Source organism: Engystomops pustulosus, chromosome 10, assembly GCF_040894005.1.
Source record: "Engystomops pustulosus chromosome 10, aEngPut4.maternal, whole genome shotgun sequence".
In the NCBI taxonomy this organism is placed as follows: domain Eukaryota; kingdom Metazoa; phylum Chordata; class Amphibia; order Anura; family Leptodactylidae; genus Engystomops; species Engystomops pustulosus.
The window spans coordinates 33,201,736-33,333,439 of record NC_092420.1 but is presented as its reverse complement, the minus strand read 5'-3'; the positions used below and the strand labels follow the sequence as shown (position 1 = coordinate 33,333,439).

The window sequence follows — 131,704 nt, the reverse complement described above, 5'->3', positions numbered from 1 at the left end:
AACATCCCCCACCGGGGCCTAGCCCTTTGCGGTGAGGCCTGGAGACAGCCGGGGCCCGCGGTACCGGAGTGGCTGGCGGTTGCGGCCTAAGCACGCTATTGTCACGGTGCTTGGTACAGGGGAACCGGAGGGCTGTCCTACAGCCTGGCAGGTCTCCAGCAGGGTGGTGTTGGCAAGAAATGATGAGGGAGAGGCTGCTATAGCGGATCTCCCTGGGGCAACCCCTTAATGTCCCGAGTGTGAGTCTCTGGGTGATGGACAGGGTGCCGGTGATGAAGGCAGGGGTAGTAGCAGGGACCAGACGGAGGCAGCAGTTGAAGAAAACAACTTACAGTTCTTTATTGGAACCGCAGGAACATCAGCAAACGTGCCTTTAACAAGATGGTGGAGTACTGGAGAGGTATTTGGAGGGAGCCACAGGATGTAGGTCACCAGCCTGGATGTAAAAGCAGGCTGGGAGGCAGCTGTGTCCTTAGAGGAGGCTTCAGCTCGGTCCTGGATCTCTTCAGGTATCACCCTTGAAGGTAGGATGATACCCCTTTCCTCACTACACTAGCTCTAGGCTTATCTTCCACTTCAGGCAGGGGCTAGGCTCTTCCTGCACTGGTCTGGTGTGCTAGAGACTCTGAGCTGCTGCTCAGCTAACTACTCTCTGCATGCGTCCTGCAGACCCAGAGGGCCTGACTAGGACCGGTCTCTCTCCTGAGAGAGATTTCTCTCTAAGAACTCATACTGGAATCCTCCAGAACATTTCTGGCCAGAGGTTTTATTACCTCCCTTTGGTCAGGTGGTGGCTGCTCCTCCAATTACCTCTCAGTGCACAAAGACAGGATGTAACACAGACATTGGTTGACATAATTACATCACAGATTAACATCTGCCTTGCCAGGCAGGATTAACCACTGCAATTTCCCCTTGATCCTATAAGGACCATGTAGTGTAATGTGGTGTTACCTACAGGTGGGACGTATTCGCAAGCACTACCTCGCTATTGCATCGGCGAGGGTGTTGCATACCCCGGGGGCAATTGAAAGAGCCGCCCTCGGCTCGACTATAGATGTTTTGGGGCACAGAGGGGGCTAAGGGCACTTCTGGGAAGTGCAGGCTATGTGAGGTGTAGGGACAAACCGCCCATGGTCCTGGAGACAGGCACCTGGGTTGGTGTCGGATTAAGACAAAAATATGGAGCTGTATGACAGTTGGTCGCTGACGCCATTAAACCGAACTGTACAGTAGGAAAGGTGTGGTGTCATGTCCTGTAATCCACTCCTTGCACCAAGGCCTGTATATTTGTTTAATCAACACTTCTTCCCTGGCGGCAATTATATAGTGTCTATCTGCATTGCATGAGCATATGCGACACGAGTACCTCCTGACTGACAACCTTACCCATGTATGAGTGGCATCCAGGTGCTATCTGTGTAACACCCCCGGTCCCCTAAAGACCCGCAGTTTACGGACTACCCCCATGTGCAAACCTCAGTTTGAGGGATCAGGAAGCGGTCAGTGTTTACATAAAAGACGGTCCGACACAGCCACACTACAACCTGAAAAGCCTATGAAAGGGTTAATGCAGACTACTGGCAGATATGACAGTGTGCAACAGGTTAGCAAAATCACATTGGCTTAGCAGCCCAATGGGTACACATCTTATAACATAACGTTACAGATAGATAGGCTACTCAGAGTAGCACGGTAGCAAATGTCTCTTTTCCTGCAAAGAAAAGGCATAAAAAGTGCAAGCAGAATGTCCATACCTAAAAAGGAAGGCATTAAGTGCAAAATGATAAGTCAATAGACATAGCAACTTTTCCCTGGTAGTATCTGGCAAAAGTCTCTCAGAAGGTCTCTAATGACAAAGTCCATCTTCTGGGTACAGCCCTTGATGTGGGGGAAAAGTGCAATGAAGAAGCAAAGGGTCTCCTCTTTTTGGAGAGGGACAGAGTCCTTTGAAGAAACTCTCTGCTGTGGCAGAGGAAGGGTGCTATCATAGCACATGACAATGTATAATCTCTTAACTGAGATAAATAAGGGTAAGAGTCTCAGGAAAGTCTCTGGCTCTATAGGGATAAGGACATATACACAATATGTACAAAGGACATAGTACCTGGAGAGGGCGACAGCCCTTCAGGGATTAGTCAGTATCGCTGGGTTCAGCAAAGACAGGATCCGGCTCCAGCGGGGAGTCCTGTGCATCCTCAGCGGGAGTAGGTGCCGGCTGGGGACACCCGATGGCAGTAGTGGGTACTGCAGGTGCAGCAACATCCTCCGGACCTTCAGGGGGAGGAGCGCTGTCGCCCGGGGTGTCGGCTGTTCCAGCCGGGGGCTCAACTGAGCCAGGGACCACGGAGGGGTCCAAGAAGAAATAAACAGAGCCCGGCGGCCGCGCCGTGGCTCCTTCCAGCTCCGGTTCTTCCGGGGCCGGGTCATCACCCCATTGGTAACCAGCAAGGGGAGATGCGGGCCTAGATGGAACCTCCGGACAAGGTTCGCTAGCCGGGATGTCTTCTCCCACAGAAGAGCCGCGGGACCTGGCAATGCTCCCGGCAGGGGAGCCGGTGGGGGTGGCGCCCTGTATCATGCCCGGCCCATGGATGGCAATGGGACCCGTACTCACGATTACCGTGGATGGGGCATTCACGTGGGTCACCGCCCGGGGACTCGCAGCCGAGGAAGAAGAGGTGTTCGGGGATTCCGGCCACTCGTCGTCCTCATACCAGTCATCGTGCGGGTAGTAGCGGTCCTCATCGGAGTCGGGGATCCGGATCACTCCAGCCGCCCAGGGTCCTCGAGGTCCTTCCTGCAGGGAGAACTCGATGCACTCGCCTGGCTTGAGGTTGTGCTGGCTCTCCGGCAGATCAGGCCTTTTGACGGACCGGCGGGGTATAAATACTTCCCGTCCGGTGTAGTCCTGGGTGGCGAAGCCATAGCCCTTCCGCTTGTCGAAGAACCGGACCATGCCGGTGGTGCGATTCTTCTCGACCCAAGCTCCAGCTGTAGATCGGCCGGCCATATACCGCTGGGCCTCCTTCTCTCGGCGTCGCTGGTCCGAGACAGCGTCTCGGAGTCGCCGGCGGGCGGCCTCACCTCGGCCTTGAGGCTGCGGAGGTTTCGGTGCTGGGGCTCGTGGCTCCGGTTCAGGCTCGGATCTCCTTGGACGACAGGTAGGTGCCGGAACAGGAGCAGGAACCACCGGAGGGTCAGGAACCACCACATCGGGGCTAGCAGGCCGCGCAGCCGGAGTAGTAGGCCTCGGAGCAGGTGGAGCGGCAACACTAGGCCCAGGCGTTGGCTCAGCAGGAGTCGGGGCCTCCCCACGTGGCGCCTCCACGTGGACCCGCGGTACCGGGATGGTAGCCGGGATAGGGACGAGGAACCGCCCGGGTGGGATTTGGTACTGCGTCACAGTTTGGTAACATGTCCTGGTGACGAAGGCCCGAGTCAATCCTCGGTACAACCGATGTCCAGCGGAGGGTCTTCGGACTGGCTGCGCAGAGACCACCACCATAGTCTCTAGGACCTCGTAAAACTCCGGACGCTCCACAGGAGGGAAAGGCGGAGGACCCCACATGGCGTTGTCCTCGCTGTCCAAAGTCCACTCAAGTTCTGGCGCTTCTCTGAGGCAGGGCAGGAAGTCCGCCTCGAGCCAGTGGGAGGAGTCCAAGTCCTTCCCGCCAAGAGCTGTGGCGGGCTCTAATTTTTCCTGCGCCACAGGAGGCGGGGTTCGCGCCCTTCGCGCGTGGGTGGAGCTTGATGCGTCATCTGGGTTTCCCGCCAGTGAAGGTTTTGGCGGGCTTGAATTATTTGCTGCGCCACAGTTTCTGAGGTAAAAATCTTCAGGCGCGGCAGCGCCGGATGTAGCAGAGCTGGTACAGTTCTTGCCAGGATTAACCTCTGGAGTGCTGGAGCGGCGCTCGACAGCACGTGGCAGCAGTATAACACAGTTCATTCCAGAAACACACAAGCACTTGGGCCTAAACCCGGATGGCAGCAGGGTTAGGCAGCACAGTCTTTTTAATAAAGGAAAGTCTTTAATGCCGTAATAAGGCACAGAAGTATCAATCCTGTTCGTGACGCCACTTGCAACATCCCCCACCGGGGCCTAGCCCTTGAGGTGGGGCCTGGAGACAGCCGGGGCCCGCGGTACCGGAGTGGCTGGCGGTTGCGGCCTAAGCACGCTATTGTCACGGTGCTTGGTACGGGGGAACCGGAGGGCTGTCCTACAGCCTGGCAGGTCTCCAGCAGGGTGGTGTTGGCAAGAAATGATGAGGGAGAGGCTGCTATAGCGGATCTCCCTGGGGCAACCCCTTAATGTCCCGAGTGTGAGTCTCTGGGTGATGGACAGGGTGCCGGTGATGAAGGCAGGGGTAGTAGCAGGGACCAGACGGAGGCAGCAGTTGAAGAAAACAACTTACAGTTCTTTATTGGAACCGCAGGAACATCAGCAAACGTGCCTTTAACAAGATGGTGGAGTACTGGAGAGGTATTTGGAGGGAGCCACAGGATGTAGGTCACCAGCCTGGATGTAAAAGCAGGCTGGGAGGCAGCTGTGTCCTTAGAGGAGGCTTCAGCTCGGTCCTGGATCTCTTCAGGTATCACCCTTGAAGGTAGGATGATACCCCTTTCCTCACTACACTAGCTCTAGGCTTATCTTCCACTTCAGGCAGGGGCTAGGCTCTTCCTGCACTGGTCTGGTGTGCTAGAGACTCTGAGCTGCTGCTCAGCTAACTACTCTCTGCATGCGTCCTGCAGACCCAGAGGGCCTGACTAGGACCGGTCTCTCTCCTGAGAGAGATTTCTCTCTAAGAACTCATACTGGAATCCTCCAGAACATTTCTGGCCAGAGGTTTTATTACCTCCCTTTGGTCAGGTGGTGGCTGCTCCTCCAATTACCTCTCAGTGCACAAAGACAGGATGTAACACAGACATTGGTTGACATAATTACATCAAAGATTAACATCTGCCTTGCCAGGCAGGATTAACCACTGCAATTTCCCCTTGATCCTATAAGGACCATGTAGTGTAATGTGGTGTTACCTACAGGTGGGACGTATTCGCAAGCACTACCTCGCCATTGCATCGGCGAGGGTGTTGCAAATGTTAAGACCACTTTGCAAGGTGTTGAATCTCCTCATTAATTTATACTCCCATTCTTTCCTTTCTGTGTCTTAAAATGTCCCATTAAAATAGTAATCTGCAAATCTTCCATAGTGGAAGAAATGTGCAGCCACTGGCAGATCTTTCCTTTCATTTTTTAAAATCAGATCTACCCATGATCTACCTCTGTTATATTGATGACATTCTGATCATCTGGACTGCAGGTGAGGAGGCCCTAATTCAATTCCATGAGGGCTACAACAACTTTCACCCCACCATCAGTCTGAAACTAATCTATTCAGACAAGGAGATACACTTTCTGCATACCACCATACAGATTAAAGACAGCCATTTAACCACAACAATATTCCATAAACCTACAGACAGAACGGCCTACCTGAGAAATAACAGCTTCCACCCCAACCATACCAGACAATCTATCATATACAGCCAGGCCATACGCTACAACTGTATCTGTTCAGACAAGAAAGATCTGGAAAAACACCTCCTGGGGCTCAGGTCTGAATTTCTCCAGTTGGGCTTTCGACCAAAATTGACGGATAACCAAATAAGTAAAGCAGCCGCCATAAACAGCGATGATTTACTCACATATAAGGAGACCCAACAGGAGGCCAGAGTGCCCCTAGTAGTCACTTACAGCCCACAACTGGAGATCCTACCTCACATTGCCAAGGAACTCCAACCGATTCTGCATAAAGATACAATACTAAAAGAAATATTTCCAGTCCCTCCTCTCCTGTCCTTCCGGCAACCACCAAACCTGAAACAACTGGTTGTCCGGAGTGCCCTGAGACCTCCATCAGAAAATGGTACATCACCCTGCCTGCAAAGCAGGTGTAAAACATGCCAGCACATTTGCACGGGTGACCAGGTACCTGTACCTCAATCACAGCAGGTACATGAGATCAAGGGAACCTTTTCCTGCAGGTCCTCTAATGTGGTCTACCTTATTATGTGTCAGCAGTGTCCAACCACAGGCCTTTATGTTGGAGAAACAGGTCAGAGACTCCATCAACATATGAACTCGCACAGAGCTGATATTAAAAATGAAAGGAAAGATCTGCCAGTGGCTGCACATTTCTCCAGAGAGGACCACACTATGGAAGATTTGCAAATTACTGTTTTAATGGGACATTTTAAGACACAGAGGGAAAGGAAAGAATGGCAGTATAAATTAATGAGGAGATTCAACACCTTGCAAAGTGGTCTTAACATTCATGCCAGCTTCATGACCTCCTACCTCTGACCTGGAGGCCACAAGCAGATAAGAGCCAGGGCTCATGTGTCTCGCCTCATAGTTTTTTAATTTTTTTATTGCCATCCTGTTGTAAATAAGATGTCCCTGTTTTTATCAATCTGTTGTTTTAGAGGTTTTTAAAGAAAAAATATCCTTTATGATCACTGTTTTGTGTTTTCAGTTTGTTTCATGCATAACATCATGTCTGACGAAGAGAACTAGTGCCTAAAGTATAAAAGTTTATACTTTTAGCCTTCTACAAACTTCAAAAAGGTCAATTTAGGACCTGTACTTGGTTTAGGCTGGTGCCACACGTGCCCCAAAGCCGCACCCACCAGGGCGGGCCGCGGCCTGATGGCATCGACGTTTCTATGGAAACGCCTGCGACCTTGAACGAGCCAGGCAGCAGATTGCTCTGCAAAGCGTCTCCAGATTCTGTTACATCTGTCACTTGTGCTCAGGGTGAACCTCCTGAGGTGAAGGTCCTCTTTTTGCCAATTCTGGTGTTCTCTGGGAAATGTCAAGCGTCCTGCACAGTGTTGGGCTGTGAGCACAATCCCCATCTTTGGACATCAGGCCCTCATTCTATACACATGAAGTTGGTTTCTAACAATTTGTGCGGACACATGCACATTTGTGGCTGCTGGGGGTCATTGTGCAGGGCTCTGGCAGTGCTCCTCCTGTTCCTCCTTGTACAAAGGCGGATGCAGCAGTCCTGCTACTGGATTGTTGCCCTCCTACTGCGCCCTACGTGACTCCTAGTTTACTGGCCTGTCTCCTAGTAGCACCTCCAGCCTCTGGACACCACGCTGGCAGACACAGCAAACCTTCTGGCCACGTCTCACATTGATGTGCCATCCTGGATGAGCTGCACTAGCTGAGCCACTTGTAGAGTCTGTCTCATGCTACCACAAATGTGAAAGCACCACCGACATTCAATATGACCAAAACAACAAGTGGTATTGGTATTTAGAAGTGGTCTGTGGTCCCCACCTGCAGAACCACTCCTTTATTGAGCAGGTCTTGCTTATTGCCAATAATTTCCACCCGTTGTCTATTCCATTTGCACAACAATTAGTGATGCTTTCTGAGGGTGCGTCCATATGCCGGCGGGTAAAAAAAAAATGGCGGCGGTGAGGATCGTTGCTCCCCGTGACGTCATCGAGGAGCGGCGATCTGACACCCACCGAAGACACAAAGCTGTCTCATTTTAACCCTTTCATTACAATGTGCGATTAGCACATTGTAATGAATGAGGAGATAAATCCCCATATACTGCCATACAGTAGTATGGCAGTATATGATAGGATCGATCAGACTAGGACTAGGATCGATCAGGGTTAAAATACCCGAGGGAGCCTGAAAAATTGTAAAAATAAAAAAAGTTTAAAAAAAAATTATAATTAAAAAAACATAAAAATTCAAATCACCCCACTTTCCCTAGAAATAATAAGAATATAAATAAACAGAAAAAAATCATAAACACATTAGATATTGCCGAGTCTGAAAATGTCCGTTCTATTAAAATATAATAGTGGTTTTTCACTGCGTTTAACCCTGTAACAGAAAATAGTGCCAAAAGCACTCTTTTGCCAATTTTAAATATATAAAAAATTTTATAAAAAGTGATCAAAACTTCGTAAAGTCCTTATAATAGTAGCATTAAAAACACCATAAAAACGTTTCAAAAAATAACATCACCCTCAGCTCCGTACACCAGAGTATAAAAAAATTATTAGCACCAGAAAAGGGCAAAATAATTTATTGTTTTTTTGTACAGGAGGTTTTAAATTTTGTAGATGTATGAAAACATAATAAACCGTATACAAATTTGGTATCCCTGTAATCACACCGACCCAAAGAATAAAGTAGACATGTCATTTGGGCGCACAGTGAAAACCATAAAATCCAAGCCCACAAGAAAATGGTACAAATGTGTTTTTTCACCAATTTCACTGCATTTGCAATTTTTTTCCTGCTTCCCAGTACACGGAATTGGAATATTAAATACCACCATTTTGAAGTGCAATTGCAATTGTTACGCAGAAAAAAAGCCAACGCAAAAACAAAAAAAGGGCTTCAGCGGGAAGGGGATAAGTGTTCCCCTTCTTGTTCTTGTAGACTTGCAATGTTTTAGTAGTAACAAAAAATTGCGATGCAATGGCAAAAAAAATCTCTCTAATACCATTTTCTGAGACGCATAACTCATTTTTGTGGTGAAAAAGCATAGATTTGAGCATTTTTTTGTATAATTTTTACATTTTGAGTTGGGAATCCTGGAATGTAAGGATCTTTAACACATTTTTGTCTTTATTGTGTTTATTTTTATGTGAATCTAAACGACATGGGGATGATTAAAATTGGTAGAGGTTTTGATTTTTTTTTTACTTTTTTTCCCTATTTTTTATAGGGTGCTTGATTGTAGCATAAAAAATGACTAAAAAACGCTAAACAGGCCACAGAAAAAATGGGGCTATTGGGCTAGAGACTTGCTGAAGCAAGATGTAGTACATGCATAGCTTGTTATGTGTTTGGTACATCCTTTGCACAATAATGTAAAGTCTATTTTATATGTAAAGTGTAAGGGCTCATTCACATGGTCATACTCGGGGCTGTGATCTGGTCGCATGAACATAAGATAAAGTTGATTTATGGGGATGTAAGGGAAACAATTTTTAGCTAAAAGAAGGGTGTCAGTAAGTTAAAAGGGCTCTAAGGGAACCTGCCACTAGCTGGATATGTGAACATATGCTGACAGGTTCTCTTTGAAGAGAAAAGGAAAAATTTTGAAGTCTTAGCGCATGTGCATATTAAGCCTAATGGGGCTCGCCTATTTCACTGATGTCCTTATCATTGTCGCAAGGTCCTGGCAAATACTCCCGGCGTCTAGTACAGCCCCAATACCCACTGAGGATGCCAATGTTGTTGCGAAACATGTAGGAGTGGCTGTAACATGTACCTGTTTTTAGATAGAAGTAGTTGGATATAGGTTGTAGATCTAAGGCTATTATCGTTTTAGGCTCTAGTTACAACTAGAAGGTAGGGTTGTCACGCACAGGGGGTCGGGAAGAGTCACTGAGGGCAGAGTCTTTGGACCCTCTGGACCACCGCAGGGGATGGGACCCGCGGTGGAAACCAAACCATTCCAGGGACCTATAAGAAAATCGCTAGGTTAAAAAAAAAAATTTATACTCAACTCCAGCTCCTTCTCCCCAGCCCTATGGCTCCGTCTTCTCATCTTCTGGCCGAGACGGTAGGAGGAGGAGAAGCCAGAGGTGAGTAAAGCGTTTTTTTCCAAGGGGGCTGTTGACATTTCTTTAAAGGGAGGGGCCCTACTGAGGACATTTCATTAATGGGGGGCCCTGCTGAGGACATTTTATTTATGGGGGCCCTGCTTAGGATATTTCATTTATGAGGGAGGGCTCTACAGAGCACATTTCATTAAGGGGGGGGGGGGCTCTACTTTGGACATTTCTTTAACCCCTTAACGCCCTGCCACTTTTTTTTTAAGGATTTCCATTTTTCACTCCCCACCTTCAAAAATCTATAACTGTTATTTTTCCATGTACAGAGCTGCAGGCTTGTTTTCTGTGTAACAAATTGCAATTCATAGTGACGGTATTTAATATCCCAGCGTTTGCACCATTTTCTTGTGGGCTTGGATTTTACGTCTTTCACTGTGCCCCCCAATAGACGTGTCTACTTTATTATTTGGGTCAGTGCAATCACGGGGATAACAAATTTGTATAGGTTTTATAATGTTTTCATACATTTACAAAAAATCTAATCTCCTGTACAAAAAATCTTTTTCATTTTGCAATCTTCTGATGCTAACAACTTTTTCATACTTCGATGCACGGAGCTGTGGGTGGTGTAATTTTTTTTAGCAACTATCTATGACATTTTCAATGCTTCTATTTTTAGGACTGTATGGACTTTTGATCACTTTTTATTGATTTTTTTATATTTTTCAAAATGGCAAAATAGTGGCATTTTCAACTTCAGGCGCTATTTTCTGTTACAGGGTTAAATGCTGTGAAAAAACATTATTATATTTTAATCGGGCATTTTGGGACGCAGCGATACCTAATGTGTTTATGATTTTTACTGTTTATATTTTCATGATATTAAAGATGAGTCTTTGGATACACAAGGCTTTAACAGTCCCTCTCACAGTTGCAAGGTGATTTCCAAATTATATGAGTCTTTGTTTCCAGCGCTGGAATGGAGTAACACAGAAAAGACACTTACTGAAGATTAACTCAAGTCTGTTTATTTATGGGCACTTTTATATAGAAAATTATAAGGGACTTTGCATAGGGCGTGAAAGTACAAAAGCAGCCACTACCATTGGGTGTCTTTACCCAGGAAATCTAATACTATTTGGCATCTTCACACAAAGGAGTCTAATACTATTGGTTGTCTTCACACAATGGAAACACACAGGTGCTCCCCTGAATGACTTCCCCCAGGTGTCGCTATTTACCTACGTGCTAGCACGAAGTGCTAGCATTTGCGATTATTTCAGGACCTCTGCGCCACTTCAGTGTCCTGATAAATATGCCCCTATGGGTTAATTGTCAGGCTGGTTCTTCAGAAAGGCGGTTTGTTACAGCAACCGAATAACGTTTTTTTGTGGAGAAAAAAAAACACTTTTTCTAAATGTATTTACAAGCCTTTGTAAAAATTGGATGTACAATTTGAAGTACAATGTTAATCCACAGTTGGACCAGATAAAGTGTTTGAAACAAAGAAAAAATCCTTCCGTATGGCCTCTTCCGTATACACCTAGGATATAATTCACAAATCTCTGTTGGTTATAATAGATATAGTTAATCCAATCAACATTTTTGTTTATAGTTATCAGAATAATGGACTCTAGACCTGCCCATATCTGATTGCGGGCCTTGAACTCATCTGGGACCCACTTGGTACTCCTACCACATCTATATAAATGTTGCCAACTAGTGGCCCCTTCGGTGCCTCTCTCTTAAACCTCCCTTGGGATTCACTACCTTTTCTTTGTGTGTCCAATCACGAAGGAATGCACAAATTTTATCACAGCACACTCACCTTCCCAGCCTCTAGGCTTGACCTGACTCTTCTATCCCCACAAATCCAGTACATCAGACACTGCTAATACAGGGTTACCTGTGTTGTCAATGTTAAAGAAGGTCATTGTCTTGTTGCACCAACCGTAGGTAAAGTCTTACCCTGAGGGCATCCTGGTCAGCCCTATAGTTACAGTGATAGTCATGGTTGGGGTGTCCCTGAGCATACAGTCAGAAGAGACCAGCTAGCAAGAAGAATAAGTTTGCAATAGAAAGCGTGGAAGCATGCTGACTTCCCTCTAGCTTCACAGACGTGGCACTGGTCAGCAGGACTTGGAAAGGACCGTCGTAGCGAGGCTCCAGACTCTCTCTCTGGTGCGTATCTTTACCACCACTTGGTCTCCAGGCTTTAGGATCTGGAAAGGAATCAGAAACACTTTTGGACCTTTTTCCAAGGCCTGGCTTAACTGTATGGCATATGCCACCTGGTTTCCTGCCATCAGCTGTAGGGTCTGTGGAAAGAGGGGCGATTTGAATTTTTATGGTTTTTTTAATTTAATTTTTTTCCCTTTTTTTAATTTTTACTATTTTTCAGACCCCTAGGATACTTGAACCCTAGGTTGTCTGATTGATGCTACCATATACTGCCATACTACAGTATGGGTATTTTCCTACTCATTCATTAGAATGTGAAAATGTGTGATGGGGGGCCCTGCTGTGGACATTTCTGTAAAGGGGGCTCTGCTGTGGACATTTCTGTAAAGGGGGCTCTGCTGGGGATATTTAATTAATGTGGGCCAGTATGGACTGTGGTGGTGTCGTCAGGCAGAGGAGATTAGGCCTTGTGGCATGAGGTTGGTTTGGATGCTGAGGGGGCCCTAGTCATGTGGACAGCCCAGGGCCCATGGGACACTTAATCCGCCACTGACAGTGAGACTAATGTAAATAATTCCTAGACCTCCCAATCAAGCGTTACTGACCCTAATAACATTTGTACTGGTAGTTAACAATTACTTGGATATACTCCATATTTCTCCCTCTTCTATGCATATTTTGAGCCAGTTACAATAAGAACAAACCCTGCTGTGTTTTAATTACATGTATGTATATACACTGCCATGTTTTCTTGTTTGTGGATTATTTTAAATATATGCAAATAAAAGTTATTTTTAAAAATGGAAAAGTGAGTCTAATACATGTAGTCCCCGGGCTATGTACAAGATAGGTTCTGTAGGTTTGTTCTTAAGTTGAATTTGTATGTAAGTTGGAACTGTATATTTTATAATTGTAACCCCAGACAAATTTGTTTTGGTGTATGTGACAACTGGATTTTAGAAATGTTGGATTCTCATATGAACCAGGATTAACAATAAAGCTTAATTTGAGACACATTTGATAACTGTTATAACTGTTTATTGTAGCCTAGGACTAAAGTACAGTAAATTACCAACATCCAGAGGTCCATTTGTAACTAGGGGTCGTCTGTAAGTCGGCTGTTCTTAAGTAGGGGACTGTCTGTATACCTTTTGACATATATGGTATGATAAAGTTAAATTGAACCCAGTCCTATAATGAGATATTGAGATATTTAGGATATTTTCATGTGATATCTTCTTTAATCTTGACATGCTGAGATCGCCTGGAAAGACTTATAATTAGCAGGACGGAGTGCAGGGATAGGATGTCCGGTGCTCAGGCCTGCCAATTACAAGTCTTTTTTCCAGGCGGTCTCAGCATGTCAAGATTAAAGAAGATACAATGAAACCCGGGAGGGGGTGGGTCGGACTCAAGTGGATGAGGACCCAAGGAAATCACTTATAAAGAGTAAAGAACAAATTACAATCAATGATTTAAAAATATGCTTTCTTTTATTAGTCAATTTAAATAAAAAAGGGTGAAGCTCGGAGAGTCTTAATGGTACAAACTTGGCCTCTGCACTGGTAGTCAGTCTGTGAAAAGAGAATTGAGCGTATGAGAGTCAAATAATGGTGACCTCATGATGGTAAAGTGACGTGAATGTAATAACAAGGGCTCACCTTATTCATTATTCGTACATCTCAAAGGTCAACGGTAAGGTAACTCTATAAGACTCCTGGAGGAAATACCCAAGGAAGTACACCTTAGCCTTTGTGACTGTCAAAAGTAGTCAAATACGGTCTTAGGTGAGAAAGGTAAAGATATTAGTCCATATTAGTAGATATTAGTCCATCTGGGCTCGGGTCTTACTGACCAAAAAGTCATGTAAAAAATCCCTATACAAGCCCTATTTAGGACATAAACTATTGCACCCTGGTAACCTAGCCTCGGGACTATGGTCCTATATGATCAAAGTCCCGACTGGAACCTGTCCCTGCAGTAACTGGCCCTATTAAAGACCTATTGAGCAGATATATACAGGTTTTTGAAGCCTATTGGCGTCGTATACTGTCACAGGTGAGGGTCAAAAATGTGTCATAGAATTGAAAAAGAACCCCAATCCCAAGAAGAACACCGAGCTCGCGAGGAGCGTAGCTGACTATGTTTAGTTAGTTTTTTTTGTTAAACTTAAAGGGGTATTCCCATTTGAGCATTCACATTTAATTTAATCCATTTGCCATATGTAAACATTTCTTCAATTGGATGTTATTTAAAAAAATGTCCTGTGTGAAGATAATTTCTCACAAAGGTAGCCATGTCTTCCCTTAGAAACCAGATAGATTCCTCAGACACAACCACCCTGCACTCTGGCAGCAGTGGCCAGACATACGCTATTGAGTCCTGCCTGACCACCTGGCTTCAGCGTCCATTAACACAGGACGGCTGTAGGACATGCAGTAACTGCGGGACATTTCATATACAAAAACCTTTTGTTTCTTTGTGCAATCCCTCCAGCAGAGGTGGTCGTATCCAAGGACCCAGTCTCGTTTCTAAGGGACCATATCAATACATTTATGAGAAATTTTTAATAACATCTAATTGAAGAAATGTGTGTGTGTGTGTATATATATATATATATATATATATATATATATATATATATATATATATATATATATATGGCAGATTAATGAAACAGAATGTGATAAGAATACTCCCTTAATGTTAGTTTCCTTTATAAGATGAAACCCTGATAACACAATCCCTTTATCGCCCAATAAGCTGTGCCCACTGCCAGCTCTCAATTTTTCCAAAGTTTCCAGATTTAAGAAACATCCTACATTTGTCTTAAAATAAAATGGTAAAATGGTGCTTAGGAGTAGAAAACATGCACATTTGAGGCATTATTAAAGGATTCACCACATTAGCGGGAAATTGAAAAAGCTCTGAGATATGGAATAAAAAAAATATACCCTCAAAATAAGGACTAATTTTCATCAAGTGCCACAAAAGCCTTATGAAGCCCTCTTCAAAGGGCCAAGTGTAAGGGCTCATACACACAACCATGTTCAATATCAGGGCTGCAAACACCAGGCTGGGTGACGTTGTTTGCAGCCCAGCTGACACTCAGCCAATGTCCATTTAACCCCTTAAGAACTTGGCCCGTTTTTGTTTTTTTCAAAAATCTATAACTTTTCTATTTTGACACGTAAAGAGCTCTGTGATGGCTTGTTTTCAGCGTAACAAATTGCACTTCATAGTGACGGTATTGAATATTCCATGCCATATAGTGAGAAGCGGGGAAAAAATTCCAAATGCAGTGAAAATGGTGAAAAAACGCATTTGCGCCATTTTATTGCGGGGTTTGGATTTTACGTCTTTCACTGTGCACCCCAAATGACAGGTCTACTTTATTCTTTGGGTCGGTACGATCACAGGGATAACAAATTTGTATAGGTTTTATAATGTTTTCATACATTTACAAAAATTAAAACCTCCTGTACACACATTTTTTTTTTATTTTGCCATCTTCTGCGCTAATAACTTTTTCATACTTTGGTGTAGGAGCTGTGGGTGCTGTCATTTTTTGCGACATTTGATGACGTTTTCAATGCTACCATGTTTAGCACTGTACAATCTTTTGATCACTTTTTATTGAAATTTATATATTTTTCAAAATGTCACTTAACGATGCAGTGAAAAGCTGTTATTATATTTTGATAGATCGGGCATTTTCGGACGCGGTGATACCTAATGTGTTTTTGATTTTTACTGTTTATTTATATGACTTCTAGGGCAAGGGGGGGCGACTTGAATTTTTAGGGTTTTTTTTAAAAAACTTTTTTTACTATTTTCCAGATCCCCTAGGGCAGTGGTGGCGAACCTATGGCACGGGTGCCAGAGGCGGCACTCAGAGCCATCTCTGTGGGCACCCAGGACATCACCCCAGAATAGAGTTGACCTGACAAGGCTCAAAGAATGCTGGCCCAACAATTCTTCCTGTACATAGGGACCCTGGAGATAAGTCCAAATTTGCCAACCTCCTTTCAACTGCGTTGGTGTCCTCAGCAATAAATTACTGCCTAAATTGCTTTGCTGGCACTTTTCCATAAATAAGTGGCTTTTGGTTGACATTTGGGCACTCAGGCTCTTAAAGGTTTGCCATCACTGCCCTAGGGTATTTTAACCCTAGGTTGTCTGATCGATCCTACCATATACTACACTATGGCAGTATATGGGGATTTTTATCCTCATACATTACAATGTGCAATTAGCACATTGTAATGAATGGGTTAAAATGAGACAGCCTTGGGTCTTCGGAAGACCCGAGGCTGTCATAGCCAATGCACTGCCATCTTTTTGAAGCTGCCGGCAGCTTTGTGATCGACGCAATAACACTAGCGGTGTTACCAATTGCGGATATTATTGGTAAGTCTTTGCTGCAATATGCAACCTGTGCACTAGAATTGCGTTTCTAAATGCCACCGGCTGTGACCCCCTTCTAGTCCTCTCCACACCCTCTTGGCATGGAGGTGAAGTGAGGAGGAAATAATCACAATTACTGGCAGTTTGTAGTATTTCAGAGCTTGGACACTAAAAACCTGTCTGACAAGTCCTGTCAAATCTCCCCCAATGAGTGACATTTAGTGACATGACACATGGGTGACAGGGATAGCCGGCTCCTCTAGGACCCGGGCACTGACGCCTCTGTAGTGGGAGGAGCCTCCTCTCTGGAGCCTGGAAATGAAAGTAGCAGAATCCAGAGGACAGGGAAGCTGCTTCTATAGCAACATATGCTTCACCCTAGAGCACGCTACCTCCTAGAAGAGCCCCTGTGACCCTGGAGGAGCCCATGCCAGCCAGGCAGCTGCCAAGGTACGAGCGGCGGGGGCAGGGGGGGCACACAGGAAGTTTGTTACCGGCACGTCCTGTGCGTCATGTACATGCTGTGCCCCAGCTCTGCTCTCTGTACACATGTCACTCATGACAGCCTCATGTAACTGCACTCTTCTACTACTGGGGGAAGGAGGTGAAAAGGCCTATTCACACGGGGCGATTATTACTCCAACTAGACTATATTCTGCACCCAATTGGTGTTCGTGTGTATAGCGCATTCAGGGTTAAAACATTGTTGCTAGGTAGATGTCGAGTGGAGGATTTTGGGATTTATCATTAAAGCGTTCTCGTAGGTTTTTTTTCTTTCCAGTTGCTTTTAGACGACATTTTCTTGAAGACTTCTTGGCGTTAAGATGTGTAGTGCGGGAGACGACAAAATGGCGCCCTAGAGGGGCGACAGACAGGATGAAGCGCAGGTTCTCTAGCGGATGAGCCCGCGCCTGTAGTAGAGCGAACGTTCCGCTCAGAGTTTGTTTCGTCAGCTACTTGTAGTTTGTGCAGCAGCTGCAGGGGAAGCGGCTCCTGGTTATGAGCCGAGTGTGAGCGGGTGCAAGAGCTGGAGGGTGACCCGAGCAGGGAGCACATGGAGAAGAGGCTGCTAATGAATGGCATGAGGTGAAAGTGACCGTGCAGGGGCAGGATCCGGGGCTTCTCCTGTCTGAGGTCCTGGCTGTGAATGGTAACACTGGGGCTTCAGCCATTGTGACTCCACCCTCACCTGCGCCCACCTGGCACCCTCACCTGCGCCCACCTGGCACCCTTACCTGCGCATCTGGAGTGATCCTAACAATGTCCAAGAAAGGAGCAAAGAAGAAGCGGGTCCATGTCCCCAAGGCCGAGGACGGCTCCACACAGAACGTCGTATTTGGGCTGATGACTGAACTTCACGCAAGGGGTATTGAGAAAGGTGCCTACCGATGGTGTCTGCAAAAGAACGCTGACCCAAAGAGAAGTGTCGTGGTGGTTTTCATCCCATCAGACATGCCCAATGGAGTCATATGTGCCGTAATGGCTCGAACCTTGAATCGGGGACTGGTAAGAATTGTGGACTCTACAAAATCAGATGGTCAGTACCAGACCGTCCTCCTTGAGGCAGAAGGCCAGTTGGGGAATAATGCTGTCCCAACCCTTATCAGCTGTGAGGATTGTCCATTGAAGTACTGGATAATGGTGTCTCCTGTAGAAGATAAGGACTTTGAGGCTACGGCTTTGAAAAATGGGCTCCTAGCAAAGAATCCTGTCCCTGCAAAAAGTTGCAGAAGCCCCCCTTGTACAAAGGAGGTTTCTGCTGCAAAGGGCAACCGAGACACCCCTGCCGCAAAGGAGGCTCCCCCTGCCGCAAAGGAGGCTCCCCCTGCCGCAAAGGAGGCTCCCCCTGCCGCAAAGGAGGCTCCCCCTGCCGCAAAGGAGGCTCCCCCTGCCGCAAAGGAGGCTCCCCCTGCCGCAAAGGAGGCTCCCCCTGCCGCAAAGGAGGCTCCCCCTGCCGCAAAGGAGGCTCCCCCTGCCGCAAAGGAGGCTCCCCCTGCCGCAAAGGAGGCTCCCCCTGCCGCAAAGGAGGCTCCCCCTGCCGCAAAGGAGGCTCCCCCTGCCGCAAAGGAGGCTCCCCCTGCCGCAAAGGAGGCTCCCCCTGCCGAAGACACCCCTGCCGCTAGGAAGTCTGCCCCTGCCCAGGTGACCCTTGCCAATAGGGAGGCCACTTCTGCTGAAGGCAACCCTGCCGCTGAGGTGGTTACTTCTGCAGGAGGCACCCCTGCCGCTAAGGGGTCTCCCCCTGCCCAGGGCGGCCCTGACGCTAAGAAGGCTACTTCTGCCGAAGGTACCCCTGCTGCAAATGTGGCTCCACCTGCCACTAAGGAGGCTACATCTGCTGAACGCACCCCTGCTGCTAAGGGGGATACTTCTGCAGGAGGAACCCCTGCTGCTAAGGGTGTTGCCCTTGCCGCTAAGGAGGCTACTTCTGCAGGAGGCACCCCTGCCGCTAAGGAGGCTCCCTCTGCCAAGGGTGCCCCTGCTGCTAAGGAGGCACCTGCTGAAAGAGGCATTACTGTTGCTAAGGAGATTGCCTTTGTGACGGGCAACTCCAAAGGCATCCATGTCTCTAAGAAGACTCCCCCCATCGCTAAGCAGGCTCTCTCTTCCAAGTGCACTCCTGCTGGAAAGGAAGTTCCCTCTGCCAAGGGCATCAATGCCTCTAAGAAGTCTCCGGCTGTTGTTAAACTAACTGATAAAGGCACTCCTGCCAGTAAGGAGGTGTTCTCCGCCCAGAGCACCCTTAATGGCAAGCATTTCTCCTCTGCAAAAGGCACCTCTGCTGGTAAGGACTCTCTCCATGCTAAAAAGAATGAGTCTTCTTCTAAGGTACCTACTACAGACATTCTCATTGATGGAGGGCTCAGGTTCTCCAGAGGTGGCCCCCCTGCTAGAGTGATCTTTCCAGCAAAGGACTCTCTTCTGGAAAAGTTGCAGCCGGCTACAAAGAACTTGCCACCTACAAAGGGGCTTCAATCTGCGAGAGATCCTTCTTTAGTGAAGAGGCTTCCAGCTGTGATGGTGGCTTCCCCTGCCAAAGACCTACCGGTGACAAGAAATGAAGTAAAACCACATCCTAGATTTTTAAAAGGAGAGAGTTTACAGACCCCTTTTGACGAGAAGGAACATTTTGGAAGAGTGTTAATAAAGGCAGGTCCGCATCTTAACTTTGGAAATTATAGTAGGTCTGACTTTCCCGAGGTGTCGATAAAAGCAGAATCTGAGGTCTGGGGAGGTAAGATGTTAATTAAGGATTTATTTATCCCTAATATCAAATGTAAGACTAAGGCTTCATGCATACAACTGTGTGCTCCCCTGGGATGGTTCCTAAAGAAGGGGGGGGGGGTCAAAGCAAATGTTGGGGCCAGATCACGGCCCCCCCCATACGGTCAAGACCATGAGGCATCTGAATATAAAGTTAAATGGCTGCGGGAGATTTCCTCAGCAGTAACTTTACAAACTTTCCGCGTGCATTGAAAACCAACCCACAGCACCATTTTAGCTTTAAATTTGAGTTTTATGGAAATTTTTGCAGCATTTTGCTTCTTCACCTGAGTGGTTTTCTACCAAGGGTGTGTTCACATGGTGCAGTTAAAACTGTGCGAGACTCCAGGCGGTCATGGCGACATCTAGGCGATACATAACATTCTGTTTTCATATAATTTCTAGGGAAAGGGGGTGGTTTGAACTGCATTTTTTAGATGCCCCCCCCTTTATTGCAGTATCTGGTGATCCATGAATGCATAAAAACGGATTACACACACTTTACACGCAGGCCTTCTGTGCGGCTATACAGCAAAGACACTGGGGCCTGGCACACTAACAGATCGGCAAAAGTAACAGGCCCTGTAGTCTTGTATATAGAGACTACAAAGCTATTACAGTGAGCAGAGCAGGTCAACCCCTCCACCTGTACTTGCTCATGCTAGATTACACAGGCAGAGGGGAAATGGCAAAGTGAGGGTGAGAGTTGTTATGCTCATTTTAACAGCCTGTGACACTGCAGCACTGATATGGACTCTGGTAATGCCCCACAAAGCCCCCCAGACTCATTTCAATATTTCTGAAAGTTGATTTTAGAAGGAGGCCATGGAAAACAAATATAAGAAGATTACCACAGTCACAGTGCCCTGATCTATGAGGAAGTGTCCCTAGTTTATCATGATGGATTTTGATGGTAGATTTCCTTTTAAAGGACATCTACCACCAAGATGAAGCATTGTTACATGCTGGCGTGTGCCCCATCTGGCAGGATCTGCTCTTCTTTGAGCTACTTATGCCCTTGTTTTCATAAAGTGTAAGTGTCCCTGGTTTATCTGTGCTTAGTGAGGAGGTGAAAAGGACATTTCATCAGTTTTAAAAACCTGATATTGAGGTGTTTTTAATCCTAGACAGACTTCATGATAGAGCTCTGTCATTCTAGAATTCACATTATAAGGAATAGCAGGGGAATATGTCTAAGGTTATATTCAGACAAACGTGTGCCCGCCGTTCAGCAATTTTTAGATTCGGCAATACCTAACAACATGTTTATTTTTATTTGCGTTCTTTGCCAGTGGCAGTGAAATGGTTAATGTGATCGTTAGCCATAATGATGCATGTAAAGAGGGCTAAATAGAACCCTGGCACTTATGTAAATAGGACCTTAATACGGTCAGTGGTGCTCCCGTTTTATTGATTACATTTAGTCAAAAATGTATCGGGTGGCTAATCATTGTGCGCCAGTGTCGGATGTTCCCTTCACCCCATTGGTCGCAGTGGAGGGGACCTGCCATAAAATCCTCCTATAACTGAGGCAGGATATTTCTAATTCATGGGCATGCACCACTTGGTGTGGAGATGGCATAGGGGGGACAATTTGCAGTTGCTGGCCCTGCGCCAGGTATTGCTACTCTTCAAGGCTTGTATTCCTGTACAAGCAGTGTTATATCTCTCCCATGTCAATATGCATAGTTTCTGAGACCTTGAAATTCCTCTGTACTACGAATAGGGATATTATTTCTGCCACACATCCGGATGCCTGTACCAGGCTTATGGACAAACTTTCTTCCTTAAAATAATGGACCCATAATTTAAACCTAGACTGTTTCACTAATCTGGATTCTTTCCCACAGGCTTTTCTATGGAGAGACAAATACGAAAAGAAGATATTGAGAAGGGCTTGCAGTTCATTCAGTGAGTTCCATGCGTTTTTCTTTTACCTGTGTGATAATCCAAGCTTCACCTGTACTTAAAGCTGTTTCTTACATTTCGCAGATCTACGATACCCTTTCATGGAACCGAAGATGATTATAAGGTAATAAAATCAATATATAGACATTTGTATTCCGCCACGCTTAACAGATCTTGGTGCTCATATAGCAATGAAATGAGACATTTAAAGAGCAAAAAATGGTCATATGAAACAATGAGTGAGGGTTTACATCGGTAAGACTTGTCACACATTTGAAACGTATTGAGGGAGATTTAACAAGACTGGCGCATTGTTTGTCAGTCTTGAAGCAAATCTACCATTTGCCTCAGGTAGTTTTTATGTATTCACGGCAGATCTTAGTTTTTAGTATTACTGAAGATATAAAATCCAGAGAAAAAAGATATATATTTATAAATCGGGCTTGTGTACTCCTGTGAGCGTCATCCAAGCTGCTCGGTGCTCCGTCAGCTGATGGTGTTGTCAGACGTAGCGTTTCAACACTGAATCAAAGCACACGGTAGCGTGCAAGGGGCCAGTCACATGCGGTTTTATGGAAACTCGCGCGGGTAACCAACACCCGATGTCTTCTATTGTCTAAATACATAGAAACGCATATGTGATCGCTCCCATGCGCTTTGATTCTGTTTCTAAACTCTGGGTCAAAGCGCTAACCTGTAACCACACCCTGGTTATTCACGTCTCTTGCTGCCGCTTATTCCCTCCACTCCCATTCCCCTGCCCGAGATCCGGTGATGTCGGGTAAGAGGCTATAAGCACCAGCGAGAGGCGTGAATAATTATATGCCGGCGATGCGCCAAGCAGCTTTGATTTGATGATATTTAGTGTTAATGAAAACAACATACTGTTTAAGGATCTTACCGCCGGCATGTAAGTGTGATTACATAAAAACTACCTGAGGCAAGTGGCAGGTTTCCTACAATCACCACCGCACCAGGTGCGGCACACTGGAAATACCAACAGGTTCTATTAGTAATTCAGGCACTGGACTTGTGCGTCAGAATTGAAAAAAAAAATAGTGTACTAGCCATGGTTGTATTCAATGAAGGTATTCTTCCATTAATAAAATATCTCCTGTCTGATCAATAGTGGTACAACTAATGGGACTTCAAGTCCCTGCACATACACCGTACTATAAACCGACTGTTAGAAACCTGCCAGTCTAACACATAGACATCTGCTCAAAATTCTGCCTAATGATGAATCTCCCCCTGATGTGATGATCAGCTTTGTGTGCTCTATGCGAATATACTGCACCATCGCGCGTATGTTAAACATCTGCTCAATTTCTGCCTTTTTGCGTTGTTTTTGCACAGGAAATTCTCAGATACCTCAAACATTGAGCAAATACTTTCCCCTATAGTAGCAATGGACCCACATACACCACCTCCTATGTGGTGTAGTTTTGTGATTAAATCTGCATTCTTTTGAAAATTCTCAGTTGATAAATGTTGTGTTGCACACTCTGGTGTATTTTTTCCACCATTGCGTGACTTTAGAGTTGCGTTTTTCTTGCAAAAAAACCCCCTGCAAAAATTTGTGACAATTGTACGCCAAGAAGCTATGCAAGACTAATGATAAAGCTCCCCCAATATGTTTATTTTCAGTGGAAGGAAATCTGACCATGGTCACACAGCTCTGATAACTCTCCTGCACCTGTGTGACCATGGTCAGATTTCTGCCTACTGGAAGTAAACATAAAAGCTTTTTATAAATGACAGCAATCAGAAGTCTAGAAGACTGAGGACTTGATACAGAAAGTATATTAGAGAATTGTATACATTTTTATCATAAAAATATTAACATCTTCTGAAATGGGAATACCCCTTTAAGGCCAAAACTAGCTGAGTCCTCTATGGTTGTTCTGCTGAGTAGAATACATAGAAATGTACAGGAGGGGCCTGCACAGAAAACTTGTTACACCTTACTGTAAGGTGTGCATTCTATTCTCATCCCCTATTGTTTTGATTTCTGTGAGCCACAGATGTCGGATCTCCAGCAGGCACCCCCCCCCTATGCTGTGGCACACATGAAAAATGCTTTATTATTTAGAGGCCACATGTAATCTGTTGGTCAAGTGAGTTCTGAAAGGGACCGTGTCCAAACTAAGAATGAAACGGGGAAGAAAAACAAAGGTGCCAGAATTCTGGTTTAATTTCCAACAAAAAAAATTTTCACCAAGAAAAACATCTTTAAAACCATTATAAAATGGATTCAAGAATAAGTTTATTGGTGGTCGGGGCGACATCTAGTATAGGGAGGATGCAGACCCGGAAGCAAACCTGTAGTCTCTGCCTTGGCTCCCATTGAAAGTCAAGAGTAAAAAAAATTAAATTCTTTTTAGCAGCCAATTACATTACAGCCAATTGTAGCTGGTCACTTATACATCCATTTGTTGAATGCAGTAATGGCAATTGCTTATTGGGGCCTCATCAGGAAGAGCTGGCAGGGGATCTGGCAGCAACAGGATGGTGCTACATGGGGTCATTGTAGGGGGTTTTTCTTCTAGTTTTCTGTGGGATTGAACTAATTTGAAAACCATTTCATTTTGGGGAATACCTCCTTTAAAAAAAAAAAAAAATTGTGGTGAGATTCAGAAACATTTTTGAAAAACAGAAAAGCTTTGGGTCATTAATAATCATATTGGCTCAATCAAGGGTTTATTGCCATTTCAGCATAAGAAGACCTGTAGTAGTTTACAATGGTGGTGTGGCTTGTATACTATAAGACCTAATGGTTATAAGACATGACGTAGTCCTAATAAAATAACAAAACAAACCTTGAAACTGTTCATAGCATGAAGTTACAGTACAATTGTCAACATTCAGTTAGTAAAAGTTTTTTGTGTGTGTATCTCTTATCAGCGCTTCCTACAAAAGCTGGTTGAGGACTTGTTTACAGAAGGCAATGACCTGTACCGTGAAGATGAAGTGAAGCTGGCGTTAGGGCAGTATACGGAAGGCCTGAATGTGGCGGATTATGCAGCATCAGAAGAACTTGTCCTGTCCCAAGAGCTGCTGTGCAGACTCCTGGTGAACCGCTCCTGTTGCTATTTTTCCATGGTGAGTACAACACAAGTGAGCCGTATGAATGGGCTTACAGGGAATGTCCTATGAAGTGTAGTGTTCATAGTTATAGGCTGGATTTCCCAATAAAATGTTTTAATGCTTAAAATACAAGGAATTCTAGGAATAATGTTAAAATGGCGCCATCTAATTTTTCCATAAATATCTTATTCGTGTTCCCACTTGTTTAATCTGCCAAGTTTTGCTTCTCTCTGGCTCCATTGGTTATGTAGAAGGATTTTCTTGTTACCAAACTAAAACAGAAATGTCTGTGAGGTTAAAAAGGACTCCTTGTATAATTCTATGATGCAAGGAGTCCCGATCTCTGCACTAAGACTGGTCCATGAAATGTAACACTACTCGCCCTGTCATTCATGGACCAACACAGCAAGTGTGAATCAGTAATTGCTAAGCATTTCACGCGACAAGAAAAGAAGCAAAACCTACCTCCGAGACTCACACATGCACCTACTGTATGAATGATTCTTCAGTCCTACACTCAGTACCATGACAGATCACCTGTTCCTCCCAGCTAATAGTTGCTTGGAGAAAAGAAAACCAGATAGAGCACACGTAAGGTTAACTTTATTAATGTCACTCAAACCCTTTTTATAGGTCTACGCTTGTGAATAAATGAGGTCACTGTTTCCTTTCCAGCGGAACCGTTAATGCCAAAATGGCTCATATCAATCAATTGTAGAAGGTCTGGAAAAACTGGGTGTTTAGTGGGGCAGCCTCGTCACAACACAATTGGGTGCGTCAGTGGTTTTTATTGTGAGAATATTTTGACATTGAAATGATGCCTTTTTCAGACGTGAGCCGTGATGCTGGATCATCACCTGAAGGTCTGGCCTAAAGAAGGCATCAGTCCAATTGAAACTCATTGACGTCTTAGGGTGATGCCACACATGGCGTTTTGAATCCGTTTTGGCCTGTTTTTAAGCAAAACGCATGCTTTTTGCTTCAAAACTGTTTCAAAACGCCATGTGTGGCATCACCCTTATTCTGAAATGGATACTGATAAACAGAGAATATAAAGGGAAACAAACAGCTTGGTTCCCTGTGTACTGGCTATACAGCTTTGCTTTCATCCTAATGAATGGGAGCTGATCTGATGTAACCTGGTCTGATGGACGTACCAAGAGGTTTACTTTCTATTACATACATAAGGCTTCTCTTTGTTACGCTCCCTCTTTTATATAAACCCTTTTTGGATACAGGTACTTAATATAGACAATGCAAAATCAAAAAGAATATAACTGTATGCTTACACGTTGTGCACGCCTGGATAGATAGCCTGGTCCAGTCCCAGGTTAGATGATGAACGGAAAAAAAAACCTTTGGTGTGATAAAAAGTTAGGTAATCTGTATTGCCTAGTATCTACATGCTATCCATTCACTTTGCATGCCCGGATCATGTGACCAAGGGGTAGTCTTCCTTGCTACCTATATTGGTGTCTTTACCATATTCACACTATGTATGAGTAAGGACCACAAGTCTTTGGTCCGAATTGCATTACCAGTTGTCTGCGTAGAGATTTTAGCATGTATTTTTATGGATTCTTGAATAAAGCATTACCTAACTTCTTATCCAGCCGGTGTAGAAGGTTTTTTTCTCTTTTTTGCTTTAATATAGACAATATTCTCATTGAGGCAACACTTCTGTGTTTGCATGGCACTAGTTGTTTATAATCTGGTTAAAGGTCCGATTTCCAGAAGAGATATTATTATTATTATTATTATTATTATTATTAATTTTTTTTATTTTTATTTATTTTTGGATGTGGTTAATCTATTGCTACTTTACTTTTTTTTTTTTTTTTCCAGGGTCTCTTTGAGAAATCTTTGGAAGACAGTGAAAAAGCACTGAGTCTAGACAAGGAGAATATGAGAGCCTTGTACCGTAAAGCCAAAGCACTGGATCGGCTTGGGAAGCACCAAGAAGCCTATGGTTGTATCAGCCACAGGATATTGGCGCTAGTACAGGTAGGTGTAGCCAGTATGCGACTTCTGTTCCTATGTCTGTAGAGTAACTGGGAATTATGCAAATATGTTTTTTAGGGTAGGAAAAGAAAAACACAGCTCTTTTTGTTATCTTCAAGACCAGTATATCTATTGCAGAAGGAACAGATTCCCAACTGTAGACAGCGTGATTTCGACCTGGTTGGGTCTCTTCATTACAGTGTAGGCTATTGACTAGCGTCAGGAAGTCATAGATCTCCTTATAGAGACTTTGCCTGTTAAGGTCGCCTTATAGGTGTGTGGAGACTAATATACACCTCTAGGGGATTCTGGAAAATATGCAAATATGTTTTCCAAGGTGGGAAAAGGAAAGCAATGCCTCTTACTAACATGGTATTATTCTTTGATTCTTAGGATGAGAATGTTACAGAACTTGCCCAGGAGCTTGTGCAAAAACTGGGTCTAAAGCAACGCAAAGCATATAAGAGACCACAGGTACCCATTGTTTTGGAATGTATGCTTATATTCAGAACATATAAAAACCCGGGGGGGAGGGGGGGCATTAATGGCAAAACGGGACATCTATGATATGTACATTCCATAGTTATCTGTTGAAACACTTGGGGTGTACTTGTTGGATTCCCATCTACTGTATTGGAAATATTGCTATTGAAGGGGTCAAGTTCACATTTGACAGCTTCCCTTTTGACACCTTTTTAGTATGCATAATGGGAAAACATGGGTAGGTGATCAAAAAAACTTTATACGGCTGATTCTTACCATTTGTTTTTCATGTTTTTTTCCAGCAGGAGCTTGAGAAGTTTGGCCTGATTACTAATGGCGTTTCTGCATCTGGGGGCTGTAAGGTAATTTCTCAACAATATTGCAAATTTTGAGCTACACAGATACAAAAATGTTTTTTTTTGTTTTCTGAGTTCACTATTTTTTTAATTCTGATTTCTGTACATGCTTCTGGGTTGGCCATTTTGACTGCACTACTGTTTACTTCATTTAGAGATTTGCTTTCCAGCAGCTACATGGGCCATGGGCTGGATAGTCTGGAGGTGTTCTTTGAGGACTATGGGAAAATTTTTAGATTTGTTATGTGACTTGTAGTAGTGGTCATTGTGCAGGGAGGGGGATAGATAAATTATCGTCATCATCCTTCCGGGCTGGTAATAATGTGACATCCGCAAAGAAATCTCCTAAGAACTGAAAGTGCCCCCCAACTCTTGCTGGGGCTTCTTAGCCGGAGTGAACCCTGCAGGACCAAAAGAAAAATTGCCAGAAATTCATGAAAATATGTTTTGTAGATATGTATAATACACAGTTTTAATTGTTAATCCAAAGGTGCAAAGGAAACCATAACAGTTCACCCCTCCTCATGATCTTCAAGTATCATATAAAGTCTCAGCTGAATGTATCCTGTTACAAGCAAAATATTGTAATGAATTCATAGATGTGCCATTTTACCATAGAAATGGAGAAATCCTTTTCAAGTGAATCCCTAATAATATTTTAAGGCTTCAAGTGAGTTTGTTCAGTCTGCGTGTACCCGCTGCAATGACCGGACTGTAGATGTCACAGCTTATCTACAATCTATATGCAAACCTCTAAGGAGAGCACATAGGGGCACATTTACTTACCTGGTCCGTGGAGTTCACCTAAAGTGCATTGTCCGTCTATAATGCACTGTGTCACGATTCACTAAGATATCCTGCATGTGTCGCTTCCCCGCTCAGGTCCGCCGGAGTTCACCTTCTTCTTCCTGGTGCATGTAAGTGCATTGTCATGCGACACAATTTGAAAGATAAATCCTGCGCTCAGTCAGAATGAGGCAGATCGTCCGATGGCACACCCCCCAATTTGTGTCGCATCTGCGCCACAGTCTGATCGCATACGACACAATCCTAGCTCAGACACCTGTTAAATACCTGTCCAAGGTGTGCAAATCCCAAAAACGGCGCACAGTCCGACGAAACTGCAATTCGCGAACCTTAGTAAATAAGCCCCAATGAGTCTGTTCCAGTCTGTTGCTGTTATGGCCACGAGGTCAGATAAAGTATATCTCTAAATGCAGTTAGAAGAGCTGCGGTAAGGCGGCAGCCTCCATAATCACGGACAAAGGAAGAGGGGAAAAAAATCTGCCAAAAAATGAACTCTACACCACACAGAAAGTGGCCTTTATACAAATGGTGATCAATCTATTTGGTTTTTTAGTTTCGATTTTGATATTAGTTCTAGCTTTTGAATTTTTTAAAATATATATTTAGTTGATTTTATTCTTTTTATCCTTTTTTCTAGACGTCGAATGGTATGGGGTCGGTAGATGATATTTTTACAGGTGAGCTTTGAAAGCTGATGAATAGAAATTCACTATTGTGGAGGATATTTCCTTTTCCCGTGGTGTTGTGTATTGATATCTACACTGTTTGTGTTTCAGATGTACCTAATACAAAAGTATTCCCATCTAGTCTTGGCATAAACTATCAGAATGACGGCTTGATACCATCCGTGTGTCCCCCTGCCATGGCTCCTGAAGCCAATAATGTGAATGACTTTGACTGTGATGTGATTGGGGATGAGCTGGACTCTTTCCTGGAATCGGAGATGGTAAGAAATGAATACAAATGTCGGACTCTGATAATCTAATTTTATTAGCACTCTAATGCTATGCCTTTATTTAGGCTTCCAAACAGGTTCCCCAGCTAATACCAGTATTTCCCACTGGAAACCCGTTGCTTTCTAGCTTGGGAACAACAGGCCTACCTGCACCGTCCCCTCTACCTCCAGCTTCTTTTGGTTTGCTGGATTCCCGAAAGTCTGCAATAGTAACTTTAAAGTCTACGTTTGTTCCTGGTTTGGATGCATTGGACAGCTTTGATACAATGCGGGAGACGCTGGACAGTCTGGACACCTTTGTTAATGGTAAGGCTTCAGAGTGATAATAATGTGGTTACAGGGGCTACCTTCTACCTATTTAATGTGCACTTTACATCAGCTTATGGTGATCTCACTACTGAACCAATGGCACAATATTTAGTGACTAAATATTGTGGATGTTTCCACAAGGTGAAAGATGCATTCATTAACTAAGCAAGCTAGATATAGTTACATATAATATCTTTTGTTTCTATTAGATGCCAAGCGTGTGGAGCCTTTGTTAGTGAAGACAAACCAGAAACAAAAGGTGGGTAGTAGTATTAAAGGAAACCTACCACTTCTGATGGTAGGTATGAGATGTAAACACTGGGCACCAGCTCATGGTTAGCTGGTGCCGGAGCTTACCTTAGCTAGTGTTTTAAACCGCTATATCGCGGTCTAAACACATTTTGATTTACAGCCCCATGGTAGCTTCGGCGCTGCGCGAGCTGTGTGCGTGCGTGCGTGACGCCTCCGGCCCTTCCTATGGAGGCACGCACGGCTGAAGCTACCTCGGGGCTGTAAATCAAAATGTGATATTCCCATTTCAGCAAATGTTATGCTATTGTTTGTATCGTTAAACGTTCTATACCTTTCCAATATATGTTCTGTATCAATTCCTCACGGTTTTCTAGCTCTCTGCTTGTTGTCATTCCATATAAAGATTCTGTGTTTACTACCAGTAGACAGAAACCTGCTCATGGTCACACAGGTGCACGGTTTGTTACAGTATATCACACATGTCTGATTACTCTCCGTGATACTAAGGAGCAGTGCACCTGTGTGACCATGGTCAGATTTCTATCCATAGGAAGAAAACGTAGAAGCTTTCTATATAACAACTGCAAGTAAAGATCTTGAAAAACAAGAGGAATTGGTACAGAAAGTATATTGGACAATGGTATAACTTTTTATCATAAAATTTATTCACAATATTTCCTGAAATGGGAATACCCCTTTAACTTCTCTGATCCAAAGAACAAGATTGCTTGTAGTCCCAAATTAATGCAGCAACTGGAAGTGGGGATGTACTGCAGCTACATTCACTTCTAGAGGACTACCAAAATATCAAAGTACAATACATGACAAATTCAGACAGTGCCATAGAGAATAAAGTGATCAGCTGCACATGTTCATCCAGACATGCTATTTTGTTGTTGGTACAAGGGGGCTCCTTTTTGTTCTCATAATTCTGTGTATGGTAGGTACAATAAAGGGAGTCGGCCATCTATAATTGCATATGCCCATGCATTTTTCTGCTGGAGCGTGTTCAGTAGTTTTGCTTTTGTTGGAAAGTTATTCTTGGACTTAAATAACTGTACGTTTTATATGGACTTTCCCATGCATAAAAGTGGTTCCAGATGGACCTAGTAGCATAACGGCGCTGCCTGTGACCCACTACACTCCATTATCTAGTATCTCCTGTTAACCTTAAAATGTTCTCAGATGTTATTTAGTCAATAAGTACAGGCAGTCCTCGGGTTACGTTCAAGATGGGGTCTGTAGGTTTGTTGAATTTGTATGTAAGTTGGAACCGTATAGTTTATTATTGTAACTCCAGACAAATTTTTTTGGTCTCTGTGACAATAGGATTTTAAAAATGCTGGATTGTCATCAGAACCAGGCTTAATAATAAAGCTTAATTACAGACACCTATTATAACTGTTATAGCTGTTTATTATAGCCTAGGACTAAAGTACATAAAATTACCAATTACCAGAGGTCTGTTTGTAACTACGGGTGGTCTGTAAGTCGGGTGTTCTTAAGTAGGGGACCGACTGTACCTGCAAAAGGATTGTCGGGAAGTAATATTTTATGTTGACGAGTCCTGATATTTTACATCTATTCTATTCGCCAGGAAAACATCTTTTAATCTACTGCTCAGTAGAAATTTCCCTTTCCACAGAGCAATCGAAAAGGTAGATACATTTTCTAGATGCTTTCCAATTTTCATTTGCTAATTGTTCGTTCATTTCTTCCATTACAGCAGACAACAAACACTGTAAACCACTTGTTTGTGCACAAGATGGATCCTGTGCAAACCCACATTTCCGCTTTGCCTCCCTTATTGCCAAACCCTTTAGCACAAAACTATGACTTTAAACAAGGTTGCCAACTCTGCTATGTGAGAACAGGTAAGCAGGATGTATTTTTGAATGCATTTTTAAGTTTAAGTGGTTTTTGGTGCTTCCTTTGTACATGTGGAGTAAGGATGGAGCAAATGGCACATAATGTTCCCATGAAGATAGAGAAATCACTGGATGACTCATTATTCTAGCATTTTAAATCCCCTGACCTTGCTTTTCTGAAGCTTTATACACTTGACCTAGATAGACTTCTGTTGTAGTATTTGGTTTCATACTGACTCCTTTGAATCTTGTCTAGAACACTTATGTGGCACATCCTTAAAGGAAATCTACAATGAGGAATGGTAGGTGCATTCTGTCTACCTCTGCCCTAATATGTAATTTAATAAATCTTGGAATCTAACCTAACTTGTTAAAAACTTTTATTTTAGTAATTAACTGCAGAGGCTACTGGAGTGTGGAGTAGCCTTCACTCCCACTGCCCAGCAAGGCTGCTACACTCCACAGTAGCTTCTGTTAAATTACTTATTATTAAAATAGTTTTTTTTTAACAATTTACCATATATACTTGTGTATAACCTCACCTCGGCTTATACACAAGTCAATAAAAAATAAATAAACTTACATACTCACCCTCCGGCTCTCCGATGCTCAGCGCGGCTCCTCTTCTGTCTTTTCTATGCTGTATTGGCCCGCAGAGACGCGACCATGTGATCTGCTGGCTGGCGCACACTATGATGCGGTGGTGTTGCCGCTGATGATGTCATAGCATGCACTGGCAGGCAGATCGTATGGACGCGCCTCTGCCTGCTGTTATAGCAGAGAGAAGAAAGAGAAGCCGCAGGGACCGGAGCATCGGGGAACTGTGCCGAGCATCGGGAGGTGAGTATGTTAGTTTGTTTTTCTATGTGCTTGGAAAACTGAGGGCACATACTTAAGGGTGCTGGCTACATACTACAGCGTGCTGGCACGCTGTTTACTGGGAGGCTGCGACCAATGCATTTCCCACCCTCGGCTTATACTTGAGTCAATGGGTTTTCCCAGTTTTTGGTGGTAAAATTGGGGGTCTCGGCTTGTACTCGGGTCGGCTTATTCTCGAGTATGTACGGTAGGTTAGGTTCCAGGATTGTTAAATTACTGATTAGGCAGAGGCAGGCAGAAGGAATCTATTGTTCTATCTACTTCTGATTCTTCATGGTAGGTTTCCTTTTAATCTTTTATTTTCCCTGAATTTTTAGTAACTTGACTTCAGTATCCTAGATTGTATGGAATATAAAGCCAGTATGAACTTGCTCACACAAACTTATTTTACCTTTGCATGCTTTCTGTGATTTGTAAAATTTTCACTTTTTTTTTTGCTTTTATTCTCGACTTTGTAACACAATAGTCAGAAAGTTATGTGGATGCATTTATCCTTTTTGTATACTTTCTTTAGTTTTTGTTTTTTTCCTCCCATTGCAGGCCCTAAAGCTCTTGACTTCACATATAAAGAAAAAGCAGAGCACACATGTAAGAAAGATATTTTATTAGCCCGAAAGAAGAGCTCTGAAAGCAAAGTGTGGTTAAAGATTCGTCAACGGCCGATGAAAGTAAATTTTAATGGTCCCTACGTGCTGTGCAAAGGTTAGAAAGTTACATTATCAATTCAGTATTTTACACCAGCGTACACAGACCTGTAGAAGAGGTGTGACCACAGAAATATCTTCTGTATCATTGTTAGAAACTGTATATGATATGGAGGCAGATATACTATTTAGTTATCAGATTATAAGAGTGTGCTATGTGTTTCCCCAGGAATGAGGGAAGAAAAACGTAATTAAATCTATAAAAAAAAAAAAAAAAACGCACAGCACCACACTCGGACTACTCCATAACATTCACCAAACCTTATATTTAAGCAGTACAGTCTTTGAAATATTCCTCAGGGTAATGTAGGCACAATAGAAGGAATATTGATTAAGAAATTATAGTTGCAATGACCATCTGTAAAAAAAAAAAAAAAGCTTCCTGTTCCTTTGGTGCTCCGCACAGCGTTGTTGAGTATGGAGAGCGCTTGCATATGGCGTTACTCCTATGGATTTGTCACTACCACAATGCCGCTATACCAAGACAAAGTGGAGCCAATGCAGCCAAAACTATTTCCGGATAGTGATGCACTTAAGATTTAAAGTCCATCGTCCATATAGACCTTCAGAGGCATTATAGTAGGTCAGAAGTAACAGGATAAATCGCAAATAGTCGCACAATGTTGCTTGCCACAGTAAACATATAAAGGGTTTGCTCACAATTCAAAAGCGTTTCGGAGCTGCTACTCCCTCCTCAGTGGCTATAAATTTGTATTATAAGTTGCCATAACTTGTCCTTCCTTATCTTATCCCGCAGTGAGGGATACCATAAAAAGACAAAACTTGAAAATTATGAAAAAAATAAATTTTAAAAAAATTAAACAAAAATCCTAAATAATTCCAAGTATCATTGTTAGGCGGGCAGCACACAAATATGTGGAGCTTGTGGGAAAGGACCCAAGTGTTGGCATCACACAGAAATATTATGCAAGGTAATTGCAAGTAGTTTTGTCATTTAAGTACCTAGGTGTGTGGGTTTCGGCCAATCCCAAGGACTTTGTGTCATTGAATATTCAGCCAATGATGGCCGAAGCCCTAGAGAAAGGAGAGCCAACATGACCAAAATGGTGTTGATGCCACAATTCCTTTGTATGCGATAAAAGTTAAAAGTTTGACATGGGGATTCACACTGGTGAATTATGTAGTAGATAAAGTATATTTGGATCCCTGATCTGGCAAAAGAAAGTGGCACGTATTCGCTTGGAGACGCTGCAGAGGGCGAAAGATGAAGGGGGGTTAGCAGTGCCCAATCCATATCTGTAGTTTCTAGCTGCCCAGCTGCAACAGCCGAAGTTTTATAGTGGTGGAACGCCTGTTGTCCTACTGTAATGGAGGGAGACCCCTTCTTTACCTTCTGGAGATAGGTGGCCAGACCTGACCCCTTCCCCCCTAACACGCTCCCTACATTGACGCTTCTGATTGAAGAGCCCTCAGTGTGGCAGTGCAGGGGCACACTTGTTGCACATGATGTGGGGATGTCCTCATTTGGGAACTTCTAGAAGGACGTGCTAGAACTTCAGGAAGGTATATGATGTGTAGATCCCTGCCACCCCCATGGTCTGTATTTTGGGGTGGGTAGATGAGGTATCAGATTAGAGGGGAGTGCGGCTGGACATAGCCCGTGTGCTGTGTCAGGCGAGGAAATTGATTGCGTACCATTGGATCCAGGCTGCTTCTCCTACTATGCAGGACTTTATTAATAAAATAATAAGGTAGGAAAAGGGGTTGTATCTCAAAAGTATGGCGTAAAAAACGGTTTGAGAAAATATGGGGGGCCCTAGCTTGACACGCCGGGATTACCTTCTGTGCACATACGAAGAAGCCCGTTCCATGCATTGTAATGTCTTATAGGATGAATATGATGGGAATACATATCGCATATGTAATAAGGATGTGTAGCCCTCGGTGTACTCTCCCATAAGTTGCCAACTTTTTCTCACAATGTACCATGTATATTAGATATTGTATACGAGAAATATTCCTTCATGCTGTACGGTTCTTGGAGGAAGGGGGGTTGTTTTTTTGTTTCTATGTTTTAAAAAATGAAAACTGTTCAATAAAAAAAGATTGGATTTAAAAGAAGAAATTTTATGCAAAGACTCCCTGCTAGCCGAATTGTAGCACTATAACAGTTCTAATACTAGTGATAAATGCTGCAGAACTGGAGAAATAGTATTGTGAAACATACAGAAAATTAAGAACATTCTGTATAGAAGTAGTAGATTATGCATTACGTGCATAAGTTGCTTCTTGCTTTGCTACAGACATCCAGAGTCGTCAAGACTGTAAATATGGCGATAACTGCACATTTGCATACTATCCGGAGGAGATTGATGTGTGGAATGAGGAACGAAAGGGAGCCTTGCATCGAGATCAGCTTTTCCAGCTGCCAGGATTGGTGAAGCCAGGAAGTGTTTCCCGATTATTACACGACCAGAAGGGCATCTTCACCTTTTTATGCCAGGTATTCCATTCATCCAATGTTGGCATTATTGAACATGGTCATTGGCAGATCATAAAGCTTTTTGAATGGAAAATCATGACCTGCTGAGGTGAGATACGGAGCATAGGTCATGGCAGTCTAAATCCACTTTGAAAAAACTGACAGATGATTTTGACTCTAAATGATTTTCCATTTAAAAAATAGATTTGACTATAGTGTGACTGACTCTTACTGCTTTGTATTAATGTGGTGTTGGTCTGTCCATAGTGTGCACCTGTCAACAGTTTATCATACATGAAAGTTATCAATCCCCTGATTGGGGAACATAGATAAGTGTTACCTGCAGCCACATCACATCCTAATAATCTGATTGTTTTTTCAGGCTTGTTTTGAAAGCAAACCCCAGATCATTAGCAAAAGAAATCCAGAGAAGCCAGATGTCTGCACTAATCCCAGTAAGCCGCACAGCTTCTCTGACCACAAGTAAGTTTTGTGTCCACAGTGATTCACTGCTTATGAGTAAAGAGACCAGATTGCTAGTTCACACCTGATGTGAAGTTCAGTATTGATTCCAGGGACACTCCCGATGTACGTGCCAAACATGTCCATACCCATATACTGGCAGGTAGTGACCAAAACTGAATCTTTTTGGCCGCCTCCTGATCAGTATACATCACCATACAGCAAGAATGGGGGGGGGGGGAATTGGCTTATTGTAAGGATATTGAGTTGAAAGAAGATGGCTGCATAAACTCTGCAGTGCATGTTGCATACCCTGTACTATTATCGGCTGGTTGATGTGGAGCACCATTATCATTGCACTACTACACACGTTGCAGTCAGCTACCAGCATTCACCTGTAGGTGGTGCTCTGAGAGTTGTACTTAGGCAACATCTTCTAAATAGGAATAGATTAAAACATTACAATAGCTAAATTTGGGTGATGTCCTTCTCCCTTAAGACAGATTATAAATATCTAGAAAATCATCTTAAGTATAAATTATTGGTTTCATATGGTGGGGTCCCAATACTCCAAGATTAAATTACTGCGGAGACATCGACATCGGTATCCGTTCTGAGACAAAACTGCAGCACCGTTCCATGGTGGTGCCGTGACCCGTGCTTCCTTGTCTGACATGGAGACATAATAATGCATGGCTTGTCTTAAGGTGGTGGATCAGTATACACCTGGTTCTGCTGTAGGTTTTCTCAAGGCTACCTAGAAGGTTGTATAAACTTTATCATCTGTCACCATGATCAATCTGGTGCATTCTAAGGATGTTCAGGCAAAGTTTGTACTCTTGTCTTTATTTCAGTAACGTCGTCATTTTAACTTTTTTTTTTTTTTTTCTTCTTTGGATAAGAATAAAGATGATCTTCGATTTTTGTTTTGTCTATTTTTCTATTTGTCATGTTTAAAAAATTCAACCAGATTGTTGATCTAATTTTGTATTTCATTCTTACTGCCTATTTGTATCATGATTTGGTTTCATCCACTGTTTTAGGTGTCTTGTCCATGTTCTAAACTCCAGCACAGTCAAATATAGCAAAATACGGCCAAATCATTCCCGCTTCCAGATGGATGTTTGCCGCCATGAGGCCCGTTATGGTTGTCATCAAGAAGACGCCTGCAATTTTGCTCACAGTCCTGTTGAACTGTGTGTTTGGATGCTGCAAAGACAATCAGGTACATGCATTTAAAAAAAGCATTTTGTTAGAAAGGTAAAAACTAGCCCTAAAGGGTCAAAGCCCTCTACAGTGAAAAACACCCATTGTACTGTTTGATGAACTAAACCATTGAAGTTGATTTTCCTTATTACTTCATCAAGTAAAGCAGCATCTCTCTACTTTTTTTATTCTGCTCTTTCTCCTGCAGTGAGCAGTGTATCTGATAGCCTTCTTTGGTCCTTACTCTTCTGACAAAGGAGGACTGGATGGTTCCTTGTCAGTTAACAGAGTATGCAAAGAAAGCCGATCTACTCAAACTGCTAAAAACCGCAAGAAATCCAGGGGGGGAAATGGGCGACACAGGAATAGTTTTCTTTAATAGTATATTACAAAGTTTAAAGTCGTCTTATAACTTTGTAAATAGTTACACATGAATGTTATATAAAAAAAATTCTGTGACGGGTAAATTGCATGGGATAGGCACTATTTTTTTTTTGTAAACATTTTAATGCTGTATTTTAATCCTGTCTGATAATGTGGAAATTCGTTAGTTGCACATTTCCCATCTAAATTTACTGACATTGATGGAGGTTAGTTGATGAGTCACACTGAACACACTCCTCTGCTATCCTATGTTCTGTGGTGGCATAACCGCTGCTTTTTGTTTTATTTTGTATATATTTTATATGCTGTGTTACCTGTTTGTTAGGTGTTACCCAGGAGGAAATTGTGCTGGAATCTGAGCGCATGTGGAAAGTAGCTGAACCAAAACCTAAGGTACGTTTCCAGAACTTGGCCTATAGAAGACCAAATCAAGTCTTGTAAAGTTCTATTGTTTAAGGGAACCATCACCTGGTTTTACCACACTAAACTACCACCCCCCTCAGGTAGGGCATTAAAGGGGTTATCCGGGTTTAAAAAATTTCTTATGGCCGGGCTGGGGAGGGCTAGTTAAACATAATAAACATGGACTTGCCTCCTCCGGCGCCGCTGATGTCCAGCGCCGCGGTCCCTTCGATCCATGCCCCTGTTTGTTTACAGGGGCACGGAAGCCGCGCACAGGGAGCTTCCGGTCCGCGATGTGGACGGCTCCTCCCATCCGTCCCTATCTCTCAGCGTTGTAAGCGCTGGGAGATGGTGCGCATGGGAGCTTCCGGCCGGCCGGAAGCTCCCTGTGCGCAGTTGTAATGAAACCGGTGCACAGAGAAGACGGTCCGCGGCACGGGACATCTGCAGCACCGGAGGAGGTAAGTACATGTTTATTGTGTTTAAATAGCCCTCCCCAGCCCGGCCATAAGACATTTTTTAAACCCGGAGAACCCCTTTAAACATCCTTGCTAGAATTGCCTCTTTTATGTGAAATATCACCGTTTGCCTAAAAAGGAGAATTTTCCCCAAAGTTGGCAAATATGACTCTTCTCTCCCCATTTTCACATAAGTCAAGTCAAGTTTTGTGATGTCAAGGGTCGTTTCATTTCAGAAGCCATTATCTTTGGTTCTATAGTACCTAGCTACAAAACCCGAGATACAGACTGCTAAAGACATAATTGGAAATGCAAGCTTCAGATAAAGATCCTGTTCCTGTCTACTTTTTACTGTCTTCTGCTTGTATCTCCAGTTCTGTAGCTTATAGAACCATAAGCTATATGGGATCTGAAAGTTGAGAGTTTTATCTGATACAAAAGCTGATTTCTAGGTACTATAGAACCAAAGATAGTGGCTTAGGATGTAATCTCTAAACTTGACACTTCTCATGTGAAAATGGGATAAGAGGAGTCATATTTGCCTGGCGTTGGGGGGATGATTTTTATAGGTAAACATGAGATCCCACATAATAGAGGGAACTTAGAAAGGACATATTATCCCCTACCTTAGGCTGGTAGATTAGTGGGGTAAAACCTGGTGACGGGTTCCCTTTAAGTAGTAGGGAAGCTTTATAGCAAAAAAAAAAAAAGACAGAAACCCATGCAATTACCAAAAGCTATTTTGTTTGGTGCACGCAGACCAGGGTCCTAGTGTGCAGGATCCATAGTCCAAGACAAAAAAAGCGAGAAGGTCACAGCATCCAATATGATGAAAAAATGTTAAACCTTTATTCACACAGGCATAGAAAAAAACTGCAACGTTTCGATTCATCATGAATCTATGCTTGGATGCTGAAGCTTTATAGCGGACATCTGACTACACTAAACGTGACGAGGATATTTAGCTATGATCTGTCTAGCCATCATAAGTGTATGAATTTAGTATGGAACTTTCTCCTGATGATGATGATGATGACGATGATGAGAATTTAGCATTGTAGTGAACAGTTTTTGCAGTGTTCCCGGCCATGAACAGTCTTCTGTGATGATCCTTGTTGTGCCCCATGGCATGACTCCACATGAATGGCACACCCTTGAATCATTCTGCTGTTGTGCATTATGTTTCATAGGGGAAGTATTTGTTAAATGTGCAACTTCACACCTTTAACAGTGTTACGCTTTGCACATTCTGTAATAATCAGACTTCTGCCCTCCAGGCTTTGATTGAATTTCCTTCACACCTATATTGTTTCACCTGACATGACCACAGATCAGTAGGTTTTAGAACTTTCATGATTGATTTTTGCAAAGGGCAAAAATCTTATTATGCCCTTTAAAAAAAAAAAAAATCAATAAAAGGACCATTTTTATGGTTTAATTAGTGTCTTTCTCTGGCAGCCTCCTCCCAAATCCCTGGATATGAAAATGAAGTTCGTCTGCGGGCAATGCTTGCGCAATGGGCGAGAGATTGAGGCTGATCGTGATGGGAAATACTGCACCGCCAAAGCAAGACATAGGTACTAAATAAATATTTATGCAATTAAAGGGACATTGTTTTTGACATATTATGGTCACTCTACAGGATTTACCACAAATATCTGATATGTATCCTAACTTATCTAAACCAGGCTTCCCCTGTCCCTGAGTTCAGGAAGAGAATGGACGCTGCTCTTTAATTCTTTTTATAGGTTTAACAGAAATGATAGTCATATTCACGGCCACATAGCATGTGGTTTATGTAGTCAACACCCTCTGAAGATCTCCCTTAGCCATGCTGTAACGGAGTGTTGCAGAGGAACGCATAGAGCAAGTACAGTGTGTGCTGTATGTACGAAACACAGGTAGCAGTACCATAGGCAGCCGGGACACCTGCCTGTCCTCAGCCTTGCGGGCACCTGGTAAAATGCCAGTCGAAATTGATGTGCCTGCACTTTAGTTGCTCCTCTCTGTACACAACTTGCCTGTGCCAGGATGAGCTGCTTCACTAGACACCCAGGTGAGGGCACCTCCATGGTATTTTTTTTGGTACACTGTGTTCTGTATGGGACCCCTTTTTTTTTCTTAGTACACCATACAGCAGTTTATCATTGGTTTTATTTGTATGGACTTTCTTTATCTCCAGAAATTATCAGCTAATTTTTCTTTAACCATAATTGTTTGTTATTGATGGGCTTAATTCTATCCCAAAACTAACTGAAGACTTTCTCTACTATTTTACAGTTGGACGAAAGATAAGCGCGTATTGTTGGTGATGTCCAAAGCCAAGAAAAAATGGGTTCCCATCAGACCACTTCCTTCCATTCGCTCTTTTCCCCAGCAGTATGAGGTAATTTGTAACCTCTAAAGTGCTGATCCTTTAATGTTTTGGTAAACCATGACTGTACTCTTACATGTACTGTGTGCAAAACAACACATATTATTACAAGGAATTAGCAATTTCAGTGCTTAATTTTTTTCTGATTGGAGATCTTTTATTTAGATAGTTGTGGTGCCCATACACCTCTATAATAGCTGTCAGCTCTTTCAATCCTCTGACTCTCCCATACAGGAGTATCAATCAGACTGTACATCGGAACCTAATAAACATAACAAGCAATGGTATAAACCAAAAAACAAACAGATTATCCCACCACGCACATCCATCCCACTGCTGCCTCGGGGTGCAGCTCCCATAATAGCATACAATAGAAACTGAACTGTGTGACTTAGTAGTAATTTTAAGGGGCCGAGGTAAATGGCCATTCAAGCCATTTGTCACAGATAGCATGGAATTTCTTATTCTTCTGTGGATAAATGTCCACCTTTTGAGAGGAAGAGCAGCATTAAATGACTTAATCACAGATCTCGGTGGTGGTGGGGGGGTTTAACAGCCGTCCAGAATCTGGCCAGTGTTTTCCTAGTGCAGTACACGGCTTCAATAAGGAAAGCACAGTCCATGATAGAATGGAACAGTTCTGCTTCATTCAGGAGAAGGCATAGCTTAGGGTGCTCAGGGACGTCACGCCAATCCTGTCAAACAGGATGGACTTGTTTCCAGTGCCCCTAAACCACAGGACCACAGTAGGTGTAACAAGGTGCCTGAGGTTGCACAGCATTAAGGGAAGTCATGACGAAATTTACGAATTCTGGCAGTCATCCTTTGTTTTTTAAATTTTGTAATTACGAGGCTCGACTCACACCTGCTTTTGACAGGTTCAATCCCCCCCCCCTTCCACTATTGCTAACAGCTGCTTGATGGAAGGTAACACTGAAGTCAATGGGGAAGAAAGGGGAACACAAAACTTTCCTGTCACCCCCTGTTTTTAGTTCATGTTAAACTCTCACAACACCTCCTACATTTTACCAATACTACGTCCTTTGATACAAAATAGATTAAACTGCAACACAAAGACCTACAAAGCTATGACCCATCAAACTAAAATGGTATCACATTTTTATTATGTGAAAAAGTACATCAATAAAATATAGAAAAACTGCAGAGCGGAAATGGAGCTAAAAACTTAGCCGGATGTAATGCAGTACTATTCAGAAGGAGAGCTATGTTAACGTGACAATACTCATTGAATAATATCACAATATAATATCACTATAATCTTATATTTAATGGATGTAGTATTACATCTAGCTAAGTATTTAGCCCCTTTTCCTCTAACTCAGTCCTGACCATACCCATTCTGCATCAAAGCGGGACCCCTATGCTAGACGTGAGGTATCAACCCACGATGTCTACAACTTAAATTTGACCATATTCCAAACTGATATATACTCCAACCTGGAGCAACATTTTTTGATGAAGCCAATGCTGGCCTGTTGGTTATCTGACAATGTAGAGTACACACACCGCTGCAAAAGAGCTGGTAACCATATGCCAAAACTCCTCCAGTATGGACAGGACTCAATACGCACAAAATAAATCCATCTGGCCCTGCAACCATCAGCTGCTTTGATTGTCTTTTCTATTGTGTTTTTGGGGCTTTGGTGGATCATTGATCTTGATAACCTGTCATATATAAGAGGCGCGCACCTTGAGAAGTTTGCTTCTTAATTGATCTGGGTACCCTATTTTACATTACAATTGGTTATGTACTGGAAATAAGAATGGACTTCTCATTTAAAAAAATGTTTTTAAATAATTTGTAAATCCTATATCCATATTGGTTTTCCCATAATAGATTTTTAAAAGTATCATCCGGGCACTGGATCTATTGGGAATTGGAAGGAACTGGCTGTGTGTGTAGGTGACAGCGCTCTAACCTGTGCTTTTGTAGAACAGCCGTGACTGGTTGGCATCCTGTATAACAAGCTGGAGCATTATATTAAATGTGTATTATGTCAGATAGTATTTACTTGACCCAGATGATGATAATGTCAGTTATGATAAAGTTCACTGACTTCACCTATTTATATGTGCGATTAACTAATATGACCTGAGCTGTATTTAGGTTGAGTAACTTTACAAGATGTTATGCTGTAATTGGTAGGTGGTGGCACGTATTGCACCTGGTCAGACACGGCATGTGGCCCTTATCTGTGCCGCACCTTTATGTGTGCCTTACTGCTTATAGTGAGTGCATGTCTTGAAAGGCAAAACTCAATAAGTTAATTAAGGACAGATTTATTCCTGCAAGTAGGATCACTTATTTTATCTGGTGGATAGAGGTTAAAGGAAACCTACCATCAGGAAATATACCTATTAAGGTAGATCTGATGGTAGGTTGCCCCATTAGCGCCAGAGCTACTGCGCATGCACTCTGCAAAGATATGAGTCTGCGCATGTACGGTGGTGCTGTGAAGCTGAATCTGAGAGGCCTGGGGAAGAGCAGGTAGGAGGGACAGCAGAAGCTACTGGGGCGTGGAGTAGCGCAGAGAGGCTACTCCAAACCCCAGGAGCTTCTTAATTAATTTGCATATTGGTTAGGTAGTGTAGATAGTAGTCTAGTTCACTAGTCTAGAACACTACAAATACTCTCCTCTGCTCCTCTTGTTCCCGGCGCTGTCCTTTGCTAATCTTTAACTTATAATAAGCAGCCCAGAGCAGGGGACAAGTCTGGCGCTCTGGGCTGCTAATTAAGCATGCCCCCTCCATGATGTCACCTCCCAACATGGGAGAGGGGAGGCATCTATCATATGCAGGAGGCATGAATTCACGCCTCTCGCGTCAACTCTTCTCCAGCATGAGGCATGTATAATTGGCATTAAATGGTAAATTTCCTTTTAATGTACCTAGTAAATTAAAAGAAACTACAGTAGCAGCAAAACTGGTGACAGATCTGTCCACTACACACTGCACACAGTTGCTGGCCATACACTTTAGATTTGCTGTTTATTTGCCTCCACGATTATCTAACTTTACTTAAAGGGAACCTGTCACCAGGGGCCTCATTTTCCCTAAAGACAGATTGCTGAAGCCCCTTACACCTGAATTGCACAGATGCCTTTCTGCCTTTTATAAGCATTATAATATACTGTAATTGTGTGTTTAACCTTCTTAGCTTTTGGTGAGTCCCAGGGTATGTTTTGGTTTGGATGCATTTAAAAAAAAAAAAAAAAAAGTTGTTGTACAGGAGCAGATAGGTGTGGGCTGAGGAGTGAGTGAGCAGCACAGACAAGTCACATGTTTAGTTGCTTTTGCATCCAAAACATACCCTGAGACACAACAGAGGCTTTTGTCAGGAAGCCAGGCAGGTAAAAACACACATTATATTGTAGTGCAAATGCTCTGAAAAGGCAAAGTGTTTATTGAAAATTAGGTCCCTGGTGACAGTTTTCATCATAAAAATCAAGAATGATATACAGACGGTCCCCTACTTAAGAACACCTGACTTACAGACGACCCCTAGTTACAAATGGACCTCTGGATGTGGGTAACTTACTGTACTTTAGCCTTGGGCTACAATAAACCGCTATTACAATTATCAAACGTGTCTGCAATTAAGATTTATTGTTAATCCTGGTTCTCATGACAACCCAACATTCTTAAAATCCAATTCTCAGTGACCAAAACAGATTTTGCTGGGGTTGCAATTCTAAAATATACAGTTCTCAGCTTAAGAACAAACCCACAGTACCTATCTTGTACGTAACCCGGGGACTGCCTGTACCAACAGCACGTCTGTGGGTGGTACCAGAACTCCTCCTCCAAGTCACTTCACAGGCTGTCACTCTTTGACCCTTCCCTTCTGGCTCATTACCATAATTTTAAAAGTTGATTTGCAGAGGGAGAAGGTCATGGATAACAAATATAAGAGCATTACAACAGTCACAATGCCTGGATCTATGAGTGCTCCAGGTTTATCAAGCTTGTGTTTGATGGTAGATTTCCTTTTAAAAGGCATCTACCATCAGATCTAGGTTGTAGACTACCTTCGCTGTACTGCTTGTTAGCTTTTCTAGCTGCTTGTTACCTTCAGGGTATGGATGCTCGTGCTGTCATCTATTCCCACATAAAGCTCCTTTATGCACATATTTATTTTTTGTTCCTCGATTGCCGAAGCAAGTTTGTGTAACTGATGCAATGTACAGCAGGTGTCTGCCTAAATGTATGTAAAAGATCTCTCATTTCTTGCACAGATCTGCGTCCATGTGCAAAATGGCAAGAAATGTCAGTATATTGGAAATTGCTCTTTTGCACACAACACAGAGGAAAAAGACGTCTGGACGTTTATGAAGGAGAACAAAGGTCAGTAAGTGCAAACGAACTGTAACCATATAGATTAAAAGGGGACGTGACCATAAGGATTAGATGAATGTGGGCTGTGAGCATGTAGATTTATCTTATATGAGCATAGTCCATTCCCATCTAAACGGGTACGGACTGTAACCATATAGATTAGAGGTTAGGCTCTTCAGCGCAGATGATAAATACCATCTTGCATATTTATGAACACATATCATTGAACGTCATATTGAGTGATTTATTGTGTGTTGCTTTTCTCCATAGTCCTGGATCTACAGCTGGTATTCGAGTTATGTAATAAGAACACTGCCCTGGCAGAGAAACCTGGAAAGATGGCAACAGCATCTGGACTTCAAAAAGAAGCCGAGAAACAGATTGTCATGCCAACAGATTATGCAGATCTTATGGTAATTTCATCTTCCCTCATGGCATTAAACGGAATACTACATGGTGAAAGTGATGAGTTTGGGCAGTTCGGGGAGGGGACAATGGCTTAGTAGAGGAAACTTTTATAAAGTAGTGGAATATTATAGTCCAATTCACAGCACGACATGGCCATAAATATCAGCTATACCAAATGATTAGGAGAAAAGGGGACCACAAGTTACTCCCCACTTTATGCAGAAGGATAGACCATCAATTGTAAAGTTAGCGAATACTTTTTGTTTTGTTTTTTATTCCAGTCTAACCATAAAAAAAAAAGACTTGCTGCCGTGATGTAGATGTTTACTAGGCTGCTGGTCTGTACTTGGTCCTAAAAAACAAACAAACAGGAAATTCTTGTCCAGCCAGTTTTTATGTCAAATGGGTTGACAAGGATCCATCGGTGTGTCACTTGAGATTTTGGCAAATACGGGCTGTGTGTGATTTTTTTATATAATCCAAAAGGCTGGCAAATGATGCCACTAGCTTGTCCCAACCACTGGATGGCGTGTGTGTGTGTATTGGGGGGGGGGGTGTTCACATGATTGTGTTATCCAGCAACTAATCCTCAAACGGATCATGTGCAGATGACCCCTGTGTGTGACCCCTGTGGCATTCATATTTTTCATGTTCCCATAGACTTTTAAGCAGTAAACACAGGTCAGAAAAGAATATGCTCTAAGGTTTCTAAAGCCTCCACAAAGAAACATGCAAAACCTAGTCGTGTGCATGGATCTATTGAAAAAAATTTGTCAAGTGTATCATCAATTTAAAAAAAAAAAAAAAAAAGGAGCCCTGACAAAAAATCAAGGCTTTCATGTGTATGAGGCCTTATTGAGTGAAACTCACAGTCTCTCTTGATTTACGCAGGTTTTGTTAAAATGTTCCTGACCATTTATATATTGTGTTGCATAACTGTTATTTAACATAAGTTCTCTTAATGTTTCGGCTGAAAGCCATTCATGTTAGTGCTGCTTTTCCCTTCTCAAAGGACGGTTTCCATTGCTATCTCTGTGGAAAGAACAGCAACAGCGAGCGACAATGGCAGAAACACATCCAGTCTGAGAAGCATAAAGATCGTGTGTTCACCTTGGAAAGTGAAGATGGTTCCTGGAAATATCGCTTTCCGGCTGGGGAGTTCAAGCTTTGTGAAAGGTTTGTGTGTACACAGGGCATTGGGCTGTACTAAAGGGTTTGTGTGCCTACAGAGAAGCCCGGGAAAAATTGTGCTGTAACTAAGAAAGATACGGCATTAGGTGTTGTGACAGATCTCTGTACTCTTTAAAGGAAATATAGCATCAAAATCAGACCTGGATAAATCAGGGACACTTGCTCATAGATGCAGGCAATTGTCTTATAATTGTTATCCATGGCCCCCTTTCTTCTAAAATTAACTTCTGAAATTTTGCTAATGAGCCTATGCTCCTCTGTCATCTCGCTTTACTGGCTGTTACACTGTTCTCATCCTGCTCCCTTAGGTGGAGGGGACAAACTCGCCCCCCTACCTCCGCCTGCTGTATTCTCTCACATTGGGAGGGAGAAGTGCACCTGAACAGTGTAACAGCCTTTGAAGCCACAGTATGATGGGGCTCTGGTAACATAGCATATTTTTAAAAGTAGTTTTTAGAAGGACGGAGGCCACGGATAACAACAAATATAATATTACCACACTCACTGTGCATGGATCTATAAGTAAGTGTCACTGATTTATCATGCTTGACTTTAATGGTACATTTCCTTTAAAGAGGTTGTCCAGTTTTGGGATGTAGGTGACCTATCTATAGGAAGGATCTCTAGTAATCAGATGGTTTTGGGGCAGAACATGATTAGGGCCTGAATTGGCTGATCATTGAGCGTCGCAAGTTTCCCCCACCCATTGAATTTTGAACCTTAAAGGCCTCTTTAGGCCTGATTCAGACGGAACAGGTAGGGTCTCGGCCTCATCACATGCATTTATATTGAAATGCATATGCAATCGGTAAGCAGCATCCGGTGTTTAGCATGTAAACAATGCGGACAGACGGCCATAACTCTCTTATTGATAAGTGAGTGTTGTATCTTTTCTCACAACAGATATGAGGAGACACAGAGTTGCCCGCAGGAAAGTAATTGCCCATTTGCTCACGGAAGAGAAGAATTGGCAGAGTGGCATGAGCGCAGAAAAGTCTTGCAGTACAAAGTTTCCAAAGCCCGCAAAGACATGTTACTGGAGTCAAGTGACTCTGACTTTGGCAAATATTCCTTCATTATGCAAGACCTGGCAGAAGGATCTGAAGAGAAAGTGTCTGCAGAATCACAGTGAAGCCAAGAAGTATTTACTTCACCCACAGAACACACAGGGTGCAGATTTCATCTGTAAAACCTGGATTGCCTCAGTATATCACAAGTCACACCAGTTTATACAATGACAGATTTTAGATTGCCCAAAGATGTTCGTGCAATGGAAGAGACTCCAGGAGATGAAATATTTTATGAATGTGTTAATAATGGATATCTGGGAGTGGCATTTGGATATTACACATTATAGCCCCATAAATATGAAATCATTTTTAGTTCTCTTTATTTACCACATTATATGTATTGATAATGGGGTTTTCTCAATTAAAGGTATTGATGACGTGTTGGACAAGTGGTGCTCCATAGTGTACACCATGTAGAAAATATTAGGCCTGTTGCCCAGGAGTGAATTTTGTTCTGACAAACTTGCTCTGTGCACTTAGGGAATTTATTGGACTAAACCTAGACCTTACATGAAGCAAGGTTGTCATAGAAAACTTTTCGGCTGAGCCAATGAAGCACGAAGTGTTCGAGACAGATGGTTGTTGGCTAATGGTTCCCTTTTTAACCACTACCAGTATGTCATCAAGCAGCCGAACACAGTCTAGATTATAAACTGTAGGGGCCATGTGGACAGAACTCAAACCTTACTGTGCTCACCTCGTGCATGTGGAGTAGCAGTGAGTCCAAAAGAAGTCCCGGCACTATGAGGTGGCGCCAAAACCAGTGGCGTAACTTGAAGCTGATGGGCCCCAGTGCAAAGTTTGTGCCAGAGCCCCTGACTATAATGTATGGTTTAAAGTACTAATCTTCATATATGGGACGTTTTGGGCCCGGTTGCAACTGCTCCCCCTCAAGTTATGCCCCTGGCCAAAGCTTATTCTTTATTTATAATTTATTCTTTAATTTTAATTTTTCGGCTCATGTGAGCCTTTTCGACTGGTATACACTTATTATATATTAGTATGTATGTTTGTGTCAGCGGATCACATCACCTGGCATGCGTGACTCATATTGTCACGTGAACATATATCACGATCATGTGACTAGTGTGTATTAACAGGGATATTAAATGCTTATACTGTTACAAAAGGTAAGTGTAATACAATATATAGTAAATTGGGTAGAATCGGGTAAGGAAAGTTGGTACATAAAGTATTATTAGACACATATTGTAGTCATTAGTATATAATCACGGATAAATCACAGTATATTGACAGATGTCACATAGTACAAATATTGACAAGAGTAATTGTTAGTAATACAAGCACAATGTACTCGTGGTTAACGAACATACAAATATGTAACGTTACCCATGCTGTCACGATTAGTTATTCTGTATCTAACAAGAGAGACAAAAATTAGTCTCGTAATGAATTTTACAATCTGTTAATCTCATATTCACAATTTAAACCTCTGGGTTCCAAGGTTCTTAGTTCATAGATCCAGAATGCTTCCCTGTGTAGCAATAGTCTGGAATATGTCCCTCTCGTTTGGGGGTTTCTACAGCCTCAATTACTTGGAACTTAGTTGTGCAACAGAGTGATTACATATTTTAAAATGGTTAGGCAGTGGGAGTAACAAATTCCCACGTCGTGTGGTGTACTTATAATAATGTTCACCCGACCATATGTGTCACACATGCCAGATGATGTGATCCACTGACCCAGAGGTTACTTATCAATACCGGAAGTGAAAAAAAATTATGTATGTAATATGCTATGTATTAACAAGTGTATACCAGTTGAGAAAAGCTCAGATGAGCGGAAACGCGTCTGATTGTATGTAATTACTATTTTGGATTAAAAAATAAAGAATAAGCTTTGATGCCACCTCATAGTGTCGGGTCTTCTTTTAGATTCACCCCTTCTGAATTATGTCTATTTCATGGCCCAGCACAGTTGCATCAAAGTCATGGAGGCAGAGAGTTTATCATTTCAAGTAAAGCTCTTCTCACTTCACAATGCCGCCTTCACTGTAATTGATAGTCCTGCATCCAGACACATCACTAACCAGATCGCCTTCATCCTGAGGAGAGGAGAGCTTGACTTCAATGCTGAGCTCTCCGCCTCCATGACTTTATACAACCAATTTACAACTCTCTTCAAAGTAGTATTTCTAAATGATTCCACCACACTGGGTCATGAAAGAAATATGATCTTGAGGGTGCTAATGTGCTTCACAACATGCTGGTAAATTTCTGATGACAGGTTCCCTGATAAGGCACACAAGCGCTGGGTTATGCTTCTAGTCTTGTTCTCTGTGTGAGTTCTTATGCAAATGGACGCTCTCTATAATGAAATTGAGCAGTGTAGGACCCTCAGTGTTCTGATATTTTCCATTTGTTCATATTTTTATATCCTTAAACCCCTTTGCGGCTCAGTAACACTCATACTACTGTGCTGACACTGATGAAAGGTTAGATATGCCTAGATAGAAGGCCTTCTGGTAGCCACAGACTATGCAGCAATCTGTAGTCCAGAGCGTAGATGAGATGTAAGACATTATGTGAAGAAATATATATATACAGAAGTGTTACCTGTTGTGACTTTTACTACTTATTATGCAAAGTTTGTTGAAAAGTTGCCAAAGTGACCATGTTAATACTTTTAATTCCGGTTTAAGTCTCCAAATTAAATAGTTAAATGAGCAAAGTATTAAAATGAATGATGAAGTTGTCAATGTAGTTCAGAATATAATTCAGAAAATAATATGGGTTTGTCAGTCGTCTTCTCTTCTTGGGGATCAGGTAGTAGTGTTATCTGGGGAGCATGTTATTATCTATTAAACTTTTACCAGTAGTTACAGTGACCATTAAGAATAAGCTGTTGTGTTTGTACGTGAGGCATCTATATGACATCTATATCTGTGCTCCTGTAAGCTGGAGACTTGATGCTATGATGTCTACCATAAAGATAGAAAAGCTGTGATCCTGCCTCCTACCTGTCTGGAACACTTCCTCTGACACAGCAGCAGTATAGAGGCTATTATACAGCAACACTGAGCAGTGCAGCTCTGAGTGTATCATTTAGGAGACACCATAGAGCCCTTAGTCTGCAATAGTGTGTGTGTGGTGCAGCACCACCTATCTCCATAGACTTCTATCAACAGATAGAAGACGCCTTAATCCTAAACCTATTTTGAGCAGTAAACCAATAGTAACTGGTGCAGGAAATTATTAGGGTAAGTAGAGAAAGAGGTATCTTTCTACAAGGCAAAATCCTCTGGGTTAATTAACCATTAAATGAATTCATGGCTTAGACTGGTCTAAAATTCAACCGTTTTGGGCTTAACTCTGATGATCTTCATAATCTTTTCCTATCATTAACAGCCTGATGGTGCGGTAGAGCCTTACAGGGAGATCAGTATACAGGGTTGACCCACTAGCATGACCTAGAGCAGAGTCCCCAAGGTAATAAAGGATGTGTATCCTCGGACATTGCGTTGCCTTTAATTGGACTGCTGTCATTTTCTGTTCTTTTATTTGTGCCAATAACTGGTATGTGGTGGTTTATTAAAATAGATGTGGGATTTTTTTTTTTCTTGGTATCATTGGTGCTAAATTTTGGATTGTTGGCAATCTAAGGGTTACATGTAAATTCTTTTTTCAGCTTGACAAATGTGTTCGGACTCTCCTCTAAGGGCAGAACAAACACATGCAATCCAATGTGCCCAGGCTGCAGGTGCATGGGGTGTGTTCAGAGGAATAGCCGTCAGTGAGACAATGAGGTGTATGGGCTGGGGTGGGGACACTTTTCAGATGATTTCAATATATTGTTCATGTTGGTGTCAGGAAGGTTGATTGCCTGTGTGTAGTATTTTAAGGATCAGCAAGTAAAGTGCCAAAGTAAAAAGAGTAAAAGTACCTGTGTGGGTGGGGGTTTGTGTGGAAATGAAGAGGTATAGGTGATTTATTTTGAGGTACAGTCTGTCCGTTATGGTAGATGGTACTATACGGAAGGATTTGAAGGTTACGTATTATAAAGACTTATTTAGTTCACGATATTCACTATTGGGTTACTCGGTATGAAACAGTATGGCGCTTCCCCTGTGTAGTGGTCGTGCTGGAGTACTGCAGACCTTTCTGTTGAAAGCAAACTGCGCTCCATTCCGTCCATTGCGCAGAGTGGACAGAGCCTTTGATCTATATTAAAAATCATAATTATATGTATTGAAAAATGTGTACTGTACACGTAAGAGATTTTTTTTTTTATTGCAGTGGAAATTATTATGGACTGGCAAACATCCTCTATATATGGGATAATGATAGCGGTGTGAACCTAGTCTAAGATTTGGGATTGAAAACTAAGTGCACACACACCGCCATAGAAGTGTCTGGAGGTTATTGAATAAGGTGCGATTAAAATGATATTGGTGGAGGAACCCATAAGATGGACCCGTCAGCTGCTCAGCAGGCAGTATCATAATCCAGTCCTGACTATAATCCCAGGGGAAGGTAGAATTACACCACTTTAGTGTCAGGCTTCTTGCTATATCACTTGGTACAGTAGATGCCTCCCTCTGCCTGGAGCTTGCTTTTTGTAGAAGTTTACTTTTTTTCATGACCTCTTGTATTTTCAGGTTAGGAGAACATTCTTGACAGACTAATAATAGAAAGACAAGCTGGCTTGTTCTGCTCGCGCTTGCTCTGAGGGTGCCATATTCTGAGAACACTCCAGAGCAAGCATGAACAGTCTGGGAGGGCCTGTTTTTCCAGGATAGCGAGAATAAGAACCCCACTACTGCTCTATATCTTTACCTAGAACGTTCTATAATTGCATGGTCATTCCGATGTTTCGTGGATACGCGTGTCATTTCTAGATTATTAAAGGAGTGTTAATAATTAGTAGTAGCAGCTTTGGTGATGTATACTGACCTTGGTGTGGTTATTGATGTATAAGGGCTCCATATACATGCTTTTTAAGGGTCCTTTGGGCTTGGAAGACGTGATTATTTAGGATTCCTATGAGGAGAGCTTTGTTTAATGATATCTTTGGCTTAATATATTCTCATGGCAAACGTCTTGCTGTATGTTTGAGGTGCATTGTATTAAGACATTTGCCTCTTATGCAATACGTGTTATTAGCATGCAATGGTCTTATTTACTATGCAAATTGCGTTTTGCTGTAGGGGGGGTCTCTGTATTTTGTAGTTGGAGCTTGAGAAGAGTACTGAACGCGTTATTACACTGAAACCGTAGCGTTTTGTTTACACCCATCGCCGCAGTGGAGTGTGTGTATATCTTTATACATATATTTACAACTCTAGGTTTCTGCACAAAATCTGCACATAACGTGTGACTGCCCTGATGGTGCATTCACACGTGGCGTTCTGGGTATACGTTTAGACACATGCATTTTACATGTTACCATGCCTTTGCCTGCTTTGAAAGTGTTTTCTTTTATTGCTTACAAGTGTTTGCTGCAAACCAGCAATTTAGAAAAACACTTTCAAAGCAGGCAACGCACACCCAAAATGGCGGGTGTAAATGCACCCTTAAGATTCTAGGTCTCCAGCAGGCGTAAAGGGGTGTATAGGATTAGATAAGACGCCAATCACATTACGATTTGGCTCTCTGTTGAGTCTTCCATCAATGGGGTATTGTTTAAACATTTAGAAATATTATTACATTTTGTCTCTTAGAGGATCCATTGAATGATACAAACAATGGTCATTGTAGCGTGTTTTTGGCCAGAGTAGAATATAGTTATCTTGTTTACCTGGTCAAGAACATCTACAATTATGTTTTTGACTGGACAAAAAAAAATTCATGATAACAAGTGGAAAGAAGTTGAAAAAGGAGACTTATGGAATCATTAAAGTCAATGGACATGCTTCAGGATACACCTGAAAATTATTTTTGGTACCAGTCATTTGACAACAGGCTTGGAGAAAATCCATATTGTGATGTGATTGGGGGGATAAATGGGGTTGCTTTTTATCTCTTCTCTAAGGACTGTGCCTGCTATTGCACCTTACTTGCAGGCCAATAAATGGTGCTGCTCTCCTGTAGTACCTGGCACAGCCTTTGGGTAAGAGTGGCACTGTAATGTAAGTATAACACAAGCCTTATATTATGATCCTGTAGATTTATTTAGTTGTCATTCACTTTGCTGATGCTGTAATATGCAGGAGATTTTCTACCTGTAAATGTAGACAGAAGATCTGCAGCCTTTTGTGAGCATAGCCGGACGGTCAGCCCATACTTCATCAGCTCGGGGAACGGCAGAACAGTTTATATTTAAGCTCTGAATCCTTAACTCACCAGGGAATAACCACATAATCTCATATAGTTATTGCCCTCCCAAGTTATGTACTTAGATGATGAATTTTGCTGCATTATATACTAGATGGCTTATCAGGATTTCGTGTGGCCCTGACCAATATGTCACTCGTTTCCTGGTTTGTCTGGATTGTTATGAAGCTTGGGATAGAAGTTGGACCATATACATGATTTCAATGCTTTGGTGCCAATGTATGTTTCATTCACCTGCTGATATCTTTTATGTTGCACTTATGTTTGTATAATTTACCCTTTTCTGTTCTGTAATGAGAATTCTGCATGTTCTGTGTGATTTATCTTCTACTTTACATGGTAAATTTCTATCACTCGTCATTTCATGCAGAGAGACAACCGCTCAGTATTGACCTTCTGCCAATTCTAGGAAAGTGTTTTGTCTCCTTACTAAATGGACAATGGAAATTGTATCCCGAAATTCTGTCTTTTTATCTGCGTACATCAATTAAAACAAATATTTTGTCTGATTCTTTTGCTTCATTGTTACAGAATATCGCTTGGTTTATAGGGGTTGTCCAGTTGTTTTACAAAATGATTGTTTAGACAGTAGGACCAGTGGATTGTAATGGGTGAGCATTCTTTTTATTTATTTTTTTTCATTTATAGTTTTATTTTATGAGATTTCTATTGGTTTTACAATCTAAAAAAATACAGTAACCATCCACAATTGTCCAGAAAAAAAAAACTAACTATATAAACCAACCCTATAAAATAAAAAAAACATTCCAGCAGGTACAGGAACCAAATCACTGGACATGTTGTCTTAAATCACCCCTTGTTTCTACCCACAGGTTTGGTCATCCTGATTTCAGCTCGGATTTGATTGAGAAGTTTCTGGAGAAGACTGTCATGTGTATGGGGGGTCTCCTAGTAGATTCTATTGAAAGTATAGGGCATGTTAATTATAAGGTTTACTACGTCATATAATCACAAAAATGTACATAGTGGTCGTGACCCAGACCCCATGAACGGCCGTATGAATGAGCCCTAAAGATAAGAACCTCATCTTTCAGATTCAGATCCGGGCTTAAAATTCACTTCCCACCTTTTTTTTTTTTTTTTTTTTTTTAACTGCTTGTAACTCTGTATCCCTGGTTATGTATCTCTGAAAGATGAGAGCTAAAGTGAAGCTCCTCCTTCAGCCTTTAAAAGGGACTCATCTCAGGCTGTTTCTGGCTCATGTGCATATAAATTTGGATGCATTTTTCATAGGTAATTAGATGAGTTTTATCATATAAGAAGGAATTAAAGAGTGGATATTTTATATCCTGCCCAAAGTGTTGGTAGTTTAGTGGGGTAAAAACTGGCAACAGAGTCCTTTTAAGATCAAAGGATAGAAGAAAGTCACCTACTGAGAATGGGAGTTTTATAAGACACACTCTACTCCCTGGAAAAGGCTGTGTAAATTAGCGCTCCTCCAAAGGGAAATGAGAATGCTCTTAGTGCCACTTATGAGCAATATCGGACTGTTTAGCAGGACTTGGTATATGACAAACCTGTGAAAAGTATACATTTTATATTAAGCTCCAAATTAAAGCAAACACATTGCACAATCTGGGTTATTGTTCCATTAAAATTATTTGCTCCTGTTGAGATCCTGCTATCCGGCTATCCGGCTATTCAGTGTTCCCCTAAGTTCGCCGATCCTTCAGATTTTATATCTTTTATTGACCATAGAGTATTAACAGTTTGGAGCTTAAGAGATCAGAGCGAGGATTAAAGTGCCCTTTAAAAGCCTGGATCAAAGAAAAGTCCTATAGAACAGGATGTCCCTACCAAAGGGAATATCCTGCCATGAATACATATAAGAGAGAACAACAATGGACTAGACGGGGAGTGTTTCAAGCAAATGCCCAAGGTCACTGAACTATTTTTGAGCATATTTTACACTGTAACAGTAGAAGCCTTCTCTGACCTGCGGCACTAGAATGCGATGTTCTAGATCTATAGAATCTGTACAGATCATATTCTGCTTTAGGAGGTTATTGAAGTTCTTGCACACAATGAACTTTGTCACAACTTTTTTGTAATTGTTATCCACGATGGGAACATCTGCTGACATCACTGAACTTTTTATCTAAATTCTCTAATAACTCTTTTACCCAACCGCCCAGCGTTTCCAGTGTCACAGTTATTGGATGCCGGATCGGGGGACTTTTTTTGGACAACATTTTACATGCTGATCTTAGGCTGAAACAGACTGGGAAACAAATGGGGATTTGTTACATTCGGCCTCTTGATAATTTTGTACAATTTGTATCATCTTTTTCAATGCTCCAGAAAAGCATATCTATTATTTTTAATCATGTGAATTCTGATGTGTGCTGTAATATACAACAAATTGTAATAAATGCGTCTCTCCTATGTCACTTTATACACTTTTTACTTTTAATGAGTTGGCAGCTTAGGATGACATGGAAGCGCTGATTAGGTAAATAGCTGTTTCCCCCCTTGCTCCACCCCTCCCCCAGGACCACATGCTGCTTGCAGGGAGCAAGGTAATGTGAATTAAACTTATACAAAGTACTGAAATTGTTCAGAATGCACAAATTTTGGAGCAAGTCCTATTTCTGCCCATGTTTCTTGCTCAGCAGCATTTTCTACTGTCATTTCCACTTGAGTACACAACATGCGCCGATAATACTTGGGCTGCAAACAACTAACCGTGGTACCATTGTTTGTTGCCCCAGAATGCAGATAATGGGGCACATTTACTTACCCGGTCCTGTCGCGATCCAGCGGCACGGTCTCCGATTTACTAAGGTTGTGCGCCCGATGTCCACCAGGTGTCGCTGCTGCGTCGAGGTCCGCCGGAGTTCACCATCCTAATCCAGGCGTGTAAGACACTTTTTTTTTTTCTTTTAAATAGCTTGATTTTTCCGAATCCGTCGGATTTTCCGACGACCACGCCCCCCATTTGTTTTCGACGCATGCAAGCCGGCGGCGATGGGACACAATCGGATCGCGTGCGCCAAAAACCCAGAGCAATTCGACGCAAAACGGTAAAATTTGGAAAAAAAACTGAAAAACACTATTTGGACCCTTAGTAAATGTGCCCCAATTTATAGATAATGTGTGATGTGCTTAATTAAGGTTTTACAAAAAAATTTGAAAGAACAAAGATTATCAGATAAGATTATCAAACAACAAATATACATACCTGTATTTTCTTTTATCATCGATTGCAGTTTATCTATTGTGTAGTGTCACAATAGATAAACTTTTGGGAGGGCCGGTATCTATCATACAGGCAGTTAAAGGGTGTATGGTAAAAGCCCTGGATTTGTCTTCAGTAACTAAGGGTGTGATCACACTGTTTGTTCTTGGCATGTTTTTGGTGCGATTTTAAACGCACTGAAAACACATGCATTTTTGCACGTTTACCATGCGTTTGGCTGGTTTAACCCCTTAGTGACCAAACTCATTTGCGCCTTGATGACCAAGGCCTATTTTTTTTCAAAACCAGCTTGTGTCACTTTATCCAGTTATAACTTTAGAAGGAATTAAGTTACCCAAGTGTTTTTGAGTTTGTTTTTCCGTTACATTTTGTACTTCAAAATAGTAGGAAATTTTGGTTGATATAATTAACATATATTTTTGAAAAAAGGTGAATTTGGTAAACATTTTGAAAAAAAAATAGCTGTTTTGAAACTGATAGTAATTAATTTGAGTAGTAAGACTAAGATTTACCATATCTCAGCTTTGTGTTGGTGTAATTTTAGAAGTGTTCTTTTGATTGATTATGACGTTAGAAAGATCACAAATCGAACAACATTCTCTCAAATTTTCACATTTTTTTTAAAAATCAATTATTTTAGGGACCATTTTATTTCTATAGGGCAGTGGTGGCGAACCTATGGCACGAGTGCCAGAGGTGGCACTCAGAGCCCTCTCTTTGGGCACCCGGGCCATCGCCCAGATCAACATTCAGGACTCAAAACCTGAATCAAGGAGGTGTGGACAGAGCTTGATTATCATTGTAGCCTCTTCTCTGGACCCATAATTAATCCTGTAGAGGGGACTTTAGAGGGAAACTACAATAACAATCCAAATTTCTCCTTCTTTCCCTTGTTTTTGTGTCATCAGGGCGCCAATATGTTTGAAACCCGTGAATTACTTTAAATTGGCATTTGGTACTCTGTAAAAAAATATCTGGCTTTTGCTTGTAGTTTTGGCACTCAGTGCCTAAAAGGTTTGCCATCACTGCTATAGGGGTTTTGGAAGTTCTGTTAATAGAAACCCCCCACATATCACCCCGTTCTATTAACATCACCCCTCAAACTATTCAAAACAGCAGTAGGAAGTTGTTAACCCTTTGTGTATTTTACAGAAATTCTAACAAAATGTAGGTTTGATTTAAAATTCACTGATCTTTATCATTAATACATTCATTTACCCACATAAACTGAATTCAAGTAGAAAATACATCAGAGAATATATAGTGCAGTTTTATCCAAGGAAAAGGACACCTCCCATATGTGGATGTAACCCACTGTCAGGGCACATGGCGGGACGCGGAAGGGAAGGAGCCCTTGAACTTTTGTGGGGCAGGATAGTTTTCATGTCCCATGACGTGTTTGAAAAGCCCCTGCGGGCACGTTCACACGTGGCATTTTGGTTTGGTTTTGAAACAAAATCCAAAGGCTCCACGTGTGATTGCACATTAAGGTAAGATTGTATTTACTTTGCGTTTAGTTAACGTGTTAGAAACAATGTTACCAAAATATGTTATCACGAGGGGAGCCTTCGGATTGCGTTTCCAAACATAACCCTTATCCCAGAGAATTTGTAAAGTTTTTATCATGTGGCATAGGGGGCATATTAACCCCTTGTCCCTGATGGTCTTTTTCCATTGTACTTGATGTTTATCGCTCCCCACTTTCAAAAATCAAACTTATTTCTTTTTCCATGCACAGGGCTATATGAGGGCTTGTTTTCTGCGTAACAAATTGTACTTCCTAGTGACGATATTTTATATTCCATCCCTTGTACTGGGAAGTGGAAATACAATTCAAAATGTGGTAAAAATTGTGGGCTCTGTTTTTATGTCTTTCCAAATAGCATCTCTAATACATTCTTTGGTTCGGTACGATCACAGGGATACCAAATATATAGGTTTTATTAGGTGTTAATAGATTTTTACCAAAAATTAAAAACTTACGTACCCCCCAAAAATTATTACCTTTACCATATTTTGACTACAATAACTTTTTATACTTAGGAGTACGGAGTAGGATTTGGTGTCATTTCTTCCGTGCCGAGAATAACAGGTTTTTTTTTGGACGCGGTGATAACTAGCATGTTGTGTTTTGTTTTTTGTTTTTTTAATTTGTTGTTTTATAAGTGTTAAGGGCTTTTGAGACATTTTTATGAATTTTCTTTTTCATTTTTTTTTTTTTTTTAACTTATGTTCACATTAATAGTATAATAACTTGTGATCATGTGGTCACTAGTTCATAATAATGCACTGCACTGTGTATTGCAGTGCATTAGTAGTGTCAGCCTATGCAGATGGCACTGAATCACATTGCGGGATGTCGGGAGGAGCGGAAGGGAGCCCCCTCCCTCTGCAGGTACATCGATCCCGCGGTCACAGCATTAATCACGGGATCAAAGGGGGGATCTGAACTCCATTTTGTCATAAGATAGCCGGGGCACTGCTCCTCCCTGCACAGGGGGGCCGTGCAGTCCTTGGGTTAGGCAAGGAGAGAAACCCGTATGGGTGGTCACTAAGGGGTTTAATCTGTTTGTATTCAGTTCTGCGGCCACACCCTAAGAGAGACAGAAACGCATTACAGGGAGTTTAATTACAGGGTAAATCAATGTGTTTAAAAATCCTTCCTCTTTAACATTCCTTTGGTCACCCACCCGGCACCGCAGATAAAACTGCTCTCCAATGGAAAGTTTGAGCATTCAATAAATAAATGTTGTTACATTTCTTCATCTTTTCACCTTTTTTTCCTAAAATAGAGATAATATACAATATAGTGCAGGTGCAATTTTAGTTTTTACATTTCCTTAAAATATTCTGAGCAGAATAGCTTAACCCCTTTCGCCATTATGACGTTGTGGAAGGTCATGGTGAGCTTGTATTTCGCCCACTATGGCGTTCCCTTCTGAGCCCGTGTGATCCAGCTGCACTTACAGCCGGGATCCCAGCTGTTTAACCCTTTAGGCGCCACGGGCAAACATGACCGCTATAGCCAAAGGCATAATACCAATAAAATATACAACTCATCCCGCAAAAAAATAAGCCCTAAAACGGCTCAATCAACAAAATTTTTTTAAAAAAACGCTTCGTACACGGCAATGCAAAATCAAATATTCTTTGTAAATGAGTTTTTATTGTGTTTAACAAGTCAGACATAAACTATATAAATGGGATATCATCATAATGGTACTGACCCATAGAACGTAAGTAACATATTAGCTCTGCTATTTGCTGTATAAAATGTAAAACATCAATTACAGAATAGTATTTTTTTTTTTTTAGCCCATACCCACCAAAAAAAGCTAATAAAGGTTAAACAATGGGGTATTGCGCCCCCAAATATAGTGTTACTGCAATCCTTGAGGCATCTAGTTTTTAAAATATATCCACACTTTGAAGGATTTTACAGCCCTACTATATTAGGGGCTCAGCAATCTGGGTAATAAACTATGGGGTGCATTTACTACTTTAACTCTTTTTAAAAAATAATAATTTAGGGGCCAAAGCAAGTTTTTTGTGAAAACTATTTTCACTTGCACAAGCCAATTTAATTACTTTTTATTAAACATCTGTGGTGGTAAAAAGCTTAATTTAAATTAATTGATAAATTATCTGGGTGGTGTAGTCTCCAAAATAGGATCATTTATGGGGGAGGTTCATAGGGGGGTTCACTGTTCTTGTAGCTCAGGAACTTTTCAATGTGTGATGTCACCTGAAAACAACGTTCTCCAAATCTGCCCTCTAAAAGCTCAATGCCTCCTTCCGTAGTTTACATTGAAGAAACTGCACAACAAAATCTGATGTGTTTTCTCATTTTATCCTGCATGAACATGTAAATTTTTGGACTAAATAGATATTTTATTGTCAAAATATTGTAGAAATTCCCAATAGAACCTCCATTTTGTTTTAATTCTTTTGAGATGCTTAAAAGGGACAGGTAGGCGTGGCTGGCCACCTGGGTTGGCTGAAAACTGAATGCAGCGCGGCTTTTGTGCCCCTGTTTGTCTACTTGGGGCATGAACCGGAGCAATGGCTTCGCGGGACGCCGGGAGGTCAATGGGAGGTAAATCCGTTTATTTTTTTAAGCAGCCCCTCCTCTGGCCACCATTGTTTTTTCATACAGTCTCAGACAACCCCTTTAATGCACTAAAATCAATATAAAATAACAACAAAAAAAATTCTTATCGTTTAGAGAAATTTTCTTGTCTGAAAATGGAATGGTGCAATAACTCTATCTTGACATATAAATCTAAGGATACGTTTTGAGCAGTTCATGGTCTCTGTAGAATGTTTCTCATTCCTGATGGCAAACATTTCAGTATAACCGCATCTGCGATCCTCCCCTCTGCCTTTGAATTGCCTGACAGGGAGTGCTTCTAGAACCTATCTGGAGAACACAATTCACTTCCACAACTCGGAAATATGATCATAATAAATAGGCAGATATCTCTCCATTTCCATCGGCAGTGGGGCAGTTTCCCAAAAGTTAATGCTGTGATATGTCCTTCAAATGCGGCTGAAATCCAAATGTGACCTTCAGCCCCTTACCCTTACATGTTTCACCATGTCCAACTCAGAAAAGGCCAGTTACTTGTCAAAACATGATACTGGAGAGCATTGTTATCTGCAACTGATCTTCAGCCTGATGCTTTGGATTTTTACATACTGTACTCTATGGATATGCCATAAATGTAAGTAATGGAAAACCAATGTTTAATTGCAGCATATACATTTTTGTATCATTTTATGACATGTGGGAAATAGAATTAATAAATAGTATAATATTTTATCTGTAAATCCACTCATAAGGAAAAATTGTCACATTGCGCTTTGAAACAGAATTCGAGCACATCGGGAAGTAGTAACTCCCGAAGAGGAACTAGCAACATTTGTTTATCTGGTTAACGTATGTGAACGTGGCCTCCGTGACAAGTAATTTGCTCCAAATTTAGATTGTGTTTTTTGGGTTTTTCTTTTGCTTGATTTACATCTTGGCATGTCAGCATATCAGGCAATCTCCAACCTAGACATTACACAGTATATCCTGAGACCCTTGTATTCCTGGCTCTTCCTTTTGACAACTGATGCTCTTTACATAAAACCAGGATTTGCATAAAACAGGATTTTCTAGTTTGAGAAAGCTGTGTGCTTTTGTCAAAATTGCAAAATGCCAAATTATAGACCACATGTTAAATGCTTGAAGATGTTAACCAAATGCATGCTTGGTGGCAACAAACCAGTTACTAAAGACAGATCATTGATATTAGATCAGTGGGAATTCCCCCGCTACCTATCAGCTCTTTGAAGAGGAAGCTATTCTTGGTGAGCTGTGAAGAGACCATTGTACTTGTTCAAATGTTAAGTCTCTTCACCCAATATTTTATGACCTATCACGAGGATATCCTGTCCTGGAAATGTCCTGAACCAAGTTATAGAAACATATGAGAAGACGATCGAGAGAAATACCAGGTCTTCACAACTTAATTAGATGTGCTGCAGAAAAGGGTCCATGCAGTTTTTAGTTTTTCTTTTTAATAAACTTGCATAAATCTCTAAATTTATTCTTTTTAAAATGCTCATTTTGGGATACTGACTGGAGAATGATGGGAGATTTTTTTTAGAACAAATTTGCAACTTAAAGGAAATCTACCTTCCAAAAAAATTCTTGGATAAACCAGGAGCACTTAAGACACAGGAACTGTGACTGTGGTAATCTTATATTTGTTATACATGGCCTTCTTCCTTCTAAAATCAACTTTTAAAATGATGCTAATAAGTTAGAAGTGCTCTGGAGGACGTTACCAGAGCCCCTCCATTCTCTAGCTTCACAGACTGTTACACTGCCTCCCCCTTTGCTCTCTGTTGCCATGAGATTACATCAGGTAGAGGAGGGGGTAAATACTCAGAGGAAGTTCCAGTACAGAGTGTGAAAGGGAAGTGCTTCTTGCACACTGTAATAACCTCTAAATCTACAGCTTGGAGGGGCTCTTGAAACATCCCCTAGACCCCTTTTGGTTTTGATTTCAGAAGGGAGGAGGCCATGGGTAACAAATATAACCACAGTCACAATGCCTGGATCTATGAGTAAGAGCTCCTGGTTTTTCATGCTTGATTTGATGGTAGACATGAAAAAACAACTGAGAGGTTTGGAACTGCTCTGCTATTCAAACATTTTGACTTTGTGTGACGTCTGAGGATGTTAACGGGTCTTAACTCCTAGACAGAAATGGGTCCTTACTTGCAAAGAGATCACAAGGCCGTTTCCCCTTGAACTGTGGTGCAGATTTTAAAGGAAACCTACCATGAGGAATATACTATCGGAAGTAAATCTAATTTCAGATTCCTTCTGCATGCCTCTGCCCTAATCTGAAATTTAATAATCTTGGAACCTAACCTAACTTGTAAAAAACTTTATTTCAGTAATATGTAAATTAGCAGCAGAGGCTACTGGAGTGTGGTGTAGCCTTAGCTACCAGTGACCGGCCCGGCTACACCACGCCCCAGTAGCCTCTGCAGTTAATTTACATATTACTTAAATAAAATTTTTACCGAGTTAGGTTAGGTTCCAGGATTATTAAATGACAGATTATGTCAGAGCCAGGAGGAGGAATCTACCATCAGATCAGCTTCTGATTCCTCATTTTAGGTTTCCCTTAAGGGTGAATCTATGCATAACTGATTTGTTGATGGGATTTTAGATAATCTTCTAAATTCAGATTTTAGAAATCTATGCACTTTCTACTGAAACAAATACATCTAGATAAAAAACAATAATTTCTAGAAATTTCTGCAATAAATTGCCCTTTCTATGAATTTGGTTCTGTGCGCTGAAAGTTGTTGGCTGGTTATTCTATCAATGTACATTTATAGATAATCCTGGAGAATTTATAAGCAATTGATATATTTTGAATGAATGGCAAGGTAAAGGGACAACTAAGGTAACTAACGCAAACAGCTTCAAGCTGCTTGAAGGCATATACAATGAGCTATATGATCTGCGGTGAAGGACAGGTTAGTCCTGCGCTGTCACGTGCTGTGACATGTGCCTTCTGCACAGGGAGCAAAGGTTTCTCTATTCCTCTTACTACACTGTCTGCAATGACTGTTTAACCTCCGAACAACTGGGTGAACTTTGTAACCAATAAATAGAGTACTTGTACATATTCTAGATGTATAGGAAATGTGCAACAGCCCTGTGCATATGGTCATCATAGAGGGTGGTCTTTATAGTGAGATCCCTTAATTTGTTCCACACTTTTGTGTTTTAATAAATAAAAACATATAGTAAAATAGAAAATGAGATCCTTTATTCACTGGAGTAAAAGACCATAGCTCTTCCCACATTGGCGTATTCTACTGAAGTGGACCCTGTTTCATAACAATACAAAGAAAACTCAACCCTGGATTTCCAAATCCAATTCCATTTTTCTCACTGTTTAGAACAGAGGGGTTTTTTTAATCAAAAATTTAAGTTGATTGAATAAAGTTTGATTTGTAGTGGATTTGGAAGTGCTTGAGTTTTCCTGGACTGGATTGCACAAGTCAGAGTAGGATCTCTGCTCACCAAAGAGCATCAGACAGGTACTGTGAGTTGGTTATCTATCTATGTGCTTTATTATTATTGTTATTATTGGATTCCAGCCACCGATCCCATGCTAGTCTACACCAATCGTTTTTACCAAACACAGGAGAATGTACAAGTGATAAATAATAGCAGCATTTACTTGATACCTTTTTTTACATTCACTGTTGGATTTGGCTAATTAACTATCCTAATAAGAAGTTGGCCACTTTACCTCATGAGCGGGGGTCAGGATATTAGGTAATTTACCAATATAAATCTATTTATAGTTCTCCTCTGCTTTCTTGATATGTAGTGTGAAGCCGCCTGTCTTTTGCCTCATTAGCCAGATATTCCTGTCCATAAAATGGATGCAGATGGAGGGTCATGTGATCTCTATCTGTCCATGAACGATTACCCTGCAAGGACCTTATGATAGTATTCATGAATATAAGACCAAGGTCATGGCAGGGCGATTGTTTACAGACAATTAGAGATTAGAGATGAATGTCTGGCTGATGAGGTAAAAGACTACATAGCAATAAAGTGGAGCAGAACATTTAATAGATGTATATTGGTAAATTACCTAATATCATGCCAGTGCAACATCCCCCACCGGGGCCTAGCCCTTGAGGTGAGGCCTGGAGACAGCCGGGGCCCGCGGTACCGGAGTGGCTGGCGGTTGCGGCCTAAGCACGCTATTGTCACGGTGCTTGGTACGGGGGAACCGGAGGGCTGTCCTACAGCCTGGCAGGTCTCCAGCAGGGTGGTGTTGGCAAGAAATGATGAGGGAGAGGCTACTATAGCGGATCTCCCTGGGGCAACCCCTTAATGCCCCGAGTGTGAGTCTCTGGGTGATGGACAGGGTGCCGGTGATGAAGGCAGCCGTATTAGCAGGGACCAGACGGAGACAGAAGTTGAAGAAAACAACTTACAGTTCTTTATTTGAACCGGCAGGAACCGCAGCAACGTGCCTTTAACAGGTAGATGGAGTGCTGAGATGTGAGTTGGAGGGAGCCTCAGGAGATAGTTCACCAGCCTGGATGTAGAGGGCAGGCTGGGAGGCAGCTGTGTCCTGGTAGGAAGCTTCAGCTTGTCCTGTAGGGCTTCAGGTATCACCTTTAAAGGTAAGATGATACCCCTTTTCCTCACTACACTAACTCTAGTCTAATACTCCACTCTTCAGAGGCAGGGGCTAGGCTCTTCCTGCTCTGGTATGGGCTAGACTGAGATTTCTCACTCACTCACTGATCTCAAGGATTCCACCCTAGAATAATCATCCAGAACATTCCTGGCCAGAGGTTTTATTACCTCCCTTTGGTCAGGTGGTGGCTGCTCCTCCAATCACATCTCAGCTTACAGAGCACAGGATGTAACACATATCATTGGACAACAGCATCTTGCATCATACAAAATACTTAACCTCTGCCTTGCCAGGCAGGATTCACCACTGCAATACCCCTATGTCCTATCAGGACCATGTAGTGTGATGTGGGTACATGCAGGTGGGACGTATTCGCAAACACTCCCTCGCCATTGCATCGGCGAGGGTGTTGCATACCCCGGGGGCAATTGAAAGAGCCGCCCTTGGCTCGACTACAGATGGTTTGGGGCACAGAGGGGGCTAAGGGCACTTCTGGGAAGTGCAGGCTATGTGAGGTGTAGGGACAAACCGCCCATGGTCCTGGAGACAGGCACCTGGGTTGGTGTCGGACTAAGACAAAAAAACATGTAGCTGTATGACAGTTGGTCGCTGACGCCATTAAACTGAACTGTACAGTAGGAAAGGTGTGGTGTCATGTCCTGTAATCCACTCCTTGCACCAAGGCCTGTATATTTGTTATGTAAACACTTCTTCCCTGGCGACAATTATATAATGTGTATATCTGCATTGCATTAGCATATGCGACACGAGTACCTCCTGACGTCCTTACCCATAGTATGAGTGGCATCCAGGTGCTATCTCTGTAACACCCCCGGTCCCCGTAGGACCCGCAGTTTACGGACTACCCCCATGTGCAAACCTCGGTTTGAGGGATTAGGTAGCGGTCAGTGTTTTACATAGAAAGACGGTCCGACACAGCCACACTACAACCTGAAAAGCCTATGAAAGGGTTAATGCAGACTACTGGCATATATGACAGTGTGCAAACAGGTTAAGATCACATCGGCTTAGGAGCCCAATGGGTACACATCTTGAACGTTACAAACGTTACAGAGGTAGATAGGCTACTCAGGGTAGCAAGATAGAAAATGTCTCTTTACCTGAAAAGGAAAAGGCATAAAAAGTGCAAGCATAATGTCCGTACCTAGAAAGGAAGGCATTAACTGCAAAATAATAGTCAATAGACATAGCAACTTTTCCCTGGTAGTATCTGGCAAAAGTCTCACAGAAGGTCTCTACTAACAAAGTCCATCTTCTGTGTACAGCCCTTGATGTGGGGAAAAGTGCACTGAGAAGCAAAGGGTCTCCTCTAGTGTAGAGGGACAGAGTCCTTTGAAGAAATCTCTTGACTGAGATAAATAACGGTAAGAGTCTCAGGAAAGTCTCTGGCTCTTTGGGGAAAGGACAGAAATATACAATATGTACATGGTACAGTACCTGAAGTGGGCTACAGCCCTTCAGGGGTTACTCTGCATCTTCGCTGGGTTCAGCAGGGACAGGATCCAAAGTCAGCAGGGAATCCTGTGCATCCTCAGCGGGAGTAGGTGCCGGCTGGGGACACCCGGTGGCAGTAGTGGGTACTGCAGGTGCAGCAACATCCTCTGGACCTTCAGGGGGAGGAGCACTGTCGCCCGGGGTGTCGGCTGATCCAGCCGGGGGCTCAACTGAGCCAGGGACCACGGAGGGGTCCAGAAAGACATAAATAGGGACCTGCGGCAGCGCCGCGGCTCCTTCCAGCTCCGGTTCTTCCGGGGCCGGGTCATCACCCCATTGGTAACCGGCAAGGGGAGATGTGGGCCTAGACGGAACCTCCGGACAAGGTTCGCTAGCCGGGATGTCTTCTCCCACAGAAGAGCCGCGGGACCTGGCAATGCTCCCGGCAGGGGAGACGGTGGGGGTGGCGCCCTGGATCATGCCCGGCCCATGAATGGCAATGGGACCCGTACTCACGATTACCGTGGATGGGGCATTCACGTGGGTCACCGCCCGGGGACTCGCAGCCGAGGAAGAAGAGGTGTTCGGAGATTCCGGCCACTCGTCGTCCTCATACCAGTCGTCGTACGGGAGGTAGCGGTCCTCATCGGAGTCGGGAATCCGGATTACGCCAGCCGCCCATGGTCCTCGAGGTCCTTCCTGCATGGAGAACTCGATGCACTCTCCTGGCTTCAGATTGTGCAGTCTCTCCGGCAAGTCAGGCCTCTTGACAGACCGGCGGGGAATAAATACCTCCCGTCCGGTGTAGTCCTGGGTGGCGAAGCCATAGCCACGCTGCTTATCGAAGAACCGGACCATGCCGGTGGTGCGGTTCTTTTCCACCCAAGCTCCAGCTGTAGACCGGCCGGCCATATACCGTTGGGCCTCCTTCTCTCGGCGTCGCTGTTCCGAGACAGCGTCTCGGAGTCGCCGGCGGGCGGTCTCACCTCGGCCTTGAGGCTGCGGAGGTGCCGGTGCTGGGGCTCGTGGCTCCGGTGCAGGCTCGGATCTCCTTGGGCGACAGGTAGGTGCCGGAGGATCAGGAACTGCCGGAGGATCAGGAACCATCACAGCGGGACTGGCAGGCCGCACAGCGGGAATGGTAGGCCTCGGAGCAGGTGGAGCGGCAGCAATAGGCCCAGGCGTTGGCTCGACAGGAGTCGGGGCCTCCCACGTGGCGCCTCCACGTGGGTCCGCGGTACCAGCATGGTAGCCGGGAGAGGCACGAGGAACCGCCCGGGTGGTACCTGGTGCTGCGTCACCGTTTGAAAACATGTCCTGGTGACGAAGGCCCGGGTCAATCCTCGGTGCAGCCGATGTCCAGCGGAGGGTCTCCGGACCGGCTGGGCAGAGACCACGACCATAGTCTCCATTATTTCGTAGAACTCCGGCTGCTCCACAGGGGGAAATGGCGGAGGACCCCACATGGTGCCGACCTCACTCTCCAAGATCAGCACGAGTTCTGGCGTTTCTCTGAGGCGGGGCAGGAAGTCCGCCTCGAGCCAGTGGGAGGAGTCCAAGTCCTTCCCGCCAAGAGCTGTGGCGGGCTCTAATTTTTCCTGCGCCACAGGAGGCGGGGTTCGCGCCATTCGCGCGTGGGCGGAGTTTTGTGAGTCATCTGGGTTTCCCGCCAGTGAAGGTTTTGGCGGGCTTGAATTATTTGCTGCGCCACAGTTTCTGAGGTAAAAATCTTCAGGCGCGGCAGCGCCGGATGTAGCAGAGCTGGTACAGTTCTTGCAGGAATTAACCTCTTAAGTGCTGGAGCGGCGCTCGACAGCACGTGGCAGCAGTATAACACAGTTCAGTCCAGAAACGTACAATCACTTGGGCCTAAACCCGGATGGCAGCAGGGTTAGGCAGCACAGTCTTTTTAATAAAGGAAAGTCCTTAATGCCGTAATAAGGCACAGAAGTATCAATCCTGTTCGTGACGCCACTTGCAACATCCCCCACCGGGGCCTAGCCCTTGAGGTGAGGCCTGGAGACAGCCGGGGCCCGCGGTACCGGAGTGGCTGGCGGTTGCGGCCTAAGCACGCTATTGTCACGGTGCTTGGTACGGGGGAACCGGAGGGCTGTCCTACAGCCTGGCAGGTCTCCAGCAGGGTGGTGTTGGCAAGAAATGATGAGGGAGAGGCTGCTATAGCGGATCTCCCTGGGGCAACCCCTTAATGCCCCGAGTGTGAGTCTCTGGGTGATGGACAGGGTGCCGGTGATGAAGGCAGCCGTATTAGCAGGGACCAGACGGAGACAGAAGTTGAAGAAAACAACTTACAGTTCTTTATTTGAACCGGCAGGAACCGCAGCAACGTGCCTTTAACAGGTAGATGGAGTGCTGAGATGTGAGTTGGAGGGAGCCTCAGGAGATAGTTCACCAGCCTGGATGTAGAGGGCAGGCTGGGAGGCAGCTGTGTCCTGGTAGGAAGCTTCAGCTTGTCCTGTAGGGCTTCAGGTATCACCTTTAAAGGTAAGATGATACCCCTTTTCCTCACTACACTAACTCTAGTCTAATACTCCACTCTTCAGAGGCAGGGGCTAGGCTCTTCCTTCTCTGGTATGGGCTAGACTGAGATTTCTCACTCACTCACTGATCTCAAGGATTCCACCCTAGAATAATCATCCAGAACATTCCTGGCCAGAGGTTTTATTACCTCCCTTTGGTCAGGTGGTGGCTGCTCCTCCAATCACATCTCAGCTTACAGAGCACAGGATGTAACACATATCATTGGACAACAGCATCTTGCATCATACAAAATACTTAACCTCTGCCTTGCCAGGCAGGATTCACCACTGCAATACCCCTATGTCCTATCAGGACCATGTAGTGTGATGTGGGTACATGCAGGTGGGACGTATTCGCAAACACTCCCTCGCCATTGCATCGGCGAGGGTGTTGCACCAGTGTCGGCTTAAAGTTTCAGTAGGCCCCTGGGGGACAGAGACTCACTCGGCAGCATTAAATATTCTGAAACTAAGGGCGGTACAGTGGCTGAGTGAGTAGCACTTCTGCCTTGCAGCACTGGGGATCTGGGTTCAAGTCCCACCCAGGTCAACATCTGCAAAGAGTTTTTTTGTTCTCTCCGTGTTTGCGTGGGTTTCCTCCGTGTCCTCCGGTTTCCTCCCACACTCCAAAACATACTGGTAGGTTGTTTAGCTTGTGAGCCCCATGGGGACAGGGACCAATTTGTCATGCTTTGTGCAGCGCTATATAAATAAAGAATTACTATTATTATAAAACAGTCTCCTGTTCCCTAAAATATTCTTTAGTATGTAACCAGTCCCCTGGTTACATACAAGATAGGTTCTGTAGGTTTGTTCTTGTATATAATTTGTATGTAAGTCGGAACTGTATATTTTATAATTGAAACCTGTCAAATGTGCTCCTGCGACCCACGTCACCCGTGTTCCCCTGTGTAGCGGCACTGTATAAGTCTTACCTCTCCATGTTCCAGCAGCGTCTGCTGTGATCTGGCGCGTGCGTCCCCGTCTCCTAGGGCCAGCAATCAGCTAATTGGCGCCAGTCAGGCGCTGACCTGTTAAATAGCCAGCCTCTTCATGTGACCCTTGCCTTCTGCTACATTCCTGACCTCGATTCTCTACCGCCTGCCTTGATCTTGTGCGACGTCCCGACTCCAATCCTGCGCCGCCTGTATATCAGCCCCCTCATGACTATTTTCTATAAAGCCCCACTCTCCCCCTGTGGATTCATTAGTACAGCCTTCCTCACCCCCATGGATTCCCTAAGTACAGTTCTATGTAGGCACCCCCTGCAGCTCTGGGCCCCAGCACTTGCCCGGGTATGCCCAGTGCTGGCGCCAGCCCTGATCCTGCCCCCCACACTTACACATACATTACAAAAAACATGAGGTAAAGTCGCCAAAGAGGTAGTCCCACTTAACCAAAGCTCATGTGATACATGTCTGATTGATGGGGTATTGACAGGAGGAGCCTTCACCAATCTTTAAAATCAGGGGTCATGTTCCTCTTTAGGTGAATGGGTAACTGCGTACACTGCAGAAGGGAAGCAGGATTTACCTCAACAGTAATCCAGCAGCCAGAAAACAAGCCACAATTATACGCACAAAGCCACAATTTTTTTGTTATTCGCTGCTGTTCAAAAATTGACTTCAAAATGTGTTCCCCTACGGATTTCTCCTGCAATGTGGGCATTATGCTGTGGATTTACCTCAGGGAAATGCCATATAACAAATCCACACTTATGATAGCTTAAGAATCATGGATCCCCTTTTCCATAGAGGAATAAAAAAAATCAAACAATAGGGTTAAACATGCTTGCGCAGCACATGCAAAGTAGGAAATCTGATTAGCCATGACTGTAATCTCTGCACTCCCACTGACTATACAAGACAATAACATTGACTTGTCGTGCGCCAGTCGACAATGGCCACACAAAGTGCCAGTCTATTGGGTGCATGTTACACTGCAGCGTGCAGTATTATGGGTCTGGGTGCTGTACATGTGGATCAAAAATCAGGAGGGTGTTACCAAAATAGTTGATAGTGGTGTTTACCATTGCAATTTACCATTCTATATTGTGAGGTCACTTTTGAGAAATATTTAAGGTTTGTGTTATTTAATGGGAGACATATATGAGCCAACTGAAATGATGCATTATACCGCTGTCAGGTACTTTATGTGGAGCAAGGACCTCAGAGCTGTCATGTACTTGCACATATAGAGTTACACACGTGTTTCTGTGCTTACACAACCATCTGTGTCCTGCACACTTCCTGGCTCTGGTTAGGTAACAGATCCTCTTGTCGGCCTCCTCATTGGCTCACAAGTCAGTGCCTGGCACTGCATCCGCCCATTCACAGCTATTGACAGTACTAGCCAAGGGCTCTCTCCTCCCTTCAGATTTTTCATCTGGTAAATCCCAGGCATCTGACAAGGAGCTATTTCTGCAGCAGCTTACCAGCAACAATGTCCAAAAGCGAAACCATCCAAGGATTTTTGGATATTCCAGAAGTGTTAAAATCCCTCTTGGAATACCAACTTCCAAACCAGGACACAGGTAACTATGATCAGATTTTGCATTTTAAGTGTTTTTGTGCAATGCATTTAAAGGGGTTTGCACAAATAGCAATTTCAAAATATAATTTATTGTCATTATCAAAACTGACAATAACTCGTGCTACATGTTGTTATTTTATAACTATTAGTTAAATTTGAAGTGCATATTTATACCTGTCCAGATTCTAAAACCCGGTGCAGAAGGGTTGTCGTCTATCTGAGTGTTAAATGTATTTCCCCTACAATGATGGTGAGCACCACAAATATAATGGATTTTATCTGTACGTGCAATGTACACGTAAGGGGTCCGAATCTTAGACCAATTCTTGGGACCCATACTGTAAGAAAATACAATTTGTAAACAACAAATCATAATACATTTCCCTTTATGGTGCTTTAGATTACAGAATTTTAACGAAAGCTTTTAGTAGAAATAGGGGATTTCTATAATATACAGGCAGTCCCCGGGTTACATACAAGATAGGGTCTGTAGGTTTGTTCTTAAGTTGAGTTTGTATGCAAGTCGGAACCGTATACTTTATTATTGTAACCCCAGTCAAAATTTTTTTGATCTCTGTGACAATTGGATTTTAAAAATGTTGGGTTGTCATAAGAACCAGGATTATCAATAAATCTTAATTACAGACACCATTGATAACTATTATAGCTGTTTATTGTAGCCTAGGACTAAAGTACAGTAAATTACCAAAATCCAGAGCTCCGTTTGTAACTAGGGATCGTATGTAAGTCAGGTGTTCTTAAGTAGGGGACCGCCTGTAATAATATATATTTTAAATAATATATCTTTTGCTACCAATAGTGGTGGGGTCTCTGGCCTATAAAAGCCATAGCTCTTACAGTATGTCACTTATAGTACGTTTACCCCTGCCTCATTTGTATAGACCCACTATATATAGTAATTACTAATGAGTGATAGTGGCAGTTTTTGTGTATTCTAAACTGAATTGTACTGTTGAATACTTTTTGAATCATTTTGAATTTTTTGGATGGGGATATTCTAAGAGTTATAATCACTCCATATAAAAGAACCCCTTATGCTGAAACTTCTCTTTGTTATTTACTGCAAACAGCTTTTGTCAGATTTAATGTACAGAGAAACTGTATACATTTGTGGAACAAAGTGTTTTTTGTTGAGAGTTTTCAGGTAATACCACACCCTGGTGTGACACCGTCTTGTTAATGAGCTTCCTTCTTGCTAGAAAGTTCTTCTTGTTTTTTGAAATGCAAATTAGTATTCAAGGTGGGCTAAATTATTATATGGTCATTACAGGGATCTGCTGAAAGCTGCTCTACAAGGTGAGGTTGTTGGTGGTGGCTTTGTCCTATAAAGAATGAGGTGAAGGTGTGCACTGACCTATCCCACATTGCATATACAATGGATTTTCAGTTAGCTAGGACAATGCTATCACCACAGCTTCTCTTGTCAGTAGCAGGAATGATCAAATAATTCAACGGATATTTCCAAAGGAAGTTCAGGAGGAACCATAGAACATGTCCACGTTGGACTGGTGGTGAAGGTGAAGTGGTAACAAGTCCACTAAATAACATGATTTTTACCACACAACTGCAATCCATGGGGGGGGGGGGGATATGCAACATAATTTGTGCAGAAAACCAGCAGGATATTACTACAGGTCACAAGTGTGGTCTGATGACTGCACTACAGGGCAATAGACCCTTGTGGACACATACCTGCATGTATGTGATCATTATGAATAAAAAAAATATTACAAAGCCAAGTGCATTAGGATTATGATCTGTTGTGAAGATTTTGGGGGTAGGGGTCACATTAAAGATCTAAGAAATGGGCTAGGTGATCAGGGGTCCTGTAGCGCGCGCTACACTTTACAATTGGATCTATTGGATCCTTGTATCACTGGAGGGTTGTGACATTGTGGAGACAAAGGGGGAGAAAGTTGCTGCATATGTCAGTACAAGTGTAGATGATAGCGTGTGGTGCGACCTGAGTCTGTCCTGAATAAAGCCCAAGTTATAAGTCTCCCTTTTTTCTTATCGCGAAAAAGGGAACCAGTCAGGTCCATTACATTTCTGTCTGTGGCTGCTATAAAAAAAACAATCTTTATATTTAGCTATAGATGAGTCTGAAAAGCCCCATCTCTGGTGCTCTTGGCACAGCGCAGTACACCCCAGTTTCATTGCACACGCGCCATACCTAGAGCTCATGCACAGTGAATCTAGTGTGTACTACACTGGCTTCACTGTATCACTGCACAGGAACCCAGAACAAGGTAAGTATATACATTTCTTTTTATGTTGGTGGAACAGAGTGTGAGTATACAGGACGATGTTAAAGACAAAACCACTGGTCCATAAGCACCTGTGGCTGGTTTAAGGTTTCAAATCGGCCACAGGTTCCCTGTAAGAGTACCTGTGGTCTTCTTGTTACAGCACTATGAAAAGTAACTAAATATTTATAATTAATCAGTGCTACATCTATAAATGCTTAGCAATAACTATATATATTTTGGGGGCATTTAGCACTTATATGGGACATTAGCTAATCTCCAGCAATTTGTACCAAAAATTCTATTTGATAATCTTGTATAGTCATTTGTCTAAAAGAAAATACATGTCATGAACACGACCTAAGTCACATTTCCAGGGATGGATTATGACTTCCATGGGTCCTAGGCTGTATGGAAATTGTGTTGCCTCCACAATGCAAATGTTTTTGGTTTGACATTTACTGCATACATCCAGTACCAGTATTAAACTTTTGGGGAAAATGTATGTTCCCTTCCTTTGACTTTCAGTTCTGCAGTTTCAGGACCACTGGAGGACCTTTAATGGCAGTGGAAGATGCAGCTACATAACTTGGCTGCGCGTTACTGCAGATTACAGCGCCCGGAAGACCTCACCCATTACGGTTTTATACCTGCAAGAGCAGCCAGGATTTCTTAAAGTAGGTCAATCACATGGAACACATCAAGAGTTAGATAAGTTCTCACAGATACATGACTGTCAAAAGCTAGCAAAGATGTAGAGGATTTCAGGGCTGGAGGCCCTCCCTTTATTTCTTTATTATCTCTACAGTGCGGTATTAAACTTTGTGGGAGGTTTTCTATGGGTCCCATTGAAGGCCTATCAGGCTTCCACCCAAAAATATTATAATCTGCTCCTGCACATTGTATCGCCTTTGGAAAGCAGGTCTATGCATTACTGAACTCTGCATTTGGCCTCATATATATCTAAACGTAGTTTCAACAGCTACCATACGCCCCCCACCACCTCATATTCATATGGTTTCATACACATGACTGTTGTTTCGGCGGCCTTGTTTATGAGCTGACTGCTGAGCTGTAAATTATAGAGCAGGTCCTATTCCTATGACACAGACACTGGTCCATTGTTTGTGACCCGCCAGTGCACACTTTTGTCTGTAGGTAGCTCTGCCCGGTGTAAAATAGTCATACATTGGACCCCTATTACTGTAGTACATTGCAGAACTTTGCAGAGACATGTAACCATTGTTCACATAAGATGCACAGTTTACTATGGGAAAAGTGAACACTAGTCATGCCTCGACAGTAAAATGTAATAAACTTTATTTAATTATGGCTTTGAAACCATTAAAAGGTTTTATGAGGGCAGACTGACACTTGCCAACATTCATACAGGATGCCATTTTCTACTCCTGTCCTCATGCCAAGTGCTCTCAATATTGTGGTTCAGCCAGTCGATTAACAAAACACAGTGTGTGGGTGTAACCAGCAGCTTATCCACGTCATGGGCACGTCGGGACATTTGTCTTAGCTTGTGCTTGATCCAGTTCCATGTGATTGACCTACTTTAAGAAATCCTGGCTGCTCTTGCAGGTATAAAACCGTAATGGGTGAGGTCTTCCGGGCGCTGTAATCTGCAGTAACGCACCGCCAGGTTATGTAGCTGCAGTTATTTCTCTGTCTAAACAAATGTATACAGGTTACTACTGTATTTCATACAATGCATATAGTCATATTATATATATATATATATATATATATATATATATATATATAATATATATATATATATATATATAATATATAGCCTTGCAGCGCTGGGGTGCTGGATTCAAGTCCCATCCAGGTCAACATCTGCAAAGAGTTTATTTGTTCTCTCCGTGTTTGCTTAGGTTTTATCCGGGTCCTCTGGTTTCCTCCCACACTCCAAAACATACTGTTAGGTTTATTAGATTGTGAGCCCCATTGAGGACAGGGACTGATTTGGCAAGCTCTGTGCAGCGCTGCATAATCTGTGTGCGCTATATAAATAAAAGGAATTATTATTTATTATAGTAGGATGTTTTGGTGTAAATAACCCACACATGACCTATATGTTCAGTACTGGTTGTATGAACAGATTGTACAAGAGTTGTTTTGCATCATAGAAGTTTTCATCCTGCCTTATCATTAGTGGAGCCATGGGTGCTCCTACATTCCTAACATCCCTTACTTTTTATGGGACCTGCAACTGATTTACAAATCTGATAAAAAGTACATACCAGTTCAGATTAACAAATCAGAATTTATGCAGTGACAAAGGCAGATAGAAACTGTGTTAAGGGCATGTAATGTCAGACGGCTGTGTGCTCACTTGGGCAAAGCACGTGGCCAGGACGGAATTGGGGTGGGTGCTCTTCAACCCCTACCTCTGTCCGAGCTTTTATAGTCAATATGCGCAATGCGGCCATTCCAATGTGAATGTGGCCATGTGCTACGCGTATACGGGTAGCACGCAGTCGAATTAAAATGCCCATGTACTAGGGGCCTAAGTTATACGTTGGGCACCATGTACTGCATGAGCTCTCTTGTCTTTGGGAAGCCTTCACTGGACAAGTCTTGCCATTCTATCCCGCTCATATTGTGGCCCCTGCACTCCTCCTGTAACTGTATTAACAAAAAAAAAAAAGTTGTTACTTACCTTTCTTACCTTTCCTTCGTTCTTCCGCAGCAGTCTTTGTTCCTCTTCTGATGCATGGGCTGGGCCTGCCTAGGGGAGGAACTACCTCCACACACATCTGCTGAAGAGAAGCAGACAAGTATGGAGGTAGCAGGAGGCTGATTTTGCAGGCAGTCTCCCAAGACGGCGTGAAGGTGTAAAGCCTGGACTATCCTGCCGAGTCCAGGACGGTTGGTAGCTGTGCACAGTATGAAAGGGCACATTATAAAGGAAATATACCATCAAAATCAAGCATAATAAACCAGGGAAACTTACCCCTAGACCCAGGCACTGTGACTGTGGTAATCTTCTTCTATTTGTTATCCATGGCCTCCTTCCAGCTAATCAACTTTTAAAATGATGCTTATTAGCCTAAAGGGCTCTGGTGGGTGCCCCTCCAGGCTGCAGCTTTACAGACTGCTACACTGCCCCCCCCCCCCCCCCCCCGGTTTCTTCAGCACTTTCCCCCTCCCTCTGTCTGATGTAATCTCACACAGTGGCAGGAGGGAAATTCTTCTTGTACAGCATCACCTACAGCACGGAGGGGATCTGGCAATGCTCCCTAGAGGCCTTCTGGCTCCTTAGCATAATTTTTAAAGTTGAAATTAAAAATATTTTAGAAGGCAGGAGGCCATCGATGACAAATATAAGAAGATTATCGCAGTCATGGTTCCTGGATCTATGAATAAGTGTCCATGGTTTATCATGATGGATTTTGATGGTAGATTTTCTTTAAGGAATTTCTAATAATATTTCCTTTACGCAGAAAACAACATTAATCTTCTTTTGAATTAGATCACATGTGCTGATCACACATCCTCCACCCCTTCCCCTATCAACACATTTAATCTCAGAATGTAGGCCAGGAAAAAGCAAGAACAAAAGCATATTTCATTCCCTGGAGTCATGAGACAATGCCGCAGCAAGAGATGGATGTCTGCCCATCAGCTCCGATTAAAGAAAGTGGTAAACAAATTGGGTGCGCTACTTTCTTACAGGACATTATGATCTTAGAATATTATTCATCGTTTAGATAAGTGAATAAGTTTACTAAAAATAATTTGTAGTTATAGGAAATCATATGACTTGTGGGCAGTTTGTGATAAGGCCTTGGTTACCAGGGCTAATAGGGAATGTAATGTCACCTAAGATGCCAAGTACATGTTTGTACCAGATTTCCACAAGACAATGGCGTAACTGTAGCTACGGCTATATGCGGCACCATACCACTCCTGTAAGACGCTGTGTGCGCATTGCCATCTATGGGGGACATATATACATTGTAGAGAAACAAACGTAAGTAAGCTCCAGCGAGGATCCAAAAAATATGGAAAGCCAAGAAAAATGTAGAAAAATAAAAAAAAAAAGAAAAAAATAGAGCATAAAAACTAACTTTTAATTCATGAGGTTAAAAACCATGTGCACCAAGTGCACGCCAGTATGACTAAGGATTGACTTCCGAAACGCGTCATGGCTTTCTTCTTTCCCATGTGCACATGGTTTTTAACCTCATGAATTAAAAGTTAGTTTTTATGCTCTATTTTTTTCTTTTTTTTTTTGATTTTTCTACATTTTTCTTGACTTCCCATATTTTTTGGATCCTCACTGGAGCTTACTTACGTTTGTTTCTCTACATTGCCTCGGAACGGCCCGACTCCTCTGCTCCGTGCGCCTGATCCCCATATGGCCTCCTCCATGTCGGTGAGCTGAAAAAAGACTTTATTTTCTTTGTTTCCGACATATATACATTGGCTGTATATACGTCCCCCATGTGAATGTCCCCTAAGAGATGCATTTAGAGTTTTTAATCAGGAAACAATAATAATTTATTTATATAGCGCCAACATATTTTGCAGTGCTCTACACATCATGGGCAGTGGTGGATTAGTATATTGGTGGTTGAGGCGGTAGCTGGGGGCCCATGACCACCCATCAACCACCAAATTTTATACCGAGAAGAACTCACACCCGTGAAATCCTCGTACGTCTATTCCTGCCCTCACTACACAAGAGCCATTCAGGACCTTTGAAGGTCCTCCAAAGCTTCTGAAACCGCAGATTGAAAACAGGCAGAGGGGGCACATCCTCCATTCCCAAAGAAGCTGATTCCAGTACCACCTTGTAGGGGCCATAATATGTATACAGTCCAAGGCCCAATGCAGTCTTTATTCGCTGCCGGATCATGGGGAACATTTAAGAACAAAATAAGACATTACAGAGAGGTTTCACATACAAAACAATAGGAATTTGGGCCCCGTTCAAAAGAGCTTACAATCATTGAAACTATACAAATCTTTTATTGTACATCATAGATGCAGAAGGTCTTCACCATAAATCTGGGACTTTCTAGAAAACAGCAGAAACCAGAAGTAGATGTGATGAGTTCCCCCATTCTCTGAATGTTTACCGTGTGCCACAGACTGTCTACCGGGAAAGAATTGGTGCCAGGAAGCCGCGGGCAGCGCAGGGAGAACTTGGCAGATGCATTTATTTTGACATGCCTGGAGTGGAAAGTAATTAAAGGGGTTATCCAAGGAGAATAAAAGTTTCTCAGTGGCAGGGAAAGAATTGACACATAAAACCGTTACAACTCTTCTAGCGGCTCGGTGTCTCATCACTAGCGCATGTTACTAGAGCTGCAGGATGACATCACCAAATCCTGCTTCAGCCAATCACTGGCCTTACGTTATATCTTTAGTGTGAGTGTTCTGGAACATGGACCAGTGATGTCCTCAGAGATGATATATAAAGTGCTCCAGCTGTCACCATGATCTGCACACAGACCAATGATATGCTAATGAGCCCTATGTATAACAAACCTAATAATATACTGTTCAACTTGCTTCAACTTGGGCCTCAATGCAACATCTGTACCAGACTCCAACTATTATGTACTGGTCTCTTTGTGTCAAGAAGAGAAACCTTAAAGGGGCTTTCCTTAGTGTGATTGTTACCTCCTATCTACGAGAGCTAGTTGCTAAATATCTGATCGGTGGGGTACTGTCTCATCATGAGAATGGTCACACATTGTTGGAGCACTCTATTCAATGCTATAGGATCGTCATAAATCACTAAACATAGTGCTCAGGTAACTCATAACTATCTATGAGAGTGCTGGAGATACCTGAGCGCTGTGTGTGGCAATTTCCTGTATTTTGAATGGGGACAGGATAAATCAATCTTCAATCAATTCCTGAGAACAGGACCCACGCTCTCGTGAATTGCAGAGGTCCATGTTCATGATCCGTGGGTCTTCCTGCAGTCACAACCCCAATGATCAAATTTTTACCTCCAATCTTGTGGATAGGGGATGGCAATCAAACTGGAGACATCCCCTTTAAGGGGCTATGGTGAGACTGTCCCTTCAGGTGCCAATCATGCTCTTAATCTAAATGGCAAGTTCCACTATGTGGGGGTGGGGGGAATTGGATCTGTTGTGAGATGACAGTAGCTCTGCGTATCATTTGTTAACACTAGAGATGCACCTGCTCCCCCTGATACTCAGGGCGCATTCTCACGTTGCGTTTTTATCGCGTTTGAAACGCATTACAACAGCTGAGGAGAGGTGATTTGCCTAATTACATTACAGTTTACATTTCCGTTTACAAAACACATCATAAACATGATGTTAACGGATGCGTTAACACATGCATTTTGTTAACACATGGGTGATCATTGCGTTAACAAACATAAACGGCAGTTTCATTAGGTATATCACCTCTCATCAGCTGTTGTAATGCGTTTCAAACGTAATGAAAACGCAACCAAAACGCAACGTGTGAACGCGCCCTCAGGGGCTCCTGATATATCTCCCGTTGGGCGCATGTGGGTAAATAATGCACAGTTACATATGACAATGTTACTTATGTGGTGATTTATGCTGTGCACTCCACTCCTTACAATACATAGAGAATAGGGCCAGGCCTAATTCTATAGGGTTTGTGTGCAACATGGATCCCTGACTACAGAGGCCTGCTGATCACATGACACCCGTGTGCGGCGCACGTGCTGGAGCCCTGTGACAGCTCGGAACCCGTAAACAAGGGGCAGCCAATAAGCAGTAATAAATGTATATACGCCCCTCTGAAACATGACGATTCCGATATTCCATTGGCCGAGGGAAGGTGAAAGGAGGAGCTACAAACGTGATGGCCATTAACGACAAAACGTGAGGCTGCTTGTGAAATCTCGTGACTGCGAGGCGTGTGCGGTTGCGTAACATGGCAATGTCGGCCAATCAGCGCCAGGGCTATACATTATGCAAATTTAATGCAAAGCCCAAGCCAATGAGCCTCACGTATAGGAAGTCTATTACCGTGACGTCAAAAGTCGCGTCACTCCGGTCCGTACATTGGCTCGTTAGACGTTGAGGGGCTACAACTACCACGCCTATTAGTTCACGTCATCATCGCAAGCGCGGTCGCCATTGGTAGGGGGCACGAAGGTTATTTGCATGGAGTCTCCACTTTGACCAATCAACGCCTCAGGCTCATGAATAATGAATAAACGTGAAATCCGCTTCTAACCAGCAGATTTGTGGTTAGTTATTCGGTGCCAGGTGTCCGCCATGTCCTCTCCGCAGACCGAAGTCGAGGCCTCCATCTCTCCGGTGCCCCCGGCATCGCTGCTCGGCGAGTCCTTCCCACTTGTGCTGAAGAAGCTTATCGAGAACCCCCCGAAGAACTTTCTGGATGCCGGAGACGTCGGTGAGGAGTAGTACCCGGCCGTGGCGCCTCCTCTCTGAGCGGCCATGAGCGGGGCAGGGGTGTAGAGGGCTCCGGATGTGTATAGTGGAGCCTGTCTAGAGCCCCATACACATTATACCGGATATACTGCGTTTCTTTCTGTAGTTTTTGTGCAATTTTACAAAAATAGCAATTTCCCACATACCATTACATGTAGATGTATGATCTGTGGAGACTCATCACATGATCTGTAACATCAGCGACTGATGGGTTTCGCATTTTATGTTCCAGCCATGATGGCGCCATAATGTTCCTATTAGTTGTATAGTTTTAGTGTCCTAATGTACAGTGTAAGATGTCATGTGTACTATGTGTCATGTGTACTATGATGTCATAGTTGCACAGCATGAAATCGAGCAGCTTAGTACTTTCTATGCCCTTTATGGCCGTACCAGCACTGGATATCTCCTGTTGGCTTTCACTAAGGGATCTGTAGTATGCCTATATTACTCACAAATTCTGTAAATTGTGAATAAATTCTTAAAGGGGTTGTCACATTAGTCAGCAATCCACTGCGCAGCTGACCACCAGGACAACGCAAAGTCCAGAGACACTCCACTCAATTGCATGGAGTGGGTAGTGGCTATACAGATGCCCTATACACAGAGGAGGGATTTTTTAAAGACTGACGCCTAATTCCAGTGCCTGACAGCGCAGGAATGAAATATACATCCGTTCCTGCCTGGAGTAGATTTTTGCTATAATCTGTGCCCGTATCCTGGCAGAGGGTATAGTGCAATCAACCTGATCTGTGCCCTTCCACACCCACTTTTGGGGGAAAAATTGTCAGAAGTTGGTGGAAACCCATAAAAAGCTGCAGTTCCCCAGCCATGCGTCTTGTACGCCAGGCATGAAGATGGCCTACAGGGCATAATGAATGTCCCAAGAGGCATTTGTTAGGCTTCGTGCACCAGGCTGTGTGCTAGATGGTTCACACATCGTCCACACTGCACATCTATGGAGGCCGTGATTTGGCCACAGTAAAAAAAAATATATATTACTGTCGTCTGCAAGATGCCTTAGGCCCCTTTCTGTGACCGGGTGCCATAGACCTCTGTGGGGCACTTATACGGCCAAAGCAACAGCCCCAATACGTTAGTGTGCAAGGGGCCTAAATCCTAATTTTGCTATGTCCTAGTGTTCACATGTAGGAAAAGTTTTAGAATCACACTATAATATTAAGGGGATTGTCAAATGTTTATTTCATATGCTGATGCCATGTTATTGCAATAAACCTGACTCATGGCTCGACTACAAGGGGCTGTGTGCCATCTGTTTACATTCACACAACCGCCATTGGGACGTATATGCAGTTGCAGGCTTGCTGCCGTATATATATATATATATATGTCTCCATAGATGGCAATAGGCTCCCAGCAGCGGTGTGGCATCGTATGGCCTTGCACCGGGCGTCCCACCCATCCTCCTCTCCATCGCGTGCCCCATATCTTCGTGTGAATGTAGCCTAAGGTGTAGCACACGGAGACAATGAAGGTGTGCATGAGGGTTTACTCCTGCTTTCTTCCCATATTCCAAAATGATTCTTGTACAGTATATTAATTAAAAAGGAAATTGTAATCTGAGCTTTACTGTAGGCAGGGACTACGTGTGTGGAATATGTTGTCTCTTTATAATAAACATAATAATTTTATTCCATTTTGTATGTTACAGGCAAGGACAAGACTAAATTGGACAAAGATGACGGCCTTGATGGAAACCTGCTATCGGCTGCGCTCATGCCCCCTATCTGGGATAAGACCATTCCATATGATGGTGAATCTTTTCATCTGGAGTACATGGACTTAGATGAATTTCTGTTAGAGAATGGCATCCCATCCAGCCCCACACAGCTCGCCCAGGCCATCCAGAATCCACTGATGCCAGTATCTGAGCTGGAGGATGAAGAGGAGTCTGCGTCTACTTCGTCATCACCTGTGTCACCATCTATTTTGCTACAGAAGACGGAAAAAGGTGCTTTTATTTACTGTACTTCTGATTTTAGAATAATTGTAGTCCTATTGGGTTGGTCTAAGATTAGAAAATATTGAAAAAACCAAGGGATGGTGCCCAGGAAGCATTACTGATATTGTATCCTATGCTGTAAATGGGTTTCCCATCTGGCTACAGCAATGATATGTCAACACCGGGTACCAGCAGTATTTCCATCTGTATGGACAGTCTTTCTATAGCAGGACTCTGCTTATGGAAAAGGCTCCAGAACAGTTCATTGTTGGTAGTCATTGATTAGAGAGTGATTTATTCTGTACTGACATGTCTGCCTTATGTTGTAATGTAGAAACAATTGACCCTTTAGAAGAAGAGACAGATCCTCCAAGTCCCATTGATCCAGAAAAAGTAGAAGTGGAAGTAAACTTCAATCCAGACCCTACTGATCTGGTGCTTTCCAGCGTACCTGGAGGGGAGCTTTTCGATCCAAGGAAGCACAAATTTGCAGACGAAGAGTTGAAGCCCCAACCAATGATTAAGAAGGCCAAGAAGATCTATGTCCCAGATGAGCTAAAGGTATGTATACAGGTTACAAAGCCTGTTTCTTTATAAGATTGATGAAAAGACTCCGGTTGGTCACTTCCAGTCCTTTCCAGTTGATTTATTGGAAAATGCCCCAAAATAAGAGGGATGTGATGTGATGGGGGTGTAAAAGCGCTCTACTATGTTTGTTTATTAAGAATCGATTGTCCATAAACTGCATAGGTCCTTAATACTCCCAGTAAAAGTATTACACATTAAATGTTGCATGTATTTTCTAAATATCCTGTAAACATACACTGATGCTCACTGTGTAAATAATTTTTTACACAGGATGAAAAATACTGGAACAGACGGAAGAAGAACAATGTTGCAGCCAAGCGATCTCGGGACGCCCGGCGACTCAAAGAGAACCAGATTACAGTCCGAGCAGCTTTCCTAGAAAAAGAGAACACCGCTCTGCGCACAGAAGTCGCTGAGTTACGGAAGGAACTGGGCAAATGCAAGAACATAATTACCAAATATGAGAACCAGTTTGGACAGTTGTAAGCATCTTCCTAATAACCACTAACCCATTCCCTTCCCAATCCATAAGAATGAGGCCAGTGTAACACTGGTGGCTCTCAATGCCATTTACCCATCTTATATCTGCTACATTACATGGCATAACTAGTGAAGATCGGGTAATGGTTCTTCTATTTTGTTATGGAAGATTTAATTTTTATTTTTTTTTAAATAAACAATTTGGATCTGATAGAAATCACCCAGATTGTCCTGGTAGTAATGGACCGTCGATCGGTGATATGATGGTTATTACAGTTTGCATAAGGCAATGATTTTATTGGAGGTCCCTCGTGAACTTGTGGCATTTCTCGTTTTACAGAATACCAAGTCCAGTGGGCTTATGTGCACAGGTTTTTGAATGTCTGTTCACAAATGTTAGCCAAAGTATGCAAAATCCTTAGCATTATGCCAACATTGTCCTGTGATAGCCTTTAAGGAGGTAGCGGTACTAGGCTTGGTGGTAAATGACTCAATGTGTGCAGTATGCTGAAGAACTCCATGTGTATTCTGAGGTGTTTGCTGATTTAAAGGGATACAGGGATGATGTAGCATGACATGCTATGCATGATCACATGAAGTACCAGAGTCTCTAATTGTTCCATGTTTCAGAGGACGAATGTGATACCTGTTGACTTTGATGGTAATTGATTTTTGGGAAGGGGGTTGCCCCCTTGTGGCCCCAACTGCATTCACATCTATGGGGCTGATGGAGATGAAAGTGAAAAGTGTGTGCGTATACACTGCCCCTGTTACCCTGATCAGTTTGGGTCCGGGCTGCAGGGCCAGACTTGATCAGACGCTTATGACCTATATTTTGTCTATGTAGGTAAGGGACAAGTGTTCCCTGTGGAGAAACCCATTTTGTTCCTTTTTATAGGTAAATGTTTCTCATTGAAACGGACCTGTTTTGTAGATAAGAATAAAGTATCCTAGTTTCTCCTATGATATATCTTTATACATAGAGATTTCCATTTATAATATACTTAGTATTTTTCCTGATGCATAGGTTTTAGCAGAAGATAATTTGCTCTAAATATTGTGATATGGTAGAGGCTGAGATCACTGATTCCAAGCTTTACATACAGTATGGTGCAATGTGTCACCGGCATCTTCAGCACTAACCTAATGTCACTCTCAGGGAGGTTAATACATTCCCTACATGAGGGTTCTGTGGGTGTAGTTTCCTTTAAGAGCTTTGTTCTTTTTGGAAACTATTAACCAGTCTAGTTCACCAGTTAAAGGGCAAGTTACTTTGTTTTGTCCTATGAGTACTAGGAGGTTTGTCCATGAATACAATCTGTAAATGTATAAAGCTGGGAAGGAATGTGGGTATTTTTTTTTTATTTTGATATTTTCTTTATCTGTGATGTCATTTTGGGGAAATAAATGTGAATTTATCTTTACACTTTTGTCATTTTGTTTTTATATGCAGTTCCACCTTCTCTTTATATCATTTGATACCATAAGATTGTTGTGAACCTTTCGTTGTCACTTGCTGCTGTTCTCACAGTCTTCTTCTTTTATTCAAAGTGACTTCAGTGATTCAGAGTGATTCTTCTTTTTATATATACATATATATATATATTATTTTTCTCAAACGACTTTTTGAACAAATCAAATTGATTCCTGACTGGATCCCAGTGGACTTTCACTAGAACTCATGAATATTTCTACAAGTGGACTCTAAATGCAGTTTCCAGATGAAAAGGATTTTTTGGAATGGTAATTTTTCTGCCTTTGGCATTTTTTTTACTGCTACTTTTTTTTTTTTTTTCCCTTTAAACTGATAATTTTATGCAACTGTAACGGACGAATGGCTGCAGCACATGGTTTGTTTTAATTTTTTTTTTTTTTTGTGTGTGTGTTGGGCATGAGGATTTTTATAAGAATATAAGTGTAAACTAAAGGTAGTCTTCAAGAGGAGTCTTTATATTATGAGAACTCGTAGAGGTGGTTCACATGTTACAAATACACAATTGAACTCTGGCTATTTGCCTCAGAACTGCTTCAGGTCTGCTTATAGATATGGCTCTATCCATTGGGGCTCTCCAGATGGAAAATGTAACTCCGCTCGTATCAACTTGGGTGCAGTTTCCCACAAAGTAACGGGAGTATAAGGGACAGAGTATGGATGGTGTTTTTTAATGAACCCATGATAAAATGCAGTGTAAATGTTATATGACTTGCAGTTCTGATATCTGACACTGATAAGGAAATGGGGTTGAGTAACTTCTAAATACGCTGACACGTCTATACATGGGTTATGCCCTGCTATTGCAAAACAAATTTTAAATTTGAACAAGATTTTAGAGCTTGTTGATTGTGGACAACAAAATTCTTGTTCAGTTTTTTTCTTTGCCCTTCCGATGTGTATCGGGTATTAAAATGATCATGGACTTAATGTAGATGGATTTTTCTATTCATGATTTCAATTTTATTTTGTATATAGTTGGTTGTACAGGTTTGGGCCACACTCAATACAGTCAGGTTTTAGCATCCATGTTCCATCGTCTTGGGCTATAAAAATCCATTGTTGGGTGCAGTTTTACAGTAAAATATATGCCAAAATACCCATACTCATTGGGGATATCAGTAGAAAAGCTTTTAGAGCTGAGGAGGTTATGGTAAATAAAAAAAAAACAAAACATGAGTTGGATACAGAACTATAAAACTAACACACAAGAATATAATAATGTAGTGCATATGGAAACCTGATCACAATCTCTACCTGTTGTCCAAAACCGCTTCTCCACACACATTCGTACTGCTCTGATGGGATGAAAGCTGCGCTGCAGTTGTTATGAACAAGGACATTTTTGTCATATCGGGCCCCAGAGTGTTTTATATTCTCGTTCTATATTTGTACTCTGCTGCTATGCACCTATGTAATTACAACCTGACTAAAGCAATGTACCTGCCTTGTTTTGTAATGTTGCTAATATGTATGTGGTTTATATTCAGACACTTATATAAAACTGTACTGTATAAAATGGTTTGTTCTACACATCTGCATATAATAATGTAGGACAAGTACTGGGCATCTACCTATTTTGTATATAAACTTTGTAAATCTAGTTTCTTTGATTTATTAAATCTATCAAGGTGAGTCACAGTTGTACGGTGTCGTCTTTGTTTTTAATATGATTTTAGCAGCAATTGTTTCCATGTTCCCACTGCAAACCAACTCTGGGAACATGGCTAACATCAATGAAAGAGGAGGTGATATGAAGCGAGTACGAAGCCATATAGTGGCCTGCAGGCTGCTAACAATTGGCATGAGTCAGAGGGCATGAAGCCTTTGGCTATGTAGGTATGTATCCATAGAACCAAGTCCATGTGCCTGCAACCTAAGAAGTAGTGGATGTGAAGTGGGCTAGAAGTGATTAAAGGTGTGAACAGTGGTCTTCTTTAAGCATCAACAAATCTGATTAGGCAAAAACGGTGGTCAACATTAGTGGCTGTGTGCAGGAAAAGTACATCTTGGGTGAAGTCAACACGTGGTGGACATTCTACTTGGGAAGTGAAGCCCCAACCTAATTCATTCTGAGCAAAAACAGTTTCTTAAAAAATGGAACAAGAGCTTTAGGGCCTAGCCAGATTTGAGTATGGTTTGTATGGTCTTTGAGTGCAGCTGCAGATATACAGTGGGTATAGAAAGTATTCAGAACCCTCTTAGATTTTTCACTCTTTTTCATTGCAGCCAATTGGTAAGAACTTTTTTTTTTTTTTGCTCATTAATGTGCACTCTGTGCCTCATCAGAAATGTAGATATTTTGGTAATTTATTAAACGAAAAACCTGAAATATCACGTGGGCAGAAGTATTGGGGCCCTTCGCTGTGACGCTCTTTTACTTGCATGCTGTCGATTTCCTTCTGATCCTTCTTGAGATGGTTCTACTCATTCATTGGAGTCCAGCGGTGTTTAATTAAACTCATTGAACTTGAGTAGGAAAGACACACACCTGTCTCTATATAAGATCTCACCGTGCATGGCAGAGAACATGAGAATCATGAGGAGCTCAGAGACTGAATTGTGGCAAGGCACAGATCTGGCCAAGGTTACAAAAGAATTTCTTCAGCAGTCAAGGTTCCTAAGAGCATATGAACCTCCATAATCCTTAAATGGAAGAAATTTGGGCTGACAACAACTTTTCCTCTACCTGGCCATCCAGCCAATCTGAGCAATTGTGGGAGGAGAGCCCTTGTGAGAGAGATGAAGATCCTCAAGATCACTGTGGCTAATCTCCAGAGAGGTGACTTTGTGGAACTTTCTCCCATATCACTGCAGTCCTCCACCTGTCGAAGCCTCTCCTCAGTGCAAGAAATATGAAAGCAACATATACATTTTCACAAAAACCACATGAAACACTCCCAGACTCTCACACTATGAGAAATAAGATACTCTGGTCTGATGAGCTGAAGATTGAACTTATTTGGTGATGAATACAGATAAGTACTGGGTGAAAACCTCTGCAATGTGCAGCAAACACCCAACTTGTATGGAGAGAGCTCAGCCCGTGAGCCCTCTCCATGCAGAGGGAACCAATGTGACTTTATTAAAATTATGCAAATAAGCTTAAGGGGCTCCATATGTTTTAACACCTTAACGATGCAGCATTTTTTCTATGCACCTTCAAAATCTCTAACTTTTTCATTTTTCCGTGTACACAACTGAGTGACGGCTTATTTTCTATGTAACAAATTTTACTTCTCAGTGACGTACTGTACGTTATTTATTATTGTATCCCGTCTACTGAGAAGCTGGAGAAAAATTCCATATGTGATGAAATCTTCAAGAAAACACATTTGCGTTACTCTCTTGTGGGCTCAGATTTAATGCCTTTTACTGTGTGCTCCAAATCCTACTTTTACTGTAATCAGGACTGACATCATGAATTTATAGAAAAACTTAACCCATGAAAAACACTTAAAGGGTTAATAGACTCAACAGAAGTTGTTTTACATACGTTGAGGGGTGAAGTTTCTATAGTGGGGTAATTTATGGGGTTTTACTATTATTTAGAGCTTTCAAAGTCACTTGGAAGCTGAGTTGTCCCTCAAAATGTGAGTTTGGGGGATTTTCATGAAAATGAGAAAAATCGCACCTAAAGTTCTGCGCCTAGAAAAATAAGAGGACACATAAAATATCAACTCAACATAAAGCAGACATTCCATAAATGTTAATTATCAAGTTTTTGGGTAGTTTTACTTCCTGTCTGGAAAGCAGAACATTTCATATTCGGAAAATGAAGTATTTTTACGAACTTTTGCCAAATTTTCACTTTTTTTTCAGACCCAAACGCAAAACTTATCACTTAAATTTTACAACTAACATGAAGTACAATGCGTCACGAGAAAACATTCTCAAAATCACCCGGATATGTTAAAGCGTTCCAAAGTTATAACCAATTATCGTGACACAGGGCAGATTTGAAAAATCAAGTCTGGTCATTGAGGTGAAAACTAGTGTCGGTGATAAGGTTTTAACCCCTTCCCGACATTTGACGTAATAGTAATTACGTCATGCTTCTGGCACCGGCTCCTAAATAACCTACCGCTAACACCTGCGATAGGAGATTTCTCCGATCGCGGGTGTTAACCCCTGACATGCCGCGGCGATTACCTTGCGGTGTACAAAGGGCATTTGAGAAGAATCTGACCCCCCCCGCGGCGCTTTACGGGGGGGGTTGTTTGGGAAGGGTCCGCTGCTCCGATCGCAGCCCCGGGACTGCTGGGGATGCGCGATCCTCTTCTGTGTGCCGGGTCCCTGCCTTCTAGCAGGACCCGGCTGTAACACACTGTGCATGCGCAGCAGTTCAGTGTGTTACATTACACAGTGTAATACATCTGTATTACACTGTGTAATGTGAAGAAGAGCTTGAACAAGTGATCAGTGGATCACTTGTTCAAGCTAACCTGTAAAAGTTAATAAAAAATGTTAAAAACACTTCATATATACATTTATTAATAAAAAGAATTAATTAAATAAAGGTAAAGTCCCCTAAACACAAATATTCCCTATACACATGCAATAAAGTGAAAAAACACAAAATAGCCAAAAAAACCCCACATATTTGGTATCGCCGCGTCCGTAATAATCCGTACAATAACTCAGAAACATTATTGGACCAGCTCGGTGAACGCTGTAAAAACAAAACCCGAAAAACAAGCCAAAAATGTACATTTTTCATAAAATCTCTACACAAAAATGTTCTAAAAAGTGATCAAAAAAAGTTATGTGCGCAAAAATGGTACCACTGAAAAGAACAACTCAACACGTAAAAAAATAAGCCCTAAACTAGCTCTGTCAACCAAAAACTATTAAAGTTACGTCTCCAAAAAGATGGCGATGCAAAAACAAATGAGATTTCCTCTATATTAGTTTTTATCCAGTAAAATTGTAAAAATAAATTGAAAACTATATAAATGAGGTATCACCGCAATCGTAGTGACCTATAGAATAAAGATAATATAGTATTTTTAGTGAACGATGTACGACCCCCAAATAATACAAAAAAAAGTAAACCAAAATTGACAATTTTCTTTTCACCCATACATTCAAGAGTTAATAAAATCTCATCAATAAGCTAATGACCCACTAAAATGAAGTATTTGTAAAGTGCATCTCATGTCGCAGAAAATAAGCCCTTATATGTCCAAATTGCCAAAAAAATAAAGATTGTATAGCCATTATAAAGTGACAATGCATAATCTGCTCTGAATGGCGCAGCTCCCTTTGATGCCCTGGCGTGTGCCCATACAGCAGGTTACCACCACATATGGGGGATTGTTATACGCGGGAGAGATTGGGTATCAAATTTTGTGGAGCGTTTTGGTATTTTATCCACTGAGAATTTGTACATTTTTGAAAAACACATTCATTTAGCCAAAAAAATTTTACTTTCAAAATTGCATCCGATTTTGTTTTAACCCCTGTAAACAATTAAAGGGTTAACAAACTTCATAAAAGTTGTTTCACGTACGTTGAGGGGTGTAGTTTCTATAATGGGGTAATTTATGGGCTTTTACTTTTATTTAGGTCTCTCAAAGTGATTTGAAACCTGAGCAGGTCCCTCAATAGCAGGATTTTGCATTTTTTATGAAAATGTGAAAAATCGCACCTAACGTTCAAAGGCCCATAACATCCTACAAAAATAAAAAAACATGTCCACCTAAAGTAGACATTTAGTGAATGTTAGTTATTACATTTTTTTGCGGTTATGACTATGTATGGAAAAAGTAGAACATTTTAAAGTTCGAAAATCAAGAATTTTTCCAAATTTTCACCAAATATCTGATTTTCTCATAAATAAATGCAAAACATACCACCAAAATTTTTCAACTAACACGAAGTACAAAGTGTCACGAGAAAACAATTTTAAAATCACTTGGATATGTTAAAGCGTTTCAAAGTTAGAAGTTAGTTACAACATAGAGGTTACAGGAGAAAAAAGAGGCCTTCAAAGAAAAGAACACGGTCCCTAAAGTCAAACATGGCGGAGGTTCCCTGATGTTTTGGGGATGCTTTTCTGCCTCTGGCACTGGACTGCTTGGCCATGTGCATGGCATTATGAAGTCTAATGAATACCCACAAATTTTGCAGCATAATGTAGGGCCCAGTGTGAGAAAGCTGGGTCTCCCTCAGAGCTCAAGGGTCTTCCAGCAGGACAATGACTGAAAACCCAGTTCCAAAAGCACTAGAAAATGGTTTGAGAGAAAGCAATGGAGACTTGTAAAGTGCCCAGCAAAGAGTCCAGACCTGAATCCCATAGAACACCTGTGGAGAGATCTCACAATGGCAGTTTGGAGAAGACACCTTCAAATTTTTTTTTCATCCTATTCATCATTTTGTCCTACTGTTATCAAATCTGTCAGTGTGTGTGAGATTTATCATATCCATAAGCAGCACAAAGCTTTTGTGAACTAAGCATTGTAAGCATTTCTATACCATGATATATCTTCTTTATTTTCTTATGTCTTTTATTTTCTTTATGTCTCTTTCTAATGATATATGAAAAATGTCCAGTACAGGAAAGCCTGCATGATGTTCTAGCTGCAAGCCTTATTAACACATCCTGAAAGAACTGAACTATACCAAAATCCAAAATGAAAATTTGCACTGGTTATTAAAAAAGGTCAAAGTAATATGAAATCAGTAAAATACAGAGATCTGATTGGTCGCATGTTTTTTTTTTCATGGAAGTATGGAGAGACAATAATTGCATAGGAGGCAGCCAGAGGCGATGTCAGGCGTGATGGAGCAAGTACAGTGACTTTAGTTGCCCATTATAAAAACATACCAACCACCCTATATACATTTTTCTTAGACTCTTCTTGTAAAGTTGTTATTCTATGTAAATAAAAAAGCACAGTAAAAAAAACTTACTAAGATATATAGCAGCCCAGTGGTGGTCACAAAGACACTGTTAGCCATAATTTGTTAACTGTGGGGCCTATTACCCCTGAAGATAACTTACAGGTGGAGTGAGGCTGTCCAAACACCAGGTCCAAAACGTATTCAGATTTGGCCTCTGGATTCCCTCACTTATTTATTCCTCGTTCAACCCTAATAATGTTTTTTTATGTCAATGAACCCCATTTTAATTTAAACCAAGTTTTCATACTTAATATAAACCCCAAAATATACGGGGGATTAGATTTAGGCTGCATTCATACTGCCGCATGGGGGACGTATATACGGCTTGTATTTTCACCGATCAGTTGTCAGTGGAAAAAATTATGAAACATCCTATTTTTTTCACTGATGCAGATAAAAGAAGGCAATAGAAGTCTATGGGTCCTCAAAAAAAAGGATGAAACATCTGTTTTTTTTTTCACTGATGAGGCTGAGAACCAGGTGTGATGTTATAGCAATGTTATACCTTCAGGTTATTTTGCGGACAAAATAAAAATGATAAAAATATAACCCATTCACTTTCTATCAGCACAGGGCAGAGATGAACGCTGGCCTATGCTTGATATACAACTCGGGAGAAATATATTGCAACAGGCAGCTCGAACTGAGCAACCTGAGCTTTCTCCTGTTCCTCAGAATTTATTCTCCTACGACAGTGATGGCGAACCTTTTAGAGACCAAGTGCCCAAACTACAACCATAATCCACTTATTTAACGTGAAGTGCCAACATGGCATTTTAAGCTGTTACTTATTGCTACCTGTTCTTCTACACCATTCAATTGTATCGGTCGCCTAACTCTACCAATACAGTTGAAAGAAAGAGGACAGATGGCTTCTCTCCAGGGTCTCTCTGTACAGGAAGAATGGTGGGTCTAGCAGGAGGACCTCCAAAGATAATGCACTTCTGTCAACACCTTCTCATTTTTTCCGCAGTTCCAAAGAGCCAATGAAGTGTCACTTTAAAATAGCAATGAGAGCAGCAACTCTTAAGTTTTGGTGGATTTGGTCCTGTTTGGTGAACTCTGTCCTGCAGTGATGGCCTGAGTGCCCACAGAAAGGGCTCCGAGTGCCACCTCTGGCACCCGTGCCATAGGTTCGCCACCACTGTCCTAGGACTTATACTGTTACAGGAGATCTAAATAAGAGGGAGATCTAAATAAAGGCGACCCCCCTCAGTACACATCCCTGTTCATAAGTGTAGACATTTTGGTGTTAAATCACAAATTTATTAACATTTGAGAATTCACTTACTCCATTTTAACTTTGTCATAAATCAAAGTTAGATTTTATTTGTACTCAATCTCTTACTTTAATATTGAGTTCAGGAAGAGGCAGCACTCCAAAATCTGTCGTAATAGGGTGAATCTTTATTCCATCAGTGCAACGTTTCAGTGTGGTGACACACCTTTTTCAAGCATAAAGTGCATAACACATATCCAAGCTTATAAGGACCAAACCAATCACTGAATCAATTACAAAATGTGCAAAATTAGCCCTAAGGCTTTACAAAGTGCAAAAGTTATCAAAGTTCAATCATCTAGGTACATAGTAAAGAGTGTTACATTTCATGTTACAATATACACGCGGTCCCCTACTTAAGGACACCCGACTTACAGACGAACCATAGTTACAGACAGACCCCTCTGTCAACTGTGACCTCTGGTGATGATCACATGTCACATGATCACATGTGTGGCACCGATCCGGGCCGCACACCGCAAAAAGATAGAGCATGCTCTATCTTTCGGCGGATGTGCGGCCGTGTGCTGCTATTTCCTATGGAAGGAGGAGGGGTCACCTCCTCCTCACCTCCAGCACACGGCGGGCATGCCGCGTGTGAATGTACCCTTAGCTTGCAGGATGGGCTGATTTTCTATTGTACAAGATCAGCAGTACGTTGGTCCATATTCCAGTGTGGCAAAAAAAAAAACTGCCTGCAATGGGTTTAGCAGTGGAATTCTTTCTGTATTTTCAGTAAAAACCTAAAGCATATATTGATATGACGCAAGAAAAAGCAATACAGCATGTAAGTTCTTGCCGCAGTTGTTTTTGTAGCCCGTGAATGAGATGTGGTTAAGTCTCATGGTGTCAGAAGTCCCATTCATGCAAAACAAAACACATAAACAAAAACACAAGAGCTATAAGTGTGGGGAAATATGCTTTATTATCGAGTCACCAAAATTTTATAATAAATAATTGGATAAAACATCAATGAATAGATAAGTAAATCATTTAATACATCAGTAAATAACATTTTAATAATGATAAATAAATGTGAAACTGAATCTCCCCAGCATTAGCAGGGAGATAAAACCCCCACAAACAAAAAATTGTGACTAGTGATGCGTCATTCGCGAAGGGCACTTAACTCACTTAACCCCGCCCCTAACCAGCTCACCACGCCCCCTGAACTTGATACAATTGGGTTAAAAATGTATTATACATTTACTGGAGACAGAAGAGCTGGCTCTTCTTAGTGAGCAGAGCCTAATGAGCCAGATCACTAAGAAGAGCTGGAATTCCCATAACTAATCATGACAGTAAAAGGGACGGACGGGACTACTCGCTGCTTGAATGTTGATGTCGGTCGTGAAGAGCCGGCTATTTTTCATGAATGACGAGCAATGGCTCACTTAACCCCGCCCCTAGCCGGCTCACCACACCCCCTTTAACCCGATACAATCAGGTTAAAAGTGGAGTGGTGTGGGGTGATTGACTCACCTGCGGCTCCCTATTATATATTTAATAGAGAGCCGTTCAGGAGACAGAAGAGCCGGCTCTTCTTAGTGAGCGGAGCCAAATGAGCCAGATCACTAAGAAGAGCTGTAATTTCCATCACTAAAAGACTGGCCCAGATTAGGTGAGAAGCCAGATTTATTGACCAATCAAAAAGCTAGCTACAACAGCCTGGAAACAGTATTATGATTTGCCCAACTCGTGACCAATCACAGCTAACCAAAGACTATCACCAGGCAAATAAAATTAAGCGGGAAGAATAAACTCAGAAATCACCTCAGAAATGCAAATTATTTCACCTGAAGTCAAAGAGGGGGCAGAGCCAAATGCATAATGCAATACCAACAGGACCATACATCTCCATAATAAATGAATCTATATATATATATATATATATATAAATATATAGGGACTATGACACCATGCCTCCCCTTACACAATTACTTATTCTGTTTGCTACTACTGTACATTGCATCACATTTCGGCAAATCCACAGTGGCTAATTAACAGTGAATCTATCCATAACCTTTCCCCAGTCACGCTGGGTCGCCATTTCACCTTCTCACATGAAGAGATGAAAGGACAGAGATGCACATAAGAAGCAAACATTCCCTATTTTATCTGCCATTGAGTCATTGTCCCGCTGTCAGCAGCTTCTCCAGCTCCACCAGCGGCTTCCCATGAACCCCGGAGATATCAGCTGCCAAGGACAGATGCTTCAACAGCTTTGCGGAAATGATAAATTATTGCAATATCTGGCAGGTAACTAAGGTTAATCCATGTGTGACCGGCTCTGAATCTTATTCCAATTTCATTCAATGAATAACACCTGGAATAGAAATATAATTAAAAATCACAATTTTTCAAAAGTGCAATGAATAATTCAGCAACACACACATACATAGATAGATAAAAAGATAGATACATAGGGGGAGATTTATCATCCAGTTTTTGAGGTGAAACTGTTCTAGTTGCCCATGGAAACCAATCAGAGCTTAAAGGGGTATTCCAGGACTCAGCATAATTCATATACAAGTGGGCACTCAAAATATAAGCTAATGTGTAATTAGTTATTATTTAAAAATTTGCTCCCCTTAGCAGAAAATGCTGATGACATAAACTGTAATTGAAGAATTAAAATGCTACCGGCCCTTTAATCAGTCCGTTAATTTCCTCCGCGCGGTCCGTTGCAGGACAGAAGGTGGCTGCTGGTCACATGTCCACATCACATGTCCTCTACCTGCCTGGTCAGGGTCATGTGATCACCACTATGTTTGGCTGTAGTCGGTTGGTTGAAGTGCATCCAGTATGGTCAGTGTTGTGGTGATGGCAGTTACAAATCATTACTATGGTAACAGAGCAAGAAAACCTGTTAGATCATCACTGGGAGCAGAGGAGGAGTTACTGAGAACTAAAGGATCATGGAACTTGTAGTTTCCAGTGGCGGCCATCTTAGTGATAACTCCACCTACTTTAGAGAGGCCATACATTTTGTAAATCATAAAATCAAATTATTTAAGCTCCGTTTTGTGACTAATGACATTGAGTAATGTTGTACTCATTTATTTATATCATCGTGGGTTTTTGTGTCAGACTTTCATATTCCCAGAATACCCCTTTAATTTTATAGGCAGCTGTGGGAAAATAAAAGCTGAGCTATGATTGGTTGGCATGGGCAACAAGAACAGTCCTTAAGGACGCAGCCATTTTGTAGCTTAAGGCTCAGCCCCATTATTTGGATTCTGACATTCGTCGCTTTATATGGTTATAACTTTTGAACACTGCTACTTATCAAAGTGATTCTGAAATAGTTTTCTCCTCACATGTTGTACTTCATTTTAGTGGTAAATTTTGGCTGATAAGTTTTGCGTTTATTTACAAAAAAAGAAAAAAACGATGAATTTTTTGCCATTTTTGAAATTTGAAATCATCACATTTTCAGGCAGATAGATTTACCACCTAAATAAGTTGCTGAATAACATTTCCCATTTGTCTACTTTACATTTTCATAGTTTTTGAAATGTCTGGATAATTTATTTTGATATTGCGCGGCTTACAAATCGAATATCGGTGACGGCACCTGCCCAGCAACTGCGCAACCACCACCACTAGATAAAAGGTTAACACTGAACTAAATATCACAGGGGACTGAAACTAGAGATCTAGAGATCACAGGAGACAGAAAGAACCAGCCATGAGTCCAGGATAAACTGGGCCCTTATTTAACTGGGCCCTCGGTTTTCTGTATTTTCAGAATTGACTATTTTTGGATCATTTCTGTTTTTGTTAAAATTTTAAATACTTAACATTAAAACCCCCCTATATAATCAACCCATTTTCAAATCTGCACCCATCAAACTATCAGAAACAGCTTTTAGGAAGATTGTTAACCCCTTGAGATCTTCATTGTAATTAAAGAAACCTACCATTTGATTTCATGCATTATGAAGCAAACATACCTTGAGAATACTGTAGCTACACTGATGCAGGATCATATCTTGGTTAATCCCTGAGCGGAGTGGTTTTGCTAAAAAAACAATTATAACATTCAGGACCTTGGGAAAACTGAGCCATCATGGCTGCCTAGATCACGGAGCTTGAAATCCCTCATACACAGCAGCTGGATATGGTGCAGCAATTGATTATTCTGTCTGGCAGGTAGAGGAGTTTGCATCATCCTCTCCTGCAGAGAATTGTTTTATAGCGGGACATGTACTTTGCAACAGTATCATTCTGGAGTACATATGTTTTTTTTTATAACATTTTATTGCATTTTTTGTGGGATTAAATAGGTAAAAAATCATAATAAACAGTTTTTTTAAACCGCGTTCATCATGTGGGTTTTATCATGATTTACTTTTATTCTGGGGGGGGGGGGGGGGGGGTGTTACGGACGTGGTAATACTTTATATATGGGCTTTGTGTTATGATTTAGGATTTTTTGTGCATTAAATGTCTCTTTATTTGTTATTGGGCTTATGGGCATTTTTATTTATTTATTTATTTATTTTTTTATTGAATACCATTTTTTGCCCTTTTTTACTAGTTCCACCATCGGACATGAACAAGCAACCTCTTTTGTCGAGCTGGTCATAGGAGAGCCAGAAAACAGTCTAAAACCCTTTATAAATGGGGAACAGACAGTTTTTTAGCGCAAACTACGATAGAATTAGTTCATGGACAGATTAATAAATCTTCCCTAGTATCTCTTCTAATCCATGTTCCCTAAGAATTTTCTCTCTTTTTGCAATAACTTCATCTGGGCAGAATTTCATTTTGTGAAGATGGAGATGTGTTGGTAACATTATTGGGTGGACTGTAGTTTTGCAAAAAGGGCTGAAATATCTTAAATAAATTTAAACACTAAAAAATTGCCTTTATTTAGACTGCCATCACTCTCATTATGGCCATGAAAAGGCTACATGCCAGAAAATGCACCATGCCAATAAGCCTGGCCATATATTCACGCTTCTCCCTTATCTGACTGTCTGAAGCAATATTAAGCTGATCTACTCTGCACACCAGCCTTGAATACCCGATATATGGGATGCTGAAAGTTCATGTTCTTTAAACTAATCCAGAGCTTGTTTCCAATTTTTGAAGCCCCCAGGTCTAAGTAATGTATCATTATTATATTGTTTGATGACCTAATTGTCTACATGGGAAACAAAAGGCTGCATTTTGCTCAACAGAATACTCAAGCCAACTATGCTTCTCCAAGCAGTGATATTGGAAAGAATGTTTACGCTGCCCATACTGTTCAGAAGGAAACTACTAGCTTCGCTAACATAGGACCTTTCTCATGTTCACCAAGTACATGACTGCATTTGGCAGGGCGTTGCAGAATTAGATCTCTGCTGTGCTCCATTTTGTTTTCCCTGTTCCTGGGGTATGCTGTGTGTAGCTATATTTTTGCCAGAAAAATAACTTGTAATATCCATATTTATCTGGACACTGCACTAATATAAAAAACGAAACTGATTACTGATCTACTCAAAGAGAGAGACATAGAATGGCACTCACCTTTTCTGGTGATTCAATCAATCTTTATTCCAGCTTGTTAAACAAACATGGCTTAGGGATAGGGAGTGATGCAGAGGTGCTGTACAAACAAGCGACGGCACGCCACGCTTACCACGTTTCTTCTGGCTTCTTCAAGCTGGAAGAGCTTGGTTCATGGGAAACGGTATGTACCACGTTCTAATTTGGTCTCATATGGCCACATGACCTGCTCTCATTTATCCTCTGGATCATCCAGATGGTCAGTGGTGAATTTCAATCGTCTGGGCCTGGGCATGTGCTAGTGTGAGCAGCAGCACCTTGTGTGTCCTGCAGGATTCTAATCCATGTCGGTATAGTGTGTTACTAACAGTTATCTTTGAGACTGTGTTCCTAGCTGGTTTCAGGTCATTGACCAGGTCCTCCTGTATATTTCTAGTTTGATTCCCAACCTGTCTCAGTGTTCTCCTTAACCCAGAAGGTGAGATCTTGCATGGAGCCCCAGACCAAAGAAGATTGAAGGTCATCTAGTGTTTCTCAATATTCTGTGTTGACTGTTCTTTGATGACTTTGTGTGTCAACAGTTGTTCTTCTCGGTGTCCTTTGACAGTTCTTTGGTGGAAAGTATGGACACCTGTCCACACACTCAAACAGGTGCATTTAGTAGAGGTAAAGATTGCAGAGTAGGAGTAGCTATAGCTAATGAGTAGAGAGTAGGAGGAGCGTCTTAAGGAAAAGTGAAAGGTCTAAGAGAGACATAATTGTTGGTTGGTGATCAAAGAATTATGTCATACAATAAAATGCAAATTAAGTATTTAGAAATCATACAATGTGATTTTTTGGTCGGATGCGTGAATGATGATCAGACAACGGAGCCACAAGGGCATTCTGTCACATAGCCAGGAGCCCCTGGTGTTAATTTGCATAATATTAAAATATGTTTTTTTCTCAAAATCTAATCTAGTACAACCAAAAGAAGAACAGATCCTGTTTCAGGAGGCAGAAACCAATGTGTTAGGTCACTTACATACTAGTGAGTGTGATGGGTCCAACTTCAAACTTGCAGCGTGTGCTGGCTGTGTCATCAGGCCCAAACACTGAGTTACCAGAACTGAACTCAGCATGTTGGTACAGCTCCGGTGGTCAGCATTCAGTCCAGACGTTCCAAAGAACACCTACTTAAAGTGTGAAGCGAGTTGGACACATCCCACTTGTTAGCATTTAAGCGGCCTAGTTGTACTTTTAGAAAAGAAAAAAAGTCCATTCAGCTCACCTTCTCAGCTGTCCCAATCAGCCAGTGCACGGAAAATCTGGGTCGGAGTCAGCACACTTTGTATAGAGTACAAGGGTATCCAGCACATAGGCAAATTCTTAGAAAAATTTCATGGTTAAAAACACTTTTAATTCATATCCGATTATGTCACCATAGCAAATAGGAAAAACGGATGCGTTTCGAATCTAGGTTTATTCTTAGTTGTCTGAATTGTGTGTATCGCAAACCCAAACTAAATAGCTAGGGCTATAGCTAGGTCTATGAAGCATTTGTAGATACACCACAAATTCATACATGAAGATTTACAATCTAATACACAAAAACTATTTGTAAACATTTAGTACATATACATCAAATCATTTCGATAATTTAACCCTTTAGGAGCATGTGTTCCTATAACATCAAACCCTCACTATTCTTCTTTGTCATTATGTTTTGTGGTGTGAGAGCATTTTGGCTGTTATCTGGCTGTGCAGACCCTTATTGTTTATTTGTATACTACACAGGCAGGCTTGTTGTGTATGGTATATCGATTATTAGGGGGTCTTGTATATAATTGTAGCATACATTAGAGGTGCACGCTACATAATTTATAAGGTAGCATCTGAACGCATTGTATTCTGTATGACCTTATTCATTATTCTCTATACCATTTATTGGTAGGGAAGCTGTAAACATTAAAAACGTATTTAGTGGGGGCTACATATAGTTAATCAACTATATGACAGTGTACCAACCTGAATTAATTATACTATATATAGAGCAACACAACATAATAGGTCTATCCTACATTTATTGTGCTTCTAAAAAATGTCTAGCCTCAACAATACAACTTACAACCCCGCCACATATATCAAATGTACCCCAATAACAAATCCACGCTGCGACGCCTGCATATGTGAAAAATTATACAACAACTGCTCAGTATATTATTATATATCAAATAATATTAAATAATATTTTGTGCCCCTAAAAAACTCCTTAACACTATGCGTTGTATTAATTAATTATTAATTAATTAATTATTTAAAGCATGTGCTCCTGTAGGGCAGCACATTGACTTAGTGGTTAGCACTAAGGTTCAAGTCCCATCGAGGTCAACATCTGCAAAGAGTTTGTATGTTCTCTCTGTGTTTGCGTTTCCTCCAAAACATATTGGTAGGTTGATTAGACTGTGAGCTCCCTGGGGTCAGGGACTGATTTGACAATCTCTGTGCTACCCTGTAGAATCTGTGTGTGCTTTATAAAGAAATTATTATGATTTATTATTATTATTATTATTATTATTATTATTTCATTAGAGGCCACCTTATTATTTTATAAATCCTGCTCTTTAATGTCATATTTTGTCTTTATATGTCTCCCATGATCTATAAAGTGCTGCAGAATATGTTTGCTCTATAATAAATATTATAAATATTAATAATATTATTACTGCCCCACCACATTTCTTTGATATATATTTGTTTTAAGTAGAAGTCTGTTCTGGCCGCATCAAGTACTATTACTGTCACTGGCAGAGATATCCTATAGGGACGGAGGCCCCTGCTAATGGGCCAAGTGTCCGACAGGTTTTTCAGTGGACCCCAGACCAAGGCTATTGAGTGTTAAGATTTTATTCCCACTTTACATCAGGGCTGCAATTTTCTTGTACATCAGTAGATGGCGCTCAAGCAATACTATAGGTACACTGAAGTGCCATTGTTACTGTATCACTGCAGTGCAGTTTTCTCATGTACAATTTATGGTGACAGCTTGTGGGTAAACATTTTAGTATGCACAGCTGAAAGCTTAGGATATGTTCATTCGGATACTCACTTTCACCAGTGCTGAAGGTTGATTTGCAACAGCCAGAGTAATATGCACTTGTAAAGTATCTTGAAACAGGTCATTTATCACATCAATCTCGCTGTTGATACGGGCAACTTTAAGTAAGGCAGACTTCACTGCCTATAAATGATGATGCTACATGGTTTTAAAAGGTTGTTTTTATCTGGCCATTGACATTTAATTTAACTCTCCTGCCATATAGATACTTTTCTTTAATTCAATGTTGTTGAAAAAATATACTCCTGTGTGTGTGAAGATCATTTCCCATAAATGTTGTCCCTTAGAAACAAGATAGCTGTCTTTGGATACAACCAACCCCGCACTCAGGCAGCAGTTGCCACACATGCACTATTGAGTCCTGCCTGACAATCTAGATTCATCATTCAGTAACACAGGACGGCTGTGGGACACGCAGCAACTTTTAGACATTACATGTGTAAAAGAAATTAATTTCTTTGTGCAATCCATTCAGTAGAGGTGGTCATATCCAAGGACAACAATCTCATTTCTAAGGGACAACATGGTGACATAAATGTGAAATTATCTTCACACAGGTACTTTTATGTTAATAACTTCTTACACCGAATATATATTTGGCAGGTGAAATAAATGAGATGTCAATTCCCAGATGGAAATACCCCTTTAAAGATAAATTCCAAATTCACATCTGGCCATCAGAAGGTGAAAACCAGATGACAGGTTCCCTTCAACTTAAACATGGCAGTGCTCCATAAACTAATGCTCAACTTTCTGCAAGCTGTGTAAGATGAGGATTTGGGGATAACCCAAATTAGTCAGTTTCTTCCAAAATAAAACACACACTGTACTATGTAACCAAACATGCTTTACATTATGTTTATGAGTAACTGTGGTAAAGTGTAAGAGAAGGGCATATAAGGTTTTTTAAATTTTAAAAAAAGATGAATTAGTATATATAAGCCTGTGTCACATACGTCATTTACATTATATTAAGCAAATATGCAAATGAAAACCGTGATACAAATAACTTAACTGGCATAAAAATATCATAAAAGAATGACATAAAAATAAGGGGGATACTAAGAAAAATAGGTAATATTCTCAAACAGATTATACAAACAGATTATATATATAAAAAAACTTAAAGGCAGCTATCACCAGATCAAGGATTGTAAACCAAGCACACTGACATACTGGTGTCCATCCCCTCTGGCAGGATCTGCTCTTCTTTTAGCTTCTTATGCTGTAGTTTTTAAGAAAAAATGGGGTTAAAAGATTATGTGAATGAACCTGAGGGGCTCCAGGCTCCAGATCCTGCCAGAGGGGGCACACACCAGTATGTCTGTATATTTGGTTTACAATCCTTGATCTGGTGATAGATGTCCTATAAACATAAACAGAGAGAGAGAGAGAGAGAGGGAGCATCCTTTAAGACAAATATTAGGGACATCTTTAGCCCCTAAACGACCAGGCCCTTTTTTATTTTTGAGTTATTTCCCATTCCAGGATTAATGCCATTTCCTTTTCCAGGATTAAACGCCGGGAATAACCATTATTATATTTTGATCAGACATTTTGTGATACGGTGATACCTAATTTGTTAATGATTTTTACAGTTTATTTAGATTTATAAAAGTTCTATGGAAAGGGGGTGATTTAAAATTTTAGGTTTTTAATTTAATTTTTAATGACTACTTTAACTCTAAGTTGTCTGATTGATCCTCCCAGAATGGGCATTTTACTGATCATGTATTACAATGTGCCACTGGCTATACAGCCCTGCGTCTTTGTAAGCTGTCATAGCAACAGATCGTCGATCCCTGATGACGTCATGGGGAGTGATGATTGAAGCCAAGATGGCGGCGCCCATGCACCTATCACAGGTGTTTATGGTGGGTGTTTGCTGCAATATGCACAGGTGACGTCTGACGTAGAGAAAAAGGAGGTTAAAAATATAGTCAAACGGTAAATTAGAATTCATTTCCAGAGGACTTGCATTTTCAAGATTTCCAACGTAATACAGTAAAAGGAGTGCATAAAAAGAATATATAAATATAGAACGTATAACATGAAGAAATTATAATGAGCATGAAAAACAAAACAAAAGATCATCAAAGGCTGGACACGTATGGAGTAAGGGGAGGACGGTATGACAGGGCCTGGAATAAGAAAAGGTAGGGGGGGAGCTTAAGTGACAGGAGTAACCAGGGAGAGTATACTTGGGGGCTAGGAAGAAGTGGCCAATCGCCATTTTAGGTAGCCAAAGCAGAGAGTGCGACCCGCCCGCCCGTAGAAGGGTGGGTTTTTTGTTCTTTACTATCAACTTGTCACGGCAGCGAAAAGGAGAAGAGGAAGTTCCATAAAGTTGGTGGAATTGGAGAGGCCAAAGAAAAATAAGGGATCAATTTTTCCCAACAAAAAGTGAGTTGTTACTGCCATATGGCAGTTTTGGGCTCCTGCTGGGTGGTGTCCTGGGGAGTGGTGGCAAGAGCATTTTTCAGAAGCCGTTTGCAGGGGAGCTGGGTTCTCTCAAACCCGGGGTAGCGGTTGGGAGTAATTGAGAAGTGGGGGGCAGATTGGCAATTTATTTTTGGATCTCCAAGGACCTCCTTCTGGGGGGAGGGAGTAGCAAGGAGATTGCTAGGATATTGACGGGGAATGTATACTTTTATGCAAATGTTGTTGTATGTTGTTTTGTAAATAAAATGGCTGCTGTGGCCAAATTTATCCAGAGGGGAGGAGCCAAGCAGTAGCAGGGAGGAGAGTATGATATAATGATTTCATTAAAAGCAGCTGGTGCTAGTGATTGCAGTTTTGAAGCAGTGTGGAGTCATTATTTTAATGACACTGATGTGGCACAGAGGCCCTGATAAATATGTCATAGAAACATGGTAATTGTACTGTAATGTACAAGTGCACTCCAACAAGTAGATACAGTAACATAGTTGGTGCTACAATTCATGAAATATTTGATAATAAACTTTTCACTTGTAACTTTGCATTGTGTAGAATTCAGTACATCTGTGTACATCAGTACATCTCACAGCACATGCACCATGTATCTCCACCTCTAAAATTTCCCACTGCTTTAGGGTAAAAAGAAAATGAGACGGCAGTGTTATGATTATTCAGTTTAAGACCATCTGAACCATCTGAGGTGGTTTTGGAGGATTGCTCTTTTAGATAGATGTCATGGAATAATACATTTCAGGGCTTTTATAAGTTTTTTTGACCTTTGAGCCCTCATTAGAAAAATTAGTGATAGAATTGGTAGGATAGTTACTGTCTTCTGTATCCTTTTTATATTTCTAAATATTCTTGTTGACACCAAGGAGGTAGAATATCCTTTTGTTTATCGAGAATCTTCGTCTGGTTTAAAAAATCCAAGTCTTCTGTGCAATTATGCCTTATGCGCTTATACTGCCAAAACTGAATATCACATTTTTAAATGACTACTCCTAAAGTCCAAATAGCTGGTATTATCTTTTTTTAACTTACTTTTTTTTAGGAATGTCCTGGTTTTTATGTTATTATCAGCACTGTGAAAAACAACTATATCTAGAAATTCTGCATAATTAGGGATAATATTGTCTGTTGATTCTATACCCATTGAGTTTGCTTTTAGATAATTAAGAGTTTTGATAATAATAATAATGATGAGTTTTGCACTTTCTATACACCAGTTCCAAATGATGAAAATATCAATAAATCTTTTGTAAAGAATATAATTTTGGGGATGGGTTATAGATACATTGTTCTTCAAAGAAACCTACAAAAAGATTTTCAAAATTTGGGGAGAACTTGCTCCCAAAATCGTAAATATATATTATTCTGAAAGAAAAAATAATTATGTAGCAGCATAAACAGAATCACTGCAAGTAAAAATTCAAGTTGTTTGGGAGGAAAGATGGTAGCATCTCCAGCTAAAAACTTGGAATTGGCACACCAAGATTATGTGCAAGCTTGGTATAAAGTGGTACACAGTGTTATATCAAGCTAAATGAGGAAATAATCTTGATTCCACAGGATTGGAAGAACTTGTCTTGTCAGGACCGTGCTGTCCAATATGAAAGTCTAGAGATCGCACATATTTTTGTAGAAAGAGATCTACTTAATGTGATTAGTTTGATGTAACAAAATTAATACCTGAAATAAGTGGCCTTCCTGGTGTTTTGCAAGCAACTTTGTAGACTTTGGAGAGATAGTAGAATAGAGCTGTAGACGGTTCCTCAATTTAAGGTACTATAATTAATTTTTATTCAGAATACCCAATTTATAGCCCTGATATAATAAATCATATATGGCGTCTTAAAATCCACTAGTAGGGCTGGTATCTAGTCTCACATAAAATTCCACAAGGGAACATCTTACAAAATCCCAACAAGAATTTGAGTTTTGCAGGTTTGGAAACACGTCTGGTTGACCATTAGCAAACTTGGCAAAAGGAAAGCGCACACATAACCATATCTGAAAAGTAAATAAAGGAGGCGGATCTCCCCCTAGTGATCCTAAACGAATCAACAACAACCTGGGGGTATTTTATTCGACACACAATATGCCCCAATTGCGGCAGTGCCTTCTTAGAGGGCGTTTCATTCCTGCAAGTGAGGGTGATACTATAAACCCCAAAAACTGCTGAAGAAGTTCGCTCATTTCTATATGGAAAAGCATCTGTTTTGGATGGATTCCTGGGGTCGTTCTACAGAGCTTTGGAACCCTAAGTCACTCCAGTATTGACCACACTTTTCACCAAACTCTTACAGCGACAACATCTACTAAGGAACATGAACGCATGCAAACATTAAAGGGGTAGTCCGACTAACGGTATTGGAAAAAATTTGCCTCCTTTTGTCATTATGTCCCAGCGCTGCATCAGGCACTGGGACAGGAGAAAGGTGGGCATGTCAGGCCACCAGAAGTAGATGTAGCGGAGAGGCTCCTTATTTTAGGGTATTAAAGTGGGAACTAAACATTTACATTCTGCTTTATTTGAAGATGATCTTTTACTATTCCTCTCAGATGTCAAGGTGGACGTCCCTAGAATCCTACATATGTTACACCCAGTGGTGTAACTTAAAGCTTAAGGGCCCCAGTGCAAAGTCTGTGCCTGGCCCCCGACTATAATGTATAGTTTATAGTACTAGTCTTTTCATATGGGAATGTGACATCTTATGGGCCCCCTAAGCCTTTTGAGCCCAGTTGTGACTCAAGCACCCCCTTTAGTTACGCCCCTGGCCACACTTAGGCACTTTCTCTGCTTTTCAATTGAATTATACAAAAAGTGAGATACTTTCCTTGATAGGACATTTGGGCAGGACGACAGTGACAGTTAATACAATACCGGTTGCAAATCTAAAATACTTGGGAATTAAGATTCGCCCAAGAGTCAGTATATAGACTGAATTATCCACCCTTCAAGGTCATTTAGCTAACAGGGTGAACCTCAAAATTTGCGCTCCCTCCCCACTAAGCTGTGCTGCAGAAAAACACAATACACACCTCAGCTGCTGCAGAATGTCATTATACACGCCTCAGCTGCCGCAGAACATCACAGTACACACCTGAGCTACTGTAGAACACCGTAACACCTCCGCAATGCACAGCTTTTATACTTCAAATGCTTCTGATTTTACAAACATGTATTGTGTATGGTAAATGCTGCAGTATTTTAGTCCATTGTGGATGTATCCTTGTTCTCATAGATGTCAGATCCTTACCAGTAATAAAGTGACAGTGTATCCTAGCAATGTGCCATCACTTTATATAATTCATATTTAGTACATAAAGCCATCCATTATAAGGCCCAGTTCACCATCAATGCTAATAGTTCCCATTATCTTCTTCTGCTATAGAAGAGAATGACAGAAACTAAATACAGAAAATAGGGGAAACGTCTCCACCCTACCTCCTTCCACATAGTGTTACATGGACTGCAGAGCTATTTTTCTATTTAATGATTTAATATTCGGTTATGCTCTTTCGTTATAGAAGAGCATAAACCATGAATAGAAGGTAATAGTTAAGTCTTTTGTTCACCATCCATTCCCCAGAGGGATACATATACACAAGGCAGCCTTCCAATATGTCTCTGTTACCTATAATGATGAACATGACTCAGGATGCAGCTTTCATTCTGCTATTATAAATGGAACAGGAGGATAATCTGAGAGGTAATCTGGACTTTACACATTTAGATAATACCATATAACCTATACTAAAATAAATCCCCTACTCGATAAAATTAGAGGATCATATACACACATCCATATAATAACACATACAGACACATACATACATGCAGCCACAGATACCTGCACACACACATGAACATACATATACATGCACAAACAAATACAGGCAGTCCCCTACTTAAGAACACTCGACTTACATACGACCCCTAGTTACAAACAGACCTTTGGATATTGGTCATTTATTGTACTTTAGTCCTAGGCTACAATAAACAGCTATAACAGTTATCACAGGTGTCTGCAATGAAGCTTTAGTGTTAATATTGATTCTTATGACAACCCAACATTTTTAAAATCCAATTGTCACAGACACCAAAAAAGTTCTGTCTGGGATTACAATGATAAAATATACAGTTCTGACTTACATACAAATTCAACTTAAGAACAAACCTACAGACCCTATCTTGCATGTAACCCGGGGACTGCCTGTGCATGCACAGATACCAATGCAAACAAATTCACGCACACAAGCATTCAATGCAGAAACATGCACACAGACATGTAATGTATATACTCAATTATAGACAGAGTTTATATTGGCTTATACTCCGGTCTATAAAAAAAAATTTAATACTCACCTTTCCAATGCCCTGGCAGGTCCTCTTCGTACTTTATGTGTGCTGGCTCAGGTCAATGTCAGCACAGACCTGTCGCTGACATGGAGCAGGCGCTGGCGCACATGAAGAGGACCTGCCCGGGGCATCGGAAAGGTGAGTATTGCGTTTCATTTTTTATGTGCTGGCCATACTGGGAGCTGGGACTATACTACACGGGCTGGCCATATTCTCCACGGGGCTGGCTATGTAATACACTGAGCTGGCTGGCTATATACTAAGGGGGATGTCTACATACTACAGGGGGCTGGCTATATACTCAACAGGTGTCGCTGCAGCGCCAAGGTCCGGCGGAGTTCACCTTCTTCTTCCTGGTGCATGTAAGTGCGTGATCTTGCGACACAAATTGTTTTTTAAATTCTGCGTTTTTTCCAAATCCGTCGGGTTGTCCGGCGCCCCCCCTCCATTTCTCTCGTGTGAAAGCTGGCGCCAATGCGCCTCAATCTGATCAAGTTCGCCAAAATCCTGGGGGAATTCGGAGCAAAGTGGAAATATTCGGGAAACCCGATGAAAGTGTGGCTTTCGGACCCTTAGTAAATGAGCCCCACTATTTCAATGTTGCACTTTTGGATTGCATGTTTAGATATTATAATATCATTATATTATGATTGAGCTCATTTAGAACATGATTTTACGTATTATCAAGGTTTTGTGACTTGTGTCTAATTGGTAAAATTGGTGTTATAAAAAGAAAACCACATACATTGCTGGATTATTAGTATTTGTACATGAAACACCGATTTTTATAAAGAATTTTTCAAGAATTTCACTATAATGAATCCCAGCATGCATAGGAGGAAGGTCGCCAGCTTGAGAAGTAGAAATTCTTCTCAGGGAACAATGAAGCTCCTTCTTCTTATAGGTTGTTTTGTAACCTACACAAACATATTTAATTTATCGGAGACTGTCGGTAAGTAACAGTATTCAGCTGATGATGTATCTCAGGGGAGGGTAAGTCATATAAATGTTTAACTGAATATGTAACACAGGGTAGCAATGATCTTCATAGCCTATCACTTGTGAAGAATTCTTATATAATGTTATGATAATGTTATGATGGCATGTGCTGTGAAGTATGAAGGTGCCACTCACACAGTCTTGTTTCATCATCTTTTCCATGAAATAGTAGTGTAACCTACTTTGTAGCCTACTTTGAAGTCCCTGCCTCAGGCGGCAGATTGCCAAGCCTTTTGGGGATCTGTAAGTCCATACTACCTGAAAAATCAATTACTTTAGCATCTTTAAAGTGCCAATGTAACTGATGGGCAGAGCGATGCAGCACAGCGCGTCTGTGCACACCACTCTGCAGGACACAGGTTGGCGTGTGTGATGACGTTGTACACCATGGCCTGTGTCATTACACACAATGCGGCTGCCAGCAGGAGAAGAGGATGAACAGCTGTGGAGGAGCACTGGGGCTGGAGGTAAGTACAAGCTTTGTTATTTTTAAGAGTGTCAGCTGTATAATACTGGGGAGGCAGGCTGTGTAATACTGGGGGCAGATTGTGTAATAATGGGGGCAGATTGTGTAATACTGGGGGAAGGCTGTTTAATACTGGGGGGAGATTGTGTAATACTGGGGGGCAGGCTATGTTATACTGGGGGGCAGGCTGTGTATACTTGATGGCAAGATGTGTAATACTAGGGTAGACTGTGTAATACGGGGGGGGCAGGATGTGTAATACTGGGGGAATAGGCTATGTAATACTGTGGGGCAGTTCTGCATACTGGGGGGAGGCTTGGTAATACTGGGCTGGAGGTTTTGTAATGCTGGGAGGGGGAGTCTGTGTAATACTAGGGGGACACTATGTGTAATACTGGGAGAGAGCCTGTATAATTCTTGGGGGCAGGCTGTATAATACTGGGGAGGGTCTGTGTAATACTGGGGTTCAGGCTGTGTTATACTGGGGGCAGGCTGTGTTATACTGGGGGAGGAGGCTGTGTATTACTGGGGGAGGAGGTTGTGTAATACCGGGAGAGGAGGCTGTGTATACTGGGAGGTTGGTGTATACTGGGAGAATGCTGTGTAATACTAGGGGGAGGCTGTTTAATACTGGGGGGCTGTGTAATACAGGAGGGGGCTGTGTGGTACTGGGGTTGGCGTAGCTCTATATACTATAGGGGATTTATATAGGAGCTAGATTTGAATTAAACTGGGCAGCCATATATAGAGTACTGTACATAATTTAATTTGGGTGTATGTAAATGGGGGTTGATGTAAATAAATTAGAGGAACTGTATATAAATCGGATGTGTATATAAATTATCTGGTTGCTGTACTTCAGGGGGAATATATAAAGAAAAAATTACGTGGGTAATAGTGTGTTCTGTCGTGTTTTGTATTTAGGAACAAACTCCATTATAATGTAAGTGACTGTGGTTTTTTAAGGGCACAGTGTGGAGTTGTGCTGCATGGAGCTGAAGATGTTTGACTGTGAATTCAGCACAGATAAACCATGACAGCAAAAAATGCTAGAATCGTCCCTGATTAGGAACCTACACCTGGTACTGTATATTGGTGCCCTGGTGCTTTGCCAGGCTAGTACACGCCCCAGTAGCCACTGTAGTTAATTTAAAGTTTTTTAACAAGTTAGGTTAGGTTTCACAATGATTAAATTACAGATTAGGGCAGAGGCAGTAGGAATCTACCATCATATCTACTTCTGAGAGTAGATTCCTCATGGTAGGTTTTCTTTAACTTGTCTACACCAACCAATTGTAATCAATGAGCCCCCAAAGAAAGAACTACCTTTTATCTACCTTACAACACATGTGCACAACTATTTATAATTGGTTCATAAACTTTGTTTTCCATCACAGGATGTATCATGTTGCCTGTATGTCTTTAACAAAACTTCATTTTGTTAAATGAAATCTATCATCATGATCGTGCATGATAAACCATGGACACTTACTCATAGATCCAGGCACCATGACTGTGGTAATCTTCTTATATTTGTCATAGATGGCCTCCTGCCTTCTAAAATCAACTTTTAAAATACTTATAAGTCAGAAGGGCCCTGGGGGAAGCGGTTTGTGTGTGTACCAGAGCTCCTCCGTACTGCAGACTTTTTATTTCTTTTCTTTTTTTTCCAACTTAGATTTATTAATCATTTGATAATTTTTAACAGCAATTAACAGTAATTTGACCACGCAGGGTCAATATAAACGAGAAAAACAAACTCCAATGTTGGAGAGGAAGCAAATGGTGATACCAGAATTTAAACAGTTTGTCAAGCTTACCAATTGTGGTAATAATGTCACAAGTAATCGCAGCAGTATTTATCCAGTGAAAAGTATATTGGAGCAAAGAAAACAAAGTCTATGAGAGGGTGTAAGCAAAACAGGCTGCTTAGAGAGGGTAGAGGAGGGGAGGGGGTTTCTAGATCCATTGCTTATAGGACATCTACCATCAGATTTATGGTAGATGCTTATACTCACCTCCCCGCCCCCTCCCCATCACAAATAATCGTTTTTATCTTTTAAAAGTGCCCGATTACATCAAAATAAAGCTTTTTAAACTTAGATTTCTATCAAATCCGGCACTTCTTAAAGATAGAAAAAGAAGGGAGGTGAGTTGTAAGCCTCTAGCATCAGGTGATCTTATGGTAGATGTCCTTTGAGGACGAACACTTGTAGTGAGCAGGGACTCACCAGTAGCATACAATAGAGACCATACAGTACATCATGGAATTTCTCCAAGCGGCCATGCAGTGAGGCAGTGAGTTACTCCATAGAGCATAGTTGTCAAATGTGATTCTATAAGTCTAGGGAATAGAGAGGGGCCATTATTTTCCAAAATAATTAGATTCTTAGGCACCGCCAGCAAATGTAAAAAAAGACTTAGACCTATTTTTTCCAACGTAGTGTGTACTATCTTCCAATAAGAAACAATGAAGAGACAGGACCAAAAAATGTGGAAAAGAGAGCCTCCAACAGTTATCCGGGGTAGCTGGGTTGCATTTACAGTAACTAGGAGTTATGGGCTATTGTACTAATTAATAAGAATCTTATATTGGTTTTAGTTCTAACATACATACAACAGCTTCAGCAAGGGGTATGTGCCGTTTTTCTAGTCAGTTCTTGGAGTCTGGCCAATTCTATTGTACAGGTGTAAGTGGTCTCTGGTTAAGCCCCTTATTTTTGATGCCATCTACTGTTTTTATTTGTTATTGCAGCTATATTCTCTATTTGTCTGGTAGGAAAAATTAAAGTGTTAGCCAATTATAACATAAGCACTAAGGTATGCCATTGGTCAGATGCCTGGAACTTATCCCAGAGTGAAAGTTTATTAATACACCATCTGGCTGAAGTTGCAGAGAATTCTGAGAGTACTATTAGTCAGAGAGCTCTCTGAGTTTATTCTGGAGTGCTACCACATAACAAGGTCTACAGAGACTAGCAGCCTGCTGCTGTCTTTCCCTCAGAGGACTTACCCTCTGCTAGGCCTGCAGCTCTGCTTCTTCTTATGGGGCCTGCCTAAAGTTGCTGCCCAGCAGCCTACTACTTCTCCATCCCCAAGTAAGTTGATCTGGGCTGTGAGCTACTACCAGACTACATCCAACCGGCGGCACCCTTGGATACCTGGCAAATAGGATGTTTCTCCTTTCTACATTAGCCTGTAACCAATACTATGTATATGTATGAATGAATAAGATATTCATATATGTATATGAATAAAGTGACCAACACGGATGCTGCTAACATCACAGGTCTCCCTTTCACCATCTACCCGGGGAGCCCTTCATCATCCATCTTATTGCAGCCTCCCCATCTTCTTGCATCCCCTCGCTGGCCCTGATGAGATTGAAAGAAGCCTGTTCACCTGGACCAAGCTATACGTGACCCGTGAGACACACTTCAGGGAAACCACACCATAAGCTCGGTCCCCGATGGGAGAATGTTGTACACCTGGACCGCATGTTATGAATGTAGGCCTATTGAGGATTTTAGAGATTACTGCTGAAAACGACTATCATCCATGTACAATGCAATGAAAAAAGTGAAAACACAGATATATATAGATTGTTTCCAAGGGAAGCTGCTTCCTCATCAAGTGAATAAATTACTACTCTTCTTGGAATGGGATGACCCATTTGACACACATTGGGTACTGCTGAAAAAGGAGGTTAAAATGGAAGCACGGTAACCAATGTACATCTGTACTGCTGTACTTAAAGGGAACCCGTCACCACTATTTTCACAAATACAGGTAGTGGCAGGTTCCCATAGAGCTCTAATAACTATCTGACACCCTGCTTTTAGCTAAAAATTGTTCCCCTCAGATCCCCATAAAATCAGAGTTATAATCTTGCCTGGTATCTATGCAGCTTTGGAGCTAGTCCACGGGGGCGTGGCCTAATGTCATGTGACCAGGGTGACATCATCAAAGGTCCTTGAGCTACTTAATATGAAAACTATACCCCATGTACATATCTGACCACATAAAACCATCACAGCAGCCTCCATGGACTTCTACTCCTCTCCATGCAGGCTGCTGTGATTTCATGTGATAAAATATGCTGTGATTTCATGACATATATGCTTAGTGTACAGCTCCTAATGCTACAAAAGCTATAGGACCTGCGATGATGTCACCCTGGTCACATGACATTATAGCAGCATACAGAGATAGGGATGGGGAGGAGCTGCTGGATTCAGCCCGAGGAGGCCACGCCCACCTGGACTACATGTAGCCATGCTTAGTTACCAGATAAAACTATAAAGTTGAATATATGGGAATCTCAGGGGCATAATTTTTAGCTACAAGCAGGGTGTCAAATAGTTATTAGAGCTCTATAGGAACCTGTCACTAGCTGTATTTGTGAAAATAGTGGTGACGGGTTCCCTTTAACCCTTAAAGGACTCCGCCAGTTTGCACGTTAAGGCTCAGCCCATTTTTTTGAAAATCTGACCAGTGTCTCTTCAAGTCACAATAACTTTTTAACACTTTAACTTATCTAACTGATTTTGAGATTGTTTTCTAGTGACACAATGTAGTTTATATTAGTATTATAATTTTGTTGATTGGTTGGGTTTTTCGGGGATAAAATTCAATGTTGAAAATATTAAAATTTTCTGACTTTCAAATGTTTTAGTTTTTTGACAAAAAGTCACACCATAAATTTTTTTGTCGAAAATTTTATGCTGTATATTGTATATAATCTATTTGTAAATGTATATATGAATACATAAATGTGTGGGTATGAGTGTATACATGTATGTATGTGTTTAAAAATGTACAAATGTATATTTAAGGGGAAAGAGGGACCCATGCAGAAATCAAGTTATGTCCATACTAGTTATGTCCCTGATAAAGATAAAGATTATAAATATTGTGACATTTCCTTGTGCTGAATAATGTACTGAATAAAGAAAAGTTAATAATAGTGGCAAGTATAAGAGTGAGTGCTGCAATATTTTTAGCTTTTTTAGATACTAGATATAATCTTGACTCCAGCACACAGCATTTCAGCAGGTTGATTTTGCTCAAAGAAACATTGACGTGGTGCACTGGACTAAGGGTTGGAGAACAGTGCATAATACGTAGTGCCAGCTCGTGTCTTCTACCCTGTCATCTGACTACCATCAAGATTTTAGTACACAAGCCAGCATCACTAACTTGTTTCTCTGGGCACCGTTCTTTATACTAACATACCCTATTACACCCCCCCCCCCTCCCCCAGAGAACCTCTTACACATCCACTTCTCCCTCCACACTTTCTCCTCCTGCCGACTTCACTCTTCTGCTCCTTCCATATCTTGTATCTGCACATTAGCTCCTTCTATCCATTGCTTCCCCAGAGACACAAGCGAGTGATTACGGTTAATTTAGTAAAATTTTGATGATTGATTTCCTCTATAGTAAGGCTACTGGAAGATAACATTGGATCCCCTACTAATAGGTCAATCCTGACCATAAAATATTGCCATATCCAAGCAAATCTGCCATCACCCAAAGATGGAAATAGCTCTTTAATAATTGGTGAATATTTGACCTGAAAAATAAGCTTCACTTGTGGTGTCTTAGCCTCAAGCAATTAGACTCATTTCTTTCTCTTGTTAATAAAAAATGTAGTTCCCTGTATGCTGACAATTCTAGCTTGTGGTAATAAGAAGACTTGACAGTTTCCAATTAAGGTTTTCTCTACCAGAACGTTATGTCCGATAATAAGTCATATTGCCGTTATGTGTTTTACCAGCAAACACATACTAACAGATCATCAGCATTCTAGTGCATCAAATGTTCTTTCTACATTAGCTCTAATAAACATGTGCTCTTGTCATACAGTTAGGTCCATAAATATTAGGACCATGACATAAATTTAGTTCTATACCCGTTTACTGGAACTTATCCAAGTTATAGTTATATAATAGACATGGACATGAATTTTAGACTTGCAGCTTTCATTTTAGGGGATCCACATTAAAACCAAATGAAGGGTTTTGGAATTTCAGCTCCTTAACATGTGCCACGTTGTTTTTAACCCCTTACGGACGCAGCCTTTTTTTGCTCATGTTTAGTTCCCCACCTTCAAAAATCTATATGTACAGAGCTCTATGATGGCTTATTTCTGCGTAACAAATTCCAGATCACAGTGATGGTATTTATTATTTCATGCCGTGTACTAAGAATTGGGAAGAAAATTCCAAATGTGGTGAAATGCAGCGAAAAAACGCATCTGTACCATTTTCTTGTGGCCTCAGTTTTTAGTACTTTCACTGTGCTCCCCAAATAAGACATCTAATTATGGAAAAAAACAGAATAAACATTATTATATTTTGATAGCCTGGACATTTTTGGGTGCGGTGATACCTTACATGTTTATGATTTAACTTGTCTATTTATTTTTATATCAGTTCTAGGGAAAGGGGGTGATTTAAATGTTTAGGTTTTATTAATTTTTTACATTTAAAATTTTTTTTTTTTTTTACTACTTTTCAGACCCCTTAGGATAACCCTAGGTTATCTGATTCATCCTACCATATACTGCCATACTACTACTACTAGCGCAGTATGGGAGTATATGAGGATTCTACAGATCATCTATTACAATGTGCAAATCACACATTGTACTAGATTGGCGTGAACGAGACAACCTCAGGTCTTTGTATGACCCAAGGCTGTCATGGCAATAGATGCCGCTCCCTGATGACATCACAGTGAACAATGATTAAAACAAAGATGCTGACGCCCTCGCTCAGGCGTTTTTTTAATTGCTGCGAGCAGCTTCGCAATATGCAGAAAGCCCCATATCTTTATGACAATGGCTTACCCGTGAGCCCTCTTCATACATCCTTAACAGCTCCGTGATGCACAGTTACGTCATGACTGTCAAGGAGTTGAAGGAACCAAACATAATTGTACAATTAACTCAAAATTAACTCATTGGGGCAGACTTACTTACCCGGTCCCATCGCGATCCCGCAGTGCCTTGTCCGACGTGGATTCGGGTCCGGCGTTATTCACTAAGATCGTGCGTCCGAGTTCCTTCCTGTGACGCTGCTGCGCCGAGGTCCGCCAATTCCTTCATTATGTCATTCTCAATTGAGCAGATAAAAGGACTGGAGTTGATATGAGGTGTGGTGCTTGCATTTGGAAGATCAAAGGAGCTTTCCAAGCAGGTGAAACAACCCGTCCTTAAACTGCTAAAACAGACAAAAAAAAATCTGAGAAATTGCTACAATATTTGAAATGCCAACATCTACAGTTTGGGATATGCTGAGATAGAAAGAAAGCACTGGTGAATCCCCAACCGCTCGTTATGCCATCAGGGGGCGTCTTACCAGTTGTTATGATAGCTGGGACCCTCAGCTGATCTGCAGAAAGCCTGGGATGTCAGGATCAGTGGGCGGGACAAGGCTAGCATAAAGACAGCTTATCCCACATCAGAGTAGGGCAAAATGAAAAACCTTCTTTTTATGCAAAAGCTTTTAATTTTTAAATATCTATTAAAACCTACCGTATATAACCTTCCGATTATAATCTGAGGCATCTAATTTAACCCCCAAAAAACTGGGAAAACAAATTGACTCTAGAGAAAGCCTAGGTAGGGAAATGCATTGGTCGCAGCCTCCCCTCACTAATGAAATACTCAGCAGCCTCCCCAGCAGTATCATGATACTCAAAATCAATACAGTATTTTCAAGAAATTAAAAAAAAGCATTATCTGAAATATTTAGGATGTGGTCACATGAGGAATTGACATTGTGTTAAGAAGCCAAAGCAAACCCCTGGGGGCATTTTGTGAGGAGAGCTTTAGTTTATGATAGTTTTGGTTACGTTGATATAAAATATATCATTTATTTTGGGTCTTATACATTTTTAATAATTCATTTTAATTGTATTAATTTTGTATGTTCTTTAAAAAAAAAATTTAAAAAAGATTTTACATTTTTTAATCTTTTCTACAAAAATACATTTCTTAATTTTGCCATTTTCTGAAACCAAAGACTCTTTCCTACTGTACTGTACGGAGCTATAAGGTGTGATTTTGTGAGGTGTGGTTTTTTTGCAGGATGAGTTGATTTTTCATTGCTACCATTTTGGGGACTGTACAACCTTTTGATAACTTTTATTCAAATTTGAATGCTATGCAAAATGGTGAAATAGTGGAGATGCAGACCCTGTTATGGGGTACATCACCGGAAATACTTGTGTTCATACTTTGGTACATCGGGAATTTATGTTTCTATCATTCTCGTATTTATTAAAGTTTTAACAATATTTTAAGCATTACATTACAACAAGCATGAAAGTGCTGTGACATTGGGGCAGATTTACTTACCCGGTCCATTCGCGATCCAGCGACGCGTTCTCTGCGGTTGATCCGGGTCCGGCCGAGATTCATTAAGGTAGTTCCTCCGACGTCCCCGTCCCTGCGCTGAAGTTCCCCGGAATGCACTGGAATACACCGAGCCGGGCTGGGTGAAGGTAAGTGCAAGCTCCGCGCCACATTTTTTTTTAAATCAGTCGGTTTTTCTGAATCCGTTGGGTTTTCGTTCGGCCACGCCCCCTGATTTCCGTCACGTGCATGCCAGCGCCGATGCGCCACAATCCGATCGCGTGCGCCAAAATCCCGGGGCAATTCAGGGGAAATCGGCACAAATCGGACATATTCGGGTAACACATCGGGAAAACGCGAATCGGGCCCTTAGTAAATGACCCCCATTGTGATAGTCTATGTGCATTATAAGAAATATTCAGATAGTTAGCTAACATATGGTTACTCAATATGACATAGCTACAATTGCTCATACTTTTCATTCACACTATCCAAGAAATATCTTATTTAACATTTAAAGCATAACTGTATATAGTGATAATGATTTTACCAAATTATTATATTTGATTCCAGCCTTAAAAACAAACAGAACAATGTCTACTTTGTGATGCTCATACTTTTCTTTCCAAAGTTATGGCATTTTCTGTTCTTAAAAGTGTTTGACAAAAATCTTTCTCACCAGAGGTGAAGTGGGCGGAGACTAATGTCTGTAAGCCTATGCCCTAAAGCTGAGGCTTGTTAGCTTGCCCACAGATCCCATGATGCCTTGTGTTCTCTCTCAAAGTAATTTAGCATTAAATCCATTTAGTTTCCCACAAGTAAATCCACTGAACACTACCATCACTACTATCATTTCAAAAGTTATAGAGCGCCCAGGTAAAGCATGATTTCCAGGAGATAGCAATGATGGGCATCCTATTACCCTCACTAATTATCTGTGGAGTGTACATTCCAGGTGAGATAACCACGGTTCCCTTATTTGATCAATTAACTGGTGAGTCAACAAATCATAAGCTAGGGCCTTCTCGTATCTACATATATTAACTTTTCTTTAGCAAATTCCTTCATCTTGGGTCCCCTTAGTGATTTCCAGTGACACACCAGGGGTAGTCTGGCTACAGTAAAACATTCACATAACAAAATTCTCTGTCTATAAGGAAAAGAACTGAATTTTAAATGGAGGGCCTGTGTGTTCTTTTCAGGAATCTGCCTCCATACCATTTGGCTTAATAGATTGAAGACTTCTTTCCAGAACTGCCGAATAAAAGGGCAGTAATATATGGCACAGAGTGCCTTTATGGGCGCAATTACACCTGCTATATGTAGACATAGATGGGTATGCTTTCTGAATTCTAACTGTGGCATAATACCAATGTAGGCTAATGAGCGCTGCATTTCTCCATTCCATTCTCCATTCTCTATGGAATTAGAATTTGAGCACTCTTTCCCATAACAAAAATGAATGTCATTTACAAAATTCTGTGCATTTAGTAAGTAGTCATAAATTGTAGTGAATGTACCCCACGTTGTCTTGTTCTGATTCTATCATAGGGGCGCCTAAGTCGTTCCCCCGCCAGACAGTGAGTTCCGAAGTATAATAATAAGCTTGCATGTCGGGAACTCACAGTCCTCCTGCCAATTTATGCTTGTTCAAAATGTGTCTAGCTAGTCTATGTTTGTTGCCTTTCCATATACATGCAGTTTGAAGTGAGTGTATCTTATTAAAAAAATATGAGGGTAAGGAAATGGGGAGGGAACGGTAGAGATAACGCAGTCTTGGGAGAAGGATCATTTTAAATGCTGCCACTCTCCCCAGCCATGATGTTTCCATTTTCTGAATTTTACATTTTTCCTGATGATTTTAGATAGTAGGGGGACATAATTGTTGCTATATAGGTGCTTCAATGTGGGAGTTACATTAATCCCTAAATATTGTATCCGATCCTTCCTCCAATCAAATGGGAACTTGTGAGTAAGGAAAAAAATGTTTTACTTTATTAGGGAGCGCTTGTGTATATTGTGTACTCAGTATGTAATATGAATGCCAACTGAATCCCTCTTACTGTCATAGTTTGAGGTATAGAATTTTCAGGGTTCGCTAAGTTAGAGAATTAAATCATCTGCATAAAGTGAGATGGTATGCATATTACTACCGGTGCTAAGTGCTTTTTTATCAGGGGTTCTTCTTTAATGCTTCTAGTGCAAGGATAAAGATAACTAAGGACAGGGCAAGGGTGTGTTTAGGCACCATTTGTGAAAACCTGAGCTGATATTTGCGAGTAGAGTGCTTTAATGGCTGACAGGATGAGGCCTTCAAACCCCATGGACTATAGCACCAGAAGGCGTATGACCAGTAATTGCGGTCAAACGCCTTCTCAATGTCCAATGCCAGCAGCACCAAAAGTCTCAATGTTATATCCAAATAGTGAAGCTGGTTTAAGATCCTTTTAGTTTTCAATCCCACTCTTCCTGCAGTAAAGCCTGCCTGATCTCTGCCAATCCATTGGAGTAGAAAGGTCATGATTCTAGAGACTAAAACTTTGACGTACAGATTTATGTCCACAAGAGTGAAATGGGATGAAGATTTTGTGGGACATCTACAGACTTCCCAGTTTTAGGGAGGGTGACTATTAAGGCTTCTTGGTTTTCCATAGGAAAATCCCCAGATGACATTGTCATTGTAATAGATGTTACATGTGTAATGTAATGTAGTAATGGGGTGAAAACTTTAAAATACTCTTGGTTACTCCGTCAGGACCAGGGACTTATTACAACGGAGAGAAGATATCTTTTTTTTTTTTTTTTTTTAATTGGAAAAGATATATACAAAAAAAAACAATAGGGATAATAAAGATCTCTTTCATAATATGAGACAACCTGAAATTATCGGCAGTTAATAAAACATTCCGGTATGAGTTTAACCATCGGTCTTCTAAAACATCAACTCATTATGTTTCCTTTGCCGTAGATGTCTAACATCTTCTTTAACAATACGAGCGATTATCCATAATAACACTTTTATACAAGAAGACATACAGACACCTCTTTCCAAATATAATCCCACGTAGAAGTTTCTTCGATTGGTACTGAAAAGACTTTCCGGTGTGAGTTCAGCAACTGGTATTCCAGTGCAGTAACTAATTATGTTCTCTTTACCGTGCTTGTCTAACATCTTTCTTAACAATACATGTGATTGACCATAACAACCCTATTAAACCCAAGATCCAAGCTTTTGACTCTAATATCCCCAACCATCCCAACCTCCCCCCCAGAACCACCCCTTCCCTCCCCCCAACCCCCCAAATTGGGGAAAAATATATACAAAGTACATTGTGGACAACCTTTTACAAAGTGTGAGACAGCATGCAATTATCGGCAGTTAATGGACTTTCCGGTATGGATTTGAAGACCGGTCTCCTAAAATAAAAGCTCTGTATATTCACTTTACCGTACTTATCTAGTGTCTTCCGTAACAATACATGCGGTTGTTCAAGAAATCCTCTTATGCAAAAATACCCTATGGACGACCTCTTACAATATAGTTCTACTTAAAAATATCAACAATTAGTACAATAAAACTTTCCGGTATAGGTTTCACAACCGGTCTTTCAATACAGTAGCTCATTGTGTCATTATATTCTCTTTACCATGCATGTCAATTATCTTTCTTAGAGATGTATGGAGTTTTCCATACAATCCCTCTTAGTCCCAAGGTCCACTGCTTTTCACTGTAAAATCCCCGTGCACTCCCCAATCCCCCCCCCCCCCCCAGACCCGGAAAAAAAAAAAAAGGATCAAAGAAAACAAAAAGGGTCTCTCTCTCCCCTTATTCCCAAGCCTTACATCAGCCATCTCGTGCACCTAATATCCTATCTTCCTCTCTGCAAAACTTGTTATTTATCCATGGTCGCCAATCAACTTGTATTTTTTCTACACCAAAATCTCCTCTCAGAACTTTTGCAAAGCCATCAACTAAGATAGTATTATTAACAACTCTCTGCCACATTCCAATTGTCGGAGTGTCTTTAGCCATCCATTTTCGGACAAGACAAAATCTTGCTGCAAATAATAGTTTTTTCGCCACATATGGTTTAATTGTCTTGCAACAGCCTTCATCTAGAATCCCCAAGACACAAGCCTGTATTGTGTCGTGGATAGTGATATTAAAGATCTATTTTATCTCCGCCATTCCCCCCTGCCAAAAAGCCCTGATCTTAGGACAAAACCACAACAAGTGGATGTCATCTGCCTTTTCCATACCGCACCTAGTGCAGCTAAAGGTCTTGGCCCCAAATCTTGATAGTGTTTTTGGTGTATAGTAGATTCGGTTTAAAATAAACAATTGGGTCTGGCGATGGGCGGGAATAGTAAAAACCCTCCTCACATCTAGGAACACCTTTTCCCAAACCTTACCCTCTAAGATCCCCACCTCACCGACCCACTTATTTATTATTCTATTAAGGCTTCTTGGTTTTCCATAGGAAAATCCCCAGATGACATTGTCATTGTAATAGATGTTACATGTGTAATGTAATGTAGTAATGGGGTGAAAACTTTAAAATACTCTTGGTTACTCCGTCAGGACCAGGGACTTATTACAAGGGAGAGAAGATATCGCTTTTGAATCTCCTGGGCTTTGAGTAGGGCACTTAGGTTCTCAAGCTGGGAGTTTGTCAGTGTTGGCAAATTGGCAGATTTAAGGAAAGCTTATATGTCAGCCTGTTGAGGTTGGGGGTGAAAGGGTCATCTGGGGGTCGTAGAAGGAGCTATGTCAACTGGAGTCGTTTTAGGGAAGCTTCAGATATGGGATCCTAGATTTTGCGTCTCTTTAAGTTGGGCAGCTAAAAGTCTCCCTGCTTTGTTCCCCTGGGATTAGTTTAAAACCTTAGTTTTTCATATGTATGTAGAAATTAGAGGCAAAGTTTATCACGCAATGTAGACAAATGGTTTGACTAGCCTTGGCCATATTCAATTTCTCTAAATTTCAAACTTCCTTTTCTTATTGACGCTGCCTATACTAATCATGATTTCTCTAACAAACATCTTTCTTTTCGAAATGTAACTTACAGTTCTTTATTCAGCAAACAGGCAATAGCCTCAACCAGTAGCAAAACTTTGGCTGGTTGGAGTTCAGGTCCTCAGGAAGGTGGGTAAAGTAGCTTCAGACTGAGCAGGCATGGATGTAACAGAGTCCTGATGTGGACCTCTGTTCTGGGCCTAGTCTCCAAACTGGCCAAGGTGTCAGGAAGCTTGCCTGTGACACCTCTGCTTCCTGAACTTAGACTCCTCTCTTCTCTACTCTCACAACAGACAGACTAGACTCCCCAATAAGACTGGACCATGTGCTCCCACCCACAAGGGGTTTTATAACCTCCCCTTGTGAGGTAGCAATCACTTTACCAGCTTACTCCTTCCTTACAACAAGTACAGAGCATATAAATGGACAGTAAAGTTAACTCATGACCTCCCGGGAAGACCTCCTAGTGAACTGCGCAGGCTCACCAGACAGCTACTGACATGGAGATGGACAGCTTCGCAACACCTACCTATCCCATGCATTGGTATGGGTGTTGCAGGTCTAGCTGGTTTCCATTTAGTGCATAAAAATTTACCCGGGTATACATAGTGTTATTCAGCATGCATATGAGTATGACATATCCCCCCCATCTTATATCTAATAGTGTTCACCTCCTGAAAAGCCAACATACCCCCCCCCCCCCCCGCACCGCTATTAGTACTCATCTGCTCTTTTTCCTGAAGTGTGCCTGAATAATATGGGGAAATGACAGATTTTTTAGATAGTGGGCAAATTAAGATAGACAAATTAAAACCTATCCCCCGTCACTTTAAGAGACACCATGCTTCTAATTAGAGCTTATTGAAGGTTCGCAGGATCGATCATGTGAATCTGGACATGAGAGGAGGTGCCCGTAAACAAAAACTGATGCAAATTGAATCCAAATGGATTTGGACATTAAAGACAGTACACCCACTATGTCTCAATGAAAACTTCGGCTTTTCTGCTTTTCTTTAATATTCAATTAGCTCTTACTCACTGCCCACTAGACCCATTCTACTAGGTTTACATGATTACATCTATCAGATTTTATGTATGTTTTTAATTTTTTGTATGACTTATTCTTAGGTGTTTATAACATGTTATGAATAATTAGTGTTTTTTGTCACTGTACGGACATTTCCCTTGACCTGACCAATGTTTTAACACATGATTGGCACAGTATATGCGAGACTCAACAGCTGTCTATGCAACCTAGGGCACCATAGCATGTATATGTTTTTGCATCTCATCCTAAATAGGTCCAAAACGATTACAAGCTTTTTTTGGATCCGGAGAACAACAATATATGACTCACTGCATTTTATGATAAGTATTTGGCACCATTAATTAATTTCAAAAAGTCGCCCGGCTAGCGACCAAAAAAAACCCTTTTAATATCCACCAGGGCTATAGTAGGTGTTGGTTAAGACGTAACCTTTATTTAAATCATTGTTTAAGAGCAAGACATTGTGTGTTAAAAATACAATTAGACAGTATCCACACTGTTAGGATCATCAGGGCATATGGCCTCTAGACTGGCTGCTAGGTAGTATTATACTCAGAGTGGGTTGATCAGTTCCCACCTATTGTAGAGGGTAATAGGAATGGCAGCTGCCATTCCTATTACCCTCTACAATAGGTGGGAACTGATCAACCCACTCTGAGTATAATACTACCTAGCAGCCAGTCTAGAGGCCATATCCCCTGATGATCCTAACAGTGTGGATACTGTCTAATTGTATTTTTAACACACAATGTCTTGCTCTTAAACAATGATTTAAATAAAGGTTACGTCTTAACCAACACCTACTATAGCCCTGGTGGATATTAAAAGGGTTTTTTTTGGTCGCTAGCCGGGCGACTTTTTGAAATTAATTAATAGTGTGCATACCCCATCCACCTGTGGCCTGATACCAAAAGGGTCAGTAAATCTACCCCCTTGAGGGTTTTGAACCGTGTAAGTATTTGGCACCTGCACTGTGCACGTGTTCACTTTGTCTCACTTCACAGCATGTATTTACATTTTTCACTTTTTTTCACTCTTTGCACCATCACTTTTGTGTTCCCCCAAGCATCATACCGTCCCTGCGTACTCTTCTTATGCACACTTCCTTCACGCATACTTTTTTTAATATGGCCCCATCATCACCACACTGCCCCCAACAAGGACATCCATTCATCACCAGTTCCAATCGAGCCTGTTTACACTTATGTACAATTTTGTACTTACGTTATAGCATTTCGCAATATGCGTTCGGCATCTACTAGCCCAGTGATGGCGAACCTTTTAGAGACCGAGTGCCCAAACTACAACATAGACCCGCTTATTTATGGCAAAGTGCCAACACAAAAATTTAATTTGTAATTTATACTTACTTCTTTGTCACAGTTTTCATTGATACCAGCACCTGAGGACACCAATAAAGCAGAAAATAGTCCCAGGTAGAGCTGTCACTTTAAAATGGCTCTGCCCACAGCAAGTCCTGAGCTGTCTGGGACTGTAGGAAGATACCTGGAGTCATTTCTGGTGATGCCCTGAGTGCCCACAGAAAGGGCTCTGAGTGCCACCTCTGGCACCAGTGCCATAGGTTAGCCATCACTGTACTAGCCCCTATTCCTCTTACATTCCTTCATGAGATCCTTTTTACTTTGTGAACCACATTTTTACACAATCACATTCCAATCAACACAACATCACCACACAATTTCACAATTTTTATAAATAATTCTTACAAGTTTATAAGATGCATATGTGTATATTTCAATCTAAACCAGTGAGTGTCTATTTTATAAACATTAATCTTGCTTGTTCTCTGTTAAATATACTTATTGTAAGGTCGATGCATTCTACCACGCCAACAACCTTTGTATTATGTTTGTATATATGATACACATCTACAACTGTTACAATTGTTGCCCATAATTTGGTTACATACTTTAGTGCCTCTTTGATTTTTTATAATACCTGTTATCTCCGTTCTGAGCATCGCAGCGGTTCTTGTACTTTTCCTGTTGTGCGCACGCCGGCTGTCTCCGTCCTGCGATCCTCGGGCGGGGGGCGTGGCACTGCCGTCACATGACTCGGTGGCCACACTGCCTCTGTGACGTCACTGCCCGGCCCCGCTCGCTGACGGTTGGTCAGTTCTGAGTTATATGTCTGACGAAGTGTTTGTCACACTACCCCTTGAGAAAGACCGGCGGGTTGAAACGCGCGTTGGGGGACTCTTGCAAGCCAGGTAACCATGGTCACAAGGACCCAGACCATTACATTAGACTAATATATGCAAGTTTTATATATATATTTCGATATTACTATATCATATTGAAATGATGAACATCATCTGTGGTCTGGTTGGATATACTTAGCAATGGTTGGTTACCTTATCAAGTTTATATGAAATATTGTTCTTGTGTACCATGGCTGCGGCTTATGTAAACTTTGGTCTCTTCTGAAGCCACAACTTTTAACATATGTTTTTATGAATTTGCATCAATAAAATATGTTTATCAATTTTCTACAATTTTGTGCATGTCATTCCTCTTGTGTTCTTCTTTTAATAATGAGAGTTTCCTGAACCATATATCAGTATTCAATGCACAAGCTTCTTTCCAAAACCAAGATCATTTGTATGGACTGTTCAATCCCGTAGCATTAATAGACACAACCTTAAATACCATACTAGCTCAGAACAGATTTAAGCAGGTGCATTTAGCAATGAAGAACTGGAAAGGACTATCATATATTCTCTTATAGTACCCGGACTGTATTTTTAAGTGTATTAACCATGGACATAATGGCACTTGAGAGGTATTGCATAATACCTGTGACCAAAAAAGGGCATTTAATAGACTAAAAAAAACCATTAGGAACTATCAACAGCATTAGTCCCATAGTCCCCCATCAGTGGGGGAAAACAATTTTGTGAGTCTTCTCGGTGACCCAGCACAGTCCCAAGGCTGTCTCATTGCAGACTCTTGGCCATTGCAAGAGAGATTCCTGCGACAAACTGGGTTGCCCACCTACATAACTCACGTCATTGCCCAAATCCGGATGACAGACTCATCATTGGTATTTCATCCTCAATTTCATGGTTGCTGGGGGAACTCGGAGCTGAAGTGGAGCTGCGATGTGGAGGGTAAGTATCTAATGTATACTGCACTGTTACCGTGTGATATTGCACAGTCCTTGTTGTTCCTTGGTTGGCTTACGCAGCCGGGAGTTATTTTTACGCCTCCTTGACATTGTCAGTTACTTGGTGGAGCCGGTTATCTCTGCAGGGAAGATGATAATAGTCGCTGGTGGCAAGGTACCGTAGCAGAGCTAACCCCTGATGCTTCCATCTTGCTTGGCTTGCAAGCCACACCCCCTAGATTGCGAATTTAACATATTTATGATTTTGTTTATTTTTTTTTTTAACTCGTTTTATTGAAAAATGTACATATCCAAACAAGTTGTCAGGGCAAACAGTGCATAAAGTATATTTCCATTACAAAGTGGTACTCATAGATTCAAACAACACTTGTGATGGTTTGGAGAAATCCATATCATTGCCCGAATTGTATATTCAGAGATATAACTTTGTTGGACAGAAGTTGTTAATACAAAGAACATAATAAAATGTAAGACAAACAATGTCAATTGAGTGCGGTAAACAATCACTCAAGCTTGGCAGTGGCGTCTAACAGATATAGCCATCCAGCAGTCACAGCACATAGTAGGAGTAATTATGATCTTTCTCACTATCAGCAAACTTCACTCACAGATTGTCGAGCGAGGAGGAGGTTGCCGTGGAGAAATATTTTGTTAATGGGAATTCACACCATTTCCCCCATATCTTATCAAACTTATCCGGACGGGATCAGTGTTTATATAGAACTCGCTCAAAAGGCACTACAGCATTAACCAAGGATTTCTATTGAGCGGATCTGGGTGGACGAGAATCCATCCATCGAAATGCGATTGCTTTACGAGCAAGAAGTGTTGTTTCTCTAAGGAATATTCTTTTATAATGGGGCAATATTTCCTCATCGAGGATCCCAAATAAGCAGATCTTTGTATCCAGTGTGATTGGATGTTCTGTAATTCAGATAGAACAGTTGTAACATCCTTCCAAAATCCCTGGATCATAGGGCATTCCCAGATCATGTGCCAAAATCCAGTAGGCATATGTCTGCACCTGTGGCATCCCGGGTTGTGCAGGCGGCCCATCTTGTGTAGTTTTATGGGTGTCAAGTAACTTTGGTGAATAATATATACCGTATATACTGGAGTATAAGCCGACTCAAGTATAAGCCGAGACCCCTAATTTTACCACAAAAACCTGGAGAAACCTATATTTTTTTTACTCGAGTATAAGCCGGGTTTGGGGTTTTTTTGTGCTGAAAAACTAGGCTTATATCCGAGTATATATGGTATTGAGCTTTTGTTAATTGCGGGGGATAAAAATGTATGTGATTCCAAAATTTCTGCTTGCTTCTCCTCGCTCAAGGAAGGGATTAACGTTTTCCATTCCTCCAGTGCACTGTTACTTAGTGCAAATAAAGTGAGAGTAGATGGTGGATATCAAACCACCTGGCCCTTGTGTACAAATTACTCCTTTTAGTAACTGTCTGATAGGGACACTTTGTTAGGGGAAAATTGGGCTTGTAGGGCATGTAGCAATTGTAAATATCTATAGAAACTGTGCCGGGGCAGTTGATATTTATTTTCAATCATAGGCGAGAATGGAAGATTTATCCCAGACATATTTTATAGTATGGACCCTGTGTGCTTTCCAAAATTGGGCATCAAGGGACTCTTATGTGTTAGTGGGGTTTCCAGCAGGACAGAGGTCATCTTGGTGATTTGTTTAGCCTGTTGCCAGGTCATTCTGGCTACTATGTGGGCTGAGAGCAGCTTGGTCCCTCTCCATGTGGGGGTGGACAGAGCATGCCAGAGGTTGCTGACCCCAAGGTTTGATGCTAGGTGGGTTTCAGGGTATTGTAGGATATCGACATACAGCCATGATTGCAAAAATTTCAGTTGACCGGCCAGGTAGTACAGATAGGGGTCGGGCAAGGCCATACCCATCATGGACTTTGGTCTTTGCAGAAGAGGTGGGTAGTGTCATATAGGCACTTGGGCTGGATGACCATTGGGCTGGATGATAGTTTAGCACATAGATCAAATTTATTTCTGAAAACAGTCAGCAGCAGGGTTACATTCTTATCGTTCATTGTTGAAGGGTCTGCAGACAGGTTGATATCAAGATATTTAAAGTTTGAAACCACTTTTCAGGCCCCTTTGGAGTGGCGCGTCACCCGAGCTTGCGGCATGTACATAATACAGGATTTGTCGCAGTTCATGAGGAGTCCTAATAGGGTACCAAAGTTGTTAATGAATTGCATGGCTCTGGGCAACGACCTCTCTGGATTTG

The 131,704-nt window shown here is 41.7% G+C and overlaps 2 protein-coding genes and 1 long non-coding RNA gene across 8 annotated transcripts; 2 read left to right on the top strand and 1 right to left on the bottom strand.

Annotated features, from left to right (window-relative positions):
• The first annotated feature begins 16,470 nt into the window (after nucleotides 1-16,470).
• On the top strand, nucleotides 16,471-54,617 carry ZC3H7B (zinc finger CCCH-type containing 7B). Of its 3 annotated transcripts, none has more exons than XM_072127606.1 (23): nucleotides 16,471-16,638; nucleotides 21,303-21,363; nucleotides 21,445-21,484; nucleotides 24,265-24,462; nucleotides 26,293-26,451; nucleotides 26,842-26,922; nucleotides 27,234-27,293; nucleotides 28,732-28,771; nucleotides 28,871-29,040; nucleotides 29,115-29,355; nucleotides 29,568-29,617; nucleotides 31,337-31,484; nucleotides 32,898-33,059; nucleotides 35,326-35,525; nucleotides 35,887-35,987; nucleotides 37,010-37,191; nucleotides 37,882-37,949; nucleotides 39,875-39,993; nucleotides 40,697-40,802; nucleotides 45,047-45,155; nucleotides 45,417-45,559; nucleotides 46,567-46,730; nucleotides 47,649-54,617. In XM_072127606.1, the coding sequence occupies exons 2-23, from the start codon at nucleotides 21,311-21,313 to the stop codon at nucleotides 47,875-47,877; spliced, it is 2,823 nt and encodes a 940-aa protein (XP_071983707.1). In that variant the 5' UTR covers nucleotides 16,471-16,638; nucleotides 21,303-21,310; the 3' UTR covers nucleotides 47,878-54,617. The 3 variants fall into 3 exon arrangements, with proteins under 3 accessions (XP_071983707.1, XP_071983706.1, XP_071983705.1); XM_072127605.1 differs by lacking the exon at nucleotides 16,471-16,638 and adding an exon at nucleotides 17,049-19,423 and having other exon boundaries at nucleotides 27,237-27,293; XM_072127604.1 differs by lacking the exon at nucleotides 16,471-16,638 and adding an exon at nucleotides 17,050-19,423.
• Nucleotides 54,618-72,428: 17,811 nt separating this feature from the next.
• TEF (TEF transcription factor, PAR bZIP family member) lies at nucleotides 72,429-88,454 on the top strand. 4 transcript variants are annotated; one of them, XM_072128423.1, is made up of 5 exons: nucleotides 72,429-72,591; nucleotides 83,969-84,268; nucleotides 84,594-84,820; nucleotides 85,118-85,329; nucleotides 86,879-88,454. In XM_072128423.1, the coding sequence occupies exons 1-5, from the start codon at nucleotides 72,501-72,503 to the stop codon at nucleotides 86,898-86,900; spliced, it is 852 nt and encodes a 283-aa protein (XP_071984524.1). In that variant the 5' UTR covers nucleotides 72,429-72,500; the 3' UTR covers nucleotides 86,901-88,454. The 4 variants fall into 4 exon arrangements, with proteins under 4 accessions (XP_071984524.1, XP_071984525.1, XP_071984523.1 ...); XM_072128421.1 differs by lacking the exon at nucleotides 72,429-72,591 and adding an exon at nucleotides 82,027-82,258; XM_072128424.1 differs by lacking the exon at nucleotides 86,879-88,454 and having other exon boundaries at nucleotides 85,118-86,751.
• LOC140104752 (uncharacterized) lies at nucleotides 79,830-82,608 on the bottom strand. Its single transcript, XR_011850402.1, has 2 exons — nucleotides 82,443-82,608; nucleotides 79,830-80,053 (listed from the first exon to the last, which is right to left on the bottom strand). It is a non-coding gene; the product is annotated as an uncharacterized lncRNA (long non-coding RNA).
• Nucleotides 88,455-131,704: the final 43,250 nt, after the last annotated feature.

What these genes read in the sequence shown, in the direction of transcription:
- ZC3H7B (XM_072127604.1), top strand. Translation starts at nt 17,449, where the DNA reads ATGTCCAAGAAAGGAGCAAAGAAGAAGCGGGTCCATGTCCCCAAGGCC. An exon ending in GATGCTGCAAAGACAATCAG is followed by an intron (nt 37,192 to 37,881) that starts GTACATGCATTT and finishes CCTGTTTGTTAG; the next exon opens with GTGTTACCCAGGAGGAAATT. An exon ending in GAGTTCAAGCTTTGTGAAAG is followed by an intron (nt 46,731 to 47,648) that starts GTTTGTGTGTAC and finishes TTCTCACAACAG; the next exon opens with ATATGAGGAGACACAGAGTT.
- TEF (XM_072128421.1), top strand. Translation starts at nt 82,120, where the DNA reads ATGTCCTCTCCGCAGACCGAAGTCGAGGCCTCCATCTCTCCGGTGCCC. An exon ending in TCTGGATGCCGGAGACGTCG is followed by an intron (nt 82,259 to 83,968) that starts GTGAGGAGTAGT and finishes TGTATGTTACAG; the next exon opens with GCAAGGACAAGACTAAATTG. An exon ending in GAGAACCAGTTTGGACAGTT is followed by an intron (nt 85,330 to 86,878) that starts GTAAGCATCTTC and finishes TTTTATTCAAAG; the next exon opens with TGACTTCAGTGATTCAGAGT.